This window comes from Triticum aestivum, chromosome 3A (genome assembly GCF_018294505.1).
Source record: "Triticum aestivum cultivar Chinese Spring chromosome 3A, IWGSC CS RefSeq v2.1, whole genome shotgun sequence".
Taxonomy (NCBI): Eukaryota; Viridiplantae; Streptophyta; class Magnoliopsida; order Poales; family Poaceae; genus Triticum; species Triticum aestivum.
This window is the reverse complement of record NC_057800.1, coordinates 570,399,644-570,543,822: the sequence shown is the minus strand read 5'-3', so window position 1 is coordinate 570,543,822 and position 144,179 is coordinate 570,399,644. Positions and strand designations below refer to the sequence as shown.

General features: G+C 46.5%; 1 pseudogene; it reads left to right on the top strand.

Moving 5' to 3' along the window:
• Window positions 1-40,925: 40,925 nt before the first annotated feature.
• Window positions 40,926-89,469, top strand: LOC123056992 (putative cellulose synthase A catalytic subunit 11 [UDP-forming]; annotated as a pseudogene).
• The last annotated feature ends 54,710 nt before the right edge of the window (window positions 89,470-144,179 follow it).

The following is a 144,179-nucleotide window of genomic DNA, read 5'->3' as shown; positions in this document are numbered from 1 at the left end:
TGCGGGATGGCGCGATCTACACGGATCATGGCGGCCGGCCAGACCGGGAGGGTAGACTAGCTCTTGTAATTCAGATAAAAGGAATGAGAAAACAGAAAGTTCTGCGCAGTTACGGCAGCGCCAAAACTACTCGTCTCTCTCGCGTTCGTCAACCTCGTTCGATCTCTCTCTCTCTCTCTCTCTCTCTCTCTCTCTCTCTCTCTCTCTCTCTCTCTCTCTCTCTCTCTCTCTCTCTCGCTGGTCCGACAACGGCAATTGGCATCAGAGCCTTGGTGTTTGATCCCTCGCGGGCGATGGTGTGTGATCCGCGGAGCTCATGTAGGACGACGAGAATAAGAAGAAGGAGGAGGCGGCGGCGGGGCAGTCACCATCGGCCGGAGCGCCGCTTGCGCGCCTCACCTGCGGCGGCAGCAGCGAGATCCGCATCATCGAGCGGGTCGTGCACGAGTCGGAAAGCTCGTCAGCGTCCATGATGTTGACGAAGACAAACTACATTGAGTGGTCTCTTTTGATGCAGGTTAAGCTGCAAGCCAAGGGTCTCTGGACCGTGGTCGCCAATGGCAACGACGACGAGCGCGACAACAGGCGTGCTCTCTCCGTCATCCTTACGGGCATGCCGCCGAAGATGCTTCGTGTTCTGACAGCCAAGGACATGGCCAAGACGGCCTAGGAAACCATCAAGATGCTCTGCATGGGGAGCGAGCGTGTGCGGGAGGCCAAGTCGCAGGTGCTCCGGCATGAGTTCGAGGTCCTCTGCTTCAAGGATGGCGAGACTGTCGAGGATTTTGCATTGCGGCTCGCCGGCGTCGTTGCCGATCTGGAGGTGGATGGCGATTCGGTGACGGAGCACAAGGCGGTCCAGAAATTCCTCCGAGTCGTGCCGCGAAAGTACAAGCAGATGGCCATGGCGATCGAGTCGTTGATCGACCTCAAGACATTGTCGGTCGAGGAGTTGACCGGGCGTCTCTCGGCGTGTGAGGACCACCACGGCCTCGGCGACGCTGCGCACTCCGGCGGGCAGCTTTTTTTACCGCCGAAGAGTGGGCCGCTCGCGAGCACAAGTACGGTGGCGGATCATTGTCCGTTGGCAGCAACGGGAAGGGCAATTCACTAGGCAAGTCGCCGGCCAAGGGCGGCGGCGGTGGCGAGAAGCCAGCGTCCGGCAACAGCGACGCGGGTGGCGGCAAGAAGAAGGGCAAATACCATAATTGTGGTAAGGTCGGACATTGGAAAAAGGACTGTTGATCATGGCTGGAGATGCAAAAGGAACAAGGGAAGAAGCAACGGGCTAACCTTGTCCGCGAAGATCGCGACGAACATGATCATCGCCTGCTCATTGCCGTGGTCACCAAGGTCTCTACACCTGAGCTAGTGGTGCCCCAAGCTGTGTTCTTGAATGAGGAGAAAGTAATTCCCATGCCATCTCCTGACGGCCTCTGGTACTATGATATAGGGGCGTCCAGCCATATGACTGGAGAAAGAAACATGCTTCCCACATTTGATGAAGGTGTGCACGGCACGTTGAAGTTCGGCAATGGCTCTCTGGTGGCCATCAAGGGCAGGGGCGCTGAGGGAGTCCTGTATTAGGGGGTCTCCGGACAGCCGGACTATATCCTTCGGCCGGACTGTTGGACCATGAAGACACAATATTGGAGACTTCGTCCCATGTCCGGATGGGACTCTACTTGGCGTGGAAGGCAAGCTAGGCAATACGGATATGTATATCTCCTCCTTTGTAACCGACCTTGTATAACCCTAGCCCCCTCCGGTGTCTATATAAACCAGAGGGTTTTAGTCCATAGGACAACATACAATCATACCATAGGCTAGCTTCTAGCGTTTAGCCTCTCCGATCTCGTGGTAGATCAACTCTTGTACTACTCATATTATCAAGAATAATCAAGAAGGACGTAGGGTTTTACCTCCATCAAGAGGGCCCGAACCTGGGTAAAACATCGTGTCCCCTGCCTCCTGTTACCATCCGCCTTAGACGCACAGTTCGGGACTCCCTACCCGAGATCCGCCGGTTTTGACACCGACATTGGTGCTTTCATTGAGAGTTCCACTGTGTCGTCGCCGTAAGGAAGGATGCCTCGTCTCGTTGTTAAAAACAACATTACCGCCGGGGGAGCTCTGGCTGTCGGCCAAACTCTCCGGCTTGGCAGTTTCATCATGACCGCCCGTTCGGCCGCTGCACCGACGATGACTTCTTGGGTCATCGAAAACAGCCTCCACGTCGGCTCGGAATTCGCCGAGCAGATGGATCCGATGGAGCTCTCTTCCCTAAATGAGCTCTTGGATCACATCGCCGCCTTGGGATTCGCTATGGAATATGATCGGATTGGGCTTAAACCCGGTCAAAGGGAGATTAACTCTCCACCGGTCACCCATCATATTGCGGTGGTGGAGGAACAATGCGGCGATTCTTCCTCTATCTTGAGGACTAACTATGTATGGATTCCTGAGCTCTCTGAGCCGGATACCCGTCTACGGTAGGACATCACCCAAGCCCTGAACCTAGAATCAGGCAGCGGGCCATACTTATCGGGCAACACTCCGGAATCCAAACTTCCAAGATTGGAAACTTCTCGGCCCCTGGTCTCAGATCGGGTAGGGGTTCGGACTCAAATCCACCCACCCACCCAGACATAAACGATCTTTCCCACATCAGGCAAGAGCCCCATGAAACAGTACATCATTATTGGGCCAGATTCCTCCTTGTGATGAACAAGGTTAATGACTGTCGCGAGGAAGACGCAGTCTTATTTTTCTGCAATAATTGCATGGACAAGGGAATCCTTAACGCCTTAAGTCGCCGTGACATATCACGCTTCGCTGACTTGGCGTCCATACTACGAAAGTACTGTGCGATGGAAAGCGCCTGGAAAACCGAAACGAAATTTTGGGATAATCCGGCTCGGAATATACACCCAGTCCGAAGTAAAAGGGTGCACTATCATAAGACACCCGAGTTAGTTCCAAAGAAACAAAAACCCTCTACAGGGCATGGAACCGTATTGGAGGGATGGCTTAATGGACCCTGCAAAATTCATAGTACAACGGATACCATACCAACACACAGCCTTAGAGCATGTTGGATACTCCGGCAGGTGGCAAAAAGTGGCGAGGATCTTCTCATCCCAAATGCCACAGAGCACCATCCCGTGGATAACAATACGGTATTAACAGTCTTTGAGACCTTCGCATCAAATAATAGGCGCAAGCGAACACTCCGCAGCATTGCCCAAATCTGCCATGTGGCAGCAATAAATCCATGGAGTGACACGGCTATTACCTTCAATGCCAGTGACGAACCTAAATTCCGAACAGCCCGAGCACCAGCTGCACTGGTCCTCAGTCCAATTGTGGACGGCTTTCGACTCACCAAAGTACTCATGGACGGCGGCAGTGGATTGAACCTCATCTATGAGGAAACTCTTCAAAAAATGGAAATAGACTGGAACCGCATTGAGCAAAGCAACACAACCTTCAGAGGAATCATCCCTAGTCGGGAAGCACACCGTGCTAGGAAAATCACACTAGATGTGGTATTCGGCACGCTGGAGAACTATAGGTCCGAAGAAATTACATTCCAAGTGGCCCCGTTTAGTAGTGGATACCACGCCCTTTTAGGACGGAAGGCGTTCACGATCTTCCAAGCCATACCCCATTATGGGTACATGAAGCTCAAAATGCCCGGGCCCAACGGAATCATCACTCTCACTAGTGATCCGGACACAACACTCCGCGCCGAAAACAAAACAGCCGCATTGGCCCTCGAGGCATTATCCGAAGCCCTTTCGGCTGAGGAATTAACTATGCTACGCTCCACAGTGGACAGGGACGACGTGATACTTGACAAGAGATCCAAGTCCACCTCTTTTAAACTAGCGGATGAAATAGTCAAATTCCAAGTCCACCCAACGGACCCTACAAAAACAGCCTCCATTGGGGCACAGTTAAACCCCACCGTGGACGCCGCACTACAAGAGTTCCTGCGCAAGAATTGGGACATATTCGCCTGGCACCCTTCAGACATGCCAGGAATCCCATGCAGGCTGGCCGAGCACAGCCTCAATATCCTAACACTAGTAGAAAAAGGGTCAAATGTGAAGCACATTAGTGCCGGTTTGAATTTGAGCCGGCACTAATGTGTGCATTAGTGCCGGTTCCAACGGCTAGCCGGCCGCTCTCATTAGTACCGGTTCGTGGCGAACCTTTAGCACCGGTTCGTGCCACGAACCGGTACTAAAGTGAGTGGTGGCAGGATGTTGTCAGTCCGGGGCCCCTCCAGCACCTTTAGTACCGGGTCGTATCATGAACCGGTACTAAAGGTCGTCCTACATAGACCCTTCGTCCACCCGAGCTCGCTCTGTTCTTCCCCTTTCCCCTCTCCTCTCTGTTCTTTGCCCTCTTCCTCTCAAGCTCATCACACATTTTGCCCAAAATTTGTCAAGATTTGAAGGGCCCCATCCATTCAAATGATCACAAAGGTTAGCAACTTTGTCCTTTCATCTCTCATTGCTAGATTAGCTCGTGCAATGCTTTATATAGTGATTGATTTTTGAGTTTAGTAATTTGGGAGGAATTATATATATGTGCTAGTATTTGATTTGTATGCAATTTGAGGTCAAAAATAACACTTAGTTTGCATATGTAGGTGTGGTTTACTTAGTACCTTCTAAATCTCCGTCGTAACCACCGTCGATCGCTCGCAACGTCCCGTCGCCGGCACCACCTTGTGGTGAGCCTCTTGTTCATGAAGTTTTATATAAAAAATTGATGTTTGTGTGATTTGGATATATAGTTACTCGTATAATTATCTTACCCATACGTTGTTTGTTATACATAGTGCCATGGTTTTGATATCCGTCCCCGTCGGCCCTCGTCCGGGTTATGATTCGGATGTGGTATATTCTCTTTTAAAACTATTCATTGCATTTCGTGTTTATGACAAATTATGCCCATCAAGTTGACATAGATATTTGTATGTAGGAGGTAGTTGAACCGGAAATTCCAACCGACCCTATTGTCGAGAGGTTAAATTTAGTTGAAAGAGAAAACGAGGATTTGAAGGAAAAATTGAAAAGAATTGAGGGGGAGAAGATGGAATTGGAGTTGCATGTTGCCGATGTCGTCGATGATCACAAGATTAAGATGGAGAAAATGCGCTTGAAGATTAGAAAGATTAGAAAATATGCCATTCATAGTGAGGCTTGGTATCATTATGCTGTTGGATCAATTGTTACCTTAGTTGCGATCTTGATCGCATTTGTTGTTGCATTTAAATTCTTTAGCTAGAGAGTTATTTGTTTGTTGCATTTAAGTGTTGTATGATCTTTATGTATGAACTTTATGTATTGTATTAATTTGGTGTTTTCGGTGCTGTGTATTGAAGATGAGCCGGCAATGGATGTACGATGACCGATGCTCTCCCGAGTTCATTAATGGCGTGCGTACTTTTCTGCTTGCGGCTGAGGCAAACAAGCGGGCGGATGGTTTTATGCCTTGTCCATGTGCTGGCTGTAAGAATGGTCACAATTACTCTACGTCAAGAACCATTCACGTCCACCTGTTTGAGTCCGGTTTCATGCCCCACTATAATGTTTGGACCAAGCATGGAGAAAGAGGGGTTATGATGGAAGACAATGAAGAAGAAGAGGACGACGACAGCTATCCTGGCCATGGGTTCCCTGAATACGATGATACAACAATGAGGGAAGAAGCTGAGCCGGTAATGCGGGAAGAAGCTGAGCCGGCAATGCGGGAAGAAGCTGAAGAAGAGGCATCGGATGAGCCCGTTGATGATCTAGGTCGGGCCATTGCCGATGCAAAGAGAAACTGCGCAAGTGATTTGGAGAAGAAGAAGTTGCAGCGCATGTTAGAGGATCACAAAAAATTGTTGTACCCGAATTGCGTAGGTGACAAGAAAAAGCTGGGCACCACACTGGAATTGCTACAATGGAAGGCAGAGAATGGTGTATCTGACAAGGGATTTGGAAAGTTGCTGGTAATGATAAAGAATATGCTTCCAAAGGACAACGAATTGCCCGAGAGTACGTACGAAGCAAAGAAGGTTGTCTGCCCTCTAGGGTTAGAGGTGCAGAAGATACATGCATGCCCTAATGATTGCATCCTCTACCGCGGTGAGTACGAGGATTTGAACGCTTGCCCAGTATGCGGTGCATTGCGCTATAAGATCAGCCGCGATGACCCTGGTGATGTCGAGGGCGAGCGCCCCAGGAAGAAGATTCCTGCCAAGGTGATGTGGTATGCTCCTATAATACCACGGTTGAAACGTTTGTTCCAAAACAAAGAGCATGCCAAGGCGATGCGATGGCACAGAGAAGACCGTAAGAAAGACGGAAAGTTGAGAGTACCCGCTGACGGGTCGCAGTGGAGAAAAATCGAAAGAAAGTACGGGAAGGAGTTTGCAGATGACGCAAGGAACGTATGGTTTGGTCTAAGCGCAGATGGCATTAATCCTTTTGGGGAGCAGAGCAGCAACCATAGCACCTGGCCTGTGACTCTATGTTTGTATAACCTTCCTCCTTGGTTGTGCATGAAGCGGAAGTTCATTATGATGCCAGTGCTCATCCAAGGCCCTAAGCAACCCGGCAACGACATTGATGTGTACCTAAGGCCATTAGTTGAAGAACTCTTACAACTGTGGAATGGAACAGGTGTACGTGCGTGGGATGAGCACATGGGGGAAGAATTTGACCTAAAGGCGTTGCTGTTCGTGACCATCAATGATTGGCCTGCTCTCAGTAACCTTTCAGGACAGACAAACAAGGGATACCGCGCATGCACGCACTGTTTGGACGATACCGACAGTATATATTTGGCTAATTGTAAGAAGAATGTGTACCTGGGACATCGTCGATTTCTTCCGAGCAGGCATCCCGTAAGAAAGAAAGGCAAGAATTTCAAAGGTGAGGCGGATCACCGGACGAAGCCTCGCCACCGTACTGGTGCTGATGTACATGATATGGTCAAGGATTTGAAGGTGGTCTTTGGAAAGGGTCCTGGTGGACAACCTGTTCCGAATGACGCTGACGGACGCGCACCCATGTGGAAGAAGAAATCTATATTTTGGGACCTGCCCTATTGGAAAGACCTAGAGGTCCGCTCCGCAATCGACGTGATGCACGTGACGAAGAATCTTTGTGTGACCCTGCTTGGCTTCTTGGGCGTGTATGGGAAGACAAAAGATACACCTGAGGCACGGGAGGACCAGCAACGTATGCACGGAAAAGACGGCATACATCAGGGTCATGCAAGCTACGCTCTTACCAAAGAAGAGAAGGAAATCTTCTTTGAATGCCTGCTCAGTATTAAGGTACCGTCTGGCTTCTCGTCGAATATAAAGGGAATAATAAACATGGCAGAGAAAAAGTTCCAGAACCTAAAGTCTCATGACTGCCACGTGATTATGACGCAACTGCTTCCGGTTGCATTGAGGGGGCTTCTACCGGAAAACGTTCGATTAGCCATTGTGAAGCTATGTGCATTCCTCAATGCAATCTCTCAGAAGGTAATCGATCCAGAAATCATACCAAGGTTAGAGAATGATTTGGTGCAATGTCTTGTCAGTTTCGAGTTGGTGTTCCCACCATCCTTCTTCAACATCATGACGCACGTCCTAGTTCACCTATGTGAAGAGATTAACGTTTTGGGTCCTGTATTTCTACACAATATGTTCCCCTTTGAGAGGTTCATGGGAGTCTTAAAGAAATATGTTCATAACCGTGCTAGGCCAGAAGGAAGCATCTCCAAGGGCCATGAAAATGAGGAGGTCATTGAGTTTTGTATTGACTTTATTCCTGACCTTAAGCCGATTGGTGTTCCTGAATCGCGGCATAAGGGCAGACTGGATGGAAAAGGCACGCTAGGAGGGGAACAAATAATATGTATGGACGGACATTCTCTCACTGAAGCACACTACACAGTTCTACAGAATTCCGCCTTGGTGGCTCCGTATATGGATGAACACAAGAATTTGCTACGCTCCAAACACCCGGAGCGGTCTGATCACTGGATTACACGTGAACAAACCAGGAGTTTCGCCAGCTGGTTGCAGACACGTACCATGCATGACGCCTCTATTGAAGATGACATGTACTTGCTGTCCTAGTTACCATCTTCGAATATAATGACTTTCAAAGGGTACGAGATAAATGGTAATACATTTTACACGATCGCCCAAGATAAGAAGAGCACCAACCAAAACAGTGGTGTCCGCTTTGATGCAGAAACCAAGACGGGAAAGGAAACATATTATGGTTATATACAGGACATATGGGAACTTGACTATCGACGTGGTTTGAAGGTCCCTTTGTTTCGGTGCAAATGGGTCAATATGACACGAGGCGGGGTAACGGAAGACCCGCAGTACGGAATGACAACAGTGGATCTCAACAATCTTGCGTATGCAGACGAACCATTCGTCCTAGCCAATGATGTGGCACGGGTTTTCTATGTGAAGGACATGTCTACCAAGCCGAGAAAAAGAAAAGATAAGGAAGCGAATGCATCGTACGATGAGCCAAAGCGGCACATAGTTCTTTCTGGGAAGAGAAACATCGTGGGAGTGGATGACAAGACAGACATGTCAGGAGATTATGAAAAGTTTGATGAAATTGCTCCATTCACAGTGAATATTGACCCGAGCATCCAGTTAAATGATGAAGATTTTCCATGGCTACGGCGCAAAGGGACACACGCGAAGAAAAAGTTTCACACCCAAAGATCTGGGATGTGATCGGCTTCACTATCATCACTTTCTTCTGTGTTTCACACCCAGGAGGGAATCTCTGTAATAGTTAGGGTAGCTAGTTATGTGTTTTGGCATTTGAAACGCGAAGAAATTTTATGTGCAAGCAAATTCTTTCATGCATTTACTGATTTTTTCAGCTAAATGACCCTGAAATTGAAAAGCATTTCAAATGAACTCAGAAAAGGTTGAAAGTTGGCATGGTATCATAATTTCACCCACATAGCATGTGCAAAAAAGTAGAGAGGGTTACCGCAAAAACTGGATGCACTTCGTGTACAAAATGGACAATCTCTTTCGAAGTATCAGGGTTTCGGACGAAAACTCATCCGTTACAAAGGCATTTCATTTTTTAAATAACCTAAGCATTACCAAATTGAATATAATGATAAAACACACTAATATTAAACATAAGAAAAAAGAATCACTGAAAAATCTATTTTCAAAGTTAAGTTATTCACAAACTAGTGATTCACACAAATTTCAAATAATTCAAAATTTAAACTATTCAAATTTGTAAACTAACGGTACTAACAGAAAGTTTGTAATTTTTTGTACCTAAAGCAAAAATATTCACAAAGAAACTCTAAATACAGCAAAAAACAACTCAAAAATAAATAAAACAAAAATAAATAAAGCAAAAAAATAAGAAAAAAAGCCCACCTACTACGCCACAGCGGCCTGCATACGACTAGAAACCCAACCTGTTGTTGGGCCAGGATGCAGGCCCGCAAAGGCCTAGTAGGCCCACAGGGCAGCACAGAACATTTAGGCCCAGTAGGCCTGCTTTGGAGAGGAGCTCGAGGGAGCTACCGCAATGGGGCTTATAAACCAGGGCGGACGCCCCTCGGCTAGTGAGGTGGGACTAAACATTTCGCACCGCACCTGCGCCGGCGCACCCCCTTTAGTATCGGGTGGTGGCTCAAACCGGTACTAAGGGGGGGGGTCTTTAGTACCGGTTGGAGCCACCACCCGGTACTAAAGGGGTGACGTTCCCGCCGCCTGGCCTGGCCAAAACAGACCTTTAGTACCGGTTGGTGGCTCCAACCGGTACTAAAGGTTATTCTATATAAGAAAACACTTCAAACAATTTGTCAGTTTATCATCTCTTCCTCTGCTTCTTTCTCCTCTGCCCTGTCGCCGCCGCCCCTCGTCGCCGACCCCGTCGCCGTCCGTCGCCGCCGCCGTTGTCCCCGTCGCCGCGCGCCGCCCCGTCGCCGCGCCCTGCCCCGTCCTCCCGCCGTCCTCGCCCGGCCCGTCGCCGCCCCGTCCCCGTCGTCGACGCCCCGTCCCCGTCCCCGTCTCCGTCCTCGTCCCCGTCGTCGCGCCTCGCCGGTGATCTCCTGCCCCGGCCGCCATGTACCACACACACACACACAATCTTTCTATTTTTTAGTTATAGAATTATTAGAAATGTTAGTTATATAGAAATGTTTTTTAGTTATAGAAATATTAGAAATGTTAGTTATATAGAAATGTTAGTTATATAGAAATATTAGAAATGTTAGTTATATAGAAATGTTAGTTATATAGAAATGTTAGTTATATAGAAATGTTTTTTAGTTATAGAAATATTAGAAATGTTAGTTTTAGTTATAGAAATATTAGAAATGTTAGTTTTAGTTATAAAATTTAGAATTTGCATATATGAAATCACAATCCATCATTTAAAAAATGTTACTTTACTTTTGCGGCATATAGTATTTGTTGTCGACGATGCCCGGCCCGCATCCTTGCCGTCGACCCGTTCGCGATGACGTCCTGCTTCAGAGGACCCATGTCCGGGACTGGGCTTCGCTGGGTTGGCACTGGGAGGTGCTACCTTCAGGGGCGCGACGCTTGGTGAGGAACCCGGCCCCGGGTCCCGTCGTCGACCCTCATCTCCTTTGGTGGCGTTCGCGTGGGCCACTTTCGGTGCGGAGGGAGCCGGCCCCGCCGGAGGTGGTACGTCGCCGTGTCAGGGAGGAGGACGAGCACGTCCATCGCTACATGGCTGCTATGGACGTCAGGTTCTCCAATACCTGGCAGGTTCTTTGGGGAGATCACCCGAGCTATGATCCAGTGATGGTTCCTTCACTTTGGTTGTCCACCGCCTAGATTACTCTCTAGTATTCGATCTTTATTAGCTAGCTAGCTAGCTAGTGATGTATTCGATATATAATATTCGAGATGATTTATTCGAGATTATATATATTATTCGAGACGATGTATTCGAGATTATGTCTATTATTCGAGACGACGTATTCGAGATTATATTCGATGATGCTTATTATGTACTATGATTGATTCAGTTTTTCCTTATTAATTGATTGCATCCATGCATTGTAATTTGAATATATTTCTTTTGGATTAGTTAAACAAAACCTATGGCGGACAATACCGGCAGAGAGGGAGAAGAGGCCCTGTTCAATATCATACGCAATCCTCGCGGGCCAGATGATGATCAGAATGAAGAAGATTATGACGGCTCCGAATATCTAAACAACACCGGGGAGGGTGATATGATATTCGATCGCGACGACCGAATTGATGAAGTCATGAACTATGAACATGACGAAGAAAATGTTGATCTTGAAACAACAAAGACCGGCGAGGTATATATATTTATATAAGCAGGCATCTGGTGATCATCACATGTTTTAAATGACTTGAAGATATATTAACGAATCGATCTTTCTTCTTTCAGCCATCCGGATCGAGCAAATCTTCAGGCAACAGGAAACGAGGCCCGAACAAAAAGTTGAAGGAGGGCGTAAAGTACAATATCGAGGCCATCAAACCTAATGGCGAACCATTAGCGCCTAAGAAGATTGCGGACAAGTTCATTCGTCAGTGCGGAGTTCTTGTGAAGGACCAACTCCCGATCTCCCTTCAAGAATGGAGAGAGCCAGCAAAGCCACGTCCAGGAGTTACTTTTGTCGACGACAGACAAAAACTTCTGCTTTGGGAAACGCTCATGGAACATTTCACCCTACCAGATCATTTCACAGATGCAGATGTGGAGAAAGTCAAGGACGCTGCTCTTAGGAAGATGGCGGTTGCATTCAACAACCACAAGAATCGTGAATGGGCCAAGTACGTCAAGGGAGGAAGGAAGACTCCAGTATTCGAGGGAACACTAGAGAAGCAAAGTGCTCATTGGGACGATTTCGTGAAATTCAAGGATTCGGAATTATCTAAGGAACGGTCGAGAATAAACAAGGCCAATGCCGCAAAAAAGGATAAGTTCCATAAGCTGGGGCCAGGTGGCTATGCGGTGGGAATGCCTAAGTGGGATAAGTCTGAGAAAGAGATGGAGGATGCAGGTGTCACTCCAGAAACATTGAGCTGGCCCCCCAGGTGCAGGACTTGGTTCTATGCGCATGGGGGGAGTTGGACCCGAAGACAGGCAAAGTTTCGAAGAAGGCATGTCTGGACGGAGCCGAAGATAAGCTACTTGTTGCAATAGAAGAGGCTCGATCGGGGGTGTTCCAGCCCAACAGAGAGAACGACGAGCTTACGCGTGCCCTGGGAAATCCTGAACACCCGGGAAGAACACGAGGCATGGGCGCTATTCCGTGGTATGAGGGGTTTTCGGACTGGAACGCCGACTACAGAACCCGTGCGAGAAAGAAGATTGCGGAGGAGAAGAAGAGGAAGATGGAGGAGGAGCAGAGGAAGCTAGACTATGAACGCCTTCAAGGCCTAGAATCAGCGCACGCGGACTTGGCAGTCAAATTCCAGCGGCAGCAGGAGTAGATCGACTCACTTAGCCAGCAAAGGGGGTCTCAGCAGCTGCAGCAACTAGCGGATGATCCAGCATTGGATAGCACCGTCCCATCCATGCTGAGAAGCAGCGTGGGTTCCGCCCCGGGCGACGCATTGCTGGATAGCTACCCAGTGGATGACATCATGGAGAACACTAACTGCGAGCTACACTTCAAAATGAAGAACATATCCATGAAGGTGGCGGACGCCCTTGCTTTTACAAATCCCCCCGAGGCAACCTTCCATTGCAACCCGATTCCAGCGGGCTATGCTCGTGTCTTGGTTGATGAGGTGGTGGACCAATATTTGGGGCTAGAGGTTGACATTCCTGGAGGTGACAATGAGCACACACTGGGAGAGGCCAACCATCGTATCATCCTATGGAGAAAGGATTGCATCATCTTTTGAAGGCCACCGACACCGCGTCATCCGACTCCTCGTCGAAGTCCGCCACCGAGTCAGCAGACTCCCGCTCCTCCAAGTCCACCAACGTGTCAGGCCACTCCTCCTCCAAGTCCGGCACAGCTTCAGGCCACTCCTCCTCCTCCAAGTCCGGCAAAGCGTCAGGCCACTCCTCCTCCAAGTCCGGCACAGCTTCAGGCCACTCCTCCTCCAAGTCCGGCACAGCTTCAGGCCACTCCTCCTCCTCCAACTCAGCCACGTCAGCCGTCTTCGCCGCCTCAGCAATCACGGAAGAGAGCCGCCTCAGCTATGGTGCGTAGCGGTACAAGTCGAGGTAGTACTGGAGGTACAGGCGGAGGCAAGCGATTTCAATATGGTCCAAGCCTCGCGCCTCTTCCGCAGAGGCCTTACGACAAGTCCGAGGAGGAAAACACAGCCATATCGAAGGCCGAGGTGGAAGCCCATTTTGCACCGAAACCGCCACCGCCGCCAAGGGAGAAAGTGCCTGAGGAAAAGATTGACCACTTCATTCGTATGGCTAGAGCACCAGCTCCCAAGCCTGTTGACACAGACTATGAGCGCCACATCAAGAAGTTAAATCGAGCACGTCTACAGAAAGAGGCGAGCTCGAGCTCGAGCAAATCAGCTGGCAAAAGGAGCGGTAAAACCGTTCCCCAGCTGGGAGAACAGGCGGCGCAATCAATCCCCCCGCTTGTTGTGCCAACAACACATGAGAGTAGGCGCGCCCAATATTATTGTGGGCAAACCGTTAACGTTCCCGGGCTGGGCGATGTGGTAATAACCGAGGAGCATATTGAGCAGGCTGAAACGCTCATGATCACTGTTGGACAACTCCTCGATATCGAGCCCATGTCTCCGACTAGAGAGGAGGAAATAAAACGGAAATATGTCCGGGGCCAACCTTTGGTCGAGCCAGACGAGGTCAAGAAGCTCCCAACGAGAATGTATGAATTGCATCAATGGTACATGGACATTACCAAGATTTCCAATCGAGAGTCCCTCATGGTGAATGTCAAGAAGGATCATTACTACCATGAGAAAGCTGTGTCCGTTGAGTATTCAGAACTATTTCAGCTATACAATCAAGACGCACTCGACAAATCTATCATCAGTTGCTATTGTCTGTAAGTGATTTCTTTCTGTAATTTAAGTCTCAAGCTAGCTGTAGTGATCATTTTGATCAATCATTACCTGTAATTATCCTCACTATATTCTTTTCTATGGTATTATGCAGGATGAAGATTTATGAAATGAAAAAGGTGGATGCTATGGCATTGGGTTCGTTGACCCAAATACCATTAATGAATACACATGGAAATTAGATCCATATTGCGAAAAAAGTGTAGAGGAAAGCATGCTAGAGTTCTTCAAGCGCCTCAAATACAATGAAGATATACTACTTTCTTACAACTTCGAGTGAGTCACACTGTCTTGTACTACAAATTCTGTTTTTGCCTACTAGCTAGCAACATGTTTTTGCTTACATATGCCCGCTTAATTTAGACATGCAAACGTGTGTGCATGCAGATTTCACTGGATCTTGTTAATCATTAAAGTTGATGAAGGAACAGTTGAAGTACTAGACTCACTACTTAAGAAACCAACTGACTACACCATCGTGAAGGGGATAGTCAACAGGTAATTTCAATCATTATTAACTATATCTCGGCCTATTTAATTAGTTCGTCATTTCCTGATAACAACTATTTAATAACCCATTTATTCATTTTCTTTGTCGGCGGGCAGGGCTTGGGCAAAGTTCATCAGGGCCACTCCAGGCCCATGGAAACAAAATCTGAAATGGTATCGACCCCAGGTAAGTAATTAAGTAGTACTAGCTAGCTGCCATCTCTTTAATTATCATGCTTGATTAATTATTATCTGATCAAATTCCATTCTCGTAAAGGCCCTGAAGCAGGCGCCGGGGAATAATCTGTGTGCATACTACGTTTGCGAGAACATTCGCATGATGGCGTCCGAAAGGAGCAGATCTCAAAGACAGGAGTGGGTACGTTTGTCAGAACACTATTCACAATTTTTACACCATTATCGATATCTAGTCACACAACTAATACACATGCATATTGATCTCCTTCTTAACAGTTCAAAGAGGTGCGGGAGAAGCTCCTACCAGAGGACCGCATAGAAGCAATTCAAGAGGAAATAGCGGGATTTTTGCTCGACCAGGTCATAGATCCCAAAGGAGAATACTATTACCCGCTACCGCCCCCATGAACCACTTCCAATTGTTATTGTGCTCCGAAGGCACCAATTAGGCTAATGCCACTGGCTCCAAAGGCCCAAATTAGGAGAAATTGTAGATAGCTAGCTAATTGTATATATATATATAATGGTCGGTTCTACTAGAAATTCTATTTATATATATGCATAACGTGTACAATATGTAGTATCATAAAATACCAGCAAACAAAAAAGAATTAAATGGAAAACACAAAATTAAATGAAAAAGAAATCATAAACCCAAACCCCTCGAACCTTTTAATACCGGTTGGTGTCACCAACCGGTACTAAAGGGCTCCCTGCCCCCGAAGCTGGCTCGTGCCACGTGGTTGCCCTTTAGCACCGGTTCGTGCTGAACCGGCACTAAAGGGGGGGCTTTAGTGCCCACACTTTAGTGCCGGTTACGAAACCAGCACTAAAGGGCCTTACGAACTGGTGCTATTGCCTGGTTCTGCACTAGTGTAAAGGGATTCAAGCCGGTCAAGCAGGCTCTTCGGCGTTTCTCTAAACCTAAGAGACAAGCTATGGGAGAGGAACTAGCCAAGTTATTGGAGGCCGGATTCATTAGAGAAATAAAACACCAGGACTGGCTAGCAAACCTGGTGATGGTACCAAAGAAGGACAAATCCTGGCGCCTATGTGTCGACTTCAAGGACCTCGACAAGGCTTGCCCAAAGGACCCCTTCCCCCTCTCCCGCATTGATCAAATTATCAATGCTACCGCAGGACACGAGTCATTGTGTTTCCTTGACGCATACTCCGGCTACCACCAAATCAAGATGGCGGAGTCCGACCATGCCGCAACGGCATTTATCACACCATAGGACCCCTTATGTTTCAACACAATGCCTTTTGGGCTCAAAAACGTCGGCGCAACATATCAGCGCATGATTCAGACATGTCTGGAGAAACAGATCGGTAAAACAGTAGAGGCATACGTAGATGATGTGGTCATTAAAACTAAACACGTCGACTCTCTAATAGACGACTTGAGGCTCACATTCACCAACCTTCGACCATACGACATCAAGCTCAATCCGGAAAAATGCATTTTCGGCGTACCAGCAGGAAAGCTCCTGGGCTTCATTGTCTCCAGTAGAGGAATTGAAGCTAATCCGGCCAAAATCCGAGCTCTGTCACAGTTGGCTATCCCAACGGACCTCAAAAAAATCCAGAAATTAACTGGATGTGTGGCGGCTCTAAGCCGCTTTATCTCCCACTTAGGAGAAAAGGCATTACCCCTTTATCGCCTCCTTTGGCGCACCGAACACTTCGAGTGGACGGACGCTGCCACAGCCGGATTGGAAGAAATAAAAGCCATACTGGCAACCAACCCAATCCAGGCCACGCCAAACATCGGCGAACCAATGCTGTTGTACATTGCGGCAACCCATTAGGTTGTAAGCGCAGTGCTCGTCGTCGAACGAGAAGCAGACAGACATAAATTCCCTCTTCAAAAGCCGGTATATTATGTATCCACTGTCCTCACTCCATGCAAATCACGGTACCCACATTATCAAAAGATAGCCTATGCGGTATTCATGACATCCCGGAAGCTGCAACACTACTTTCAAGAGTGTTCGATTACAGTAGCTTCGGAAGTGCCACTTAATGATATTATAAACAACCGCAACGCCACGGGCCGGATTGCCAAATGGGCCATTGAGCTCCTCCCGTTCGACATAACATACAAACCTCGGCAAGCCATTAAATCGCAAGTATTGGCCGACTTTGTCGCCGAATGGACGGAAGCCGAACTCCCTAAAGAGTACGGCGCATACTCCAATTGGATCATGCACTTCGACGGCTCCAAAATGCTGGCTGGTCAGGGGGATGGCGTCATCCTGACGTCCCCAACCGAAGATACAATGCAATACGTACTACAGATACTGTATACAGACTCCAACAACGCAGCCGAATATGAAGCCCTGTTACATGGTCTTCGGATGGCAGTTTCCATGGGCATTCAACTCCTAGAGGTGCGTGGGGATTCGAACCTTGCAATACCCCAAATAAATGGAGACATCGATGCCAAGGATCCGAAGATGGCGACCTATCGAAACGCCGTCCTAAAGATGTCAGCTCGGTTTGAGGGGCTCAAATTTCACCATGTGGCTCGGGAAAACAATTAGGCGGCGGATATCCTCGCCCGCATCGACGCAAAACGCGATGCGGTGCCCCCAACATCTTTTTGGAAAGGTTGTTTAAGCCATCCGTGGTATGGGAGGGGGACACCAGTAACAATAGTCCGGACCCGGCCAAAATGCCCGATACCGAACACTCTGACATAATCAGAGGCTCTGCCACCGAAATAACACCTTCAACCCACGTCATAATGGTGATCGTCGCCCCGTGGACAGAACCATTCTTGGCCTACCTAACTAGGCAGGAACTTCCCGAGGACCAAAATGAGGCACGTTGCATAGTGCGGCGATCTAAAGCATAGAGGGTCCACGAGGGAGAGCTGTATAAAAAAAGCACTACCGGAGTCCTTGAAAGGTGCATCTCCGAAGAGGAAGGGCGGAAGCTTTTGGCAGAAATTCACGCCGGACTTGGCGGACACCACGCTGCAGCCCGGGCCCTTGTAAGCAAGGCCTTCCGTACAGGGTTTTATTGGCCAATAGCCCGGGCAGACGCACATGATTTGGTCCAATGCTGCGTCGGTTGCCAGCTTTTTGCAAACCAAAGCCACATGCCACCCACCGCCCTCCAAACAATCCCCATTACCTGGCCCTTCGTGGTATGGGGACTTGACATGGTTGGACCCCTTAAAGGGGGAACCCATATGAAAAAATACTTATGGTCATGGTGGATAAATTCACCAAATGGATAGAAGCCAAACCTACTAAAACAACCGAATCCGGACCGGTGATAGACTTCATATCCGGGGTTATACACCGTTATGGCGTCCCCCACAGCATCGTCACTGACAACTACACGAACTTCACGGCCGACGAGGTAAAACTCTGGTGCAGCAACATGGGCATCAAGCTCGATTATGCTTCCGTCTATCACCCACAAACCAACGGCCAAGTTGAGCGAGAAAATGGTCTTAGCATGGGCGGCATTAAACCCAGATTAGTGCGGTCCTTAAAGGAGTCTAACACGCACTGGGTAGAGGAGCTCGACTCCGTACTCTGGGGGATGCGGACCATGCCGAATAGTACTACCGGATATACACCCTTCTTTATGGTGTACGGCGCAGAGGCAATTCTACCCTGCAACATAATTCATGACTCACCTCGAGTGTGCATGTACGAAGAAAGAGAAGCTGAGCTCGATCGGCAGGACAGTCTGGACACCTTGCAGGAGGAGCGCGATGTGGCAAAAGCTCGTTCCGCATTCTATCAGCAACAGGCTCGCAGATACCAAAGTAGAGAAGTACGGGCCAAAACTTATAACGTTGGCGAGTTAGTTCTACGCCTGCCGGAGAAGAAAAAGACCAAGCTCGAGCCCAAATGGGAAGGTCCCTTCATTATTGACCAAGTTCTGACCGGTGGAGCGTACCGTCTGTGGGATGCATCGAATAGTCGACTTGAGCCGAACCCATGGAACGCAGCCAGGCTCCAAAGATTCTACGCCTAGTGCCGGACTCTATGTTCGTCTCCTTCCTCTATCCATTTTTTGCATATACATTATCTGTCTTTTTCCTCTTTCTTTCTTTTATTCTTTCTCAAGGCCTTCAAGGGCCAACTTGTGCCTCGCTTGTACACTATAGATGCGCTAACCACGCTCATTATACCTGGGGGATTCTTACACAGAAGCTTAATTATCTATCTGGGCCTCATGCCCCGCACATGTGTTATTCTTTCGCATGTACCTTTTCTTCGTCATTATATGCATCGATATGACTTAAGTTTTGGCCAAGCTGGGTTGCCTGGCTCTTGTATTTATGCCCTACGTTCCCGTTAATTCGGCTAGGGCATAAGGGGAGCACCTCTGCGATTGTTACTGCCGGGTCAGCCGGATGTGTACCTCAGACTAGGTGAAGGCAAAAGCTAGCGTTCTTAAGGGAATATTCGGTCGGTGAACAAAAGATGATTTTTATTTATTTTCCATATATGCCCCCAGATGTTTTTGCCTGCGTCTCCGCTCGCAGTCCGGACATGCACATTAGGGCATGCGTGCCTAGGGAAAGGAACCCCTAACGGAACTATTCTCCCTAGAAGATGTTTCTTACTACCCATGTAATATAACATAACTAGTTGGGTACTTGTCTGTTCAAGAACTAATGACCCCTACGCCTGGTTTCCACGCATACCCCGGTTCTTATATAACTGAGCGGGTATTCGGACACACTCCGGACTATCGGGTCCCGAGGTTGATGCGAAAAGGCCCGCCATGACAAATGATTTACAATCCGGCTAGAAGGCATTATACATGTCACTTTAATTACATAGTCATGTAGATTGACTAAATTCCTCTTCTATACCATCCAACAGGTGGTCTAGCCTACAATCCTGTTGGGAATACTTTGCGGCTAATTCTACTTGCCCATAGACTAAGCTAACGGGGATCTCTTTCCCATCGGGCCCCACAGGTCCGACCTCGGCCATGTGGTTTGGGTCAGCCTTGGTATACTGCTTCTTCACCATGGCCCAGGCTTCCCTGGCACCTTGATGGCAGGACGATATCTTCCATAATCGGAAGCGCCGCTGTGCTCCCTTGAGCTTCTCCGCAAGCTCTCCAATGCCTTCTAGCAGGGAGACTGATGCCCACAAGGCCTAGGCAATACCTTGCATCACCTGCCGAACTTGTTCGTGTAGTTGTGAGAGCTCGGATAGAAGATCACCTGCAGACCCAGGCATCTCCTCTGCGGGATGACCCGTCAACATACCTGCAGACATAACTCTGTTAGCCGGCTTCTCCGTCATCCCCTTTTTAAGGGTTCGTTCAAGCACTTACTGAAAATGCCGCGTCGAAGCCACTTATTCTCCTTCTCGGAGTCCGCAAGCGGGGCTCGAACATCTTTCAGTTCCACGCTCAGCTTGGTATTGGCGTGTTGGAGATTACTTTTCTCCCGCCTGACCTCAGTCAGCACGTGTTCGCCAGCCTTTAGCTGTTGTACGGCATGCTGGTCCTCCAGATTCTCTCCGGACTCATCTGCAATATCTATTGTTAGATCTGCAGCCACGTCGCACACTATATGGTACCTATCATTCTTTGAAACAAATGTTACCATCTGGGGACTTTTTAGGTTCCTTTAATGCGTCAACGGTGACCCGAAGTTGGGTCTTTCATTCCTCCAGCTCCTGTGACAGTCGAGTATTCTTCTCTGTAAGAACCTGGACAATAGATGATCCTTAAATCAGTTCTGCTAACTGTTTCAAGTCTCAGGGGCTACTGATACATATAATCATCAGATTTGCTTACCCGTACATCCCTTACATACTGGTCCGTGGCTCTGGCTAGACCATTTTGAGCAACACGAAGGTACACGTCTCCAGAATTGAAGGCATCAAATGCCTCTGGGGAGAAGCAAGCGTCACGGAGTACGGCTCGGCGACGCCTATGATTCATGGCGCTCTCCACTTCTGAATTTGTAGCGGATAGTCTATCTGCATCCTCTGTAGGAGGAGTATCCGGTGTCTGCCCCATGTCGGCTTCCGCCTCTATGTTCGGTCCTGGAGCCCGACTGGTGGAAGCATGATACGCAGTCTCACCGGACATATTTCGGTGAGCGTTTTTTCTGTTAAAGAAACATGGACATCATTACATTTTGAGAAAGACGACAACCACGGAGCGGGGTTTTTGTCATACCTTTGCACCGACGTCTCCGTCCTGACCGCCTTCCTTTTTGGCATGCCCGGCCTCGGTGCCTCTTGTTGGCGAGTTGCTGCGGGTTCGGCACGGCGTCCCGAAGGCCTTCCCTGTAAAACACCATATGTATATTGTAGGTCAAGTGTCTAAAAGGGGATCCTAGTTTTTGGAGTTGGGATTTTTAGTTTTCTTATGTGCGATGGAGGAAGCAGTCCGGGATAGTCGGCCGTAATGGCCACCATGGCGTCATCACAGCTTAATTGATAGAACTGCCGGTCTATCAGCTCCACGAATATGTCCGGATCTTCTTCGAGTGCGGGACCGAGGGCCCGGTCAGGGAACTCTGGTTGTGGGGATGGACTGTTGACCTCCCTTATGGCTTTTTGCAGTTCCTTCTGCACAATGGCAAGGTGAATACCTGCGACAAAGAATGCGAGAAGAATGGGAGTAGGGAGATATAACTCACCCAGCTTGGAGGGTTGTACATGGAGAATCCATCCCGTGGCTTGATGCGGACGAACTCCTCCTCCTCTCCCTTGAACAACTTGGACAGAATTTTTGCTAAAGCGACAGCGTTGTCCGGACCCTCACGCCCGCAACGGGTGGCATCATCTTCCCCGTTAAAACACCATAGGGGGTGCCCTCAATATTGATGTGGCTGCACTCCCCGCATTATGCATATTGACATAACCTCGATTACTGTCAATCCTGATTGAGCCAGCGCTTTAATCCGGTTCATCAGGTAAAGGACTTCTCCGTTGTCTTCCTCCTGGGGGCTCCGTGGGCACCAACTTTGGTGTTTCTTCAGAGGAGCATTGTTGAACTCAGGAAGACCCCGCCGAATAGGGTCCGGAAGGGGGACGTCCTCCATATAAAACCATTCTGAAGGCCAGTCTTCGGACGTCTTGTTTAGAGTACCGGACAGGTATCCGGTTTCGGTGATGCGCCATATTTCGGCTCCACCCACTTGATAAAGTGACCCCTTTTGTGTGCGGGGGACGAGGCAAAATAACCTTTTCCACAGCTCAAAATGAGCCTCGCAGCCCAGGAATAACTCGCAGAGAGCAACATAGCCGGCGATGTGTAAAATGGAAGCAGGGGTGAAATTATGCAATTGGAGGCCGTAAAACTCCAGGAGCCCGTGGAGGAACGGATGAATTGGAAATCCGAGTCCCCTTAATAAGTAGGAACAAGGCATACCCGCTCCCCCATAGAGGGGCTGGGGAAGCTCTCCGCTTCCTCCCCGCCATTGTAGGTGGCGAGCCTGGCTCGTACGGGAACCGTATACGCTGGAGGGAGAAATCCCTTGGTCTGCAGTTCGACTAATCGACTGTGTGGGATAGAACATCTCTTCCAATCACCGGGCTTAGGGCTACGGGGGCGGGAGGAGGAGCTACGGAGGTCAGCCATGCTGGAGTGGATCTTTCTGAAGTGCGCTCTGATGGATTCCCTCCGGGGGAGGGTGGTATGGATTGGATCTAAGAATCCCCATCCCTTTAATAGACAATTTATTTATCTAGCTAGGGGGTGAATGTAAAAACACCCTGGCTCCTCATATTCATTCGACGCATGGAAGATAGCCCTTATCGGGCACAGAAGCCAAGAGGTCCAACATTTATGGGGCCGGACACTGCTTAACGAACATTCAAAATTTGGAGAAGAACCCGCCTTGCAATGCCGAAGACAATACTGTGTGTCGGACTTGACGTCATTGAAGCCTGGTTCGGGGGCTACTAAGGGAGTCCTGGATTATGGGGTCTCCGGACAGCCGGACTATATCCTTTGTCCGAACTGTTGGACCATGAAGACACAAGATTGAAGACTTCGTCCCGTGTCCGGATGGGACTCTACTTGGCGTAGAAGGCAAGCTAGGCAATACGGATATGTATATCTCCTCCTTTGTAACCGACCTTGTGTAACCCTAGCCCCCTCCGGTGTCTATATAAACCAGAGGGTTTTAGTCCATAGGACAACATACAATCATACCATAGGCTAGCTTCTAGGGTTTAGCCTCTCCGATCTCGTGGTAGATCAACTCTTGTACTACTCATATTATCAAGAATAATCAAGCAGGACATAGGGTTTTACCTCGAGGGCCCAAACCTGGGTAAAACATCATGTCCCCTGCCTCCTGTTACCATCCGCCTTAGACGCACAGTTCGGGACCCCCTAGCCGAGATCCGCCGGTTTTGACACTGACAGACGCTGTCGTGTTTCGCTGCCAAAGCAATGATCTGCGTGCTCTCTCCGAGGTCTACTTCATTCCTAGCCTACGCAGCAATATCATTTCAGTAGGGCAGCTGGATGAGGGAAGATGCAAGATAGGGATAGAAGATGCATGATGACCATCCAAGATCCAAGCCGGCGTGTCCTGGCTCGGGTCAAGCGGATGGCAAACAGACTGTACACGGGCGTTCTGACCATCGACGCCCTGGCTTGTCTCCTCACCAAGGAAGAAGATGTCACCCGGCGTTGGCACATTAGGATGGGACACTTGCACTTCTGGGCCTTGCACGCGATGTCCTCAAAGCAAATGGTGCATGGGATGCCGATCATTGATCGCATTGAAGAATATTGTGATGGTTCCGCACTGGGCAAGCAGCACCGGGCACCCTTCCCTCAGATCGCCGGATACCGTGCTAAACAAGGGCTTGAGGTGGTCCATACGGACTTGTGCGGGCCGATTACACGAACTACGCTCGGAGGTAACAAGTATTTCTTGTTGGTAGTCGATGATTACTCACGTTATATGTTGTTGGAACTGCTAAAGTCCAAGGACGAAGCACATCGGAAGTTCAAGAGAGTGCAGGATATGGCCGAAGCGGAGGAATGGTGCAAGCTTCGCGCATTTCGGTCAGACCGAGGTGGCAAATTCAACTCGTTGGACTTCAAGGAGTACTATGATGGACTGGGCATCAAGCACTACACAACCGCACCCTACTCTCCTCAGCAAAACAGAGTGGTGGAGCGTCAAAACCAAACCATCGTTGACATGGCGCACTGTCTCCTCAAGAGCATGGCGGTCCCGTCGTTCTTCTGGGTGGAAGCGGTGAAGATGGTGGTGTATCTCCTTAACAGGGCGCCAACGCACAGCCTGGACGGAGTAACACCGTATGAGGCATGGCACGGCCGCAAGCCTAGCGTGCAGCACCTGCGCACATTTGGGTGTGTGGCGTATGTCAAGAAGCTCGGCCCCGGAATCACCAAGCTCTCTGATCGCTCAACCATGATGATCTTCATTGGATACGAGGAAGGATCCAAGTGCTACCATGTGTATGATTTGGCAAGCAAAAAGGTACATGTAACGTGTGGTGTTTTGTTTAAGGAAAACATGTTGTAGAGTTGGGACAGCCAAGTCCTAGTCACCGCACCAATGCGGCGACCTTCTCTGTTCTCTACACCATCAAACCGGGCGTGCATGAGCTGGATACTGGCGGCTCATCAGTGTCTATCCCGAGCAACACAGCAGGCTCACCCTCTACATCACCAATGGGGTCGCCGCCACACTCGGTGGACACGTCGGCCGCATCGACGCCCGACACACCGTAGACCGAGCCTTGCACGCCGGCTACGGCGAGGGAAATGCGCTAGGCCATGCCACCCATGCATGATGATCGGCGCGATGTTGACTCCGGACCTATACTGTACCAGCACCTATCGTGCATATTCGACGAGACTGAGCTCAGCCTCCTCATGGCGGAGGATTCGCGCAGCATCACTGAGGCGCTGAACGACAGGGTCTGGAAGGCGGCGATGGATAGTGAGATGGCGTCCATTGGTGAGAGTAACACCTGGGAACTCGCCCACTTGCCAGTAGGCCACAAAGCCATTGGTTTGAAGTGGGTGTATCGCATCAAGCGTGACATGGACGAGAAGATCGTCAAGTACAAGGCACGCCTAGTGGCGAGAGGCTATGTGCAGCGAGAAGGCATGGACTTCGAGGAAGTTTTTGCGCCAGTGGCATGCATGGAGACTGTGCGCCTGCTTCTTGTGCTCGCTGCGCACTCCGGCTGGGAGGTGCACCACATGGATGTAAAATCCGCTTTTCTCAATGGTGACCTCGCCGAGGAAGTGTACATGGCGCAGCCACCGGGGTACGTCATCGCCGGCAAGGAGCACCAGGTCCTGCGACTTCGGAAGGCACTCTACGGTCTACGGCAAGCTCCAAGGGCCTGGTACACGAAGCTGGATGAGACCATGAGCACGCTGGGGTTCACGCGCAGCCCACTAGAGCATGTCGTGTATCGCCGCGGGGATGCACATTCATTCCTGCTAGTCTGTGTGTACATCAACGATCTCATCATCACCGGCACCGACCAAGCATCCATCACCGAGTTTAAGAAGTAGATGCAAGAACTCTTCAAAATGAGTGACCTCGGTCTCCTAAGCTACTACTTGGGCATCGAGGTAACCCAATCCAGAGACTCAATTACTTTGTGTCAGAAGAGCTATGCGGAAAATATACTTGAAGCTGCAGGGATGACAGGATGCAATGGGTGTCAAACGCCCATGGAGTGCCGGCTCAAACTGAGAAAAGATGATGAGGCAAAGGTTGTTGATCCCTCTCCGTATCGCAGTATAATCGGGAGTTTGAGGTACTTGGTACATACCAGGCCGGACATTGGACATTTTGTGGGGATTGTGAGCAGGTTCATGGAGAAGCCAACAACCACCCAATTGACGGCCGTCAAGATTTTTTTTAGGTATGTGCGTGGAACTCTGAAACATGGCTACTGCTATCGGCGTGTGTCGGTGTCAAAACCAGCGGATCTCGGGTAGGGGGTCCCGAACTGTGCGTCTAGGCCGGATGGTAACAGGAGACAAGGGACACAATGTTTTACCCAGGTTCGGGCCCTCTTGATGGAGGTAAAACCCTACGTCCTACTTGATTAATATTGATGATATGGGTAGTACAAGAGTAGATCTACCACGAGATCAAGGAGGCTAAACCCTAAAAGCTAGCCTATGGTATCATTGTTGTATGATGAAATTGTCCTACGGACTAAAACTCTCCGGTTTATATAGACACCGGAGAGGGTTAGGGTTACACAAAGTCGGTTACAATGGTAGGAGATCTTGAATATCCGCGTCGCCAAGATTGCCTTCCACGCCAAGGAAAGTCCCATCTGGACACGGGACGGAGTCTTCAATCTTGTATCTTCATAGTCCTGGAGTTCGGCTGGAGGTATAGTCCGGCTACCCGAACACCCCCTAATCCAGGACTCCCTTAGTAGCCCCTGAACCAGGCTTCAATGATGACGAGTCCGGCGCGCAGATTGTTTTCGGCATTGCAAGGCGGGTTCCTCCTCCAAATTCTTCATAAAAGTTTGTAAACACCAAGAGTAGTGTCCGGCTCTGCAAAATAAGCTTCCACGTATTGCCATAGAGAGAATAATATTAACACAAATCTATTCTGCTGATGTATTCCGCAGTGTGACATCACACTACGGCCAAGCCTTTATTCGAATCGTTTTCACTTCTCCACCTCAGCGTGTTTTGCGAGGCGGTTTCTTTGGCACGTCTTGTCAAAGCAGAGATCGTGCCCCCTTTGTTTACAGGATTCTCATTAATACGGACATGGGTAACCCAACCGTACCACTTATCACGGTGCTTGGGAGGCAAGCGAGTTTTACTAGGCTAGTGGGGACGCATAGTCGCATCCGTCCATATAAGGGGATAAGGATCCACCTTTTTACCTACGCCTTCTTCCTCCTTTGCCTATCCATCTTCTGCGCACCCGAGCTCCAGCGCCCAAGTCCGCACTTCCTACATCAACCCTCTCCAACAATGTCCAGAGCGGGAGGCAAGTGGATGGTCTCCTCCGTCACGGAGGGCCATGTCAAAAGGTTAAGGAAGGCTGGATACTTGCCCAAAGACATCGCGCACTGGCTTCCCGAGGAGGTGCAGCTTCACCCCACCCCAAGGCCCCATGAGAGGGTAGTATTTCTTCCCCACTTCCTCCGCGGACTGGGTTTTCCTCTCCACCCATTTGTCCGCGGGCTCATGTTCTACTATGGCCTAGATTTCCATGATCTGGCCCCGAACTTCATCCTCAATATCTCGGCGTTTATCATCGTGTGCAAGGCTTTCCTCTGCATTCGCCCCCATTTCGGCCTCTGGCTCAAGACCTTCAACGTCAAGCCAAAGGTGGTGCGCGGCAACCAGGCGGAGTGCGGAGGTGCCATGGCAGGCAAAATTGCCAACGTCCTATGGCTCGAGGGCTCCTTTGTGAAGACCTTGAAGGGGTGGCATTCAGGGTGGTTTTACATCACCGAGCCACGCGATTCGAAGTGGATCGCAGCCCCTGAATTCCGATCTGGACCCCCTACGCAGCTCACGTCCTGGAAGGAGACGAGCTTGTCGTGGGGCGACGAAGAAGAGTTGACCGGACTGCAAAAATGCATCCAGTCCCTGGTTAACAAGCAGCTCAAGCTTGTCAACGTAATCCAGGTCATGCTCGTCCGCCGGATCCTTCCGTGTCAAGAACGAGACTTCAATTTGTGGGAGTTCAACCCGGCACAGCACCGAACTCTAAGCAGGCTCTTTGACACGACCTACGAAGATGTCTGGAGGGGGCTAACCAAAGGCGCAGAGGCTCCCACATCCACCTCCGAAGACCGCTGATTCAGCTCGCAGCGTCCTGCTGGCGAGGTAAGATATTTCCATCTTTTACAGGATGTTAAGTTTTTTTCATAGTTTGACTCTATGCGGGGTCTAAACTCCCCCACCTTTGACAGGATTGGCGGGAGAAGTCCGGACAGATTAACTATCGGGCTCCCTTGCCCGAAGACCCAGCCCCTGCTCTCCTAGAGAAGCTGCTGGTTCCGGCACCTTATGTGGTGCCGGAGAAGAAGGCCAAGAAGAAGAAGGCCACGGGGACTCGAAAGAGTTCCCGGCATATGGTGGTGTCGGACTCGTCGTCCTACGAGTCCGAGACGCACTCCTCCCGTGAAAACGAGGAGGAGGAAGAAGAAACCTCTCCCCCTCCAGCGGGGGGAGGAGAGGAGAGGAAGGCCGCCCCAGTAGGGGAAGCCGAGGGGTCCAAGAAGAGGAAAACCCCTCCACCGTACTACGTCCCCGACGCCGACGAGGACGAAGAGGAGTGGCCGGACAGGGCGAAGCGTCCGGCGAGATCGCAAGTGTTCGGATACCAGAGTAACTCATGATATTCCTTTTGTTGCACAGCTTTCCCTAACGTCGGATATAATCATGTAGTCCGCCCAAGGACGGGTCGTCGAGCGGCTCCCTCGATTCATCGGACGTGAATTCAGTTCCGCCCGCTGCTTCCCCCTGTGCTGCGGATGATGCTGAAGTGGCGTCGCGACAAGCTCCGGGGCGAGAGGAGGTGGTCCAGGAGGAGCCGCGAGGCGACCTCCCGGACTCCAGGAGTGAAGGGGACAAGACCCCCCTGGGCTCCAAGTCCGGCTTTAAGCCGGACACTGCGCCGGAATCATCAATGGTTCCGGACCGCGGTAGGTGAACTCCTGCCAAGAGGAGCAAGCCTACTGAGCCGGCGTCCTCCGTCCAACCGGAAGCGCCGGACAATCTGCTGGAGGAGCTTAAGGGCGCCTCCATCAACGAGGAGCACCATGACATCATGAGTACGGTGGTCCAGAAGGTTCGGTCCGCCAAAAGCGGACTGAATGAAGCTTGTGCTAGCCTTCTAACAGGCTTCTAGGTAAGTAAAAATATGTAATAATATTACCGTATAGACAGTAGCCCCTGCTGCTCTGTTTGGCATTCGGAAAGAAAAGCCGAATAGAGGATCTATTAAATATCGCAGGAGTCTAACTAAAAAGGAATCACTATACGTATGCAGGCTTTGCTGCTGGCCACCATCGCACTGACTGCGGAGGTGGGTGCCCTGAAGCAGGGCCTCGAGCGGACCGAGCAAGTGCTCGGCCTTGCCAAACGGCAGCTCGAGGAGAAAGAAGGTAAAAGATACCTTATAGAAAAAAATGCCTATAGGAAGGCACAATTGCAAAAAATGACAGGAGTATACTGCTTATTGTAGGGGCCACATCTAAGGTGGCGACCCTCAAGCAGGCGCTATCTGAGGCCGAGAAGAAAGCGGCCATGGAGCACGCCGAGCGGGAGAAATTTGAGGCGCAGGTCGACGAGGTGCGGCGAGAGCTTCAGGTTCTCATGCAAAAACATGAGAGTTTGGAGCTCGACTCGAAGACGCGAGCGTCCGAGCTTGCTGCGGCCCTTAAAACTGCCGAATCTGCCAAGGCCGAAGCCCAGAAGGCCCTCCAGGAATTGGATGCGGTGAAAAAGATAGCGGCGGGTAAGGCATACTATATGCAAAGCAGACATATAAAAGTAAACTACTTGTTACTTACCCGAATCCGGAGCTCTCCAGGGGCATTCGCAGATCTTCCATGCAGTGTATCCGATGCCGCCGCATTCTACCGAGCTGAGGAAGGCAGCTCGACGGAGAAGGTGTTCTGGTCTCAGTATGCTGAGGCCGGACACCCTATGCCCTTGAGCGACCAGCTGAAGCAGCTGGTCGAGCTCCACAAGGCGGCCGAACAGGCCCTGAAGGGCTTCATAGTTCGGCTGTGGCCTGGAGAGGCCCTGCCCAGGAGCTACTTCGGACTGGTGCGGCGGCTGGTGGAGGCTTGTCCAAGGCTCAAGGTCATCAAGCGCTCCGTCTGCATCGAAGGTGCCCGTAGGGCCCTTGCCCGTGCAAAGGTGCACTGGGTAAGCTGGACGGTGAGAAGCTTGTGAAGGACGGGCCGCCGTCGGGGAAGCAGCATCGCAAGCCCGAGAACTATTACAAGGATGTTCTTGCTGGTGCCCGCCTTGTGGCGGATGAATGTACCAAGGATGTAATTTTTGAATGAACTCGCTCATGTTATCCTGTGCGCTAAAAACTTGTTCATATGCGCTAAGCAATGCTTGAATTTAAAATATTACTTTCTGTGCGGCCGTTTATCAAAAAATTGAGAGATGGCCAGTCGTCGGCTTCTGCCCCCATGCCACTAGTGCTGGGGTGTTTGGGATAAACCTGAGCGCTCTTTTTCCCATGATTGGGTCCGTCGAGGGAGGCGGTTAGCACAACTAAAAAGGCAATCGGACTATAATGCTTGAACACTCTCACTTAGCCATAAAACTCTATAATTTTAAATTTTGGCGAAGCCCCTAGTATTCGGAAGACCGAGTTCGGGGCACTATCCACGCCTTGGCCGGACAAAGCCGGTTCCTCACTCGAAGCGGCATAAGCCTTTAAGGACTCGAAAAACCTCTCGAACAGCAACCGGTCTCTCGCCTCATCATGACAGTCAGTTTTAGCTTTCTCCACTGAGGTGCTCGGCCCAGGTCAACTGGGGCACAATTGCAGTGGTTCTCCTAGTGCTACCTTAGCCGATATAGTGGAACATAAGGCACCAAAACATAGGAGCCGGGCAAACCCAACTATTGACCCAAATCATGATTCGGAGCCGATGCATGTAGTGTTATAAGTTCGGGGTGCCGCACTTGTGAAAGTGGACGGACTTCTCATGCCATATTGATGGGTACTGAAGCCCCTAGCGTATTTTGTCGTACCACAGTGTATGGATGCAGCATGTTATTAATAAACATATATATAAAAAAAGGGTAATGCAAAAAATAGACAAAAAGCTATGCATTGTTTATAGAAAGGCTGCTATGAAAGCAGAACGATACAAATAGTGCGATAGGCAAAATAAATTGGACTATTTAACATGTCCTGGCCAGGGGCAGGCCGCGGAATTGTATGAAAAATAGGTATACTGCTCGCAATAGAGACCACCTGGGAGTTCCATAATGCGGCGTGGCTTGTCTGCTTCCCTGGATCTTGCATCGTTTGTGCGGCAGTTGAATTGCTGAATGGGTCGTCCGAAGTATGGAGTCCTGAGAGTAAGAGAAAAAAAGAAGGAATCCGGCAGCCCCTGGTGCGGTTTAAGCCGTATTTCGGGCGTGCCGTGATAGTGCCCCTTCCCCTGTGCCCATGGTATTTCAAGAGCGTAGTTATGTACGCGAAGCGCTGGTTTCGCTATATCGCGAGGGCTAGGGTTGGGGCCGCATTGCTACGCTAGCTCGGAACGTGCCAGGCGGTCTTGTTGTAGGGTACTCCGGGCGCGCTTGACAGTGTCCGGCTTTTTGAAGGCTGAACTGGAGAACTGCCTACAGAGGCTGCTTTGTACTTCTGCTGCGAGCACTGCCGTGTGCTCCTCCGTTCGGAGGGAGCGTTCAGTGTTCCCATTGACCGTGGTTACTCCTCTAGGGCCTGGCATCTTGAGCTTGAGGTATGCATAGTGCGGTACCGCGTTGAATTTTGCGAATGCGGTTCGCCCGAGCAGTGCGTGATAGTCACTACGGAACGGGACTATGTCGAAGATTAACTCCTCGCTTCGGAAGTTACCCGGAGATCCGAAGACCACTTCCAGTATAACTGAGCCTATACAGTTGGCTTCTACACTTGGTATGACGCCTTTAAAGGTCGTTTTGGTGGGCTTGATCCTCGAGGGATCTATGCCCATCTTTCGCACTGTATCCTGGTAAAGCAGGTTCAGGCTGCTGCCGCCGTCCATGAGGACACTTGTGAGATGAAATCCGTCAATGATTGGGTCTAGAACCAATGCGGCGAAGCCGCCGTGACGGATGCTAGTGGGGTGGTCCCTTCGATCAAAGGTGATCGGGCAGGAGGACCATGGGTTGAACTTTGGGGCGACTGGCTCCATCGCATATACGTCCGTAACGCACGCTTCCGCTCCCTCTTGGGGATGTGGGTTGCATATATCATGTTCACCGTCCACACTTGCGGGGGAAATCCCTTCTGTCCATTGTTGTTCGATGGCCTGGGCTCCTCCTCGTCGTCGCTATGCAGGCCCTTGTCTTTGTTTTTGGCTCTTAACTTGCCTGCCTGCTTGAACACCCAACAATCCCTGTTGGTGTGATTGCCTGGCTTTTCGGGGGTGCCATGTATCTGGCACAAGCGGTCGAGTATTCGGTCCAAACTGGACGGGCCCTGAGTTTTTCTTTTGAATGGCTGTTTCCGTTGACCGGATTTGTAGCCTCTGAATCCAGCATTAACTGTCGTATCCTCATTGCTGTCGCTGTTAACGCGGCGCTTTTGTTTGTTCTGACGCGACCAGTCACTTTTGTCCTTGGTATTCGAATTACCAGTGTTCTTGGTTAAGTTGTTACTGCGAGCTAGCCAGCTGTCTTCTCCCGCGCAAAAGCGGGTCATGAGTGTCGTGAGGGCTGCCATAGATTTCGGCTTTTCCTGTCCCAGGTGCCGGGCCAGCCACTCATCACGGATATTATGCTTGAAGGCCGCTAAGGCCTCTGCATCCGGACAGTCGACTATCTGGTTTTTCTTTGTTAGGAACCGTGTCTAGAATTGCCTGGCCGATTCTTCTGGTTGCTGAATTATGTGGCTTAGGTCATCGGCGTCCGGTGGTCGCACATAAGTGCCCTGGAAGTTGTCAAGGAATGCGGCTTCCAGGTCCTCCCAAGAACCGATTGAGTTTGCTGGCAAGCTGTTAAGCCAATGCCGGGCCGGTCCCTTAAGTTTGAGTGGGAGGTATTTGATGGCGTGTAGATCATCGCCGCGGGCCATGTGGATATGAAGGAGATAATCCTCGATCCATACCGCAGGATCTGTTGTGCCATCGTACAATTCGATGTTTACGGGTTTGAAGCCCTCAAGGATTTTATGATCCATTACTTCATCAGTCAAGCATAGTGGGTGTGCAGCGCCTCTGTATTGGGCTATATCACGATGCAGCTTGAAGGAGCTTTGTCTGTTGAGTTTGGCCCGGCCGGATTCATTGCATCCGGAGTGACGATCACCGTCACGTGTCGTGGGGCGCCTGCGTGATCCGTAGATCGATCTTGTTTGCCTTGCCTTGTCCTCCAGGATGTCGCGCAGGTCGGGCGCATTTTCCCGTGCCTTAGTATGCTTGACGCGGTGCCGGGGCATGGCTTGAGTGGAGGGCCAAGAGGCCTCTCTGTCGCGGCCATGAGGTGGCCGGTCGGCCATGTCATGCGCTGGTGATGTAGGTGCTTCCTCCTCTAGTCGGTGTAGCAGCCTGCGCTTTGGGTAACTCTTGGAGGGGCGTTCGAGTTCATACTCTTCGGCCGCAAGGACTTCAGTCCATCTGTCAGCTAGCAAATCCTGATCAGCTCTAAGCTATTGCCGCTTTTTCTTGAGGCTGCTTGCCGTGGCCATGAGCCTGCATTTAAAACGCTCTTGTTCGGCAAGATCCTCTGGCACGACGAACTCGTCGTCGTCGAGGCTTGCCTCGTCTTCGGAGGGAGGAGTGTAATTATCGTCCTCAACCTCTTGGTCCGCCGCCCTCTCGTGAGGGATAGCTTCTCTATCCTCCTGTGCCGAATTTTGCTGGAGGGGTTGTTCTTCGGCGCTATCCGGAGTAGTATTATCTCCCATACCAGAATCACCGTTTTTGCTTTAGCGGGATTTAGAGCGGCGCTGCTGACACCGGCGCTTGGGCTGTTTCTTAGAGGTATCGTCCACCGCTGTTCCATCGCCATCTCCATCCTTTGGAGTGTCCACCATATATATGTCATATGATGAGGTGGCCTTCCAATTCCCTACAGGTGCTGGTTCTTGTTCGTCTCCTGCATCGTCGTCCATGCCGTCGATGTCTTCGGAGTCGAAGTCAAGCATGTCGGTTAAGTCGTCGACAGTGGCTACGAAGTGGGTGGTGGGTGGGTTTTTAATTTCTTCATCGTCCGTATCCCAACCTTGCTGACCGTAGTCCGGCCAGGGCTCTCCTGATAAAGAGAGAGACTTTAGAGAATTCAGGATGTCGCCGAAGGGCGAGTGCTGAAAGATGTCCACGGCGGTGAACTCCATTATCGGTGCCCAATCGGATTCGATCGGCGGGGGCGCGGGGGGCTCGGAGTTCGGAGAGGAATCCGGCTCCTCGGAGTCACGGGCCATGCGGAGTGCGGGGATGGAGTTCGGCTCGATCACCTCTAGGATCGCAGTCCCTGAGGCATCGTCCAACCGCTGATCCTCGATTGGCGCAGTGGGCTCCAAATCAATGGTCGGAACCGATGCGTGTGCGGACTCCAAGGCACTGTTCGGCGGCAGAGCTATATCATGCCCATCGAGACAGTGCGGCACGCTTGGCTGTGGCTCGAATCCGTCGAAGATCAAGTCCCCGCGGATGTCAGCCGTGTAGTTTAGGCTTCCAAACCTGACTTGATGGCCAGGGGCGTAACTTTCGATCTGCTCAAGGTGACCAAGCGAGTTGGCCCGCAGTGCGAAGCCGCCAAAGACGAAGATCTGTCCGGGGAGAAAAGTCTCACCCTGGACTGCATCGTGGTTGATGATCGAAGAAGCCATCGGGCCTGAAGGCAACGACACAGAGGAACTCTCAATGAAAGCACCAATGTCGGTGTCAAAACCGGCGGATCTTGGGTAGGGGGTCCCGAACTGTGCGTCTAGGCCGGATGGTAACAGGAGACAAGGGACACAATGTTTTACCCAGGTTCGGGCCCTCTTGATGGAGGTAAAACCCTATGTCCTGCTTGATTAAAATTGATGATATGGGTAGTACAAGAGTAGATCTACCACGAGATCAAGGAGGCTAAACCCTAAAAGCTAGCCTATGGTATGATTGTTGTATGATGAAGTTGTCCTACGGACTAAAACTCTCCGGTTTATATAGACACCGGAGAGGGTTAGGGTTACACAAAGTCGGTTACAATGGTAGGAGATCTTGAATATCCGCGTCGCCAAGCTTGCCTTCCATGCCAAGGAAAGTCCCATCCGGACACGGGACGGAGTCTTCAATCTTGTATCTTCATAGTCCTGGAGTTTGGCTGGAGGTATAGTCCGGCTACCCGAACACCCCCTAATCCAAGACTCCCTCAGCGTGGCTCTAAGAAAGCTACATTGGTTGGATACAGTGATAGTGACCACGCTGGAGACACTGGAGATTGCAAGAGCACTTCTGGCCAGGTTTTCTTCCTTGGTGAAAATCCCATGTCTTAGACCTCTCAAAAGCAAAAGATTGTCGCAATCAGCTCCTATGAGGCAGAATATGTGGCAGTGGTGGCGCCTACTTGTCAAGGCCTGTGGTTGAACCGCCTTCTTGCAGAAATGAGAGGGGAAGAAGTTAGTGCATTCAAGGTCTTGATCAACAACAAATCTACCATCGTAATAGCGAAGAGTCTTGTTCACCATGACAGAAGCAAGCACATCGATGTCAAGTTCGACTTCATCCATGACTATGTGGAAACAAGGCAGGTGGAGATCGATCATATCGGCACAAGCGATCAGCTGGCCGATGCGCTATCCAAGGCACTTGGGCACGTCCAATTCGTCGAGCTGTGGTAGAAACTTAGCGTCCGTGGGACGTTGAGCTTAGGGGGGGTGGATTGTTAGCCTGAATAATCTCACGTCCATGCACGCTAGGTTGTTTACTCCGTTTTAAAATAAGGTGTAACTGGGCTGATGTGACTAATGTCGCTTGAAGCTACATCGGTATTTCCCCAAAGAGGAAGGGATGATGTAGCACAGCAGCGGCAGGTATTTCTCTTAGATATGAAACCAAGGTTATCGAACCAATAGGAGAACCAAGCGACACAACATAAACAACACATGCACACAAATAACAAATACTCGCAACCCGACGTGTAAAAGGGGTTTCCAATCCCTTTCGGGTAACGGTGCCAGAAATTGGCAAACGGACGTGAGAGAGTTGTAAATATTGATAGATCGAACGCCAAATAAAATAAATTACAGCAAGGTATTTTTGTATTTTTGGTTTAGTAGATCTAAAAATAAAAGGGCAAATAAAATAGATCATGAAGACAAATAATATGAGAAAGAGACCCGGGGGCCGTAGGTTTCACTAGTGGCTTCTCTCGAGAAAATAGCAAATAGTGGGTAAACAAATTACTGTTGGGTAATTGATAGAACTTCAAATACTCATGACATTCAATGATCAATATATAGGCATCACGTCCAAGATTAGTAGACCGACTCCTTCCTGCATCTACTACTATTACTCCACACATCGACCACTATCCAGCATGCATCTAGTGTATTAAGTACATGGAGAAACAGAGTAATGCAATAAGAACGATGACATGATGTATACAAGATCTATCTATGTCACTACAAGAAATATGTCAACTTGTGACCTTTTGTCAGTGACCCTGGAAGAATTGGTCATAAATCTACGACCATTTGAGACCAATTGGTCAAAAGCTGTTCGGGGGGCTCCAAACCCTAAACTATAACGACCATTTCGGTCAGAAAGGTTGCAATTTCCTTACACGAAATGGTCATGAAGCAGACAACCCGGGCCCACTACATTATTTCTAGCTGATCATGACCAATATAGATGGTCATAACCTTGTAAATCGTGGTGGATTGCTATGACTTGGCGCCACCTCATCAGTTTTGCCTATGTGTCATGTCCATGTGTCAATTTTTACCCTAGGTTGTGAAGCAACCTATATTTCTGTCATTCCCAAAATTCCCCAAAAAATTGGGCATTCTTTACTATCCAAATCATTGCCTCATGACAATATTCAACTCCATTTGCCTGGTAAATCTTCCTCGGCAAATTTCCAAAGTTTTTGTTCAGCTCAAACTGTTGTGAAGGAAGTACTAGCTAGGCATATCCTAATCAGCTGAAAATTTGCCACATCTTATATATTCCCAAATCATAGCTCTCCACGAAATTTCAGCCCCATCTAGTAATACATGTGAGCTCAGCATCCAATCTTTGTTTCTAGTGATATTTTCAGTTTGTAAAGCGGCTATTATTTATGTTAACTTATAATTGCTGAAAATTTACCACGACATGACCCTGCCCATAGAACCTCCCTACACCAAATTTTAGCTCATTTATTCTAGCCAATTTCCCTCAGCATTTTCCCAATTTTCTATTCAATGGAGAGCACTGTGAAGGAAGTACCAATTTTATGTCTCCAAATGGTATGAAAAATTTAAAGTGGCTTCACATGACCAAATTATCATCCTCCTTCAAATTTCAGATCAATCCATTCATTCATTTGAGTCTAGCTTCAACATTCATATTTTTGTCCAATGTGGTACGTTGCAAAACAAATGCCACCTAAGCTCCTCTATTTGAGCTAAAAATTTGTGACGACAGTCTTGTTAGTAGATGATCATCCTCAGCCAAAACTCACGCCCATTGGCCATGTGCATTTCCCGTAATGCTAATCACACATTTGGGTGCTAATTCATGTTCGATCATAGTTCAGTCTCCCTGTTAGATTCTTCTGTTGTCATTTTCTTCCTAGCACGTACCTAGGGAGTTCCCAACCCACTAGACATGCCTATGCCGTCCAGAACGCAGGGCAATGCCACGGTCACTCGGTGACCACGCGGCGGTCATGCGAGTTTATGCGCTCTGGAGTAGGGGCCCTCGGCCACCGTCCAAACCTCGACGTATCACCACCAAACCATATATTTCTGATTAAATATATACTTATGTATCTAGAAATGATTTTTGGAAAAAATAAAGAGCAAACTATAAGGCAGCTGCAGTTCAAAATTTACCAGCTTCCTACTGAATTGGCGGAAATTTGTCTTTTTCACCAGAGGTGGATCAAAACTTTTGACACCCAATCATTTTGTCAATTGTGCATTAAATATGGCATAGTATTTTAGAAAATTGATTTGGTCCAATTTTGCAACAAATATATGGTAGGTCCTTCACAAAAAAAACTCATTTTGGGCACTCAACAAATGGAAAATGAATTTTCGTGCAAAGAAAATGAAAACTCCCTTAGGCAACATTCTTTAGAATTCCAAGATGCACCCTTGTGCACAATATGAGATCATTTGAACAAACTATGCCATGAATGTGGCCATAAGATTGATCATTTGGCTTGAAAGCCATGAATCTTCACGCATGATAGCTCATTTCTGAGAACACTTTTTAAAAATAATTACCGTATTACAAGTTTATTATTTTTCCTGGAAAATAGGTCACATATAATGACACAATGCAAAGGCTTTCCAATTTTTTTGAATTTTTTATGCCCGCTTCAAAATGCGGTCAAAATTGCAGGCATGACCGTTTGTCGCTAGTGGTTGAATCTTGGAAAAAAATTGTGTTTCTCTAATTAAATAGATACCTATGTACCTAGAAATGATTTTTGGAAAACATAAAGAGCAAACTATGAGGCAGTTGCAGTTCAAATTTGACCCGCTTCCTACTGAATCGGTGGAAATTTGTCTTTTTCACCAGAGGTGGATCAAAGCTTATGACACCAACCATTTGGTCAATTGTGCATTAAATATCTCCTAGTATTTTATAAAATTGATTTGGTCCCATTTTGCAACAATTATTTGGTAGGTCCTTCTCAAAAAAACTCATTTTGGGCACTCGGAAAATGGAAAATGATTTTTTTTCGTCCAAAGAAAATGAAAACTTCCTTAGGCAACATTGTTTGCCAACCCAAGATGCAACCTTGTGCACAATATGAAATCATTTGAACAAACTATGCCCTGAATGTGGTCATAACATTGATCATTTGGCTTGAAAGCCATGCATCTCCACACATGATGGCTCGTTTCTGAGAACACTTTTTAAAAATAATTAATTTATTACAAGTTTATTATTTTTCCTAGTAACTTGGTCGCATATCATGACACAATGCAAAGGTTTTCCAATTTTTTGATTTTTTTGAATTTTTTATGCCCGTTTCAAAATGCGTTCATAATGTCCGGCATGACCGTTCCTAGCTAGTGGTTGAATCTTGGAATTTTTTTTGCATTTATCTTATTAAATAGATACTTATGTACCTAGAAATGATTTTTGTAAAAAATAAATAGCAAACTATGAGGCAGCTGCAGTTCAAATTTTACCCGCTTCCTACTGAATCAGCGCAAATTTCTCTTTTTCACGAGAGGTGGAACAAATCTTTTGACACCCAACCATTTTGTCAATTGTGCATTAAATATGACCTATTATTTTATAGAAATGATTTGGTCCAATATTGCAACAAATATATGGTAGGTCCTTCACAAAAAAACTCATTTTGGGCACTAGAAAAATAAAAAATGAATTTTTCGTCGAAATAAAATGAAAACTTCCTTAGGAAACATTGTTTTCCATCCCAAGATGCACCCTTGTGCACAATATGAGATCATTTGAACAAACTATGCCATGAATATGGCCATAAGATTGATCATTTAGCTTGAAAGCCATGCATCTTCACACATGATAGCTCGTTTTCGAGAACACTTTTTAAAAACAAAAAAATACTGTATTACAAGTTTATTATTTTTCCTGATAACTTGATCACATATAATGACACAATGCGAAGGTTTTCCAATTTTTTGATTTTTTTTGAAATTTTTATGCCTGTTTCAAATGCGGTCAAAACGGCGGGCATGACTGTTCCTAGCTAGTGGTTGAATCTTGTAAAACTTTTTGTGTTTATCTGATTAAATAGATACTTACGTACCTAGAAATGATTTTTGGAAAAAATAAATAACAAACTATGAGGAGGCCGCAGTTCAAATTCTACCCGCTTTCTTCTAAATAGGCGGAAATTTGTCTTTTTCACGAGAGTTGGATCAAATCTTTTGACACCCAACCATTTGGTCAATTGAGCATTAAATATGGCCTATTATTTAATAAAAATGATTTGGTCCCGTTTTGCAACGAATATATGGTATGCCCGTCACAAAAAAACTCATTTTGTGCACTCCAAAAATAGAAAATAGATTTTTCATCCAAAGAAAATGGAAACTTCCTTAGACAACATTGTTTGCCATCCGAAGATGCACCCTTGTGCACAATATGAGATCATTTGAACAAACTTTGCCATGAATGTGGATATAAGTTTGATAATTTGGCTCGAAAGCCATGCATCTTCACGCATGATAGCTCTTTTTTTAGAACACGTTTTTAAAATAATTGTCGTACTACAAGTTTATTATTTTTCCTGCTAACTTGGTCACATATAATGACACAATGCGAAGGTTTTCCATTTTTTGTTTTTTTATGATTTTTTTATGCCCTTTTCAAAATGCGGTCAAAACGGCGGGCATGACCGTCCCTAGCTAGTGTTTGAATCATGGAATTTTTATTTGTGTTTCTCTGATTAAATAGATACTTATGTACCTATAAATGATTTTTGGGAAAAATAAAGAGCAAACTATGAGGCAGCTGCAGTTCAAATTTGACCCGCTTCCAAGTGAATCGACAGAAATTTGTCTTTTTCACCAGAAGTGTATAAAAACTTTTGACAACCAACCATTTTGTCAATTGTGCATTATATATGGCCTAGTATTTTATACAAATGACATGGTCCCATTTTGCAGCAAATATATGGTAGGTCCTTCACAAAAAAAACTCATCTTGGGCACTCGAAAAATGGTAAATGATTTTTTCTTCCAAAGAAAATGAAAACTTCCTTAGGCAACATTGTTTGCCATTCCAAGATGCACCCTTGTGCATAATATGATATCATTTGAACAAACTATGGCATGAATGTGGCCATAAGACTGACCATTTGAATTTCTCATATCATAAAAGTATTTATATGATTCAACACCTTATTTTTAGTTGATTACGACCAACTTAGATGGTCATAACGTGTACTGGGTTCTGATTGGTCCATGGGCATGTCACGCGGATCGTGCCTCCAACGCCATCGTATGCTCCCAGATCCGACGGCAGCCCTTTCTCCCTCACCCCCTCTTTGTCTAAAAAGTAAAACTCCCTCACCCTCTCACCCCACAAAGCCCGACCCACAGCCCCGCACGCGAACCCTAGCGCTCCAGATTCCTTGCAGCCATCTCCCCGCTCCAGATCGAAATCCGCCGCCCACCTCCCTCTTCCCTCGCCGCTGCACCGCCCATCGCCTCCCGCACAAACCCCCACAGATCAAACGACCTTCTCCCCTCCCCTCCCATTACAGTGTCCCCATCCTATTGAAACCCTAAGCGGCGGCGGCGCGCGGGCACTAGCCATCCCGATTCCCCATGGAGGACTTCGCACGCGCGGTGGACCCTAAAGAATTGGTCCGTGTGAGTCCTGGCTCGCGCTCTCGTGGCTAGCTGCGCAGCTGCCCAAGCTCTCCCTGACCAACCGTGCCACACACCTCCATAGGCTCAACAAGGATGACTACACCGGCGGCGAGCGAAGGTTGGCGGGCGTGGACATGTTCGTGAGCGCGACGGACGCGGCCAGGGAGCCGCCCTGGCGACAGCCAACACGGTGTTGTCCGTGCTCGTGGCGGACTACCCCGCGGGTATGCTCGCCTGCTGCGTCTCCGACAATGGCGCCGACATGTTGCTCTTCAAGGCGCTCTTCGAGACGGCGCGGCTCGCGAGGAGGTGGGTCCCATTCTGCCGCCGCCACAGGGTCGAGTGATGACCCACAAGTATAGGGGATCTATCGTAGTCCTTTCGATAAGTACGAGTGTCAAACCCAACGAGGAGCATAAGGAAATGACAAGCGGTTTTCAGTAAGGTATTCTCTGCAAGCATTGAAATTATCGGTAACAGATAGTTTTGTGATAAGGTAATTTGTAACTGGTAACAAGTAACAAAAGTAAATAAGGTGTAGCAAGATGGCCCAATCCTTTTTGTAGGAAAGGATTAGCCTAGGTGCTCTCTTATATGAAGGAAAGAGCTCCCGAGGACATATGGGAATTATCGTCAAGCTAGTTTTCATCACGCTCATATGATTTGCATTCATTATTTTGATATTTTGATATGTGGGTGGATCGGTGCTTGGGTACTGCCCTTCCTTGGACAACCATCCCACTTATGATTAAACCCTCTTGCAAGCATCCGCAACTACAAAAGAAGTATTATGGTAAACCTAACTGTTGGGGATATAACTACCAGGAATGACCCGCCCAGGAGGGGCTGGGTCAATAGCAATGGCGGGTTAACTAAAGGAAGCCGGAAGAGTACACAAGGTGACGGTTTATGATACGGTTTGTAGTAGGCCGAAGCCGAGAGGCGGCTTAAGGCCCATGAGTATAAACCGCCATGTATGATAAGACTTGTAAAGTAAGGCATGTAAAAGACATCACCGAGCCGGACACGTTGTATGAGCCGACCGGGACTCTATTGGCCGTAGGGCGTCAACTTGTGTATATAAGGGGACGACCCGTCGGCGGCTTAGGTCAAGAAACAACAGATCTAGAGCCAAGCTTGCGTATTTCGCTCCTTGGTCATCGGAACCTAGCAAATACCACATCAACTGGACTAGGCTTTACCTTCACCACAAGGGGACAAACCAATATAAAAACCTCTCGTGTCCTTTGTCCTGATTAACCCCTTTAAGCTTCCTAGTTGCGACGGCTCCACGACTAAGTCCTTTCACTAGGACATCTGCCGTGACAATTCCACGACAGTTGGTGCCCACTGTGGGGCCAGTGCACGGTGGATTTGAGTTCTTGAAGGGCAGCTTTGAAGGGCTCAAGGGATACGCTGTGGGCCAGATGACCAAGAGTCGTCGCAGCAAGCTCTACATCGACGATGCAGGTTGGGGCCCCGACGCCGGCTCAATTGAGTATAGGTACCGGGTCCCCTTCGGCGGAATCCACGTCTTCATCGACCGGATCGGCGAGCCGGGCCCTGAGCTGGACATCTGCAACGACCTCATCGAGACGGCTCACCGTGCGAGACCCGCCCGAACTCAGCCCGCCGTGAGGCGTGCCTTCGTGGGTTGCATCCATGGAGGGGAGTTTTCTGAAGGATCTGTGGATGGCGGTGAGACGGTCGTCCACTCTGACGGTGAGTCGTCCACAGGTGAGACGGATTCATTGTATCAACTATAGGATGGCGGGCTTAGGGGCTATTCCGATGGCAGCAGTATTCAGGACCCCTTTGAGCCGCCGAACAGAGCTGGGATCTTCATGGCTGGTACGTAGCCCGTTCAAAACTCTACGGCTGCAGCAGCGATAACCACTGGATCGGCAGCGGCTGGGTCAGGAGACCCCCCGTGCCCGCCGGCTCAGGTGCTGATGGATCTCATGGATAGGATAACGACCCTATTAACCACCGTGGTTGAACCGGCGGACAAAGCTCAGCATGATGCAGAAGTGGCACGGTTACGTGGGGAGGTAGCTCAAGCCAAGGAAAACTTGGCGGCGGAGGACATCCGGATGGCTGAAGAACGGGCGGCTTTGGACGCTCGGGCTCAGCAGTATCAATCAGAGGCATTTCAACTTTCGATGAATCTGAACGCGTCAAAGAAGGTCATGAGGAGAAGGCACCAGAAGACTCAATCGCGTCTGCCCCTGACTTATGATCCTAGGAATCTCTTCCACACACCCGGGGCTGGTCCCAGTAACCCGCGGGAGGCAAACCGGATTACAACACCCGGGGCTGGGGCGCCGGTTCAGCCGCGAGCTATGGAACCCCCTCGGGTGAATACGGCTCCGCCTCATCATACACCAACACCGCCAGGTCAGTTTTCTAACCCTTTTGGAGAATCTGATTGCTGCATCGGCACGTCCGGCGGCTCTCCCAATGGAAGGCGAGTCCCCGACGTTGATCGAAACACGAAGGGTCAGAGATGTTCTTCAGACAGCTCTGGCACAGCAGGAGTGATACTCTTATAGTCGAGACATGATTCATTCAACCCCTTGCCCAAGCCGGAGCCCAAGCTATAGCAGGCATATGGATTCAGCGGCCATGTCAAGCAGTGCCCAGTGCCATAACCAGCCACGCAGGTATGACCCGACGCATGATGGAGCTCTTAACTTGGTGGACCAGGAGAGGATCCGCCAAGAGGCTGAGCAGGCGATTCAGCGGGCAGCTGAGCAGGCGGCTCACCAGGCTTTTCCGGTTTACCAAACGGCCTCTGTTGAAATAGGTGTGTCTACGAGGATAGGAGGTGTCCATTGTCTGGTGCCGGCTCTGCGTAATGAGCGTTTGCCAAAGGAATTTAAGGGGCCTTGCAAGGTGCCTAATTACACAGCCGACTTACAGCCCGGGGCATGGATTGAAAGTTATGAGATGGCCATGGAATTGTTGGAGGTCAGTGATGCAGCAATGGCCAAGTACTTCACTATGATGCTAGATGGAATAGCTCACACTTGGTTAAAGGGGTTGCCACCCAATTCCATCGGCTCATGGGAAGAGTTAAAAGCCCGGTTCATTCTGAACTTCAAAGATACATGCAAGCAGCCCATGTCGATTGTGGATTTGACTAATTGCAAGCAAGAGGAGGTGAATCCACGACCCATTGGGTGCACCGGGTGAAGGAAATAATACATTCATCCGACAAGATGGATGTCAGCTCCGTGGTCTTAATGTTGGAGAAAATTGCCGTTTTGAACCTCTGAAACAGAAGCTGGGGCAGCTCAAGCGTGATTGTAATGACATGGGCCAGCTGATGGCGGCTCTGGCAAGTACGCTAACTCTGATAGTACCAAGGATCCCGCGTCTGACGAAGAGAAGATAGGGAAGGGAAAGAAGAACGACAACGGGAAGGGTCACCAGCATAACCCGGCGAATCAAGGAGGTAATAATAAACATAAGGTTGATGGTAGTCTGGAGTTTGTGGCTACCACCAGTGCATAGGGTAACAATCAACAACGTAAGGGGAGGCCACCTCCTTGGAAGGCGGGTCAGGTCCCACCCTCGAGCAGCTGCTAAATGAACCCTGTCCAAGACACGACACCCGGGGGAAGCCGGCCACCCATCTATGGAAAGACTGTACGATCATGAAGGCTTTCAAGAATTCTAACATGTTCGACGGTAATCATGGACCTGGCAACGGCTCAGGCGGTGGCGGCTTTCATGGCCCGGGCGGCGGCTCAGGAGGCGGCGGTTTTCATGGCCAGGGCCCTCAAGGCAATCAAGGCGGCTATAATCAGTAATCTGGCCAGTATCAGAGTAACAATCCGGGTATCAGAGTAACACAAAGCAGTTGAGCAGTGGGCAGTATCATGTATTCACCACCAGTTTATGCAAAAGGGACCAGAAGCTTCATAAGAGATATGTGAACGCTGTTGAGCCGGCGGTTCCACGTTATTTGAGGTGGTCTGAGCAGCCTATTTTGTGGAGTAGGGAAGATCACCCTCCCTGGGTTGATAATCCGGGTCACATGGCCTTTGTGGTGGCCCCTCAGGTTGGTGGGTACAAATTCACTAAAGTACTCATGGACGGAGGCAATAGCATCAACATCCTCTATTATGAGACATTCCGTCGCATGGGGTTGACTGACAAAAGTCTTAAGACATCCAACACCGTTTTCCATGGAGTAGTACCTGGCAAGTTGACATATCCAGTTGGTAAGATTGAGCTGGAAGTAGCCTTTGGAGATGAGCATGATTCTAGGGCGGAGAAGTTAACCTTTGAAGTGGTCAAAATCAAAAGCCCATATCACGCTCTTTTTGGACGGCCAGCTTATGCAAAATTCATGGCACGGTCGTGTTATGTTTATCTGCAGCTCAAGATGCCGGGTTATAAGGGCACTATCACAGTGCATGGAAGTCGGAAGATAGCTTTGGAATGTGAAGAAGGTGATGCTGCTTACGCCGAATCTGTTTGTGCGACAGAGGAGTTAAAGTTTTACAAGGATAATGTCGACCCGGCGGACATGACGTCTTTGAAAAAGCCAACCACGGAGCATGAGCCAGCGCTGAAGTTTAAATCAGCTGACGACACCAAAATGATTGATTTTGTGCCTGGCGACTCATCCAAACAGTTCATTATCAGTGCTAACTTGGATCCAAAATAGGAAAGCGCGCTCATCGAGTTCATTCATGAGAACCGGGACATCTTTGCATGGAAGCCTTCTGACATGCCGGGTGTACTGAGAGAACTCGCTAAGCACACTCTCAATATTGATCCCAAGTTTAAGCCAGTCGGTATTCGGCGGTTCAATGAGGAAAGGCGCAAGGCTATTGGAGAAGAGGTGGCCCGGCTCTTGGCGGCCGGGTTTATTGTTGAAGTTTTCACCTAGAGTGGTTGGCTAACCCGGTGCTTGTGCTAAAAAAGAACAGCACTTGGCGTATGTGTGTGGATTACACAGATTTAAACAAGGCTTGTCCGGTTGATCCTTTTTCTCTCCCTCGTATTGATCAAATCATTGATGCTACAACGGGTTGTGAGCGTTTGAGTTTTCTGGATGCTTATTCTGGCTATCATCAGATCAAGATGGCAGTGAAGGACCAAGAGAAGACGACTTTCATTACTCTGTTTGGAGCCTTCTACTATGTGTCTATGCCTTTTGGGCTTAAAAGTGCCCAGCCGACTTATCAACGGTGTGTGTAGAACTGTCTTCATAATCAGATTGGGCATAATGTTCACGCTTATGTGGACGATATAGTGGTGAAATCCAGAGAGAAGGAAACTCTGGTAGATGATCTGAAGGAAACCGTTGATAACCTCCGGGTCTACAAGATGATGCTTAACCCAGCCAAGTGCGTTTTTGGAGTCCCAGCTGGCAAGCTTTTGGGTTTTTTGGTGTCTAACAGAGGCATTGAGGCTAATCCAGAGAAAATTAAAGCGATTACATCTTTGGCTAAGCGGGCGTGCATCAATGACATTCAGCAGCTGGCAGGTCGTGTCGCAACTTTACGTCGGTTCATAAGCCGGTTAGGTGAGAAGGCTATGCCATTTTATCAGATGATGAAGAAAACAGATAACTTTATCTGGAGTGACGCTACTAACTCTGCCTTTGAAGATCTGAAAAGACAGCTCGCCGAGCCACCGGTTCTTGCCGCTCCCATTGAGAATGAGCCACTATTGTTATATGTGTCTGCTAATACACATGTTGTTAGTGTGGCCATTGTTGTAGAGCATCCGGTTCAACGGCCGGTTTATTACGTCAGTGATGTGCTCATTGAGTCCAAACAGAGATATCCATATTGGCAGAAGCTTGTTTATGGGGTGTTCATGGCAAGCCGGAAGCTTAAGCATTACTTTCAGGGTCATCCTATTACTGTGGTTAGCTCTGCTCCTTTAGGAGATATTATTCAAAATAGAGATGCCACATGATGAGTCGCCAAGTGGGCCATTGAACTTGGGTCTCATGGTTTAAAGTATGTACCACATACTGCCATCAAATCTCAAGCACTGGTGGACTTCATTAATGATTGGACAGAGTTGCAGATACCTGAAGAGAAGCCAGGCAACACATATTGGACGATTCATTTTGATGGGTCCAGACAATTGGAAGGCTCAAGGGCTGGAGTTGTCTTAACTTCTCCTCAAGGTGACAAATTTTGTTATGTGTTGCGGTTGATGTTTCCTTGTACTAACAATGCAGCTGAATATGAGGCCCTACTCCATGGCCTTCGAATGGCTAGAGAAATGAGTTTAAGACGGGTACGGTGCCTTGGCGACTTAGATTTAGTGGCTCAGCAAGTATCAGGCAAGTGGGATTCCAAGGACCCTCTCATGGCGGCTTATCGCCGTGAGGTTGATGCTGTTGCTGGACACTTCAAGGGTTATCAGGTGGAGCACATTGACCGCAGGAAGAATGAAGCGGCCGATGCTTTAAGCCGGTTGGGATCTCAGCGTAAGACGGTGCCGCCTAACACCTTTTTAGATGTTCTGCATAACCCTTCTGTTAAGTTGCATACAGAGGAGGACTTGGCTGTTCCAGACCCAGAAGCACAATTGGTGGCGGCTCTTCATGTCATTCCAGATTGGACAATGCCATATTTGGCTTATATGACCCGTGGTGAGTTGCCGGAGGATGAGACCTTGGCACAGATAACCCTGCGGTCTAAGTCAATGACAATTTCCAATGGTGAGTTATATCATCGCAGTGTCACCGGAGCATTTCAATGTTGTGTCTCTCCTGAAGAGGGTCAGGAAATTCTTTGTGACATCCATGAAGGAGATTGTGGCCATCATGTCGGTTCAAAGTCTCTGGTGGCCAAAGCTTTTCGTCATGGTTTTTACTGGCTAACGGCTCACGCCGATGCGGAGGATCTGGTCAGTAGGTGTGATGGGTGTCAAAAATTTGCACGACGCGCGCATGTGCCGGCTCAAGAATTGCGGATGATTCCAATCACTTGGCCGTTTGCAGTCTGGGGGCTTGACATGGTTGGACCTTTCAAAAGGTCCAAAGATAAGAAGACGCACCTTTTGGTGGCAGTGGACAAGTTCACAAAATGGGTTGAGGCAGAACCGGTCTGTAAGTGTGATGCGGCCACGGCGGTTCAATTCATGTAGAAGGTGATTGACGGTGTCCTGGACTAGGGGGTACTCAACACGTCATCCCCCGATCTGTTAGATTGGGCCGAGGACCCCCGTGTCGTATACTCATGGGCCAGTTCGGACAGCTGCCGCATACAAGGAAGATTCCACAAGACTTGGCGATCAAGACAAGGACTCCTCCCCACCGGTGTATTCGGCTAGGACTCTTGTTATCCTAGGCCTCTGGTGCATTATATAAACCGAGGCCGGGCTAGTCGATAGATAATATACACACAATCATACCATAGGCTAGCTTCTAAGGTTTAGCCTCTCCGATCTCGTGGTAGATCAACTCTTGTAATACTCATATCATCAAGAATAAATCAAGCAGGACGTAGGGTTTTACCTCCATCAAGAGGGCCCAAACCTGGGTAAAACATCGTGTCCCCTGCCTCATGTTACCATCCGCCTTAGACGCACAGTTCGGGACCCCCTACCCGAGATCCACCGGTTTTGACACCGACAGTGATCATTTGTTTTGGCTTTCCACACAACATTATCACTGATAATGGCACTAACCTGTCCCAAGGAGATATGGAAGAGTTGTGTCAACGGGAACAAATCTGGCTTGATGTTTCATCAATAGCTCACCACCAATCCAATGGTCAAGCTGAAAGAGCCAATCAGGAAATCCTAAAAGGTCTAAAACCCCGGCTTATGGTGGAATATTGCTCATCTTCGGCCTTACTACACTTGAGCCACCAGCTCTCATAATGTACATACTTTGAAGTTGTATATATTATGATAAGTAATAAAGCAGGACCTCTGTCCTTTTTTGACCATATATCGTTATTATTCTAATTATTAAAACTGCCAGTTGGGGGCTGATCGTATTCGAATCTAGCTTAACCCTTTTGGTCCGGCTCATGATCATATTCGTATCTAGCCGTTAAACCTCATGGTCACTAGGGGGCTTCCTGTTCAAACATAGGTCGTATTCGAACCAAAGAGAACATAGTTGTCATAACCCTCTTGATCGGCGCAAAGCCAAACTCACTAGGGGGCTTCCTGATCGTATGCGAATCATAGCTCAACCCCTTTTGGGTCCGACTTGGATCGTATTCGAATCAGGGTCGTTAAAAACCTCTCAAGGTCATTTGGGGGCTTCCTGTTCAAACATAGGTCGTATTTGAACCAAAGAGAACATAGCTGTCGGTACCCTCTTGATCGGCGCAACGCCAAAGCCACCGGGGGCTACATGATTGTATCTGAATCCTAGCTTAACCCCTTTGGTCCAGTTTACCGATCGTATTCGAATCGGAAGCCTTCAAATTTTTCTTAATGCTTGATTTACATTGTTTAAAAGATACTCTTTTGTTTTATTAGTTTTTTGTTGTCTCGAATCTAACTATAAGTTTGGTTTCAATTTAAACCGGCTTGGTTCTTTGACAATAAGTTGCCAATGTATAACAGTCATCAGGCATATGGAGTATTGACTTATAAAATGATTGGGTTGTCACCCTTACTATCCGGGTCACATAAGCCGGGAGTCCAAAGTCAAAGAACACAGGTATGACATTGTCATTCATAAACAGACCTATCTGTGTTTTTTTATTTTTCAAAGGCTTTTCAGTCTTGTTTATCTTTACACATGGTCCCAATTATTCTGCTATGGTAATTTCATAGTTATGTATTGGGTGTTTTGACCCGTCCAACGGTAAACCGCCAGGACAGTTTCTCATCTTCTACATACAGGAACAGGTTTAAACACTTCAGATATGATAAAAGATATAAATCATATATTGACATGACGTATAAAATGTCAGATGCAGTATGATATGCATGATGGCATAGGCAGAACATGCAAGTTTTAAAGCTAGCCTATTTCAAGGCGTTGGGAGCCAAAAAAGGTTAAAACTTTTTTTTCTCTTCAATGGATGTTAAGCTAAGGCTGGGTCATCAAGTCTTGGCCGGATTATTTGGACGGTTATGACTCCTCCCTCGCCGGTTCATCTCCCTCCACTGAATGGAAGCTGGGCTTAGACCAGTTGAACCCATGAAGAGCAACGAACTCAGCTCCTTCATCAATCAGATCAGCCGGGTCAATCTCTGGAGCAAAGGTGTGTTGGCGAACCGGCAGGATGAGATCTGTTACTTTATATGAAGGAGTCGCCATCTTTTTATTATCAACATCAAAACCCGGCTGATACTTATCAATGTTGGTCTCGTCGCCAAGAATGGTATCCTGAGGACGAACTTCCCTCACACAAGCGACAAAGTCATCTTGATCAAATGGAGTCTTGTCTTCCTTCAAGGGGGGATACCCTTTGGCTACGTCAGTCGGGTCTAGTTCCGGCACCCAAGCTTTGGAGCGGCTTAAAGCAGTTAGGGCTCCAGCTCTTGCACAAGACCGCTTGACCTCTTGGAATCTGGCGGGTAAGATGGATAATTTCTTCAAAACATCACTCAAGAGGTTTGGTCCCTGGTTGGCTGGGGAGATAATAGCAAGCGCTCGTTGAGCCCCAGTGTACAGTTGCTCCACCAGGGTGTAAACCGCCTTGAGTTTTGTCACGCTGTTTTGGCTCAAATTGCTGCTCCATGGACCTATGAGTATTTTAAAGGGTTAACCAGGCGGCTTATATTTCTGGTAAAAATAGAGTTTAAGTAAATAATATAAATGACTCACCGAAGACTGCGGAGACCATCTGAGACACACGATTTTTAAGTCGGTGAGCTCCGTGGTAACCTCCTTGAGAGCCGCCTCAGCTGTCTCAGCACGCTGTATCAGCAAGGTGTTCTCATCAGCCCAGGATTTTCTCTCCGCATCAATACTAGTCTTCAATTTTTTAGCTTCAGAGAGGCTTAATTGGAGTTTGGAGTCAACATTTTTTATCTCCGTTTCTTGATCCACCAGCTGGGTCTTTGCATCAGTTAATTGAGAACCCAATTCAGTTATGGCGGTCTACAAACATGCACATGTTTGTTAAAAATTTATTTCAATAAAGGAAATAATTATTAAAGTCCCAAGTGCTTTGCAATGCAACACCACTCGGCACTTGGGGGCTAATGTCTGCCAAAGCAATTTTTTAAAATGCAAAATGGTTCGTCTATGATTAAAGTCCCAACTGTTTTACAAGTAACAACGCTTGGCACTTGGGGGCTAATGCATGACATTAAGAAAGTTTTATCATTTTGAGCCGGATTAATTCAAGACAGTTATGAAGTCAAGTACCGGCTCATCCATGATAAATTAAGCCGGCCCTTGGAGGCTACACATTGCTGTTAAAGTTTACATGATCATATTTACAAAGTCCCTTCTCATTATTGCATAATGACCTGGCCCTTGGGAGCTACACTGGTTGAAGCTTTTATGGGCATCAGGCAATTACAAGTCCTAGGTTGCTGCAAGCATGACAACCCGACACTTGGGGGCTACATATGAGGAATACTCAGTTTTGACTAGTGATTAAGATGAAAAACATTGATTTCTTCAAAGTGGTAAAATTTATATTGAAGCAAGTCTTAAATCATCACTTTGCTTTGCTCAAGACTTGGGGACTACAGGTCAAATTTATGCTAATCCACTGGACTTAGGGAAAATCTAAGACAGAGCATCAAACTATATCATAAGTCTACAGATCATTCAGGTTCATCATAATCCGAAGATTTGGGGGCTGGCAGAGCGTATGTAAACTAGTGAAAGCCGGGGAACATACCTCATATTTCAGTTGCAGCTGCTTGACCATCTCAATTTCCGAGTCATGGCTGGAACGCACATGACTGAGGTATCTAGACGGCACGTCACTAATGTTCAGGTGAGCATAGTGAGAGACGTCAAAATGTACTTTCTGCCTTTCCAAGGCCTCTTGTTTGGCAGAGTGCCTGGCCAGTATAGTTGGATTGCCCGGCTCAACGAATCGGCTACCAGTAATTAAGATGTCATTGTCAGAAGGCGCCAGTGGGTCAGCTGAGCTGGACAGCCCGGCGGTGGATGGATTGAGAACGGTCTCATCAGCGGACGGCTCAGGAAGGTCGGATTGAATATTGACAGCATGGTCTTCTGGTGCTTCGGATTGTTCAGGAGCAGTTGGTATTGCTGGCTCAGGAGAAGGGTCTTTCAGGTCTTCCGCCGGCTTATCCACCCTCTTTTTCTTGGGCTTTGCTTGACCACTAAGAGGAATTTCATGAGTCAATATAATGATACAGATCTAAAGATGCAGAAGAAAGATATTTTTCTTTACCCGGGGGTAGTCTTGAAAGCCGGAAATTGAGTTTGTGAAGAATCGCCGGACGAACGAGAAACCTTCTGCAATAGTAAAATCACAATTAAGAGAGCAAGGAAGTAGATTCATTGACAAAAGTGAAATATAAAGGTGAAAATAAACCTCATTCTGACGTTTCCGAGGAGTCTTCAGTAAGCCGGAGAGCAGTTCATTATCGTCACTGGTTTGGGCCTGACGGCGGCTCTCATGTTGCTGCATTTTCAAAAGAAAATGAGGATCCAAATAAGCCAAAGGGTGCGAAAACCTTACTTTCCGGGTTACCAGTCGAGGTTTCTGTCTTGGCAAAGGTTCTGAGTTGGAGGAAATAGTTACCTCTTCTTCTACTGCCTGGCTGGCTCACGTGTCATCCTGGCAATAGTCAGTATCAATAAGGTTGTTAAAAAATAGGCCAAGAGAGTCAAGGGATACCTCCGACTCAGAAACATCATCTAGCTTGAACATATCAGAAGCAGTTCTTTTCTTCTTGGACTTTCGGGTCGTCTTCTTGGCGGCTATGGTGGCGGCTCTAGCCTTCTTGGCAGCGTCATGATCGTATTTTGCCTTCCAAAAGTCAAACTTGGCATGTAGGAAAATACCATGTTAAAGGTCATGCAAATACTTAACTACTGAAGAAAAAAGGGAGTCAAGGGGACTTACCTCTGGTACCGGGTTAAGCTTGCAGAAAGGATTCAATCCAACTTTACTGCAGTGCTCGTATTTACTATTTACGAGGGTGGTTGACATTTTGACAATGACCTCTTTAGTCAGTTGTACAGAACTATGACGCAGAGGATCATCTGGGCCTCCTCCATATTTATACATCAAGTTGGCTTAGCGGCTCAGAGGGATGAACCGCCATGCGATCCAACAACGGATCAAGTCAACTCTAGTCAGGCCGTTTCCCAACAAGGCTTGAATCCTTTTGATGGACGTGATGAGCTTCTTACATTCAGCGACAGTCAGCTTGTCAGGGAGCGCAAACTTAGAATCCAGACGCTCCACGCGATAACCCGACATTGGTTTTTCATCAGCTGGAGACGTGTCTTCGCAATAAAACCAAGTTTGGTTCCAATCCTTGTGATGGCTTGGTAAGACCACTAAGGGAAAGACAGTGCCATGTCAGTGCTGAATCGAAATTCCACCAAGTTCCAAGCTAGGGCCGTTGGTGCATTCATTCTAGCGGTTCAGATAGAAATACTCTCTGAAGAGTTCAACGGTAGGTTCTTCCTGAAGATAAACCTCATAGAGAACTTGAAAATTGCAGATGTTGGATATGGAGTTGGGTCCTAGATCTTGTGGATGAAGCTTGAAAAAATGCAGAACATCTCTGAAGAACTTTGAGTTGGGTGGTGAAAAACCCGGGTTCATGTGATTAGTAAAAATGATGACTTCACCGTCTTTGGGCTGAGGTCGTTCTTCGGCCGGGTCAGGAGCATAATAGGACATGATGTTCTTCTTCGGCAAGTATCCGATGGTGGCAAAATCCTTCAAAATGTCATTCATGACTATGAAAGGGACCCAGTTGCAGACTATTGGCACTTTTGACGGCATGATGAAAAAGGACAAGCTGAAGAGAAAATAATTTGCCGATTCAAATTAATTGGTGGAATTACAGGTTAAATGATTATAGTAGAGATGAGTAATGGCGGCTTAAGTAGGGGCTAATGATATATGAAGGAGAAATGAGCCGGTATGCTAAGCCGCCATGGCTCAAGATATTTGAAAGTTGTCTAAGATAGAATTGATTAAGTACTGAGACAAACAAGTTTCACAAGCTATTGCTATTATTTTAGATCAAGATGGTTCAAAAAGAAAAATAAATCTGGACCTAAAAAACCAGTGCAGAGGAGTTCGTCAGTTCTAAAGAGGCCTTTGTACAAGAGAAAAGGATCTGCTAGCATCTGAAATGGATGCAAAACAACTACCGCATAGGTTTTATACTTATTTTAGATCAAAGGAGTGTACGGTGGAGAAACTGCAAGGAATCTGCGATGAACAGCGAAGAACACAGAAAGAACTCGCGAACCCTAATGCAAATCTAAAGGTGTGAGAAAGCAAGGGCTTACGAATGCAGATCTACTGCAGAGGGTCGCCGTTGTTCTCTGGACAAGCTCAGGGTGATGCAGCGGCCAAAGTTGAGGACGACGGTGAGCGCTGCGGTGGCGGAGCTCGAGCGGCAGAGAGGTTGTGAGAGAAGGAAGAAGAAGAAAGAGGAAGGACCGGCCGTGCCTATTTATAAGGAGATAGGTGAACAGGCAGGTGCAAAAATCGAGGAAGGCTAAAAGTAATGATTATCCAGCTAAATGGACGCCTCGATTTTCGGAAACCATTTAAGCTAAGGATCCGTTAGAGATGATGTCGTGGCGGGTTTCCAAATTTTTTGAAGATGATGTCATGGCAGGTTCCAGAGCTTTTACAAACAGCGGCGGAAGACGAATACCAAATTCACATGACTACTTATAGCAAGACATCTCCCATGTCCTCGGGAACAAACAGAACTACTCACAAATTGTATTCATGTTCATAATCAGAGGGGTATTAATATGCATAAAGGATCTGAACATATGATCTTCCACCAAATAAACCAACTAGCATCAACTACAAGGAGTAATCAACACTACTAGCAACCCACAGGTACCAATCTAAGGTTTTGAGACAAAGATTGGATACAAGAGATGAACTAGGGTTTGAGATGAGATGGTGATAGTGAAGATATTGATGGAGATCGACCCCCTCCCGATGAGAGGATCGATGGTGATGATTTCCTCCTCCCGGAGGGATGTTTCCCTGGTAGAACAGCTCTGCTGGAGCCCTAGATTGGTTCCGCCTCATGGCGGCGGAGTTTCGTCCTGAGAGCCTGCTTATGATTTTTTCCAGGGAAAAAGACTTCATATAGCCAACGATGGGCACCAGAGGCCTGCCAGGGGCCCATGAGACAGGGGTGCGCCCAGGGGGTAGGGCGCGCCTCCCACCCTCGTGGACGGTGGGTGGCCCCCTCCGGTGCTTTCTTCGCCCAATATTTTTTATATATTCTGAAACTGACTTCCTGGAGTTTCAGGACTTTTGGAGTTGTGCAGAATAGGTCTCTAATATTTGCTCCTTTTCTAGCCCAGAATTCTAGTTGTCGGCATTCTCCCTCTTCGTGTAAACCTTGTAAAATAAGAGAGAATAGGCATACGTATTGTGACATAATGTGATAACAGCCCATAAGGCAATAAATATCGATATAAAAGGATGATGCAAAATGGACGCATCAACTCCCTGATACGTCTCCAACGTATGTATAATTTTTTGATTGCTCCATGCTATATTATCTACCATTTTAGATGTTTATGGGCTTTATTATACACTTTTATATCATTTTTGGGACTAACCTATTAACCCAGAGCCCAGTGCCGGTTTCTATTTTTACCTTGTTTTAGAATATCGCAGAAAAGGAAAACCAAACGGAGTCCAATTGACCTGAAACTTCACGGAACTCATTTTTGGAAGGAAAGCAACCCGGAGAGTTGGAGTCTACCTCAAGGAAGCTTCAAGGAGGCCACGAGGTAGGGGGGCGCACCCACCCCCCTGGGCGCGCCCTCCACCCTCGTGGGCCCGTCGTGGCCCCCCTGACGTACTTCTTCCGCCTATATATCTCCATATACCCTAAAACCATCGGAGAGCACAATAGATCGGGAGTTCCGCCGCCAGAAGCCTCCGTAGACACTGAAAGCCAATCTAGACCCGTTCCGGCGCCCTGCCGGAGGGGGAATCCCTCTCCGATGGCCATCTTCGTCATCCCGATGCTCTTCATGACGAGGAGGGAGTAGTTCTCCCTCGGGGCTGAGGGTATGTACCAATAGCTATGTGTTTGATCTCTCTCTCTCTCTCATGTTCTTGAGGTGATACGATCTTGATGTAGCGCGAGCTTTGCTATTATATTTGGATCCTATGATGTTTTCTCCCCCCCTCTACTCTCTTGTAATGGATTGAGTTTTCCCTTTGAAGTTATCTTATCGGATTGAGTCTTTAAAGATTTGAGAACACTTGATGTATGTCTTGCCGTGCGTATCTGTGGTGACAATGGGATATCACGTGATTCACTTGATGTTTGTTTTGGTGATCAACTTGCGGGTTCCGCCCATGAACCTATGCATAGGGGTTGGCACACGTTTTCGTCGTGATTCTCCAGTGGAAACTTTGGGGCACTCTTTGAGGTTCTATGTGTTGGTTGAATAGATGAATCTGAGATTGTGTGATGCATATCATATAATCATACCCACGGATACTTGAGGTGACATTGGAGTATCTAGGTGACATTAGGGCTTTGGTTGATTTGTGTCTTAAGGTGTTATTCTAGTACGAACTCTGGGGCTATTTGTGACACTTATAGGAATAGCCCAACGGATTGATTGGAAAGAATAACTTTGAGGTTGTTTCGTACCCTACCATAATCTCTTCGTTCATTCTCCGCTATTAGTGACTTTGGAGTGACTCTTTGTTGCAAGTTGAGGGATAGTTATGTGATCCAATTATGTTATTATTGTTGAGGGAACTTGCACTAGTGAAAGTATGAACCCTAGGCCTTGTTTCAACGCATTTCAATATCGTTTACGCTCACTTTTATCATTAGTTACCTTACACGTTTTTATATTTTCAGATTACAAAAACCTATATCTACTATCCATATACTACCTGTATCACCATCTCTTCGCCGAACTAGTGCACCTATACAATTTACCATTGTATTCGGTGTGTTGGGGACACAAGAGACTCTTTGTTATTTGGTTGCATAGTTGCTTGAGAGATACCATCTTCATCCTACGCCTCCTACGGATTTATAAACCTTAGGTCATCCACTTGAGGGAAATTTGCTACTGTCCTACAAACCTCTGCACTTGGAGGCCCAACAACGTCTACAACAAGAAGGTTGTGTAGTAGACATCAAGCTTTTTTCTAGCGCCATTGCCGGGGAGGTGAGCGCTTGAAGGTATATCTCTAGATCTTTCAATCGAGTCTTTTAGTTTCTTGTCTTATCACTAATTAGTCTATAAAAGAAAACTATTAAAAAATGGAATTGAGTTTGCCACATACGCTTCATCTTTTTAATATCTTTCATGAGTATGATGGGAAGGAAAATTGTGCTCAAGTACTAGAAGAAGAATTACATAGAATGCTTGGCATAAAATATTTGAATGATGAGCATGATTGCAATGTTGTTAGTATGAATTCTTTGAATATCCATGATGCTAATGATATGCAAAGCCACAAGCTTGGGGAAGCAATGTTTGATGAAGATGATATTTTTTGTCCCCCAAGCTTTGGTGAGCAAATTTATTATGATGAAAGCATGCCTCCTGTCTATGATGATTATTGCGATGACAGTATGCTTTAAAGAATAATGATAACCATGAAACTTGTCATCTTGATCTTAATTTTCAATCACATGATAGTTATTTTGTTGAGTTTGCTCCCACTATTATTCATGAGAAGAATTTTGCTTATGTGGTGAGTAGTAAATTTTCTATGCTTGTAGATCATGAAAAGAATACTTTTGGTGCTGGTTATATTGTTGAATTAATTCATTATGCTACTGAAAATTGTTATGAGGGAGGAATATATGCTTGTAGGAGTTGCAATAATATCAAGTTTCTTCTTTATGTGCTTAAAGTTTTGAAGTTATGCTTGTTTTGCCCTTCTATGCTAGTTGATTATTGTTCCCACAAGTTGTTTCCTCACAAAATCCCTAATGCATAGGAAGTGGGTTAGACTTAAATGTGCTAGTCATATTCTTCATGATGCTCTCTTTATGTTACAATTCTTATCTTTTATGTGAGCATCATTGAAATCATCATGCCTAGCTAGGGCCATTAAACGGTAGCGCTTGTTGGGAGGCAACCCAATTTTATTTTAGTTCCTTGATTTTTGTTCCTGTTTAGTAATAAATAATTCATCTAGCCTCTATTTATATGTGGTTTTATGCTTTTAATTAGTGTTTGTGCCAAGTAGAACCTTTGGGAAGACTTGGGGAAAGTCTTGTTGATCATGCTGTAAAAAACAGAAACTTTAGCGCTCACGAGAATTATTGCCATTTTTATTTGGAAAGTGCTATTTAGTTAATTATTTTTGAATATGATTAATACATAAATTCCTCAGGTCCAGAAATTCATTTTAGAATTTTATGAGTTCCATAAGTATACGTTTGATCCATATTACTACAGACTGTTCTATTTTTGACAGATTCTGTTTTCTATGTGTTGTTTGCTTATTTTGATGAACCTATGAGTAGTATCGGAGGGTATGAACCATAGATAAGTTGGAAATACAGTAGATATTACACCAATATGAATTTAGAATGAGTTCATTACAGTACCTTATGATGGTGATTTTCTTTATTATACTAACGGAGCTTACGAGTTTTCTGTTAAGTTTTGTGTCGTGAAGTTTTCAAGTTTTGGGTAAAGATTCGATGGACTATGGAATAAGGAGTGGCAAGAGCCTAAGCTTTGGGATTCTCAAGGCACCCCAAGGTAATATTCAAGGATAGCCAAGAGCCTAAGCTTGGGGATGCCCCGGAAGGCATCCCCTCTTTCGTCTACTTCCATCGGTAACTTTACTTGGAGCTATATTTTTTATTCACCACATGATATGTCTTTTGCTTGGAGTGTCAATTTATTTTGTTAGGATTTGCTTTCTGTTATTTAGAACAATTTGTTTCATCTTTTATTTCAATAAAAGTGGCATTGATAGCCTTTACTATGCCTATTTTAGAAGTCCACATCTTGCTGTTTGAAAACAGAAAGTTTACCGCTGTTGCAATAATTCCCTAGAAAAGTAAGAATGTGACAAAATGTTGAAACCTTTTAAATATTAAGCTCTAATAAATGTACTACAGTGTGAATTTTCTTTCATAATTTTTGGAGCTAGGGAAGTATGGATGTTGCTGCATTCTTTACAGACTGTCCTGTTTAGGCAGATTGCTGTTATGTTTGCATTGTTTACATATGTTTGCTTCTTTAATGATTCTATTTGAGGATAGGACTATTAAATATGAAGATGCATTTAGTATTCAATGTTGAATAATAATTTTAGTGATTTGCTACAGTAGAGTATGATAAGGTTTTTGCAATGTGTTATACTAACTTATCTCACGAGTCCTTGTTGAGTTATGTGTGGATGAAGCTTTTGAGATTTAGGGAGACCGTGATATGAGAGGAATTAAGGAGACACAAAAGCTCAAGCTTGGGGATGCCCAAGGAATCCCAAGATAATATTTTAAGAAGTCTCAAGCGTCTAAGCTTGGGGATGCCCCGGTTGGCATCCCACCTTTCTTCTTCAACAACTATCGGTTACTATCGGTTGATCCTAAGTTTTTGCTTCTTCACATGATGTTTGCTATTCTTAGATGTCATTTTTTTGCTTTGCTTGCTGTTTGAATAAATTATCAAGATCTGAAATTATTAAATGAGAGAGAGTCTTCACATAGTTGCATAATTATTCGACTACTCATTGATCTTCACTTATATCTTTCGGAGTAGTTTGTCATTTGCTCTAGTGCTTCACTTATATCTTTTAGAGCACGGTGGTGGTTTTATTATATAGAAATAGATGAACTCTCATGCTTCACTTAGATTATTTCGAGAGTCTTAAATAGCATGGTAATTTGCTTAAAATCCTAATATGCTAGGTATTCAAGATTCGTAAAATTTTCTTATGAGTGTTTTGAATACTAAGAGAAGTTTGATGCTTGATGATTGTTTTGAGATATGGAGGTAATAATATCAAAGTCGTGCTAGTTGATTAGTTGTGAAATTGAGAAATACTTGTGTTGAAGTTTGCAAGTCCGGTAGCATGCACGTATGGTAAACGTTGTGTAACAAATTTGAAACATGAGGTATTATTTGATTGTCCTCCTTATGAGTGGCGGTCGGGGATGAGTGATGGTCTTTTCCTACCAATATATCCCCCTAGGAGCATGCGCGTAGTGCCGAGGTTTTTGATGACTTGTAGATTTTTGCAATAAGTATGTGATTTCTTTATGACCAATGTTGAGTCCATGGATTATACGCACTCTCACCCTTCCATCATTGCTAGCCTCTTCGGTACCGTGCATTGCCCTTTCTCACATTGAGAGGTGGCGCAAACTTCGCCGGTGCATCTAAACCCCGTAATATGATACGCTCTTTCACGCACAAACCTCCTTATATCTTCCTCAAAACAGCCACCATACCTACCTATTATGGCATTTCCATAGCCATTCCGAGATATATTGCCATGCAACTTTCCACCATTCCATTCATCATGACACATTCATCATTGTCATATTGCTTAGCATGATCATGTAGTTGACATAGTATTTGTGGCAAAGCCACCGTTCATAATTCTTTCATACATGTCACTCTAGGTTCATTGCATATCCCGGTACACCACTGGAGGCATTCATATAGAGTCATCTTTTGTTCTAGCATCGAGTTGTAATCATTGAGTTGTAAATAAATAGAAGTGTGATGATCATCATTTTCTAGAGCATTGTCCCAAGTGAGGAAAAAAATAAAAAAAAAGAGAAAGGCCATAAAAAAGAGGGAGAAGGCCCCCCAAAAAATAGAAAGGCCATAAAAAAGAGAAGGCCCAAAAAAATGAGAGAAAAAGAGAGAAGGGACAATGCTACTATCCTTTGCCACACTTGTGCTTCAAAGTAGCACCATAATCTTCATGATAGATAGTCTATTGTTTTGTCACTTTCATATACTAGTGGGAATTTTTCATTATAGAACTTGGCTTGTATATTCCAACAATGGGCCTCCTCAAGTGCCCTAGGTCTTCGTGAGCAAGCAAGTTGGATGCACACCCAATTAGTTTCTTATGTTGAGCTTTCATACATTTATAGCTCTAGTGCATCTGTTGCATGGCAATCCCTACTCCTCGCATTAACATCAATCGATGGGCATCTCCATAGCCCATTGATTAGCCTCGTTGACGTGAGACTTTCTCCTTTTTGTCTTCTCCACATAAGGCCCTCATTATTCTATTCCACCCAAAGTGCTATATCCTTGGCTCGCGCTCATATATTGCGTGAAAGTTTATAGGTTTGAGATTACTAAAGTATGAAACAATTGCTTCGCTTGTCATCGGGGTTGTGCATGATGAGAGCATTCTTGTGTGACGAAAATGAAACATGACTAAACTATATGATTTTGTAGGGATGAACTTTCTTTGGCCATGTTATTTTGAGAAGACATAATTGCTTAGTTAGTATGCTTCAAGTATTATTATTTTTATGTCAATATGAATTTTTATCTTGAATCTTTCGGATCTGAATATTCATACCACAATTAAGAAGAATTGCATTTAAATTATGCCAAGTAGCACTCCGCATCAAAAATTCTGTTTTTATCATTAACCTACTCGAGGACGAGCAGGAATTAAGCTTAGGGATGCTGATACGTCTCCAACGTATTTATAATTTTTGATTGCTCCATGCTATATTATCTACTATTTTAGATGTTTATGGGCTTTATTATACACTTTTATATCATTTTTGGGACTAGCCTATTAACCCAGAGCCCAGTGCGAGTTTCTGTTTTTACCTTGTTTAAGAATATCGCAAAAAAGGAAAACCAAACGGAGTCCAATAGACCTGAAACTTCACGGAAATCATTTTTGGAACGAAAGCAACCCGGGAGACTTGGAGTCTACTCAAGGAAGCTTCGAGGAGGCCACGAGGTAGGGGGGCACGCCCTCCACCCTCGTGGGCCCGTCGTGCCCCCCCTAACGTACTTCTTCCACCTATATATTTCCATATACCCTAAAACCATCGGAGAGCACAATAGATCAGGAGTTCCGCCGCCAGAAGCCTCCGTAGCCACCGAAAGCCAATCTAGACCTGTTCCGACACCCTGCCAGAGGGGGGATCCCTCTCCGGTGGCCATCTTCATCATCCCGGTGCTCTCCATGACGAGGAGGGAGTAGTTCTCCCTCGGGGCTGAGGGTATGTACCAGTAGCTATGTGTTTGATCTCTCTCTCTCTCTCTCTCTCTCTCTCTCTCTCTCGTGTTCTTGAGGTGATACGATCTTGATGTACCACGAGCTTTGCTATTATATTTGGATCCTATGATGTTTTCTCCCCCCTCTACTCTCTTGTAATGGATTGAGTTTTCCCTTTGAAGTTATCTTATCGGATTGAGTCTTTAAAGATTTGAGAACACTTGATGTATGTCTTGCGGTGCGTATCTGTGGTGACAATGGGATATCACGTGATTCACTTGATGTATGTTTTGGTGATCAACTTGCGGGTTCCGCCCATGAACCTATGCATAGGGGTTGGCACACGTTTTCGTCGTGATTCTCCGGTAGAAACTTTGGGGCACTCTTTGAGGTTCTATGTGTTGGTTGAATAGATGAATCTGAGATTGTGTGATGCATATCATATAATCATACCCACAAATACTTCAGGTGACATTGGAGTATCTAGGTGACATTAGGGTTTTGGTTGATTTGTTTCTTAAGGTGTTATTCTAGTACAAACTCTAGGGCTGTTTGTGACACTTATAGGAATAGCCCAACGGATTGATTGGAATGAATAACTTTGAGGTGGTTTCGTACCCTACCATAATCTCTTCATTTGTTCTTCGCTATTATTGACTTTGGAGTGACTCTTTGTTGCATGTTGAGGGATAGTTATGTGATCCAACTATGTTATTATTGTTGAGGGGACTTGCAGTAGTGAAAGTATGAACCCTATGCCTTGTTTCAACGCATTGCAATACCATTTACACTCACTTTTATCATTAGTTACCTTGCTGTTTTTTTATTTTCAAATTACAAAAACCTATATCTACTATCCATATACTACTTGTATCACCATCTCTTCGCCGAACTAGTGCACCTATACAATTTACCATTGTATTGGGTGTGTTGGGGACACAAGAGACTCTTTGTTATTTGGTTGCAGGGTTGCTTGAGAGAGACCATCTTCATCCTACGCCTCCTACGGATTGATAAACCTTAGGTCATCCACTTGAGGGAAATTTGCTACTATCCTACAAACCTCTGCACTTGGAGGCCCAACAACGTCTACAAGAAGAAGGTTGTGTAGTAGACATCACTCCCGCAAGCTTAGACCTCGCTTGTCCTCAAGCGGAAGCCGATATCGAAAAATATGTCCACAGGTTTAGAGATAGAGGTGTCGATAAAATAAAATACGGACATGAGGGCATCATGATCATTCTTAGAACAACAACATATATATATATATATATCTATATATGTATATATATATTGTCATATGATTTCTTATGCTAAAGTAACAATTCATTCACAATTTCAAGTATGAATCAGAAACTTCATTGAAAACTAACAAACTATAATCTCAGTCATTAGAGCAATTGCAATTTATCATAACATCGGAAAGAGTCAATATAAGAGCTTTTCAGCAAGTCCACATACTCAAATATCATTTAGTCTTTCACAATAACTAACACTCACGCAATATTTATGGGTATGAAGTTTCAATCGGACATAGAGAAATATAGGGGCTTAAAGTTTTGCCTACCAACCTGTTGGGGATATTATTACTGGAGGTAAACCAGCCTTTTGTAGCCGGGTTGACTCTTTGAAGATTAGAAGCCCATGAAGATGTAAAGATGTTGGCGCTTTACGGAGGGCCCAAAGGCGGGTTACAGTCTGTAAATGTAACCCGGCCTAGTCATGTAACTTGTATAGTATGATAGAAAGAGAGAGGCTGAACTGGAAACGTTTATAATCCGGCTTCGGGACTCTGTAGCCCGGCGGGCGTCAACCTATGTATATAAAGGGACGACCCGGCCGCGGTTGAGAGACAGACAACAACAACTTGAGAGCCAGACAAAGCGGATTCGCTCCCTAGCCTTCGAAACCCTAGCAATACCAATCACAACTATACGTAGGCTTTTACCTTCATCAAAGGGGCCGAACTAGTATAAACTCCCGTGTCCCCTTGTCCGGTTTAACCCCTTTAAGCTAACCTGTTGCGATGGCTCCATGACTAAGTCCTTTCACGAGGACATCTGCCATGACAAACCCACGACAGTTGGCGCCCACCGTGGGGCCATCGCACGATGGTTTTGAGTTCTTGAAGGGCAGCTTCGATGGACTCAAGGGATATGCTGTGGGCCGGATGATGAAGAGTCGCCGCGGCAAGCTCTACATCGATAACACAGGATGGGGTCCTGAGGCCAATTCAATCGAATACGGGTACCGGGTCCCCTTTGGTGGGATTCACATCTTCATCGGCAATATCGGTGAACCGGCCCCCGAGCCGGACATCTGCACCCAGATCATCGAAACGGCTCGGCGTGCAAGTTCTTCGCCGGTTCAGCCCGAGGAAAGGCACGTTTTCGTAGGTGTTGTCCATGGATTGGGGTACGAGGACAGACCGGTGTCCGATGGAGAAACCATAGTCTGCTCTGATGACGAGTCTTCTGGAGAAACCGAATCGCTTTACCAGTTGTAGGACAGCCGGATTGAGGGAGGATCCGAGGGCAACAGTATTCCAGATTCCCCCGGTCTGCCAAACCGTGCCGCCATGTTCATGGCCGGCACACAATCGGCGCCTCATTCATCTACCGCCGCAGCAATGCTCTCCGGTTCAACGACGGCCACAGCAGCGGGGGCAGGAAGCTCGACGCCACCTCCGGCCCAAATCTTGTCTGATTTGTTTGATGCTCTGGCAACATTGATGTCCGCGGAGGTAGACGCAACATCCAGGGATTAGCATGATGCGGAGATTCTAAAAGTGAAAGATTATATAGCCCAGGCTAAAGCGGACCTGGCAGCAGAGAACGCCAGGATGGCTACGGAGCGGGCCGAGTTGGAAGCACAGGCTTACCGGATTAGACTGGATCAGAATGCTTCAGAGGAAGTCATGAGAAGAAGGCACTGATCATGTCTCCCGTCGGTTTATGAGCCACATAATCTTTTCAACACGTCAGGTGCAGGAGCTGGTAACCAACCCATGCTAAACCGGGCGGGGGCGCCGGGAGCAGGAGCGTCGGTTCAGCCGCGCACGACGGACCTGCCTCGCCAGAACAATGTTGTGCCATCAACGCCGCCCGGGCATTATTCCAACCCGTTGGACAACATTGTGGCCGCCGCTTCACGCCTGTTGGCCCTCCCAACCGACGGCGAGTCAGCAGTTGCAGTGGAAGCGTGTCGGGCCAGGGATCTCCTTCAGACAACACTAAATCAATAGCAAGCATATTCACACAGCCGTGAGAGGATTCATTCCACTCCCCGTACAAGCCGGAGTTATAACAGACACATGGAGGATGAATCAGCCATGTACAATAGTGCACGTCGCCGAAATTCCCCACGAGGGAACAACCCGGCTGGGGGAGGTGCTAATGCGCAAGATGTTGTGGACCATGGCCGCGCACGTCGAGAGGCCGAGTTGATAGCTCAACACGGAGCACGACAGCATACTCCGGTTCACCCCACCGCCTCCGTGGAGCCAGGGGTGACGTTCAATTCCTTAGGGGTACCGTGTTTAACTCCCGCTTTGCGTAATGTGCGACTACCCAAGGATTTCAAGGGACCTCGTAAGGTACCAAATTACACCGCCGATTTGCAGCCAGAGGCGTGGGTGGAGAGCTATGAGATAGCAATGGAGATGTTAGATGTGGATGAGGCGGTGTGTGCTAAATATTTCACCATGATGTTGGAAGGAACAGCTCGCACTTGGTTGAAGAGCTTGCCGACCAACTCTATTGGATCATGGGCCGAGCTGAAGCATCGGTTTATCCAGAACTTCAAGGATACGTGTAAGCAGCCAATGTCAATTGTAGATCTGGCCGCTTGTGTCCAAGAGGAAGGGGAGTCCATGACCCATTGTGTCAAACGGGTCTCGGCGATTTTGCATTCATCAGATCGTATCAATGCAGACACCGCAGTGTTAACGTTAGAGGGCAATTGCCGTTTCAAACCGTTGAAACAGAAGTTGGGAAGGCTCAAACGTCACTGCAACGACATGTCAACACTCATGGCCGCTTTGGTTAAATATGCCGATTCAGATAATACCAAGGATCCGGATTCAGAGGAGGATAAACCGGAGAAGGGTAAGAAGACCGGCAATGCCAAAGGCCAACAACACAATCTGGCAGGCCATGGAAACGCTGGTAAGCGCAAGGCCGACAGTGGTTTGGACTTTGTCACAAATACCAACGCGCAGGAGAATGGCCAGCGCCGTAAAGGCAAGCAGCCCCAGAGGGGTGGAGGTCCAGGCAACAATTTGGAGCGTTTGTTAAATCAGCCCTGTCCAAAGCATGGATCGAAGGAGAAACCGGCATCACATCTCTGGAAAGATTGTTATATCATGCGGGATTTCAAGAATTCCAATATGTTCCAATATGACAACGGCCCGCCCGGCGGTTCAGGAGGAGGTTTCCACGGGCCGGGTTACGAAGGTGGTGGTTCCGGTTCAGGGTTTCCAGGCAATCAAACCGGACACGTCAATCAAGGACACCAAGGCAACCAGGGAGGTTACAACCATCAGGGGAGTCAGCAGCAGCAGCAGCAGTCGGGTTATCAGAGCAATCCCAAACAGCTGAACAGTGGGCAATATCATGTCTTCACTACTAGTTTGTGCAAACGTGATCAGAAGCTTCACAAAAGGGCAGTCAACTCTGTTGAGCCGGCAGTACCTCAGTATTTACGCTGGTCGGAGCAACCTATTTTGTGGAGCAGAGAGGATCACCCGCCCCGGGTTGATAATCCAGGTCATTTGGCCTTGGTGGTAGCCCCTCAAGTTGGGGGATACAAGTTCACTAAAGTGCTCATGGATGGGGGAAGTAGTATCAATATTTTGTATTATGATACATTCCGCCGTATGGGGTTGACAGATAAGGATCTTAAACCGTCGAATACGGTATTTCATGGTGTGGTGCCTGGTAAGTCTGCATATCCTGTTGGTAAGATAGCTTTGGAGGTAGCTTTTGGAGATGACTACGGTTCAAGGTCAGAAACATTAACATTTGAGGTGGTGAAGATCAAAAGTCCGTACCACGCCTTGTTTGGGCGGCCGGTTTATGCTAAGTTTATGGCAAGGCCATGTTATGTTTACCTACAGCTTAAAATGCCAGGTCATAAGGGGACTATCACAGTACATGGAAGTAGAAAGATTGCTTTGGAGTGTGAAGAAGGCGATGCGGCTTATGCTGAGTCGGTTTGTGCCACGGAGGAGTTAAAATTCTATAAGGAGCAAGTTGATCCGGTAGACATGACCTCCTTAAAAAAGCCAACTACGGAACACGATCCAGCATTGAAGTTCAAATCAGCTATAGACACTAAGATGGTTGACTTTGTCCCTGGTGATTCATCCAAACAGTGAGGCATCAGCGCTAACCCGGATCCCAAATAGGAAAGCGCGCTCATCGAGTTCATCCGTGAGAATCGGGACATCTTTGCATGGAAACCTTCTGACATGCCAGGTGTACCGAGAGAACTCGCTGAGCACACACTCAACATTGATCCTAAATTCAAACCGGTCCGACAGTTCCTCCGCCGTTTCAACGAGGAAAGACGCAAGGCTATAGGTGAAGAGGTCGCCCGTTTGTTGGCTGCTGGGTTTATTGTTGAAGTTTTTCATCCAGAGTGGTTAGCCAATCCGGTGCTGGTTCTTAAGAAAAATGGCACTTGGCGCATGTGTGTGGACTACACAGATTTAAACAAGGCTTGCCCTGCAGACCCCTTTGCTCTCCCTCGCATTGATCAGATAATTGATGCTACGGCGGGTTGTGACCGTTTGTGTTTTTTGGATGCTTACTCTGGTTATCATCAGATCAAAATGGCAGTTAAGGACCAGGAGAAGACAGCCTTTATAACTCCCTTTGGAGCCTTCTGCTATGTTTCCATGCCCTTTGGACTCAAGAGTGCCCAGGCAACTTACCAGCGATGTGTTCAGAATTGCCTTCATAAGCAAATTGGGCGCAATGTTCATGCGTATGTAGATGATATTGTGGTCAAATCCAGAAAGGAGGGACATTGATAGATGATCTACGGGAAACCTTTGACAATCTCCGGGTTTACAAGATGATGCTCAATCCGGAGAAGTGTGTTTTCGGTGTCCCGGCAGGCAAGCTCTTAGGCTTTCTGGTTTCAAACAGAGGCATTGAGGCTAATCCGGAAAAGATTGCAGCAATTACGTCCTTGGCTAAACCGGCGTGTATTAACGATGTGCAACGTCTGGCCGGCCGGATTACAGCCTTGAGCCGGTTTATCAGCCGCCTTGGAGAGAAGGCCATCCCCTTATATCAGATGCTCAAGAAAACGGATAACTTTGTCTGGAGTGAGGCAGCTGATAAGGCGTTTGAAGATCTGAAGAGGCAGCTAGTGGAACCGCCCGTGCTGGCAGCACCGATCGATAAAGAGCCATTATTATTATATGTGGCTGCTAATGCCCGGGCTGTCAGCGTAGCCATTGTGGTAGAGCGCAAGGAGCCTGGCAAAGAGTATCCGGTTCAACGGCCGGTTTATTATATCAGTGAGGTGCTCATTGAGTCAAAGCAGAGGTATCCACATTGGCAGAAACTGGTGTATGGGGTGTTTATGGCAAGCCGGAAGCTCAAACACTATTTTCAGGGCCATCCTATCACAGTGGTCAGTTCAGCTCCTCTGGGCGACATCATTCAAAACAGAGAGGCAACTGGCCGGATTGCCAAGTGGGCCATTGAGCTTGGACCTCACGGGCTCAAATATATACCCCGCACGGCGATCAAGTCCCAGGCACTCGTAGATTTCATCAACGATTGGACGGAGTTACAGGCACCTGAGGAGAAACCAGATAATACATATTGGACTATTCATTTTGATGGGTCCAGACAGTTAGAGGGTTCGGGGGCTGGAGTCGTATTAACTTCCCCACGAGGTGACAAGTTTTGTTATGTCCTCCGTTTAATGTTCCCTTGTACTAACAATGCAGCTGAATATGAGGCTTTACTCCACGGTCTTCGGATGGCTAAAGAGATGAATTTGAGCCGGGTTAAGTGCTTCGGCGATTCAGATCTAGTGGCTCAGCAAGTGTCTGGCACTTGGGATTCTAAGGACCCACTCATGGCTGCATATCGGCGAGAGGTGGACGCAGTGGCTGGTCACTTTAAAGGTTATCAGGTGGACCATATAGACCGGCGGAAGAATGAAGCGGCGGACGCTTTAAGTCGTCTTGGTTCCCAACGTAAACCGGTTCCGCCCAATGTCTTTCTTGATGTATTGCACAATCCGTCAGTCAAAATACCAACCGAAGAAGATTTGGCTATTCCTGATCCGGAGGCTCAGTTGGTGGCAGCTCTGCATGCCATACCGGATTGGACGATCCCATATCTGGATTACATGAACCGGGGCGAGTTACCAGCTGAGGAAACGTTGGCTCGACAGATAATCCGGCGTTCCAAGTCCATGACCATACTCAACGGGGAGTTACATCGTTACAGTGTTTCAGGAGCAATTCAGCGATGCGTTTCTCCTCAAGAAGGTTGTGAGATTTTGCGAGAAATTCATGAAGGGGATTGCGGTCACCACGCCGGTTCAAAGTCGTTGGTTGCTAAAGCTTTTCGCCACGGTTTTTACTGGTTGACGGCGCATGCTGATGCGGAGGATTTAGTCAAAAGATGTGATGGATGTCAAAAGTTTGCCCGCCGTGCGCACGTTCCGGCTCAAGAGTTGCGGATGATTCCAATTACGTGGCCGTTTGCAACTTGGGGGCTGGATATGGTTGGACCCTTCAAGCGCTCCAAGGACAAGAAGACCCATCTGTTAGTAGCAGTTGATAAATTCACTAAATGGGTAGAGGCAGAGCCAGTCAGCAAGTGTGATGCAGCCACGGCGGTTCAATTCATCAAAAAGGTGATATTCCGGTTTGGCTTTCCACATAGCATTATAACAGATAATGGCACTAACTTGTCAAAAGGAGAGATGGAAGAATTCTGTCAACGTGAGCACATCCGGCTTGATCTAGCATCAGTGGCTCACCCCCAATCTAATGGTCAAGCGGAAAGGGCAAATCAAGAAATTCTACGGGGTATCAAACCAAGGCTTATGGTTCCCTTAAAGCGGACGCCGGGTTGTTGGGTCGAGGAGCTACCTTCTGTGTTATGGAGCATCAACACCACACCCAATAGGTCTACGGGTTACACGCCTTTCTTCATGGTTTATGGAGCGGAGGCGGTTCTTCCTAGTGACATCCGTCACGATTCGCCCCGTGTGGCAGCTTATGTTGAAGCTGATAATGAGAAGGCACGTCAGGATTCTCTGGACCTGTTGGATGAAGAGCGGGATCTTGCAGCAGCACGTTCGGCGATTTATCAACAAGATCTTCGACGTTATCACAGCCGCCGGGTTAAAACTAGAACCTTTCAAGAAGGTGATTTGGTGCTCCGGCTCATCCAGGATCAGACTGATATGCACAAGTTATCCCCCCCTTGGGAAGGACCCTTTGTGGTCAGCAAAAATCTGCACAACGGATCCTACTACCTCATTGATGTTCGAGAGCATGAAGACTCACGTCAATCGGAGGAGGAGACAAAGCGGCCATGGAACATAGCTCTCCTTCGGCCTTACTATACTTGAAGCCATAGGCTCTTCACCTGTACATATTTATGACAGTGTATATACCATATAATAAACCGGAGCCTCCGTTATAAGCGGGGTATCTGTTCTTTCTTATATCATATGTGTGCTTTTACAAGTTAACGGTCAAAGCGGAGTCTTTGTTAAACCGGCTTTAGCAGCTGCATAAAGATAAAGAAAATCACTAGGGGGCTTGGTCATGTTTGAACCACAGCTACACCTCTTGATAGGCATTTCAGCCACACAAGGAAAAATTTGTGGAGCCAAAGAGAGTATTGTACACAGTACAAACTCAAACATAGGCACACGCTGAGCATCGCTCACAAAGTTACTTGGGGGCTCTTTTTTGCAAAGCAACAAAGAGTTTGAAAGGACCCTCGTAATTGGCTATCAAGCCACGGCTTGGAAGCCTGGTGTATTCACCTAAAACCCCGGGTTAACCTGCCTTCATCAAGTAAGCCACTCCTATCCAGGTAATCCTGGCATGACCCATCGAACGTTTGACAAGTCAATCTTTTACAGACCCTGAACTTGTCACAGTTAAAACGATGATTGGTTAATTGGAGGCCCATCTTAAAAGGCTTTGTTAAATGGTTTAACTCAGAGGCCTGGCAGCCCATGAAAAGCCTCGATTTGGAGCCTGGCAGCTCGTAAAAAGCCTCGCATATTTTCCTATTTGAATTTTGTTTGTTGACAATCATAAGTATTTTTTGATAAACCGGCGTCCTTGACCCAACTTGCTTTCCAACCACCAGTTGTTGGCACATGATCAATTATAAACTGGTGGTCATTGACCCGGTCTGGTTTGACTAAATCACCAGTGTTAAAAAATCCGGTAGTTATACCGGTCCGGTTTAATAGATAGACCGGCATTATGAAGATGAAATTACCAAATGTATCGGGTTGGTGTTAAACACCTTTGCTGTATACACGTTTGGTCAATCAATGAGGTATGTTCTGTACATTATTTTTTGTACAAACACTTGATTATTCAGCTAAAGTACTATATACTTCTTGGATATTATGACATGTTTAGCCGTAAACCGCTAGACACTTTTAAGTTTTTTGGACCTAGGAAGGCAAGTCATCATAGGCTATGCATAAAATATATCCTGAAGGGCGGCACAGATTGTCACAAAGCGTTATGAAACATGCTCGATGGCATGGCAGATAAACAAAGTTTCAGCTATCCTATTACATGAAGCTTCAAAGCGGCTCAAACAGTGCCATTGTTTTTCACAGTAGCCATATAAACCGGCGACCGGATCAGGACTCTTCATCACGACGGTTTGACGGTTGCGGATCAGTTGGTGTAGGCACTTCTTCATCCCTCCCCAGCCGCTGGAAATCAGCCGTTGACCAATCGATTCCGGTTAAAGCTTGGAACACTGCTTCCTCATGGATAAGATCAGAAGGGTTAATATCAGGGGCATAAGTGTGCTTACGAATCGGAGGCACAAGTTCTTCGACTTCATGGATCTCGGCCGGCTGTCTTTTCCCTTCTGCATCATAAAACGGTTGAAAATGGGACAAATCGGTGTCCTCAGCCAATTTGCTGGCCGCTGGCCGCATCTGTTTGGTCAGCCGCCGAAGATCATCATTGTCAAAGTTTGAACCGTCTTCTTTAACGCCTGGATATCCTTTAATGATATCCTCCGCTTCAAGGTCTGGAATCCAGGCCTTGGCTCGAATAAGGGCGGTTAATGCTCCTGCTCTCGCAGCGGCTCTTTTCAACTCGACAATACGCGCCGGTAACATGCCCAGCTTCTCAAGGGTCTCCTTAATCAACGTTGGCGCCGGTTTGTTATAAGCCGCTGTACTAATGGCTCGCTGAGATCCAGAGTATAGCTGCTCAACCAATGTATATGCCGCTTTGAGCTTCATCCGCATATCTGCACCAAGATGAGTGATCCGAGTTCCTGCCAAAGATTTTATCAACATTTTGGTCAGTTTTAAGATTCATTGACTGGTGCAACATACATAAGCAGACACTTACCAAAGATAGCAGAGGTCATAGCGTTGATTTGGCGCTTCAAACCGGCTAGTTCTTCAACCACCGGTTTCAGGGCTTCCTCGGCATCTACAGCTCTTTTGGTCAAACCGGCTTTTTCGGTTTCCCATTCAGCACGATCTTGATTGAAGGATTCTTTCAATTTTTCCATTCCGGCCAGGGCCTGCGTCAGCTCCTCTTTGGCTTTTGCAGCTTCGGCTTGTTGAGACTTCACATTTTCTTGCAAGTCAGAGTTTTGGGCATCTTTGCTTCTCAGTTCAGCCTGCAACATTGAAGGTATATTCAACAAAACAACATATTTATGCACTAAGTATAAAGCATATAACAAGTTATCCACTTCATACTTGGGGGCTAATGCCTATTTGCTCTCAAATACTACCCTCTATACAAGTCTCCAGAACAATGCAAGCATTATCCTTGACACTTGGGGGCTAATGTACGTTTGTTCTAAACCGGCGGTGTGGATTAAAAACCGGATTAACTTGCCAAGTTAAACCGCCTTTGGGGGCTATGCTGCAGAACGTTATCTAATTTTTTCAAACATGAGTCTTATCTATGATTGAGGACACGCCTTGCAAGGATCAATGATGGGATGCTTGAAGTGTTACAAAGACCCGGTTTATGATTAACAATCATAAAACGGCTCTTGGAGGCTACTTGGAATAGTATTTCAGCTATAAATCAATGTGCAAGGGAGAAGAATTTACCTCATATCGTTCTTTCATCAAATTCACCAAACCGGCTTCATAATCCCGGTTTGAGTGCAGACGGTTCAAGAAGCCGGAATGAAGCTCATCAGCGTTAAGATGAGCATAGTTTGATAAGTCGCTGCTCCATTTACCTTTATCCCTGGCAATTTGCTCTTCTTTGGCACTATGCTGAGCCAAAATGACGGGATGACCAGGAGAGCTGTGGCCTGCTCCAGTAATAATAACGTCATCACCTTGGCCTTCAGGATTTTTGGTGGATGATGATGGAATTTCAGTGTCTTTCATTGGATTAGCCCGGTTTGGTTCTGTCGGTTCAGTATCAGGGGCGGCAGGCTCAGCATCTGTTGGTTCGTCAGTATGTTGGCCGTCAAGGGGCGGATCATCAAAAGTTGTTTCAGGATGGAGGCCTTCTGGTTCACTAGACTGCTTCGGTTCACCTCTTGGTTCTTCTTCTTCGGCAACAGGGTCTTCTGGCGGATTGGTGACCCGAGCTTTCTTGCTGGGTCTGGCTTTGGCCCTGCAAACAGAATAAAAAAGGATTAATATCCTGTTCAAAAGATGTAGGGCGCATTGAAAGGAAAGGTTTTTTCATAACTTACCCGGCCACAGTTTTCAAAGGGGGGAGTTGCTGTCGATTCACCAGAAGAGGAAGGAGGTGTCACCTGATAATTAATCGGACGGATTAAGAGGCTGTCTGAAATAACCTGCCTTGGGGTAAGAATGGTCAGAAGTAGGAGAGACCTCAGACCGGCGCTTCCGAACCGGAGTATCAGGTAAATCGGTAGAAGTGACCTGTTGGCCACTGTGCCGGGTTGTCCGGCGAGCTTCATGCTGTTGAGTCTTCAAAATAAATGTTGGATCCAAGTGAGCAAGAGGATGAGAAAAGCTTACTTTCCGGATTGCTTGGCGAGTTTTTTGTGTTGGCATAGAGTCTGAACCGGAGGAAAGGGTAATTACCTCTACGTCCTCAGCCTGACTAGCTTCTGCCTCCTCCTGAGGAAGATCATTGTTAACAAGATGCATAAAAAGAGAGCCAAGTGAGTCAAGTTCTACCTCAACTTCTGGGTCATCAGTATCATCATCAAGTTCCATATTAATCCGGTCAGCCGTTTTCCGCTTTGACGTCCGTTTTACGGCTTTGGTCTTCGGGCGGGTTGGTTTGACCACTTTGTCTCCAGTTGGCTTTGCCGCTTTCTCTATGGATTTCCGTTTCCAGAAAGGGTCATCACCCTATATATAAAGAAGAAGGGTTACAGCTTGTATAAGTCAAAGATATTAGAGATGAAGAGGAAGTGTAATGCTTACAGCAGGCGGTTTGTTCTTGGTATAGAAGGGATTCAGACCGGTTTGACTACAGACCAGTTCCGATTCATTCAGAATTTTCTTTACACCTTCAGTGACTTCTTCCTCAGATAATTGGATGTTGCAGTGGCGTTGAGGATCGTCAACTTCACCGGTATATTCGCACATTAAACCGGGACGCCGGCTTAGCGGCAAGATACTCCGGGATATCCAACAGCACACAAAATCCACGCCTGTTAAACCGTTTGCCATAAAGGCCCGGAGCTTGGCGATTTGAGGAGCGTATTTTGCCCTTTCTAAAGAGCTCAAGCGTTGTGGCATTGGGTGAGTAGTGGATAATCTATGATCACGGAAGCCAGGGAGGGGATTTTCATCCTCAGGCGAAGTGTCTCTGCAATAGAACCATGTTTGGTTCCATTCCTTTGGGTGGCTATGGTGTTTGGCATGAGGAAATTCCACTTCTTTCCGCTTTTGAATCGAGACACCACCAAGCTCTGTGTTCGGGCCATTCACAAACTCTGTGCACCGGTTTAAGTGAAAGAAATCCCGGAACAATTCTGCAGTTGGTTCTTCTTGTAAATAGACTTCACAGAAGACTTGGAAATTGCATAAGTTGGAGACCGAGTTGGGACCAATATCTTGTGGATGCAGTTGGAAGCTGGCAAGCACATCTTGATAAAATTTTGACCCTGGCGGTTTGAAACCACGGCCTATATGGTCAACAAAGATTACCACCTCGCCTTGTCTTGGGGTTGGAGGATTCTCTGTTCCTGGAACTCGCCATTTGATCTCAGTTTTCTTAGGCAGAGAGCCGATGCTAACCATCTCATTCAATTGATCCTCAGTAACCGGGAACGAGCCCAGTTGCAGGCAGTGAATTGTTTGGCCATTGCAAAGCGAACAAACTGAAAATGAAAGGCCGGTTTATAAATTACGCATGATTATACACAAGAGACAAGGGAGTAAGAAACATGCTGATATGATAAATGGTACAACCCGGAGACTAGTATAATGAGAGAGAAAGGTAATGCTAGCACAGGGTTGATCAGACACTGTTAAACCGGAGCATAATTGTGAAGGTAACATGCTCTTCCGGTTTATCAGAGGGCTAATGGCATAGACTATTTATACAATGCTAAACCGCTTATATTGGTGCGAGGAGAAACGGATCTCACAGGAGCATAGAAACAGATCTAACAGTGATGTATAAAACTTTTGGATCTAAAGCTAAGACATAAAAGCAAAAATAATTGGATCTTGAAGGGGTGCAGAACTGAGGCAATTTTTGACAGACTAGATTAGTTCTTTGCGCATAAGGATTTGTGATGACCATGGTAGGTAAGCTACGGCAAGAGATGCATCAAGCATGAAGTGTCCATCTATTAAAGGAAGAACAGGGAAGAATAGCACTGATGAACTTCGGAAGAACTGTGAAGAATGTCGAAACCCTAGAACAGATCTATGGTGAAAGAAGCAGAGAACTTACCGGAGCTGGTGAGGAAGCGAAAGGGCGCCGCAGTATTCTGGTGCGTTCAGGGTGATGCAGCGGCCAAGGTCGGAGCAGAGGCGACGGTCGACGATGGCGGCGGAGCTCCAGAGGCTGAGCGGCGCCAGGAAGACGACGCGAAGAGGCACGGGGGGAAACGGTGAAAATGACCCCTCGGTCCTATTTATAAGGCGAAGTGATAAAATGGCAAGTACGGGAATTGAGGAGCCCAAAAATGGATAAGTTAATAAAGATGTCGCCTCAATGACTGGATATGTATTAAATGAAGGAAATCTCCGACATCAACAGATGGATGACGTCACGGCGGTTTATCGTAATTTTGAAGTATGACGTCACGGCGGTTTACAAGATCAAAAATGAAGATAAGAGAAAAGATTTTTTCTAAAGTGTGGAAGATTGACATGAACAAGTTCAAACCAATCTGGGGCCTAAGGTTGGGGATATTACTACTGGAGGTAAACCGGCCTTATGTAGCCAGGTTGACTCTTTGAAGATTAGAAGTCCATGAAGATGTAAAGATGTTGGCGCTTTATGGAGGGCCCAAAGGCGGGTTACAGTCTGTAAATGTAAACCGGCCTAGTCATGTAACTTGTATAGTAAGATAGAAAGAGAGAGGCCGAACCGGAAATGTTTATAATCCGTCTTCGGGACTCTGTAGCCCGGAGGGCGTCAACCTATGTATATAAAGGGACGACCCGGCCGCGGTTGAGAGACAGACAACAACAACTCGAGAGCCAGACAAAGCGGATTTGCTCCCTGGCCTTCGAAACCCTAGCAATACCAATCACAACTAGACGTAGGCTTTTAACTTCATCGAAGGGGCCGAACTAGTATAAACTCCCGTGTCCCCTTGTCCGGTTTAACCCCTTTAAGCTAACCCGTTGCGATGGCTCCATGACTAAGTCCTTTCACGAGGACATCTGCCGTGACAAACCCACGGCACAACCTTTTACCTCAAGGGTAATGTCAACAATAATAGTTCATGAAAACTCACATCCAATTAGCTATATATATCAGGATCTTTCCAACACATTGTGCTTGCCAAAGGATAAAATGTAAAAAGGAAAGGTGAAGATCACCATGACTCTTGTATGAAGTATAAGCCAAGAATAAAAGATAGGCCCTTCGCAGAGGGAAGCAGAGGTTGTCGTGTGTTTTTATGGTTGGATGCACAAAATCTTAATGCAAAAGAACGTCACTTTATATTTCCACTTGTGATATGGACCTTTATTATGCAGTCCATCGCTTTTATTTCTTCCACATCACAAGATTGTATAAAGCTTATTTTCTCCACACTAATAAATCATGCGTATTTAGAGAGCAATTTTTATTGCTTGCAACAATGACAACTTACTTGAAGGATCTTACTCAATCCATAGGTAGATATGGTGGACTCTCATGGCAAAACTGGGTTTAAGGATATTTGGAAGCACAAGTAGTATCTCTACTTGGTGCAAGGAATTTGGCTAGCATGAGAGGGAAAGGCAAGCTCAACATGTTGGGTGATCCATGACAATATAATTTATTTTGGATGTAAGAAAACATAACCCATTACGTTGTCTTCCTTGTCCAACATCAACTTTTTAGCATGTCTTATTTTAATGAGTGCTCACAATCATAAAAGATGTCCAAGATTGTATATTTATATGTGAAAACCTCTCTATCTTTATTACTTCCTATTAATTGCAACGATGACCAAAACTATGTTTGTCAACTCTCAACAACTTTTATTCATCATACTCTTTATATGTGAAGTCATTACTCTCCATAAGATCAATACGATCTCTTTATTCTTTCTATTCTTTCTCTTTTTTCTCAAGATCGTAGCAAGATAACCAAGCCCTTGACTCGAAACTAATCTTTATTATGTATAGCTCACTGACTCGATTACATAGAAGGATCATAAAGCAAAACTCAAAACTAAATCATACTAAAACTTTATTCTACTGGATCAACATATTACCCAAAGGATCGAACTAAGAAAAATGGTAAAGATAAAAGTGTGATGGTGATACAATACAGGGGCACTCCCCCAAGCTTGGCAGTTGCCAAGGGGAGTGCCCATACCCATGTATTTATGTCTCTTTCTTCGGAGGTGGTGATTGATGTTCTTGGCAATGATGCCCCTCAGGATGTGATTCTCTTCCTCGAGCTTATTAACTTGTTGCTTGAGTTCCATTATTTCCTTACGGAGCTTGCCCGTGACGGCCAAAGCTCCTTTCACCCATGGATGTTGCATAGCTGTGGGAGAACAAGTAACACTCTTTTTCATATTTTCATAAGAAAGAAATCTAACATTGGAATGGATGACCGAGTTTGGAATAGCTAAGCTCTATAGTTCCCCCATCGTGAATCTGGCTCGGAAACGAGAAGTAACTTCTTGATCCTCTTCCATGGCATATATCCTTTTCAAGTCGGCCTCCACCTCTTCCTCCGTTGATGGCCAAAAGTGGTCAGCATCACTGTTTTCTCCTGGTCCCGGTGTCGGATGAGACACCCGGCTCTCCCCGACTGACTCTTGAGAAGACATATTGATCAAACTCTGCAGCAGAACAACTCAAAACAAAAACAGAGGATATTTGCATGGTACGGTGGTCAAAACCTTCGGGAGATTATATAATGAATTTTTACCGACCAAAAGAAGTATCGTGCAAGAAAACGGAGTCCGAAGGGCACACGAGGTGCCCACGATATAGGGGGCGTGCCCAGGGGGGTAGGGCGCGCCCTCCACCCTCATGGATGCCTCGTGTCCTTTTCGGACTGCTTCTTATTTTCCTTTTTTCTTAAATATTCCAAAAGGGAGAAAAAGCTATTAGAACTGTTTTGGAGTCGGTTTACTTACCGTACCACATACCTCTTCCTTTTCGGAGGTTGAAACGTTCTGGAAAGTGTCCCTTATATACTCCTCCAGGGTTATGGTTTCAACAACATTAGTTTCAACATTTATAGGATTACCTGAGATATAATGTTTGATTCTTTGACCGTTAACCACCCTCGGATTTGTGCCTTCGAAGTTGTTGATTTTTATGGCACCGGAACGATAGACCTCCTCGATAATGTAAAGACCTTCCCATTTAGAGAGGAGTTTTCCAGGAAAAAAATCTTAAACGAGAGTTGTATAACAATACATAATCACCTACATTAAACTCATGTTTTTGTATCCTTTTGTCATGCCATCTTTTAACATTTTCTTTAAACAACTTGGCATTCTCATAGGCTTGGGTTCTCCATTCATAAAGCGAGCTAATGTCAAATAGTCTCTTCTCACCGGCAAGTTTGAAATCATAATTGAGCTCTTTAATAGCCCAATATGCTTTATGTTATAGTTTGAGAGGTAAGTGACATGCTTTTCCGTAAACCATCTTATACGGAGACATACCCATAGGATTTTTATATGCAGTTCTATAGGCCCATAATGCATCATCAAGTTTCTTGGACCAATTCTTTCTAGATCTATTAATAGTCTTTTGCAAAATTAATTTAATCTCTCTATTACTCAGTTCTACTTGACCACTACACTATGGGTGATATGGAGATGCAATTCTATGATTAACATCATACTTAGCAAGCATTTTATGAAAAACACCATGAATAAAATGTGAACCACCATCAGTCATTAAATATCTAGGGACTCCAAAGCTCGGAAAAATAACTTCTTAAAGTATCTTAATAGAGGTGTTATGATCAGCAGTACTAGTTGGAATAGCTTCTACCCACTTAGTAACGTAATCAACAGCAACTAAAATATGTGTATAACCATTAGAGGAAGGAAACGGTCCCATATAATCAAAGCCCCAAACGTCAAATGGTTCAATGACAAGTGAATAATCCATAGGCATTTCTTGACGTCTACTAATATTACCAATTCTTTGACATTCATCACAAGACGAGACAAACTTACGGGCATCCTTGAAGAGAGTACACCAATAAAAACCGGATTGCAATACCTTATGTGCAATTCTATCTCCAGCATGGTGTCCTCCATAAGCTTCAGAGTGACACTTGCATACTATCTGTTCCTGTTCATGCTCAGGTACACAACGTCTAATAACCCCATCTACTCCTTCTTTATAAAGGTGTGGGTCATCCCAGAAGCAATGTCTTAAATCATAGAAAAACCTTTTCTTTTAGTGGTATGTGAAACTAGGTGGTATAAATTTAGCAACAATGTAATTAGCATAATCAGCATACCATGGAGCAGTACGAGAAGCATTTATGATAGCTAATTGTTCATCATGAAAGCTATCATCAATAGGTAGTGTGTCATCAAGAACATTCTCTAACCTAGATAAGTTGTCTATAATGGGGTTCTGAGCTCCCTTTCTATCAATAATATGCAAATCAAATTCTTATAGTAGGAGAACCCATCTAATAAGTCTAGGTTTAGCATCTTTCTATTCCATAAGGTATTTAATAGCAGCATGATCAGTGTGAACAGTTACTTTAGAATCAAAAATATAAGGTCTGAACTTATCACAACCAAATACAACTGCTAAAAATTCTTTTTCAGTAGTAGCATAATTTCTCTGGGCACTGTCTAGAGTTTTACTAGCATATTGGATAACATTTAATTTCTTATCAACTCTTTGTCCTAAAATAGCACCTACAGCATAATCACTAGCATCACACATAATTTCAAAGGGTAAATTCCAATCAGGAGGCTGAACAATAGGTGCAGAAATCAAGGCTTTCTTAAGTATTTCAAATGCTTCTACACAATCATCATCAAATACAAAAGGAACATCTTTTCATAAGAGATTAGTCAGAGGCCTGGAAATTTTTGAGAAGTCTTTAATGAACCTCCTATAAAAACCGGCATGACCAAGGAAACTTCTTATACCTTTAATGTCCTTTGGACAAGACATCTTTTCAATAGCATCAACTTTAGCTTTATCAACTTCAATACCTCTTTCGGACAACAAAGAAGCCACGTGGCAACCACCTGTGTTTTTTGGAAGTTGACCATTTGGTCAATTTGCCTACAGTGACAGATGGCAAAGGCCTGATGCTCTTTGCCGTCAGCCACGGACGGCAAAGACTGCCGTTAGCCACCTAACAGACTAACAGCGAGTTTATTGTCGTCTGCTTTCTTTGCCGTCCGCCGCTGATGGCAAAGGCTCTTTTGCCGTCCACGTCAAGAAGCAGACGACAAAGAAGGTCATTGTCGATCCTTTCTTTGCCGGCGCCTTTTGCCGTCCACGGCAGACGGCAAAGGCCTTTGTTGTCCGCCTTCCATGCCTTTGCCGTCTGCCTTGGCAGACGGCAAAGTAGTTGATTCCTGTAGTGCCCCAAGACAATACCTTCATTAACCATAAAGTGGCACTTCTCCCAATTCAAGACAAGATTTGTTTCTTCACATCCTTGCAAAACTTGATCAAGGTTGCTTAAGCAGTCATCAAAAGAAGTTCCATATATGGAGAAATCATCCATGAAATCCTCAACAATCTTTTGACAAAAGTCAGAGAATATAGCAGTCATACATCTTTGAAAGGTAGCAGGTGCATTACATAAAACCAAAAGGCATACATCTATAAGAAAAGGTACCGAGAGGGCAAGTGAAAGTGGTCTTTTCCTGATCCTCTTTTGACACGGGTATTTGAGAGAAACCAGAATAACCATTTAGAAAGCAAAAATGTGTATGTTTAGATAATCTTTCTAGCATTTTATCAATAAAAGGTAAAGGGTAATGATCCTTTTTAGTAGCTTTATTTAATTTGCAGAAATCAATTACCATTCCATAACATGTAACAATTTTTTCTTGGATCAATTCATCTTTATCATTAGGAACAACAGTAATACCTCCCTTCTTAGGGACACAATGGACATGACTTACCCACTGACTATCAGCAACGAGATAGATTATACCTACCTCAAGGAGCTTTAGTATTTCTTTTCTTACCACTTCTTTCATCTTAGGATTTAACCATCGTTGGTGATCAACAACTGGTTTAGCGTCTTTCTCCAATTTTATTTTATGCGGGCATAGAGTGGGACTAATGCCCTTAAGATCATCAAGAGTATATCCAATAGCAGCATGGTGCTTCTTCAGAGTTTTCAATAATTTCTCTTCTTCCTGCTCTGAAAGGTGAGAACTAATAATAACATGATATATCTTCTTTTCATCAAGATAAGGATATTTAAGAGTATCAGGTAATGGTTTGAGCTCAAACACGGGGTCACCCTTGGGTGGAGGGGGATCCCCTAGAATTTGAATAGGCAAGTTGTGTTTCAAAATATGCCCCTGTTTAAAGAATACTTCATCTATTTCCCTTCTTTCATTCATAAACATATCATTTTCATGGTCTAGCAAATATTGTTCTAAAGGATCATTAGGAGGCACGGCAATAGAAGCAAGACCAATAATTTCATCTTTACGAGGAAATTCTTTGTCATGGGGTTTTCTACGAAATTTAGCAAAATTAAAATCATGAGACATATCCCCTAAACCAACAGAAACAATTATCCTTTTTGCAGTCTATCTTAGCATTAATAGTATTCAAGAAGGGTTTACCAAATATAATGGGACAAAAGTCATCTTGTGCGGAACCAAGAACAAGAAAATCAAAAGGATATTTAACTTACCCACACAATACTTCAACATCTCTAACAATCCCAACCGGTGAAATAGTTTCTCTATTGGCAAGCTTAATTGTAACATCGATACCTTCTAACTCAGTAGGTGCAATATCATGCATAATTTCTTCAGATAAGGAATGAGGTATTGCACTAGCACTAGCACCCATATCACATAAGCCATGATAGCAATGATATCCTATTTTAACAGAAATAACAGGCATGCTACAACAGGTCTATGTTTATTTTTAGTATCGGGTCTAGCAATTCTAGCAGCTTCATTACAAAAGTAAATAGCATGCCCATCAATATTATCAGACAAGAGATCCTTAACCATAGCAATACTAGGTTCAACTTTAATTTTCTCAGAGGGTTTGGGTGTTCTAATGTTACTTTTTTTGACCACATTTGAAGCTTTAGCATAATCCTTTATTCTAATAGGGAAAGGTGGTTTGCCAATATAAGCGGTAGGAACAATAGGATCAACATTATAAGTGATAATCTTTTCTTCAACTTTAATAGGTTCAACTACTTTTACGTCAATGGGAGGATGATATTTAATCCACTTCTCCTTAGGGAGATCAACATGAGTAGAAAATGATTCACAAAAAGAAGCTACTATCTCAGAGTCAAGTCCATATTTAGTGCTAAATTCATGAAAAGCATCGGTATCCATAAAAGACTTAACACAATCAAACTTAGGTGTTATACATGACTCCTTACCTTCGTCGAGTTCCCAATATTCAGAGTTGCATTTAATTCTTTCCAATAAATCCCATTTGAATTCAATAGTCTTCATCATAAAAGAACCAGTACAAGAAGTACCGAGCATGGAGCGATTATTGAGAGAAAGCCGAGCATAAAAATTTTGAATAATAATTTCTCTTGAGAGCTCATGATTGGGGCATGAATATAACATTGACTTAAGCCCCCCCCCAAGCTTGAGCGATGCTTTCTCCTTCGCGAGGCCAATATATATATATATATATATATATATATATATATATATATATATATATATATATATAATTACGATCACGATGAACCAGATGCATAGGATAAAACTTCTGAGGAAATTCCAATTTCAATCGGGTGTAGTTCCATGATCCAATAACATCACATAGACTAAACCATGACAATGTCTTTCTCTTCAAATATAAAGGAACGACCTTCTTCTTGATAACATCCTCGGCTATACCTGCAAGCTTAAATAATCCACAAACTCCATCCACATAGATTAGGTGCAAACCGGGATGCAATGTTCCATCTCCTGTAAAAGGATTAGCTAGAAGTTTATCTATCATACCCAAAGGAATTTCAAGATAAACATTTTTAGTAGGTTTAGGAGCAACTCTTTGCTCTACTGGTCGGGGTGAAGATACCCCAAACAAGCCCCTCAAAGGATTACTTTCCATAGTAACAAGTGATAGTAAATTTTAGCACACTATATAAATTTTTCCTTACTAAATTCCACCAACCAAAGGCGCTTCACTCCCCGACAACGGCGCTAGAAAAGAGTCTTGATGACCCACAAGTATAGGGGATCTATCGTAGTCCTTTTGATAAGTAAGAGTGTCGAACCCAACGAGGAGCAGAAGGAAATGACAAGCGGTTTTTAGTAAGGTATTCTCTGCAAGCACTGAAATTATCGGTAACAGATAGTTTTGTGATAAGGTAATTTGTAACCGGTAACAAGTAACAAAAGTAAATAAGGTGCAGCAAGATGGCCCAATCCTTTTTGTAGAAATGATTAGCACGGACAAACTCTTATATAAAGGAAAGCGCTCCCGAGGACATATGGGAATTATCGTCAAGCTAGTTTTCATCACGCTCATGTGATTTGCGTTCGTTACTTTGATAATATGATATGTGGGTGGATCGGTGCTTGGGTACTGACGTTCCTTGGACAAGCATCCCACTTATGATTAACCCCTCTTGCAAGCATCCGCAACTACAAAAGAAGTATTAAGGTAAACTTAACCATAGCATGAAACATATGGATCCAAATCAGCCCCTTACGAAGCAATGCATAAACTAGTGTTTAAGCTTCTATCACTCTAGCAACCCATCATCTACTTATTACTTCCCAATGCCTTCCCCTAGGCCCAAACAATGGTGAAGTGTCATGTATTCGACGTTCACATGACACCACTAGAGGAAAGACAACATACATCTCATCAAAATATCGAACGAATACCAAATTCACATGACCACTTATAGCAAGACTTCTCCCATGTCCCCGGGAACAAACGTAACTACTCAAAAATCATATTCATGTTCATAATCAGAGGGGTATTAAATATGCATAAAGGATCTGAACATATGATCTTCCACCAAATAAACCAACTAGCATCAACTACAAGGAGTAATCAACACTACTAGCAACCCACAGGTACCGATCTGAGGTTTTGAGACAAAGATTGGATACAAGAGATGAACTAGGGTTTGAGATGAGATGGTGCTGGTGAAGATGTTGATGGAGATTGACCCCCTCCCGATGAGAGGATCAACGGTGACGACGATGGCGATGATTTCCCCCTCCCGGAGGGATGTTTCCCCGATAGAACAGCTCCGCCGGAGCGCTAGATTGGTTCCACCAAGGTTCCGCCTCATGGCGGTGGAGTTTCATCCCGAGATCTTGCTTATAATTTTTTCCAGGGCAAAAGACTTCATATAGCCAAAGATGGGCACCGGAGGCCTGCCAGAGGGCCCATGAGACAGGGGGCGCGCCCCCACACTCATGGATGGTGGGTGGCCTCTCCGGTGCTTTCTTCGCCCAATATTTTTTATATATTCTGAAACTGACTTCCGTGGAGTTTCAGGACTTTTGGAGTTGTGCAGAATAGGTCTCTAATATTTGCTCCTTTTCTAGCCCAGAATTCCAGCTGCCGGCATTCTCCCTCTTCGTGTAAACCTTGTAAAATAAGAGAGAATAGGCATAAGTATTGTGACATAATGTGTAATAATAGCCCATAATGCAATAAATATCGTTATAAAAGCATGATGCAAAATGGACGTAGCATCGAGCCGAGGGCGCCCGAGCCCTACTTCGCGCGGAACGTGGGCTATCTCAGGGACAAGGTCGCGCCGTCGTTCGTCAAGGAGCGCCACGCCATGAAGGTATACATGATCATGTAACAGATTGATTGATCGGAGGTATGAAGTACTGAAGTGTAGTGCTTGGCTGATCTATCGTGGCGTGCGTGCATGTAGAGGGAGTACGAGGAGTTCAAGGTGAGGATGAACTACCTCGCTGCCAAGACGCGCAAGGTGCCAGAGGAGGGATGGCTACACTGCATCACGCGCAGCCGCGAGTGCGACGTCAGGCTCGTTGTGCCCATGGGGGAACAAGTGAGGCCATCGGATTATGCCGTCGTCGGCGGTGTATCGCTTTTTTTTTGTAATTTCCTGGTGTTGTTATGTTGGCTCGTCTCAGAAGGATTCAGTTTGGTGAGGGTTGACATGATTGGTGATGCCGTATTATTGTGTCTATTTGACTTGAGTTGTTGTACAGTTAGGGTCGCTTGTCATGTTAGGGTGTCTGACCGCAATCGTTGGCTTGCCTGATGCTAAATTCTAGATACTGTCAATAGCTTGGTTCCTAAGTTCTAGACAAGTAAAAGGGATACACCTTCAGTTAATAAACAGCGAATAGTATGTTCTAGTGTTGCATCAGAAAGTGATAGAAGTTCCTTCCTTTGTCCAATGGAAACAATCACCAGGAGGGATATGTTGGTCTTGCAAGAGGCAAACACACTAGGAATGTGCAGGAAATGTTGCATTATCTCATTTGGACATGCATATCATCATACTGGATTTCTTGGCCTTTACTCCAACATGTGCTAGGATATACAAGACTTGGAAATAGAGATTAAATTGATAGCAAAGTTATTAAACTCGGATGGTTACTGTGTATTATTAAGTGCAGTTGTGTTGCTTTTGTTTATCTCGCCTTGTAGCAAAGGTATTATTAAGTGCAGTAGAATTCTATGCCTAATTTGAACACTGTAAACATGTTGTTCTTGTGGAATGGGAATTACTTGAGGGAATAAGAGTGTGCAGGGTGGGTTATCAAGTGCATGGTTGCTAGTTATCTTAGTAGCTCTATTCTATGTGTATATGCACATAAATTTGTATATGTGGCTTTTTAAGCATGGTTTCTGTATATCTGATAAGTGCACACATCTGTAACTGTTCCTCCTTATCTGGTATTATAAGTCCATTTGACTGGATGCTTTAAAAGATGAGTTGCTGTGGTAAATGTGTTGCAAAGTCTAATGTGGTTTCATAAACACATGCATTTGTTTGTCATGCTCTGTTATTCCTCAAGATAAAGCTCCTTTGTATTGATTAAAACTATTCCATAGTTTCACAAACATTTAGCATCATTAGCCTGGCTGCATTATCTGTATTCTTCTTTTGGACCTGATGATAAGAACCTTTCTTTTCTCTCGTGAGTTAAAATAATGGGAGTTTGTGTGGAAGGTTCTATCGATGTATGTGAACAGCAGTCTGATGTTACTTGGCAAATGTTTTTTCTATGATATGAGGGAGGAGCTATGATCATGTGCATGGAAGGTTTTCAAGTGAGCACGTGTTAGTTTTTTTAGTACTTATGTAGTATGGGAAATATGCATAGGTATGTCCATCTTCTTTTTAAGCATGATTACTGCCTACCTGATACAGAGTTCTATAACTGATGTTCTTTATTTGACAGTCTATAGCCTCTTATAGTTGAAAAGTTGAATAGTTAGAGTATGTGTGCTGCTATGTTTCTTAGATTTTTAGAAAAGCATTAATTTATCTGTCATGTTCTATTAATCTGGAAGATCAAACTCATATGCATATGTTGCTTAACCTGACTGGCTTGAGTATTGTTCTGAACGGATTATACTACAGATTCCCTTCACTGTTTTTTCTTCTAGTTATCTCATAGGATAATTCATGAGGCATATCTATTCTCTCCATTTTTAGTACAAAAATGTGATTAAATCAACATGCTTATGAGGAATGTTGAATATTTTTGTGCATTAGCTTCTTTTGGGATTTTTCTACTTGGATGATGTTGTCTTCTTCTTCCTCTCCTCTCCCCCAATCTGATCCGTGCGTGCATTTTATTGCAGGTTCATGAAGGGGCTGGATGGCTCCTCGGGCAACTCCTTGTCATGGGCGGCACCATCATCGGCAGGGTTGTTTCTTCTTCGAATTACCACACACGCGCGTCTTGTTTGTTGCTAATAAACCAATGATTTCAGTGATTTTGGGTTGTTTTTAGTTTTGCTTCTGCTATTTAATGCTGTCAATGCTCTTTCCTGTTTGGTGGATCAACTAATTGCTTACAAATCTAGTAAGCATGAATGCTTAATTTTACAAATTTGTTTGACTGACTTCCTCAAATCTAGCTCGTGTCTTTTTGTTGGATGTGGATCAAGTCTCCCTTTGTCAATGAGTTCTAGATTCCAGTTCACCATGTTTCGCTTATGAATGAATGCGTTAGAAGTAGAAAATAATCTATTGCATTGGTGGTTACTTTATACATTTTCTGGTTGGTTAATCAGCTAGTTAGCTACAGTTTACCTTGATCAGGGAATGTCGATGGTGAAAGAATTAACGTCCATTCTCTAGATCTTAACATGTGGTTCTTGGATAGGTCCCTTTTTGAACCCTTTTTTATTTGAATCCCATGAAGAAGTAAACTAGCCTAGTTTTTTTAACAGGCATGTTGTCTTATTAAACCGGGGGGAAATTATTACCTGGATAGGTGTTTTCCTTTGTGAAGTTAGTGGATGTTGATCGAGTCCCCCTTTCCACTGTATGAAACGTTTCTCCTGTTGTACTTCTTAAAAAGCTTTCCGCTAATGGCAGGAAGAAGAAGGCTATTCACAAGAAGATGGCAGGAAGAAGCAGGTTGATTTGATTCGATCCTCAAGGTAGCCCTTCCTTTCCACTTCTCTCTTTCATTCGATCCGATCTATGCACAAAGTTCACAAATTTGGATGCATCATAGAACTTGTGGTGATGTTGTTTAGATTGCAGCAAGCAAAAATACAAGTGTTGAGGTTGTTAAGTGTTTTGTTACGTAGAAATCCAAACCATTTATTGAATAGTAGGATGGCCGACTTTCTATGATCATCTCTTGTTGCTATTTTTATCTTTTCCATATCCAAATCATGTCTATGAATTGGTGTGCTTGAAAACCAAGGAATGCTTCTATTCCTTGTCGGTGTTCTTTTTATTCTGGTATAAGATGAACCAACTTGTTATTTTTTGGTGGTTGGTCTGCATACATGTTCTTTTTTTACAGAAATATGTTGTGGTTCCTTGCAAAGTAAATATGTTGTCAGATTTACTTTTATTTTGTTCCTAATCATTTTGTTCTATAACGTGCAGATGCTGGCCTTTCATGTTTCTTCATGAGCATCAGGGCAAAGAAGTTGGAAGAAGCATAGTTCTAGCTCATTGGAGCTAGTTTTGGGAGTAATGAAGCCCTTTAGGTTGATCCTATTTGTATGTGTGTTATATGATGTAGACTGTACACTTGTAGACTCATGTGGTAGACCCTACACTTGTAGGGCTCATGTGATACTCATGTGGTAGACTATACACTTATAGAGCTGTTCTCAAATTGTAAACTTGATGTTGATCACATTTGTATGTATGTTATATGATGTAGCAGATTGCTTCTTGCTGTTATTTGAAGTATTGCATCGGTTTTCTGTATTGGTATATTGAAATCTGAAGAACATGACCTTGATAGCAGGGTCCCATGAACCAGAACGTCACATTTGGGACCCATTTACCAGAATTTGACAACTCGGGTGCATAAAAAAGGAAAAGAAAGGCTGCAGCCCAAAAATAAAAAGCTATAATGTTGGGCCTGGCCCATGTAGCTGATCAGAATTAATAGGGAAAATATATAAAAGGCTGAATTAATGGACTCGGTCCATGTAAAACACCGAACTGGACCGAGCTGATTCTTGTCAACGACCTTTCCATTTGGTCGCAAGTTTGCCATGTCAGCTTGCCACGTCGGATCCGACGTGGCCTGGGCAGAGAGCTAGCGACCAAAACAGAAGGTCACAGGATCAACGACCTTTTGTTTTGGTCGTTGCCTTCCACGACCTTCTCACAGAGAAGGTCGTTAATTTCAGTTTACGACCATCGTCTTTTGACCATCTGTTTTTTGTCACAAAAAGGTCTTGACATATTTCTTGTAGTGTGTAGAGATAGACCCCATCGTTTTATCCTTAGTAGCAACGATACATATGTGTCGGTTCCCCTTCTGTCACTTGGATCAAGCACCGTAAGATCGAACCCACTACAAAGCACCTCTTCCCATGGCAAGATAAATAGATCAAGTTGGCCAAACAAAACCCAAATATCAGAGAAGAAATACGAGGATATAAGCAATCATGCATAAAAGAGATCAAAGAAACTCAAATAACTTTCATGGAAATAGAAAGATAGATCTGATCATAAACCCAAAGTTCATCCGATCCCAACAAACACCCCACAAAAAGAGTTACATCATATGGATCTCCAAGAGACCACTGTATTGAGAATCAAACGAGAGAGAGGAAGCCATATAACTACTAACTACGGACCTGAAGGTCTACAAAGAACTACTCACGCATCATCGGAGAGGCACCAATGGAAGTGGTGAAGCCCCCCCCCCCCCCCCGTGATGGTGTCTAGATTAGATCTGGTGGTTCTTGACTCTGTGGCGGCTGGAATTAATTTTCGTCCACTCCCCCAGGGTTTCTGAAATATTGGGGTATTTATAGAGTAAAGAGGTGGTTCGGGGGACACCCGAGGTGGGCACTACCACGCCCTGGTGGGTTGTGCTCTCCTAGGAGCACCCCCTAGGCGCAGCCTTGGCCCATTAGGTATCTTCTGTTCCATAAAAAATCTCCGTAAAGTTCCGTTGCATTTGGACTCTGTTTGGTATTGATTTTCTGCGATGTAAAAAACATGAAAAAAACAGCAACTGGCACTTGGCACTATGTCAATAGGTTAGTACCAAAAAAATAAAAATGACTATAAAATGATTATAAAACATCCAAGATTGATAATATAACATCATGGAACAATAAAAAATTATAGATACGTTGAAGACGTATCAACATCCCCAAGCTTAACTCCTACTCGTCCTCGAGTAGGTAAGTGATAAAAACAATAATTTTGATGTGGAATGCTGCCTAACATTTCATATCTTATTCTTTTCTTTATAGCATGGACATTTGTAATTTTATATTGTTCAAAGCAATAGTCTAGTTTTGACATGATAACTTAAATACTCAAGCATATCAACAAGCAACTATGTCTTTCAAAATATCAACGCTAAAATAAGCTATCCCTAGCCCATCATGCTCAATCATTGATCCATTCATGAAAAACACTCGCATATTAACTACACCCAATGTTCACGTATGATCATAGTGCCTCCTTGAGGGAGTCCTGGATTAGGGGGTGTCCGGATAGCCGGACTATACCTTTGGCCGGACTCCTGGACTATGAAGATACAAGATTGAAGACTTCGTAGCGTGTCCGGAAGGGACTTTCCTTGGCGTGGAAGGCAAGCTTGGCGATACGGATATGTAGATCTCCTACGATTGTAACCGACTCTGTGTAACCCTAGCCCTCTCCGGTGTCTATATAAACCGGAGAGTTTTAGTCCGTAGGACGAAGAACAATCATACCATAGGCTAGCTTTTAGGGTTTAGCCTCTCTGTTCTCGTGGTAGATCTACTCTTGTACTACCCATATCATCAATATTAATCGAGCAGGACGTAGGGTTTTACCTCCATCAAGAGGGCCCGAACCTGGGTAAAACATCGTGTCCCCTGCCTCCTGTTACCATCCGACCCAGACGCACAGTTCGGGACCCCCTACCCGAGATCTGCCGGTTTTGACACCGACATTGGTGCTTTCATTGAGAGTTCCTCTGTGTCATCGCCATCAGGAAGGATGCCTCATGCCGTCTTTAAAGACGGCACCGTTGCTAAGGGAGCTTTGGCTGTCGGCCAAACTCTCCGGCTAGGCGATTTCCGACCGCCTGTTCGGATACTGCACCGACGATGACCTCTCGGGTCATCGAAAGCAATCTTCACGTCAGCTAGGAATTCGCCGAGCAGCAAGATCCAATGGAGCTCTCTTCCCTAAATGATCTCTTTGATCGCATCGCCGCCCTGGGAGTCGCTACGGATTATGACCAGATTGGGCCTAAACCCGATCTGAGAGAGATTAACTCTCCCCAGGTCACCCATCACGTTGCCGTGGTAGAGGGACAGTGCGGTGACCCTTCATCTATCTTAAGGACTAGCTATGTCCGGATTCCCGATCCCTCCAAGCCGGATACCTGCGGAGGGGAGGATATCACTCAAGACCTGAACTTAAAGTTAGGCGACAGACTAGATTCATCGGGCCGCATCCAAGAATCCCAACGTCCGAGTTCGGAAACTCCTTGGCCCCTGGGTCTCAGATTGGGTGAGGTTTCAGATTTGATTCCACCCACCCACCCGTACATAAGCGATCTATCCCAAATTAGGCAAGAGCCTAAAGAAAGCAGTACATCATTACTGGGCCAGATTCCTCCTGGTTATGAATAGGATAAAGGACTGCCGCGAGGAAGACGCAATTTCATTCTTCTGCAATAATTGCACAGACAAGGGAATCCTCAATGCCGTAAGTCGCCGTGATATTACACGCTTTGCTGACTTGGCGTCCATAGTATGAAAGTGCTGTGCGATGGAAAGCGCCTGGAAAACCGAAACAAAATTTTGGGACAATCCGGCCTTGAATACAAACCCGGTCCGAAATAAAAGGGTGCATCATCGTCAGACACCCGGGTTCAATACCAAAAAGCAAAAGCCCTCTACAGGGCACGGAATCGTACTAGAAGGAAGGCTTGATGGACCCTGTAAAATTCATAGTGCAGAGGGCGCCACACTAACTCACAGCCTTAGAGCATGTTGGATACTCCGGCAGGTGGCAAAAATTGGCGAAGATCTTCTAATTCCAGAAGCCACAGAAAGCCACCCCAGAGAAACCAGTACGGTATTAACAGTCTTCGAGACTTTTGCATCAAATAATATGCGAAAAAGAACACTCCGCGGCCTTGCCGAAGTCTACCAAGTAGCAACAATAAACCCATGGAGTGACACGGCTATTACTTTTAACGCCAGTGACGAACCTAAATTCCGAACAACTCGAGCACCAGCCGCATTGGTCCTCAGTCCAATAGTGGACGGCTTTCGTCTTACCAAGGTACTCATGGATGGCGGCAGCGGATTGAACCTCATTTATGAGGAAACCCTTCAAAAAATGGAAATAGACTGGAACCGCATTGAGCGAAGCAGCACAACCTTTAGAGGAATAATCCCCAGTCGGGAAGCGCGCTGTACAGGAAAAATCACACTAGATGTGGTGTTCGGCACGCCGGATAATTACAGGTCCGAAGAGGTCACGTTCCAGGTGGCCCCGTTCAGTAGCGGATATCACGCTCTGCTAGGGCGGGAAGCGTTTACAGTCTTCCAAGCAATACCCCATTACGGGTACATGAAGCTCAAGATGCCCGGGCCTAACGGAATCATCACTCTCGTTAGTGATCCGGACATAGCACTCCGCGCCGAAAACAAGACAGCCGCACTGGCCCTCGAGGCGCTATCCGAAGCCCTAGCGGCTGAGGAACTGACTGCGCTGCGCTCCACGGTGAATAGGGACGATGTGATACTCGATAAAAGATCCAAGTCCACCTCCTTTAAACCGGCGGACGAAATAGTCAAATTCCAGGTCCATCCAACGGACCCCAATAAAACAGCTTCCATCGGGGCACAGTTAAACCCTGATGTAGACGCCGCACTGCGAGAGTTCCTACGAGAGAACTGGGACATTTTCGCCTGGCACCCTTCAGACATGCCAGGAATCCCACGCAGGCTGGCCGAACACAGCTTAAATATCCTAAAAGGATTCAAGCCAGTCAAACAGGCTCTTCGGCGTTTTTCCGAACCTAAGAGACAGGCCATGGGAGAGGAACTAGCCAAGCTATTGGAGGCCGGATTCATCAAAGATATCAAACATCCGGACTGGCTAGCAAACCTGGTGATGGTACCAAAGAAGGACAAATCCTGGCGCCTGTGCGTTGATTTCAAAGACCTTAACAAGGCTTGCCCAAAGGATCCCTTCCCTCTCCCCCGCATCGATCAAATTATCGACGCTACCGCAGGACACGATTCGTTGTGTTTCCTCGACGCATACTCCGGCTACCATCAAATAAAGATGGCAGAGTCAGACCAAGCCGCAACGGCATTCATCACACCATACGGCCCATTCTGCTTCAACACAATGCCCTTCGGGCTCAAAAACGCCGGCGCAACATATCAGCGCATGATTCAGACATGTCTGGCAAACCAGATCGGCAAAACAGTGGAGGCATACGTAGATGATGTGGTCGTTAAAACAAGACATGTCGAATCTCTAGTAGACGACTTGAGGCTAACATTCGATAACCTCCGAACATACGACATCAAGCTCAACCCGGAAAAATGCGTTTTCGGCGTTCCAGCCGGAAAGCTCTTGGGCTTCATTGTATCCGGTAGAGGAATTGAAGCAAATCCAGCCAAGATCCGAGCTCTGTCACAATTGGATATCCCGAAGGACCTCAAACAAATACAAAAATTAACCGGATGCGTGGCGGCTCTAAGCCGCTTTATCTCCCGCTTAGGAGAAAAGGCCCTACCCCTTTACCGCCTCCTTCGGCGCACCGAACACTTCGAGTGGACGGATGCAGCCACGGCCGGACTCGACGAAATAAAAGCCATCTTGGCAACAAACCCAGTCCTGGCCGCGCCAAACATTGGCGAACCAATGCTATTATACATTGCAGCAACCCATCAGGTCGTAAGCGCAGTGCTCGTCGTCGAACGAGAAACGGACGGACACAAATTCCCCCTTCAAAAGCCGGTCTATTATGTGTCCACTGTCCTTACTCCGTGCAAGTCACGGTACCCGCATTATCAAAAGATTGCGTACGCGGTATTTATGGCATCCCGGAAGCTGCGACACTACTTTCAAGAGTGTTCAATAACAGTAGCCTCGGAAGTGCCACTTAACGATATTATAAACAACCGCGACGCGACGGGCCGGATTGCAAAATGGGCCATTGAGCTCCTCCCGTTTGACATAACTTACAAGCCACGGCGAGCTATCAAGTCGCAAGTTTTGGCCGACTTCGTCGCAGAATGGACGGAGGCCGAACTCCCTAAAGAGTACGACACATATTCAAACTGGGTCATGCACTTCGACGGCTCCAAAATGTTGGCCGGTCTAGGGGCTGGCGTCGTTTTGACGTCCCCCACAGGAGACACAGTTCAATATGTACTCCAGATAATGTACACAGACTCCAACAACGCAGCCGAATATGAGGCCCTTTTACATGGTCTCCGGATGGCAGTATCCATGGGCATTCAACGCCTAGAGGTGCGCGGGGACTCGAACCTCGCAATATCCCAAATAAATGGAGACTTTGATGCCAAGGATCCAAAAATGGCAGCTTATCGCAACGCCGTCCTAAAAATGTCAGCTCGGTTCGAAGGGCTCGAATTTCACCATATAGCCCGGGAAAATAATCAGGCGGCAGATGTCCTGGCACGCATCGGCGCAAAACGCGATGTAGTCCCCCCCAACATCTTCTTGGAAAGGCTGTTCAAGCCGTCCGTAGTATGGGAAGGGGAACCTGGCAATAACAGCCCGGACCCAACCGCACTGCCCGACACCGAACACTCTGACATAATTGGAGGCTCTGCCAATGAAATAACACCTTCAGCCCACGTAATAATGGCCGTCATCGCCCCGTGGACAGAACCATTCCTCGCCTACCTTACCAGGCAGGAACTCCCTGAGGACCAAAATGAGGCACGCTGCATAGTGCGGCGATCTAAAGCCTATAAAGTCCATGAGGGAGAGCTTTATAAGAAAAGCACTACCGGAGTCCTTCAAAGGTGCATCTCCGAAGAGGAAGGGCGGAACCTCCTGGCTGAAATTCATGCCGGACTCGGCGGACATCACGCTGCAGCTCGGTCCCTTGTAAGCAAGGCCTTCCGTACAGGCTTTTATTGGCCGACGGCCCGGGCAGACGCCCAGGACTTAGTCCAACGATGCGTCGGTTGCCAGCTTTTTGCAAACCAAAGCCATATGCCACCCACCGCCCTCCAAACTATCCCCATCACTTGGCCCTTCGCGGTCTGGGGGCTTGACATGGTTGGACCCCTTAAAGGCGGAACCCACAAGAAAAAATACTTACTGGTCATGGTGGATAAGTTCACCAAATGGATAGAAGCCAAGCCTGTTAAGACGGCCGAATCCGGACCGGTGATAGACTTTATATCCGGGGTTGTACACCGTTACGGCGTCCCCCACAGCATCATCACTGATAACGGCACGAACTTTACGGCCGATGAGGTAAAACTCTGGTGCAAAAACATGGGCATCAAGCTCGATTATGCTTCCGTCTATCACCCACAAACCAACGGCCAGGTCGAACGTGCAAATGGTCTTATCATGAGCGGCATCAAACCCAGATTAGTGCGGTCCCTTAAGGAATCTAATACGCACTGGGTAGAGGAGCTCGACTCCGTACTCTGGGGGGTTGCGGACCACGCCGAATCGCACCACCGGATACACACCATTCTTCATGGTGTACGGCGCAGAGGCAGTTTTGCCCTGCGACATAATTCATGACTCACCTCGAGTGCGCATGTACGAAGAAAGAGAAGCCGAGCTCGATCGGCAGGACAGTTTGGACGCCTTGGAGGAAGAGCGAGACGTGGCAAAAGCCCGTTCCGCATTCTATCAACAGCAGGCTCGAAGATACCAAAGCAGAGAAGTACGGGCCAAAAATTACAACGTTGGCGAATTAGTTCTACGCCTGCCGGACAAGAAAAAGGACAAACTCAAGCCCAAGTGGGAAGGTCCCTTCATAATTGACCAAGTCCTAACTGGTGGAGCGTACCGCCTGCGAGATGCATCGGATAACCGACTCGAGCCGAACCCATGGAACGCAGCCCGTCTACGAAGAGTCTATGCCTAGCGCCGGACTCTGTGTTCGTCTCCTTCCTCTGTCCATTTTTTATATACTTTCTGTCTTACATTTCTCTCCTTCTCCCCTCTCTCTCTTATAGCCTTTAAAGGCTCATAAAGTGACGCGCTATCCGCGCTCATTAAACCTGGGGGCTTCTTTAAACAGAAGCTTATTTATACGGGCTTCATGCCCAACACATGTGTCACACTTCTGCATGTACCTTTTATTCGCCATTATATGCATCGATATGACTTAAGTTTTGGCCAAGCTGGGTTGCCTGGCTCCTGTGCTTACCCCTACGTTCCCGATTGTTCGGCTAGGTGGTAAAGGGAGCACCTCTGCGATTGTTACTGCCGGGTCAGCCGGATGTGTACCTCAGACTGGGTGAAGCCGAAAGCTAGCGTTCTTAAGGGAATATTCGGTCGGTGAACTAAAGATGATCTTTTTTCACTTATTTATCTATACGCCCCCAGATGTTTTTCCTGCGTCTCTTTTCGCAGAATGGACATGCACTTTAGGGCATGCCTCCCAGGGAAAGGAACCCCTAACGGAACTATTCTCCCTGGAAGATGTTTCTTACTAACCATGTAATATAACATAACTAGTTGGGCACTTGTCTGTTCAAGCACTAATGACCCCTACGCCTGGTCTCCATGCATACCCCGGTTCTTATATAACCGCGAGGGTATTCGGACACACTCCGGACCGTCAGGTCCCGAGGTTGAAGCGAAAAGGTCGGCCATGACAAACGATCTACAATCCGGCTAGAAGGCATTACACATGTCAATTAAAATTACATAGTCAATCTGACTGATTGTATTCCTCTTCAATACCATCTAATAGGCTGTCTAGTTTACAGTCCTGTTGGGAATACTTTGCGGCCAACTCTACTTGGCCGTATACTAAGCTCACAGGGATCTCCTTCCCATCGGGCCCTACGGGTCCGACCTCGGCCATGTGGTTTGGGTCAGCCTTCGTGTACCGCGTCTTCACCATGGCCCAGGTCCTCCCTGGCGCCTTGACGGCAGGACAACATCTTCCACTATCGGAAGCGCCACCACGCTCCCTTCAGCTTCTCTACAAGATCTCCAAGGCCTTCGGGCATGGAGACAGATGGCCACAAAGCATGTGCGACGCCTTGCATCACCTGCCGAACTCGCTCGTGCAGTTGTGAGAGCTCGGGAAGAAGGTCACCCATAGAACCGGGCATTTCCTCTGCAGGACGACCTGTTAGCATACCTACAGACATTACTCTGTTAGTCAACTTCCTCGCCGAACTCTTTTTTCAAAGTTCGTTTAAGCACTTACTATATATGCCGCGTCGAAGCCGCTGATTCTCCTTCATGGAGTCCAACAGCTGGGCACGAACGTCCTTCAGTTCAATGCCCAGCTTGGTGTTGGCATCTTGGAGATCGTTCTTCTCCCGCCTCACCTTTGTCTGCACGCTCTCACCAGCCTTTAGCTGGCGTCGAAGTTGTTGCACTTCCGGATTTAATCCGGCGCCATCTGCAATTTCATTTGTCAGATTTGCACCCACGCCGCACTTCGCAAAATACTTATCTTTCGAAGCGTATATTACCAGAGGGGGTCTCCTTGGGCTCCCCTGCCGCGGCTAGTGCGGCCTCAAGTTGGGCTTTGCACTCTTCCAGCTCCTCGGATAGCAGGGTATTCTTTTCTGTAAGAACCTGCATAACAGATGATCCTTAAATCAGTTATTCTAACTGTTTCAAGTCTCGGGGGCTACTGGTACATATATATAATTACCAAAAATTTCTTACCCGTATGTCTTTCACATACTGCTCCATGGCTCTGGCTAGACCATTTTGAGCGGCACGGAGGTACGCGTCTCCCAAATTGAAGGCATCCAAAGCCTCTTGGGAGAAACAAGCGTCGCGAAGAACTGTCCTGCGACGCCTGTGGTTCATGGAACTCTCCACCTCGGAATTGGTGGTAGACAGCCTGTCTGCATCCTCCGTTGGAGGAGCGTCCGGTGCGCGCCTTGTGTTCGCCTCCGCTTCCGGACCAGGCTTTGGAGCCTGGCTGGTGGAGGCGCGATTGGCAGCCTCTCCGGATATAGTCCGGCAAGGTCTCTTCGTCCTGAAGAGAGCACGAGTGTTAATATGCCTCGAAGGAATAACACCTGGGAATAAGGTGGCGCACTATACCTTTGCGCTGGTGCCTCAGTCCGGACCGCACTTCTTTTCAGCTCGCGGGGCCTTGCCGGCCCTCATTGGCTAGTCGCCGCAGGCTCGGCCTCCCGTCTCAAGGACCTCCCCTGCAAAACACGGTTGTCATACGGCAATCGAAAACACGCGAGGACAGATCCCTTTTCAAAGTGCTGGGACTCCGGTCTCAGTTACCTGTGAGGCTGGGAGTAGCCCTGGATAATCGGCCGTAATGGCCACCAAGGCGTTGTCCTTGCTCAATTGATGAAACACTCCATCAATCAGCTCCACAGATAAGTCCGGATCCTCTTGAGAGGCCGGGTCGAGGGACCGTCCCGGATCCTCGGGTTGTGGAGGAGGGCTGTTTATTTCTTTAACAGCCTGGCGCAGTTCCTGCGTTGAAGTCGTTAGACTGAAAATTTAACAATGGGAATATAAAACGGATGGGCAAGTAAAAGTGTCCACTTACCCAACTTGGGGGATTGTACATAGAAAATCCACCCCGTGGGTTGACGCGGAGAAATTCCTCCTCTTCTCCCTTGTACAAAGCGGACAAGGTCTTTATTAGAGCGGCAGCCGAATCCGGCCCCTTACGGCCGTAGCGGGTGGCGTCGTCCTCCCCGTTGAAGTCCCACATGGGGCGGCCTCTATACTGAAGCAGCTGCACCCCTCGCATGATGCATGCGGCCATGACCCCGATCATGGTCAGTCCGGAATGAGCTAACAATCTTATCCGTCCCATCAGGTAAATAACGTCCCTGTCACTTTCCCTCTGAGGGCTCCGTGGACGCCAGCTTAGGCGCTTCTTTAGGGGAGCACTGTCGAACTCAGGGAGGCCGATCCGGACAGGATCCGGCAGCGGGACGTCCTCTATATAGAACCATTCTGAAGGCCAGTCCTCGGATGCCTTCTTTGGGGTTCCAGATAGATATCCGGTCCCGGTGATGCGCCACACTTCGGCTCCGCCCACTTGATATATCGACCCCTCCTTAGAGCGGGGCACAAGGCAGAATAGCCTTTTCCGCAGCGCGAAATGAGCCTCGCAGCCCAAAAATAGCTCGCAAAGGGCTACGAAGCCCGCGATATGCAATATGGAGGCAGGCGTGAGGTTGTGCAGCTGGAGGCCATAGAACTCCAGAAGCCCCCGGAGTTTGGAAATCCAAGCCCTCTTATTAAGTAAGGGGCAAGGCATACCCGCTCTCCTTTAGAGGGATTGGGGGCGCTCTCCGCTTGCTCTCCGCCATTATAGGTGGCAAGTCCGACTCGAATCGGGACCATATAGGCCGGGGGGAGAAATCCCTTGGTTTGGAGCTTCACTAGCTCGCTATGCAGGATGGAGCACCTCTTCCAATCTCCAGGCCGAGGGCTGGAAGGGCGATAGAATGGACCTCTGTCGGATATGCTCTGATGAATACTCGCGGAAGGGAGAAGGCGTGGTTTGGATCTAAATCCTCGTCCCCTTAAATAGGCGGCTCATTCACGTGGCTAGGGGTGTAAATATAAAAAACACCCTGACTTTTCTTATTCGTTTGACACATGGAAAACGAACATTATTGGGCGTAGAAGCCTAGGAGCACTACATTTACAAGAAACCAGACACTATTCAATAGGTACACGGAATTTGGAGGAGAACCCGCCTTGCAATGCCGAAGACAATCTACACGCCGGACTCGTCGTCATTGAAGCCTGGTTCAGGGGCTATTGAGGGAGTCCTAGATTAGGGGGTGTCTGGATAGCCGGACTATACCTTCGGCCGGACTCCTGGACTATGAAGATACAAGATTGAAGACTTCGTCCCACGTCCGGAAGGGACTTTCCTTGGCGTGGAAGGCAAGCTTGGCGATACGGATATGTAGATCTCCTACCATTGTAACCGACTCTGTGTAACCCTAGCCCTCTCCAGTGTCTATATAAACCGGAGAGTTTTAGTCCATAGGACGAAGAACAATCATACCATAGGCTAGCTTTTAGGGTTTAGCCTCTCTGATCTCGTGGTAGATCTACTCTTGTACTACCCATATCATCAATATTAATCGAGCAGGATGTAGGGTTTTACCTCCATCAAGAGGGCCCGAACCTGGGTAAAACATCGTGTCCCCTGCCTCCTGTTACCATCCGACCTACACGCACAGTTCAGGACCCCCTACCCGAGATCCGCCGGTTTTGACACCGACACTCCTAGTTGGTGCTTTTATAAGAGAAGATGAAGACTCAAATTCAAAAATAAAAAATACATAAAGTAAAAGGAAGACCCTTCACAGAGGGAAGTAAGGATTTGTAGAGGTGCCAGAGCTCAAAGCGAAAAACTTAAAGATAAAAACATTTTGGGAGGTGTGTCCTTCCCACCAACGAAAATAACTTAGAGTTCCCAACACTTTCCATGCTAGATATATCATAGGCAGTTCCCAAACAGAAATTAAAGTTTATTCCTTTTTCCACCATACTTTCACTTTCCATGGCTAACCGTATCCATGGGTGCCTTCCATACCAACACTTTCCAAGGAATTTATTATTTAACAACATAAAGTAAATTTATTTTACATTTCGGGACTGGGCATCCCTAATACCTTTGCCTTACTCTCGTGCAATGACAACTGAATAAATACTCATCGCGAGAATAACACATCTAGCACGGAAAATATTAGCCACCCTCACCGCTCCCCGAGCGAAATGAACACACAAAAGAGAAGTTTATTTTGAAAATTAGAGATGGCACATACAAATTTTCTTAGAACGGCAAAAGAATACCGCATATAGGTAGATATAGTGGACTCATGTGGCAAAATTGGTTTAAAGGTTTTTGGATGCACAAGTAGTGATCATACTTAGTGCAAAATGAAGGCTAGCAAAAGATTGAGAAGCGACCAACCAAGAAACGAGTAATCTCATAAGCGAGCATTAAGCATATTAACACCGAATAATGCACCACAAGTAGAATATAATATCATTACATAATTATTGACTTTCGTGCTTGCATAGGGAATCACAAACCTTAACACCAATATTCTTACTAAAGCATAATTACTCATCAACATGACTCACATATCACATCATCATATCTCAAAACTATTACTAAGAATCAAGCTTATTTTGTCCAATGATCTTCATGAAAGTTTTTATTATATCCTTCTTGAGATCTATTAGTATAATAAAACTCAACAATTGCCTTCCTGTGATCCGTTAGTATAATAAAACAAATCACTACTATAAGTGTTGTAGTAAACCAATTCATATTTTGTTCTTGTGTTATATCTACTGTATTCCAACTTTTCTATGACAAAAACTCATCAAAGAAAACCATAGCACCATCAAAACAAGCACACAACGCAGAGAAATCAGAATCTGTCAAAAATAGAACAGTCTATAGTAATATGGGTGTTTCGAATACTTATGTAACTCCAAAACTCTGAGAAATTAGGAAAACCTGAGAAATTTTTATATTGATCCACTGCAAAAGTAATGGGTATTTTTTTGCTCTCTGGTTAAAAATCAGAATTATTTTCGCGAGCATAAAAGTTTCTGTTTTTCAGCAAGATCAATCAACTATCACCCAAGAAGATCCTAAAGGCTTTACTTGGCACAAATGCTAATTAAAACATAAAAAACACAATCATAACACTAGCATAATTGTGCTAACACTCAAGAACAGAAAGCAAAAAGCAAAAATAAAATTTATTCATTGGGTTGCCTCCCAACAAGCCCTATAGTTTTATGCCCTTAGCTAGGCTTAAAGCAAGGACCTAAGTTTTGTCATCCTTCTTCTTAATTCCCTTGGATGTATTTTTATCATGGGGTTTTGTAAAAACAACATAAAACATATTATCCATAGAAACCTTAGCATTATTAAGTTGCCCATTGTCATAAGCACATTGATTTCCGGCAACTATCAAAGAATAATGTTGATTAACATTATTAAAAACTTGTTGAATTACATCTAGGATTGGGACTTCCTTTTAAGATTCTCATCAAAGATCTTATTCTCCCCAAGAAAATGTCTTAACACAAAATTACTATTGTAAAGAATTTCATCTATCACAGTCTTTTCACGATTCATACCATAAAAATCAAAGATTTCCCTAGCTTCCCGTATGATATAGTCAAACTCATTCATAAGAACGAGTGTGGCCAACTTTTTAGCCTTAGGATTCTTTATAACGGGGAGCTCAAAAAATAATCTTTGCAAAGTAGGATGAGTATGGATAAATTTTCTTTCAAGTTTCAGAACTAGCACTGAAATAGCATCCAGATAAGATCTAGTAGTCTTAAGTATATGTGCATCATCAAGACTTAAATTTCCAACACAATTGAAAAATTCTTGGATACATTCCTTTCCCATAACATTCCCTTGCCCCAAGATAAAAGTTTTAGCATCCCGATTTCCCTCATATATGAAACCAAGGTTGTCGAACCAACAGGAGAACCAAGCAACACAATGTAAACAACACCTGCACACAAATAACAAATACTCGGAACCCGACGTGTAAAAGGGTTGTCAATCCCTTTCGGGTAACTGTGCTAGAAATTGGCAAACGGACGTGAGAGAGTTGTAAATATTAATAGATCAACTGCCAAATAAAATAAATTGCAGCAAGGTATGTTTGGTTTAGTAGATCTGAAAATAAAAGGGCAAATAAAATAGATCATGAAGGCAAATAATATGAGAAAGAGACACGGGGGCCGTAGGTTTCAATAGTTGCTTCTCTCGAGAAAATAGCAAACTATGGGTAAACAAATTACTATTGGGCAATTGATGCAATTGATAGAACTTCAAATACTCATGACGATATCCAGGCAATTATCATTATGTAGGCATCACGTCCAAGATTAGTAGACCAACTCCTGCCTGCATCTACTACTATTACCCAACACATCGACCGCTATCCGGCATGCATCTAGTGTAGTAAGTTCATGGAGAAACGGAGTAATGCAATAAGAACGATGACATGATGTAGTCAAGATCTATCTATGTTGAGATAGACCCCATCGTTTTATCCTTAGTAGCAACGATACATAGTGTCGGTTCCCCTTCTGTCACTGGGATCAAGCACCGTAAGATCGAACCCACTACAAAGCACCCCTTCCCATGGCAAGATAAATAGATCAAGTTGGCCAAACAAAACCCAAATATGGGAGAAGAAATATGAGGGTATAAGCAATCATGCATAAAAGAGATCAAAGAAACTCAAATAACTTTCATGGATATAAAAAGATAGATCTGATCATAAACTCAAAGTTCATCCAATCCCAACAAACACACCGCAAAAAGAGTTACATCTTATGGATCTCCAAGAGACCATTGTATTGAGAATCAAACGAGAGAGAGAGGAAGAAATCTAGCTACTAACTATGGACCCGAAGGTCTACAAAGAACTACTCACGCATCATCGGAGAGGCGCCAATGGAAGTCGTGAACCCCTCTGTGATGGTGTCTAGATTGGATCAGGTGGTTCTGGACTCTGTAGCGGCTAGAATTGATTTTCGTCCACTCCCATAGGGTTTCCGGAATATTGGGGTATTTATAGAGCAAAGAGGCGGTCCGAGGGACACTCGAGGTGGGCACAACCCACCAGGGCGCTCCTGGGCCTCCTGGCGCACCCTGGTGGGTTGTGCTCTCCTCGGAGCACCCGCTAGGCACATCCTTGGCCCATTAGGTGTCTTCTGGTCCGTAAAAAATCTCCGTAAAGTTTCGTTGCATTTGGAATCCATTTGGTATTGATTTTCTGCGATGTAAAAAACATGCAAAAACCAGCAACTGGCACTTGGCACTATGTCAATAGGTTAGTACCAAAAACGATATAAAATGATTATAAAACATCCAAGATTGATAATATAACAACATAGAACAATTAAACATTATAGATACATTGGAGACGTATCAATGACCCACGCACGCACGTAGCGGTCACTCTCCGGTTTCCTTTATGTTATTCCCTCCTGGTCGCTTGACTTTCGCTACGGACGTGATCGCAGCATGGCGCGATCTACGCGGATCATGGCATCCGGACCGGGAGGGTAGACTAGCTCTTGTAATTAAGATAAAAGGAATGAGAAAACGGAAAAAGTTGCATTGTTATGGCAGCACCAAAACTACCAGTCTCTCTCGCGTTCGTCTATGTCGTTTGATCGTTCTCTCTCTCTCTCTCTCTCTCTCTCTCTCTCTCTCTCTCTCTCTCTCTCTCTCTCTCTCTCTCTCTCTCTCTCTCTCTCTCTGGTCCGGCAACGACACTGGTGAAGAGGCCGGCCGTGGTTGCAAAGGCCGACAGGGCGGTGCCGAGTAGCTATGCGGAGGCGCGAGAGGCGTTCGTGCGGGAGGTGAAGCTGCTGTGGGCCATCGCGGTGCCCATCACCTTCAAGGCTTCAACATTCTCAGCCTCTACAGTGTCAAGTCTTCCCCGCAGTTCTTCGTCGGCTGCCTCAGCAATTTTGAGCTCTCCACCGCCGCGTCTCTGTCGTCTCCAACTTCTCCTTTGGCTTCCTCCATGGCATGGGCAGCGCGCTGGAGACATCGTCAAGCCACGCCAATCCCGTGCATGCTCGGCCCGGACGACACTGTCGTTGGCGCTGTCGGTGACTTCACACTCCACATCCTCCCGCGGGTGGCACACACATGTTCCTGCTGGCGCAGAACAAGGTCATGGTGCTTGCCTGGATCAGCCTTGTTGTGCACTTCGCCATGTTGTACCTCTTCGCGTCGCACCTCGGGTGGTGGCTCGCCGGAGCCGCCTCCGTGTATGATGTCACCTCGTGGGGGGCATCGCTGTGGCACATGTAGTTTACATGGTGCGGTGTTGCAGGGACGGGGGTTGGTGGGACGACCTGTCGTGGTAGGAATTCGAGGGGCTCTAGGTCTTCGCCAAGCTCTCGCTGGCCTATGCTATGATGCTCTACCTGGAGGTCTGGTATATGATGTCATGCTCATCATCCTGACGGGCCACTTGGACGATGCCGAGATCACCCTGGGCTCCGTGTCCATCTACCTGAACCTCAATGGGTGAGGGTTCGACAAATCGTTCCTTTGACTTCTGATGGTAGTGGACGTAATTCTTCACAGCAGGTAATTCCAAAATCCTTCTTTTAAATCTTAGTGGTCAATCTTTGTGGTTGGATAGAAAAGGGTGACATATGGAGAACTATGAAAGTCTCCTCCCTGTAATACTAGGTATAGATATAGATATATACTAGAAGAGATCTTATATACGGAAAGTACATTGGAGGGACCAAAACATCATTTACGGCGTGCAATTGGATGAATGGAAGGAACGACTGAAATTTTCCTGTGAGTTGGAATGGAGAGCTCTGGCGACTCGAACCCCCCCCCCCACGGCCCTCCACCTTCCCCGCTCCTTGTCGGTGCCCCTGTCGGCGCCTCCCCCCGGACATCGCTGGCTCCTGCTCCGAATCCGGCCCCCTCCGTGGCCCTCGCCAAGTTCTGGTGGGCCGATCTCACAGATGATGATGCGCCCCCTCCGATGTCGGGGACTCCGATGTGCCATCCCCTCCCAGGTTCTCCGTCGTGCCGCGCCGCCTTGCGGGGCCAGTAGCTCAGCCTCCCTCGCGCAAGGTTCGGCTACTAGCTCGTGGCGGCTGCCGCAGCCACGGCCGATGAGCTCTGCTCATTCGTCAAGGACCCAAGGTCCTGCCTTGCGCGGTCGTGGGGATCGCCGTCGCCATCGCCGCTCATGGGGCGTGATCCGTCGCTCCGAGCTCGGTACGGCCCGCATATCCTAGCGCCCCTCCCCAGCTGCTGATACGTCTCCAACGTGTCTACTTTTCCTAAGGCTTTTCCTCTTGTTTTGGACTCTAATTTGCATGATTTTAATGAAACTAACCCCGGACTGACGTTGTTTTCAGCAGAACTACCATGGTGTTGTTTTTGTGCAGAAATAAAAGTTCTCGGAATGGAACAAAACTTTGTGAGGATTTTTTATACAATAAATGAGAATTTCTGGAGCCAAGAACCACCGGAGGGGGCACATGGGTGGGCACAACCAACCAGGGTGCGCCCCCTCCAAGCGTGCGCAGGTGGGTTGTCCCCACCTGGTGGCCTCGCAGACCCTGAAACCGATGCTATAACATCTTATTTTTCAAGAAAAAAATTAGGGAGAAAGAATTATCACGTTCCACGAGATGGAGCCGCCGTCACCTCTTGTTCTTCATCGGGAGGCCGGATCTGGAGTTCGTTTGGGTCTCCGGAGAGGGGGATCTTCGTTCTTGATCATCACCAACCCTTCTCCATCTCCAATTCCATGATGCTCCCCACCGGAAGTGAGTAATTCCTTCATAGGCTCATTGGTCGATGAGGAGTTGGATGAGATTCATCATGTAATCTAGTTAGTTTTGTTAGGGCTTGATCTCTAGTATCCACTTTGTTCTGAGATTGATGTTGCTATGACTTTGCCATGCTTAATGCTGGTCACTTTGGTCCCGGTTGCCATGATTTCGAATCTGAACCGTTTATGTTATCATCATTATATATATATATATATGTTCTAGATCCAATCTTGTAAGTTATAGTCACCTACTACGTGTTGTGATCCGGCAACCCCGGAGTGATAATAGTCGGGACCACTCCTGGTGATGACCGTAGTTTGAGAAGTTCATGTATTCAACGTGTGTTAATGCTTTGTTCTGGTTCTCTATTAAAAGGAGGCCTTAATATCCCTTAGTTTCCAATTGTACCCCGCTGCCACGGGAGGGTAGGACAAAAGATGTCATGCAAGTTCTTTCCATAAGCACGTATGACTATTTATGGAATACATGCCTACATTATATTTATGAACTGGAGCTAGTGCCGTATCGCCCTAGGTTATGACTATCACATGATGAATATCATCCAACAAATCACCGATCCAATGCCTATGAATTTTTATTATATTGTTCTTGCTAAGTTACTACTGCTGCTGTTACTGTCATCATTGCCATAAAATTACTACTATCACTGTTAGTGTTACTATTGCTGATGCTACTACTATCATACTACTTCGCTACTGATCACTTTGCTGGAGATAATTAATCTCCAGGTGTGGTTGAATTGACAACTTAGCCGCTAATACTTACAAATATTCTTTGGCTCCCCTTGTGTCGAATCTGTAAATTTGGCTTGAATATTCTACCCTCGAAAACTACTGCGATCCCCTATTCTTGTGGGTTATCAGCTAACCTCCTGCCCACACCGTCGACTTCCGTGTCGGACTCCCACCCAACCTCAGATGCACCAACCCCTGCCGCACACTCTTTGCTATTTCGACCATTCATAGCCGCCTTTCGATCCCTCCTCCCTTTGATGTCGTGTCCTTCCGGCCCTCCGTCGCCCTTGGCTTGCGCTATTCGGTGGCTCTGCCTCAGCGATGGCAATGGTGGTGGCGCCCGCCCGTTGAGGGGAAACCCTCCGGATGGGTGCCCCGCCCCTAGGCCTTGAGCTATTGGGCCGCCTAGTGACCGGGGACTGCTCGGTCCGTAGGGCCTTTCTGCCTGCTAGGCCTGGCCTGGCTGCGCTGGGCCGTCAGCTGGATCCTGGGCCCACCCTGTGCCCTAGGCCCACCCTGTGCCCTAGGCCCACTGGACCAACTAAGTCGATTTGGCCCCCCTGCGGCTTCCCAACTGCCCCGTCTCCCTCTCCAGCTGCAAGCCCCTCGCCCCGCTTGATGCACCCTTTGTTCCCGCCCCCTCCGATCCGCCTCACTGTAGTCCCGGCGCTCCTCCCTCCAGTCGCGGCCGGCCATGCCCCGGGAGTGGGACGACGGCGAGGCACGGCGCTAGTGCCTCTTCGACGATCGCAGGGACCCTCCTCACCCATCCCCCGATGCACTCTGCTGCGAAGACGACTTGCGGTGCGAGCTCCATGACCGGGACAGCTTCCGCTCGAAGGGCTGGGAGGATCGCCAGGATGAGTGTCATTCTCCTGACTGCTCTGGGTAGCGGGACCGCTCCCGCTCCCATCGACTGTCGTGGGTGACTGGTGATCTCGGCGCCACTCTCCCTCCCCTGCTTGTCGGCGAGGCCGCAGCTCCTCCCCACCCTGCTAGCCTCGTCCGCCTTCCCCGCGCCCCAGGCGGATGCCCTTCCCCCTTCGGGCGCCGCTGGTGGTGGTCTGGCTAGGGGCCGTCAAGGCCCCAACAAGAAAAAGAAGTGCTGTGGCCAAGGCAGGGGAGCACCCAACCCGATCGCTCCCTCATCGGTGATCTCCTACTCATCCGCGGTGCCGGGTCCTGTCTTCGACCTCCCGTGCCCTCTATGCTTCAATTGTGGTATTGCAGGCCACTCGCAAATCAACTGTGTCAACCCTCCATGTTGCTACATCTGTAAGGATCTGGGCCATCCCGCTCTTCTGTACCCGGACCGGCCGGTGACCTAAGAGATCATGATGTACGACCATGGCATCGAGGGGTTGGGGTTCTTTCACCTCGAGGTCCCTGACATTCCTATCGATGCCCTCCCTACAGGCGATTGTCAAAGTGGTGGATGGGGTCGCCTCCCCGGAGATGATCGAGGCCAAGGTCAACCACCTCTACCGTCGCCAATGGGAGTGGCTTGTCACTCCTATGTCCGGGAACGTATTCAGAGTGGTCTTCCACGACGCTCTCAGCCACGGCTACGCCACTCTCGCAGTGGCCAGATCACCCTCACCCTCAACGAGCTTGTCATCGACATCACCGAACCAATCCTCGACCCGAAGGCGGTGGCTGTCCTGGACACGGCCTGGATTCTTATCGTCGGTCACCTAGATATTGCGAGGTCCAAGACCGTCATCCGCCAGATGTCGCGGATCCTTGGCAAGGTGGTGGCGGTGGACGAGCTCTCCCTCCGCAAGGAGGAGGAGGTCCGGGTCAAGGTCAAATGCTTGGACTCCTCCAAGCTCCACACTATAGTCCGGGTCTTCTACAACGACGAGGGCTTCGACCTCCAGGTCGCTCCGGAGTCGCCCAACCATGTGGGCTGGCCCCGCTTCTTGGACGATGGCCCCCCAAGTGCCTCGGGAGACTACCACCGTCGCCACCACCCCCGCCCCCACCACTCCAATGACGATGATGGCTCGGACGACACCCACTCCTGCTCCCCCTCTCCTGAGCTTGCTGCTCCTTCCTCTGGGGGGGCGTGACAGGCAGGCAGCGCTGGCCCCAAGTGCCGCGACATCGCCCCCAGCTCTCTCACCGGGCCGTTCGGCTGGGACCTCCGAGGGGAGCGAGACCTCCAGTGTAGGGCTTGTCGTCTTCCTGGCTCCTCCCCCTGCTCCCCTGCCGGCCCCCCTGCGGATGCCCCCTTCGAGTCACTGGTGGTTGCAGTGGTGCCCCCCGCCCTCCGACCCGGCACCCAGCGCGGCCGGTCCGCCCTCGGTAATTGGGGTTTGCTACCTCCTGAGCTTGAGTTGGTTTTCCCTTGAAGAGGAAAGGGTGATACAGCAAGTAGCGTAAGTATTTCCCTCAGTTTTTGAGAACCAAGGTATCAATCCAGTAGGAGACTACATGCAAGTCCCTCGTACCTGCACAAACAAACAAGAACCTCACAACCAACGTGATGAAGGGGTTGTCAATCCCTTCACGGTCACTTACAAAAGTGAGATCTAATAAAAATAATAAGTTAAATGTTTTTGGTATTTTTGTTGTATAGATTGGAAAATAAATGGTGACATAAATAGCTTGTTGCGGAGAATAATATAATGGAGAATAGACCCGGGGGCCATAGGTTTCACTAGTGTCTTCTCTCAAGATAGCAAATTCAACGGTCGGTGAAAAAATTATTGTCCAGCATGCATCTAGAGTATTAAATTCATAAGAACAGAGTAACGCGTTAGGCAAGATGACATGATGTAGAGGGATAAACTCAAGTAATATGATATAAACCCCATCTTTTTATCCTCGATGGCAACAAACAATACATGCCTTGCTGCCCCTGCTGTCACTGGGAAAGGACACCGCAAGATTGAAGCCAAAGCTAAGCACTTCTCCCAATGCAAGAAAGATCAATCTAGTAGGCCAAACCAAACTAATAATTCGAAAAGACTTGCAAAGATATTTAAATCATGCATAAAAGATTTCAGAGAAGAATCAAATATTGTTCATAGATAATCCTGATCATAAACCCACAATTCATCAGATCTCGACAAACACACTGCAAAAATAATTACATCGAATAGATCTCCAAGAATCACTACAAGAAATATGTCAACTTGTGACCACCACTATTGGTCACTGAATGGTCACAAATTTCCATTTGTGACCTTTTTGTGACCAAAAACATAAGGTCAAAAGTTGGCCGTCATAAACTGACTATAGCGACCTTTCTTCTGGAATGGTCGAACACGTTTATGACCAAAATACGTCTACTGTGGCGTTTTGGTCACTAGCAACCTCCCCAGGCCACGTAGGCATCCAGCGTGGCAATCTGACGTGGCACAAGATTCAGCCCGGTCCAATTCGATTTTCTACATGGGCCTAGCCCAACAATTCAGCCTATTTGTGTTTTTTTCTCATATTAATTTTGGCTAGGTAGATGGGCCAAGCCCAACAATTAAGCCTTCTCATTTTTGGGCCGTGGCCTTTTCCGCTCGAAAGTTTTAGTTTTTTTGTAATATAAAAAAGGTCCACTAGTCAAATGGGTCCCAGATGTCAGGTTCAGGTATGTGGGTCCTAGCTAGCAAGTTCATATTCTTCATATTTCAATTTAACAGTAAATAAGTAACTAGTATTTAAATTGGCACAAACAAAACACACACATAATACTCCAAATATTATCAGCCAGATTCAGTACAGAGCTCCTATTGTACAAATAACATATACTTTACAATCTCTACACATAATAAGCTCATACAAGCTCTACAAGCTCTACACGTGATACGGTGCCTCGGTGTTAACCATGTAGCTCTACAAGTGTCTTCAATCTTCTTCAACATGGAGCTCCTTCGGTAGCGAGCACAAACTGGGCACCTGCATCATCACAGGAAGGCAATTTTAGATCATAAAAATGAATGTTCCAAGCACAGTTTAGAGAAAAGAACCAAGTAAATTTGCCCTCAATCAAACAAACAAAGTTTAGAGAAAACCAAACATGAACAAGCACTTATTATACAGTTTTTAAAGTTTTTAATACATTTATTTTCTATTAGCAAAACTGAATATGCTACTTCCTGATTCATGGCTGCATAGTTCAGCTAGCTACACCAGTTTGCTCTCATGCAAAAATTAGAAAGAAAAAAAGAACAACAAATAAATCAACACTAATTTCTCTAACACATACCGTAACTTGCTGATATAACTTGTATAACTTGTATATTTGTCGACGGAAAACGGGATGCAAAATCATGTTTCAGTCCAGATCAATCTAGCATGAGAAAACATGTATAACTCCCACTAGAATTTTTTAATGCAGTTGTGAATTATCATGAAAACTTGTGCACTTAATGATGGTTAGATCCATCTTACAGAATAGTCAGCTTCCAATATAAGTTAGGTACAGAACAGAATGTATAAGCACGAAGTAAGATAGGCCATGCATCAAACACAGAAATAATTTTACTAGGTAGCAGCATAGTAAGTTGGTTTTTACTAGGTAGCGGCATAGTAAGTTGTGACATTTAAAAAAACCAGTAAGAAAACCAGCGGCGGCTACTCCAGCCCGCTACTCTCCTCCTGGACACGGCCACTGTATATTTAGCTAGAAATCATCAGCAGCAAGTACAGAGTAAACTGGGACTTTGTTGTAGCTACAGAAACTGAAACAACACACACATCATGGAATTTCATATCATAGCCAACAAATATTTTACCAGAACACAGGGTGTTCTTCTCTGTATTTTAGAAACATGCAAGCAAAGGTTTCCGTAAAAATAAACAAGTGGAGTAGACAAATTATCAGCAAGAAATCAATGGCCAGATGAGCACCACCACAACAAATCGGCACTAACACTTGGTCATCGACACGATGCCCAAGCAAAGAACTAGCTCGCACACGCAAGATGATGATTGCATACATACAAATCATGTGCTGGCAGAAAAAAATCCAAGCATGAGCTCATCTTCTCTCTCTCTGTTTGGTAACTAACAACCTAAATAAAATAAAATAAAAACATGACTTGTTCATACAGATCCCTCTAAAAATCCTTGGGACAAGTGCATCACATATTCGTCAACTTAGCAGCAGAAGTAGTGAGCACAGGAAGAGGGGGACAGAGATGGAGGAGCTACCTGCCGCGATCGCAATGGAGGCAGAGGAGCAGACCCCTCCTGCCCCTCCCCCACAAGCAGGACAGGGCTGCCGGCTGGGCACGCCCCTACTCCTCTGCCTCCTCGAGCAGGAGACCCCCTTCCCCAACTGCTGCTTCACGCGCCGCATCACTAGTCACATCCTCATGCAAGAAGTACACAATAAATAGACAGACGGTCAGTGAGGTACATTTTCACAGCAACAGAAGCTTAGAATTAACAGAAATGCACACTCAAATGAAGTCACTAAGATACTTATGTCCACCACATGGTGTAGAATTATGTGGCATATAATTGCGACACATGAACAAAAAGAGGAATAACATCATCACCAAGAGTTTATGATGATAAGCATAGCTCCCTACAAAAAAAGAACTAAGGGCACAGTGACTAAAGCATGGCTAAATATGAGTCCTGTTGACAGTCTGCAGAACAACATAGCATCATTCACAAGCAAAGTATAGGATGCAAACATCAAGTAGTGCCATAATTCCCATCACAGTCATACATTGAATTCATTAAAGGCTACAGATTCATATAATTTATTAAAGGCTACGGGTAAAAAATAGGTAGATCTATTTCTTCTCTTTGATTTATGCTAGCAGAGATGTAGCAGGCAGGAAGGCAGGAAGCAATCACATATGCATGTATCTATGAAGCAGATCATGAAAAGAGCAACATCTAGTTAACATGAGACCACTAGCAGCAGCTAGCAAGTGCAAGTGATTAGCAGCAGCTTGTAGGCATTCTGTCGAACAGAAGCTTGACAGAAACAAAGAACAGGGCTCGATGGCCGGGCATGGACAGAAAGAGCACTGGAGAAAACAAAGGAGGGGAAGGTAGTGGCTCACCTACATCCGCAGAGTCGGACTGAGCGGGCCTGAGTAGCACAAGGAAGAATCGAGAGGAGGGAGCTCGGGGACCAGCAGAGGCACGTCCATCTTGTCCCCCCGAGTTCCAGGGACGATTGATCTTGGTGAGGCCCGGATCTGGACCCCTCCTCCGGCACGACACATCCCGGGCGAGCGGTTTAGAGGGCACCGACCGCACGGCCGTGTCGTCGTCGTCATCGACCACACAACAACGGAAGAAGCAGACGGAGCCGTGGTCTCCTACTAGGCTGTGCACCTGCGCGCATGCAATAGGGAGGAGAGGAAGGAAACCGCATCAGCAAAATCAAACCAAGCAACAGAGAGAGACCAGGAGGAGGAGAGAGAGGCAGACCTTGCATGGCGTCAAGCACGGTGAGGGAGGTTGCGAGCAGCGCGAGGAGGTGGCGGTTGTGGTCCCCATCCTCGGCCTGGTAGAACTCGCGGTGGAGTCCATGGCGGCAACACGTGCTGGGCCTGGGCGTTGGGTCGATGGGATCGAGGCATGCGGGCATGGAGGGAGGAGGATTCGTCAGGGGACCGAGCCCTTCCTGGCAATCGTCTCCGGCCGCCGTGGGGTGCGCGGTCGGGGCCAGCACGGTGGTGGCACTCTGATCCGGCGATGCAGGAGGCCATGGTGCCGGATGATGCGGGCGATGCAGAGGGACAAAGCAGGGGCGCGGCACCGCACTTAGGAGATTGGGTTGGGGATTGGGTTTGGGCGGCGACGGAGAGATTTGGATTGTGGAGATGGGGAGAGACAGGCGGCGGCGGGAGAGGGGGAGAGGGGGATTGCGTTGCTGCTAGGGTTTGGGTTGGGTCTCTATGACCTGAGAGGTGAATGATAGACATTGGATCCTTCGGACGCGGACGGTTCAGATCGACTATAGTGGGGTGATCCGTGAGAAGAGCCCTGATTGGTTCAGAAATTTTGTGATTTAAAATAGTTTGTAAGTACTAAAACTAGGGGAATTTTGTGAAGCAACTATCAAAATATTTTTCAAAATGGCACAACCAAATTTTCACTCAAATTAGACCCCATTTTATGGATGATCACCGATTTCCATGCATTTTTTATCTTTCTATATTTTTTTAATCATTTTTCTTGTGGCAAAAATGTTTTTTTGTGAAGAACCTCCCAAATAATTGTTGTAAAATTGGACCAAATCATTTTTCTAAAATACTAGGACATATTTAATGCACAATTGACCAAATGGTTGGGTGTAAAAATTTTGATCCACCTCTCGTGAAAAAGACAAATTTCCGCCGATTCAGCTGGAAGCGGGTCAAATTTGAACTGTAGCTGCCTTGTAGTTTGCTATTTATTTTTTCCAAAAATCATTTCTAGGTACATAAGTATCTATTTAATCAGAGAAACATCAAAAAAATTCCAAGATTCAACCACTAGCTAGGAACGGTCATTCCCGCCGTTTTGACCGCATTTTGAAACGGGCATAAAAAATTCAAAAAAATCAAAAAATTGGGAAACCTTCGCATTGTGTCATTATATGTGGCCCAGTTCCCAGGAAAAATAACAAACTTGTAATACGGTAATTATTTTTAAAAAGTGTTCTCAGAAACGAGCTATCAGGTGTGGAGATCAATGGCTTTCAAGCCAAATGATCAATCTTATGGCCACATTCATGGCATAGTTTGTTAAAATGATCTCATATTGTACCCAAGGGTGCATATTGGAATGGAAAACAATATTGCCTAAGGAAGTTTTCATTTTCTTTGGACGAAAAAACCATTTTCCATTTTTCGAGTGTCCAAAAAGGAGGTTTCTTTGTGAAGAACCTCCCAAATAATTGTTGTAAAATTGGACCAAATCATTTTTCTAAAATACTAGGACATATTTAATGCACAATTGACCAAATGGTTGGGTGTAAAAAGTTTTGATCCACCTCTCGTGAAAAAGACAAATTTCCGCCGATTCAGTTGGAAGCGGGTCAAATTTGAACTGTAGCTGCCTTGTAGTTTGCTATTTATTTTTTCCAAAAATCATTTCTAGGTACATAAGTATCTATTTAATCAGAGAAACATCAAAAAAATTCCAAGATTCAACCACTAGCTAGGAACGGTCATTCCCTCCGTTTTGACCGCATTTTGAAACAGGCATAAAAAATTCAAAAAAAATCAAAAAATTGGGAAACCTTCGCATTCTGTCATTATATGTGGCCAAGTTCCCAGGAAAAATAACAAACTTGTAATACGGTAATTATTTTTAAAAAGTGTTCACAGAAACGAGCTATCAGGTGTGGAGATCAATGGCTTTCAAGCCAAATGATCAATATTATGGTCACATTCATGGCATAGTTTGTTAAAATTGTCTCATATTGTACCCAAGGGTGCATATTGGAATGGAAAACAATATTGCCTAAGGAAGTTTTCATTTTCTTTGGACGAAAAAACCATTTTCCATTTTTTGAGTGCCCAAAAGGAGGTTTTTTTGTGAAGGACCTCCCAAATAATTGTTGCAAAATTGGACCAAATCATTTTTCTAAAATACTAGGCCATATTTAATGCACAATTAACCAAATGGTTGGGTGTAAAAAGTTTTGATCCACCTCTCATGAAAAAGATAAATTTCCGCCGATTCAGTTGGAAGCGGGTCAAATTTGAACTATAGCTGCCTTGTAGTTTGCTCTTTATTTTTTCCAAAAATCATTTCTAGGTACATAAGTATCTATTTAATCATAGAAACACCAAAAAAATTCCAAGATTCAACCACTAGTTAGGAACGGTCATTCCCACCGTTTTGACCGCATTTTGAAACGGGCATAAAAAATCAAAAAAATCAAAAAATTTGGAAACCTTCGCATTGTGTCATTATATGTGGCCAAGTTCTTAGGAAAAATAACAAACTTGTAATACGGCAATTATTTTAAAAATGTGTTCTCAAAATCGAGCTACCAGGTGTGGATATCAATGGCTTTCAAGCCAAATGATCAATCTTATGGCCACATTCATGGCATAATTTGTTCAAATGATCCCATATTATGCACAAGGGTGTATATTGGAATGGCAAACAATGTTGCCTAAGGAAGTTTTCATTTTCTTTGGACGAAAAAATCATTTTCCATTTTTCGAGTGCCCAAAAGGAGGTTTTTTTGTGAAGGACCTCCCAAATAATTGTTGCAAAATTGGACCAAATCATTTTTATAAAATACTAGGACATATTTAATGCACAATTGACAAAATGTTGGGGCGTCAAAAGTTTTGATCCACCTCTGGTGAAAAAGACAAATTCCCACCGATTCAGTAGGAAGCGGGTCAAATTTGAACTGCAGCTGCCTCATAGTTTACTATTTATTTTTTCCAAAAATCATTTATAGTTACATAAGTACCTATTTAATCATAAATACATGGTTTGATGGCGATACGTCGAGGTTTGGGCGGTGGCCAAGGCCCCCAACTCTAGAGCGCGTAAACTCGCATGCCCGACGCGTGGTCACCGCGTGACCGTGGCGTTGCCATGTGTTCTGGGCAGCCTAGGCATGTCTAGTGGGTTGGGCACTCCCCAGGTAGGTTCTAGGAAGAAAATTACAACATAAGATTCTCACGAGGAGACCGATCGATGCTCAAACATGAATTAGCAGCCAAGTGTTTGATTAGCGGTACGGGAAATGCACATGGCCAATGGGCGTGAGTTTTTGCTGAGGATGATCATCTACTAAGAAGAATGTCTTCGCAAATTTTCAGATCAAAAGGAGGATCCTAGGTGGTACTTGCTTTGCAAAGTACCACACTGGACAGAAATATGAATGTTGAAGCTGGGCTCAAAATAATGAATGGATTGAGCTGAAATTTGGTGGAGGATGGTTATTTGGGCATTGGAAAGCACCGTAGAAAATTGATACCATTTGGACATGCCAAAGTGGTACTTCCTTCACAATGCTCTTCTATGGACAGAAACTTGGGAAAACTAGTGAGAGAAATTGGATGAATGAAATGAGCTCAAATTTGGTGTAGGTAAGTTACATAGGTATGGTTATGCCTTGGTAGATTTTCAGATCATTTGGGTAAGCCTAGCTAGTACTTACTTCACAAAGCTTCTCTCGAGGTAGAAACTTTGAAAATTTCCTGAGAAAGATTGACTAGGAAAATGGAGCTAAATATTATCATGTGGCAATGATTTGGGTATGGAAGAGTGCCCAAAGAGTTTGAGGTTAATAGGAGGGGTCTAGATAACACTTTCTTTGCAACGTGCCAATTTGGCCATAAAATATAAATTGAACCTGGGCTCACATAGATAATTTTCCTGAGCTGCAATTTGGAGGAGGGTGATAATTTGGGCATATGAAGAAACTGTATAAATTTCATGTCATTTGGATATATAAAAAAGGTACTTCCTTCACAATTCTTCTAGGTGGACAAAAACTTTGGAAATTTGCCGAGGAAGATTTGCTAGGCAAGTGGAGATGATTTTTGTCATGCGGTAATGATTTGGATAGGAAAGAGTGCCCAAAAATTCCGAGGGCAATCAAGAATATATAAATAGCACTTCCTTCATAAAGTGCTGTCGTGAACAGAATAGAAAAATGAATATTGTTGAATTATTTTTGAACTAGGCAAGGAAGGATTTTTACATATTTGATGAAGATATGACCCAAAGAATTTATGAGATTTTTTTGGGAATTTTGGGAATGACAGAAATATAGGTTGCTTCACAACCTAGGGCAAAAACTGCCACATGGACATGACACATAGGCAAAACTGATGAGGTGGCGCCTAGTCATAGCAACCCACCACAATTTACAAGGTTATGACCATCTATATTGGTCATGATCAGCTAGAAATAAGGCAGCAGATCAGTGCTATCTGCTTTATGACCATTTCGTGTAAGGAAATTACGACCTTTCTGACCAAATTGGTCGTTATAGTTCAAGTTTTGGAGCCCCCCGAACAACTTTTGACCAATTGGTCTGAAATGGTCATAGATCTATGACCAATTCTTCCAGGGTCACTAACAGAAGGTCACAAGTTGACATATTTCTTGTAGTGAATCGAGGAGAACTTTGTATTGAGGTCCAAAGAGAGAGAAGAAGCCATCTAGCTAATAACTGTAGACCCGAAGGTCTGTGGTAAACTACTCACACATCATCGGAGAGGCTAAGGTGTTGATGTAGAAGCCCTCTGTGATCGATTCCCCCTTCGACGAAGCGCTAGAAAAGGCCCCAAGATGGGATCTCACGGGTCCAGAAGGTTGCGGCAGTGGAAATAGGGTTTTGTGGTGCTCCTGGATGTTTTTGGGTTATATGGATATATATAGGAGGAAGAAGTACGTCGGTGGAGCTACGAGGGGCTCACGAGGGTGGGGCCACACCTACCCCCTGGGCGCGCCTCCCTGCCTCGTGGCCTCCTCGCTTATTTCTTGCCGTAAACTCCAGGTCTGCTGGATCACGTTTGTTCCAAAAATAACTCTCCCAAAGGTTTCATTCTGTTTGATATTCCTTTTCTGCGAAACACTGAAATAGGCAAAAAAAACAGCAATTTGCACTAGGCCTTTGGTTAGTAGGTTAGTCCCAAAAATAATATAAAAGGTATATTAAAGCCAATTAAACATCCAAAACAGATAATATAATAGCATGGAACAATCAAAAATTATAGATACGTTGGAGACGTATAAAGCATCCCCAAGCTTAATTCCTGCTCGTCCTCGAGTAGGTAAATGATCAGAATAGAATTTTTGATGTGGAATGCTAGCTAGCATAATTCTCAATGTAATTTTCTTTATTGTGGCATGAATGTTCATATCCGAAAGATTCAAGACAAGAGTTTAATATTGACATAAAATAATAATACTTCAAGCATACTAGCAAAGCAATCATGTCTTCTCAAAATAACATGGCCAAAGAGAGTTATCCCTACAAAATCATATGGTCTGGCTATGCTCCATCTTCACCACAGAAAATATTTAAATCATGCACAACCCTAATGAAAATCCAAGTAATTGTTTCATACTTTTGATGTTCTCAAACTTTTTCAATCTTCACGCAATACATGGGCGTGAGCCATGGACATAGCACTATAAGTGGAATAGAATGGTGGTTGTGGAGAAGACAAAAAGGAGAAGATAGTCTCACATCAACTAGGCGTATCAACGGGCTATGGAGATGCCCATCAATAGATATCAATGTGAGTGAGTAGGGCTTTCCATGCAATGGATGCACTAGAGCTATAAGTGTATGAAAGCTCAACAAAAGAACTAAGTGGGTGTGCATCCAACTTGCTTGCTCACGAAGACCTAGGGCATTTTGAGGAAGCCCATCATTGGAATATACAAGCCAAGTTCTGTAATATAAAATTCCCACTAGTATATGAAAGTGACAACATAGGAGACGCTCTCTATCATGAAGATCATGGTGCTACTTTGAAGCACAAGTGTGGTAGAAGGATAGTAACATTGTCCCTTCTCTCTTTTTCTCTCATTTTTTCTTTTTTTGGGCCTTCTCTTTTTTATGGCCTTTCTCTTTTTTTTCTCATCCCGACTTGTGGGGGAATCATAGTCTCCATCATCCTTTCCTCACATGGGACAATGCTCTAATAATGATGATCATCACACTTTTATTTACTTACAACTCAAAAAATTACAACTCGATACTTAGAACAAAATATGACTCTATGTGAATGCCTCTGGTAGGTGTACCGGGATGTGCAATGACTCATGAGTGACATGTATGAAAAATTATGACCGGTGGCTTTGCCACAAATACGATGTCAACTACATGATCATGCAAAGCAAAATGACAATGATGAAGCGTGTCATAACAAACGGAACGGTTGTAAGTTGCATGGCAATATATCTCGGAATGGCTATGGAAATGCCATAATAGGTAGGTATGGTGGCTGTTTTTAGGAAGGTATATGGTGGGTTTATGGTACCGGCGAAAGTTGCGCGGTACTAGAGAGGCTAGCAATGGTGGAAGGGCGAGAGTGCGTATAATCCATGGACTCAACATTAGTCATAAAGAACTCACACACTTATTGCAAAAATCTATTAGTTATCGAAACAAAGTACTACGTGCATGATCCTAGGGGGATAGATTTGTAGGAAAAGACCATCGCTCGTCCCCGACCGCCACTCATAAGGAAGACAATCAATAAATAAATCATGCTCCAACTTCTTCACATAACGGTTCACCATACGTGCATGCTACGGGAATCACAAACTTTAGAATAAGTATTTCTAAAATTCACAACTACAGAACTATCATGACTCTAATATCACCATCTTCATATCTCAAAACAATCATCAAGTATCAAACTTCTCATTATTTCAATGCACTTTTTATGATAGTTTTTATTATACCCATCTTGGATGCCTATTATATTAGGACTAATTTTATACCAAAGCAAATTACCATGCTGTTCTAAAGGACTCTCAAAATTATATAAGTGAAGCATGAGAGATCAATAATTTCTATAAAATAAAACAACCACCATGCTCTTAAAGATATAAGTGAAGCACATAGAGCAAAATTTTCTAGCTCAAAAATATAAGTGAAGCACATAGAGTATTCTAATAAATTCCGATTCATGTGTGTCTCTCCAAAAGGTGTGTACATAAAGTATGATTGTGGTAAAATAAAAATCAAAGACTCAAATCATACAAGACGCTCCAAGCAAAACACATATCATGTGGTGAATAAAAATATAGCATCAAGTAAAGTTACCGATAGACGAAGACGAAAGACGGGATGCCTTCCGGGGCATCCCCAAGCTTAGGCTTTTGGTTGTCCTTGAATTATACCTTGAGGTGCCTTGGGCATCCCCAAGCTTAGGCTCTTACCACTCCTTATTCTGAAATTCATCAAATCTTTACCCAAAACTTGAAAACTTCACAACACAAAACTCAACAGAAAATCTCATGAGCTCCGTTAGTATAAGAAAACAAACCACCACTTCAAGGTACTGTAATGAACTCATTATTTATTCATATTGGTGTTAAACCTACTGTATTCCGACTTATCTATGGTTCATACCCCCCGATACTAGCCATAGATTCATTAAAATAAGCAAACAACACATGAAAAACAGAATCTGTCAAAAACAGAACAGTCTATACTAATCTGTAAGTTTCGAATACTTCTATAATGCCAAAAATTCTGGAATAAATTGGTGGACGTGAGGAATTTTTCTAATCATCTGCATAAAGAACAAACCTAATCGCACTCTCCAGTAAAAAATGGCAGAAAATCTCATGAGCGCTAAAGTTTCTGTTTTTTACAGCAAGATCACATAAACTTCCCCAAGTCTTCCCAAAGGTTCTACGTGGCACAAACACTAATTAAAAGCATAAAAACACATCTAAACAGAGGCTAGATGAATTATTTATTACTAAATAGAACCAAAAAGCAAGAAACAAAAATAAAATTGGGTTGCCTCCCAACAAGCGCTATCGTTTAACGCCCCTAGCTAGGCATAAAAACAAAAATAGATATAGGTATTGTCACGATAATGATAGGGCAAATCACAAAAACTCATCTCATCCTCCCTACGTTCAGCGGAAAGTTTTCTTTGTGGCAAGCAAAAGTAATCAAAAGGGCTAAATTTAATGGGACAAAAGTCCGCAAGATCAAGCTCGGGAGGTATTGATTCCTCCTTTGGCCCCTCATATTGCTCAACCAATTCATCATGCTAAATTTAATGGGACGAAAGTCCCCAAGATCAAGTTCAGAAATCCTGTCAACTAGAACGTTGGTAGATACCTTTTCTCTAAGGTTTTCATTAAAAGCAACATGATCTAGAGATCGTAAATGCATTATGTCTTCTTGATAAAAAAAGATTGCTTCTATGGTGGGACGGCCGGCATCCACCCTGTCGGTGTCAAAACCGGCGTATCTTGGGTAGGGGGTCCCGAACTATGCATCTAGGATCGATGGTAACAGGAGGCAGGGAACACGATGTTTTTACCCAGGTTCGGGCCCTCTCGATGGAGGTAAAACCCTACTCCTGCTTGATTGATATTGATGATACGAGTATTACAGCAGTTGATCTACCACGAGATCGTAGAGGCTAAAACCCTAGAAGCTAGCCTATGGTATGATTGTTGTATATGATCTATCGACTAGCCTGGCCTCGGTTTATATAATGCACCAGAGGCCTAGGATAACAAGAGTCCTAGCCGAATACGCCGGTGGGGAGGAGTCCTTGTCTTGATCACCAAGTCTTGTGGAATCTTCCATGTATGCGGCAGCTGTTCGAACTGGCCCATGAGTATACAACCATGGGGGTCCTCGGCCAAATCTAACAGATCGGGAGATGACGTGGTGAGTACCCCCTAGTCCAGGACACCGTCAGTAGCCCCCTGAACCGGTATTCAAGTTAGGGACGCTCCTCGATTCTTCCGAACTGTTCTTCATCTTCGGTTGTCGGTCTTGAAAACTGGTTCAACAAATCTTCTCATCTTCGATCTTGAGGATCGCCAAAATGCATTCAACGAGTTTACACTTCGGGTATCCGAGGAGCCCCTTTAAGTTTCCGGCCTTTATCAATGCCTTGTTATTTTTATGCCACACCTCGGGTTTGAAGTTGTTCCCGGGAGGAAATGTCCTCTTGCGTCCGAGCTCTAACGCCGGACTGCATTTGAGGTATCTTTTGCAGCCGAGCACCAATGTCGGACTGCTTCCGAGCTCTAACGCCAAAATGTATCCGAGCTCCAACGCCGGACTGTGTCCAAGCTCCAACGCCGGACTATATCCAAGATGTGATAGATCATCTTGGTCCAAAAAAGTTGAAGGAGTTTAGTCGAGATTAATGCTAGAAATGCCCTCTATGGAGCCAGCCACTAGCGCCCGAGCTTTATGCCGGACTGCTTCTGAGGTGGTGCACCACCCCGACTGTGGGCCAATTTTTTGTCAATTTTTTTATTGGTGTAATTTATTCTCTGCCAAGATATATATCCAGTAACCCTCAACGTGTGTATCGGTTTAAAACCCGAGATGCACTTGAAGGATGATGTAAGACCACTGATCCCAGTAGCCGCTGAGACTCAGGTTGATTTGCAAAATCGGCCTGAGGATCAAGTCCTAGCTCGGCAGAATACTTCGGGATACAAAAAGCGGCGTGCTCAGTCCTCGAGACTCAAGTTGGGTGTGGTCGACCAACCTGAGGATCATAATCTCCTCGGAAACTGTATTGCACTTAAAAATTTCTGCATTGGACAGGCAATGCAGTAGCCCCCGAGACACTGGTCGGGTGGCAACACCAGATTAGGGGATCGATGTGCCCCTTTAATATTTGTAAATAATAAGCCTGAAGCCCAGTAGCCCCCGAGCCTTAATGCAGGCACGGGTGGCCGAATTAAGGATCGATATCCATAGTAAAATCACAAATTATGTGTAATGACTCTATGTATCCAAGTACTTTACATCCTTAATGCTCGGATCCGCATTGTACAAAACTTTGTTGACTGACCATCGGCTTCCACCTCCTCGGCTAGTTGCCGAGGAGTGTTTGTCCTACTTTATAAAGCCTTTATGAGGGCAAAGATTTACGACAAACAAGACAATCTGGCCATATGGTTTTATAAACAAAGGTACACAGAGAGATATGTTATATTACTGTTTAACATAAGAAATGTCTTCCAAAGAAAATAGTCCCGCTATCAGTTCCTTTCTTTGGGTTGTCATGCTAAGCATGATCATGAAACCTTAGCTCTAATGTAAGAGCAAAATACCGAGGATTTAGTTTGGGAGGCCAGTTAATAGCCCCCGGTAGTGTTCGGCGACAGTCGAGGTCAAGCCGTAAACACTTCGGCCATTGTTATGAATGGCCCGTCATTTAACACCGTCATCGGATTGCTGACCAGTTTACGCTTATTGTGACAGTCAGTTTTCGGCTTTCTCCACTGAGGTGCTTAACCATGTGAGCTGGAAGCACAATCGCAGTGGTTCTCCCTTTGCACACCTAGCCGAACAAAGCAGAACGTAGGAGGCAAGCGCAGGAGCCGGGCAACCCAACTATTGACCGAAGAAACAATTCAAAACCAATGCATATATAGTGAGATTCGAGAATGTTTTTGCTGAATCTATGAAGGTGTCCGGCATTGCACTGTGAGACTTGTGCTGGAAACACACAAGTAGTTTAAAAGTGCTAAAAAGCTTGGAAAACCAAAAAAGTCAGTAAAAACATGACATCCGAACAAGATCAAGTGTTCGGTGCCAATCCGAAAATTGGAAGAGAAAGAAAAAATTGTGCTTCTATCGTGTTTTGACAACGACCAAGAAGAAAACACATTTACAGCTCTTATATAAATGTTAAGAGCCCCCAAGTGACTTGGGTAAGAATTTTATGTACAATGATTGTATGTACCGAAGTACTTATATCATATGTGTGTTCACCCGGACTTTAAACGCGTCTTAACTGACCGTCGGCTTCTCCCTCTTCGGCCAAGGGCCGAAAAGTGTCACGTACTCCGCCTGTCGAGAGTATCGAGGGTGTTTCCGATGACCAGGCAATCAGGCCATAAGGTTGTAATAGACAAAGCATGCTCAGGGAACTTATGCTATATTACTAACAAAGTGTAAGAAGCATCTTCGAAGAAAATAGTACCCCCACCGATAGCTTTCTTCGGTGCTCATTATTACTATGAGACTTGTGCAACAGATTTTTTGTACTCATGAGTTCCGTTGTGTGCCAACCATGATTGAAAACAATAAGAGCGCTAGCTTTCGGCTTCACCCAGTCTGAGGTCAGAGCTCGGATGACCCGGTCGTGACAATCACAGAGGTGCTCCCTTTACTCCCTAGCCGAACAATCGGGAATGTAGGGGTAAGCACAAGAGCCAGGCAACCCAGCTTGCAAATCGCTTAGGTCAATATGGTGCATATTGTGGCGTAATACATGAACAAGGAACGAAGCCATACAAGTATAATCATATGCATCAGGAAAAGCTCCATCAAGGGAGCCCCCAAGCAAATGGTGTATTTGAATTTGTGTGTCACAAACAAAGTTTTGACAAGGAGATTATCTACAAGCAATTTTTTTTAAAAGGTATAATGCTTGGTCAAACCGAACACAAGTTAAAAAATTATAACTTTGAGCATGAAGGCAACTTAGCTGGTTAATGTGTTTGGTATTGATGACGCGGCCCGAGCTTGATGCGGGACAAGGTTCCATCCCCCAAGCCGGTCCCAAGGTGGCGGAGCAAAGAGCTCGGCACTCCGAAGTGGTGACATAGCACGGTCAATGCGGGCCGGTAGAGTGATGCCGAAGTCCCTGGCATGGGGTAATGAAGTGTTGACGAAGCCCCCCGTCCAGCCAAGGTGACGTGGTATGTCAGTACGCTGAGTTGACGATACTGCCCAACCCGGATCATTTTCCTGTGCAAAAAAATAGTGCAAACCGGATATAATAGTAATAATAATAATTAAAATAATCGTTGCATAATAAGTAATTTATGCAAAGTGAGTAATAAAAGAAATATGGCCTGGCGCCGGAGTCAATGTCGAAGCAGGGCGTCGGCGTGATGAGGTAAAGGCATGGCAAAGCCTGAATTCACAGGTCGGTCCGAGTTCCGGATGTGGCGTTCGCTGGACCATGTACGGAAACTGACCAAACCACCATGCGACCGCCGTTAATGCGGCCATCATTTGATAGACCTGTGTACATATGATGAACAAACCAGAGTAATAATTCCTCGGGAAAAATGAACCTGAAAAAGCAAAAAAATACTAGGATTAATAGCACCTGGTTTATTTGTTGTAGCAATCCAAAGAAAGGTGATTTCGAAAATTGGGACTCGATCTGCACACCCATTGCCTGATGGGCGATAAAGCGATGGTATGGCGATGCTGGAAAAGGTTGGCTCGCCGAGGCAAAGCCCTTGGTCCAGCTAACATGACAGAGCTGGTCGTCTAGTAATGCCGAAATCTCCGGAGTAGGTAGATAAAGAGATGGTGAAGCCCCCAGTCCAGCTGAGATGTCGAAGCCTCGATGTCAGCCGATGAGTCAAAGTAGGTCGGCGTGATCGACACCAGCTTGAAGAAGCAATAGTGCGGCCCTGCCGATGCAGGTCATGACGTGGTCGATGCCGGCTTGATGAAGTGACCGTGCGGCGATGCCGGTATGCCCACTCCGTGTAATCGGTGGGGCAGCAACGTTGGTGATGATTTATCCTTCACGATGCCGGACTCTTGTTCGGCTTGCCGAGACGATGATCCGAAAAAGTTGAGCTCGGCTCAACAAAGTGACGACGTATCTAGCGCAGGTCGGCAGCCTTGGAGCAATATTGCCGGACTGGTTTGACACTAGCATGATGATGAAGATGACCTCAGGGAAGGCTTAAAAATTTATGAGCACATGTTTAAAAACAACGCACAATACCCTAGAAGAGAATTCCTCTAAAAAGGTTGTCCAATATCACGTTCATAAAGAAACATGAATTCGGGTCAGATCCGTATTCACGTAGAAAACAGATCTAAAAATTGGTCCACTCATCGGAAGGTTTCCGGAGTTTGAACCGTCAGATCGAGCTGAAATTTGGAGGGGTGGTAGATATGGGAATTCCACAGTAGATGAACGGCTGGATCTTCCAAAGGACCTCCGAGCCGGGCTTTGGAGACCACGCCCTAAACTCATCCAGATTCTCGTCCAGATTTGACAGGGCTCCGGTATATCGTAGTTTGTCGGAGATTACTATATCGGAACTCGACAAAATTTTCCAAAATTGTTGTAGACTCGATTCTGCACAATTCCACCGAAGCGATCATTAAAACGACACTCGAGGAGGCGGTGGTGGCAGATACGCGTTCGCTGTCCAGAAAAACAGCACGGTCGCCCAAGGGCAATGTTGACGTTGAGCCCCCGGGCTCCATGGATGATTCCTCCATGATCTTGATAGAGATCAGAGTTGGTGTTGATGAAGGACCTCTTCCGAACATGATGATCGGAAGCAGGGCACAGCCCTCGGTCAAGCCAAGGTGACCAGTCGAGCCGGTGATGAAGATGTCGACGTCGCAGTTAATCTGCGGACGAGCCATCGATCCTTTTGTCGATCACACAGCAGAAACTCTCAATGAAAGCACTAATGTCGGTGTAAAAACCGGCGGATCTCAGGTAGGGGGTCCCGAACTATGCGTGTAGGATTGATGGTACCAGGAGGCAGGGAACAGGATGATTTTACCCAGGTTCGGGCCCTCTCGATGGAGGTAAAACGCTACTCCTGCTTGATTGATATTGATGATACGAGTATTACAAGAGTTGATCTACCACGAGATCATAGAGACTAAAACCCTAGAAGCTAGCCTATGGTATGATTGTTGTATATGATCTATCGACTAGCCTGGCCTCGGTTTATATAATGCACCAGAGGCCTAGGATAATAAGAGTCCTAGCCAAATACGCCGGTGGGGAGGAGTCCTTGTCTTGATCACCAAGTCTTGTGGAATCTTCCATGTATGCGGCAGCTATCCGAACTGGCCAATGAGTATACAGCCATGGGGATCCTCGACCCAATCTAACAGATCGGGAGACGGCGTGGTGAGTACCCCCTAGTCCAGGACACCGTCACACCCTATAATGCACAAAAATTTCATTGGCTTCTCTTATTATAGATCTGAACTCCTGAGCTAAAAATATGGTAGCTGCTCGCTTAACAGAAGAATGCTCAATATTGGAAAATTCTAGAAAAATCTTTTGGATGGAGGGGTGCATATGAATAAATTCTCTTTCAAGTTCAACTATGAGCGAAGATATAGCATCCGCAAAACTACTAGTTCTATGAAGAATAGACCCTCCCATGGTGGGTAAAGCACCGGCACAACTAAAGAAATCTTGAGTAACTCCTTTTCAAATAATATTACCACTACCGATCCTAAACCTTTTAGTATGCAAAATAGTTGGTTCTTCATGAGGATAATCACAAGCATCAACATTTTCCATGTTATTACCACTATCCTTATCAACGATAACCTCCCCAATTTCAGACATGATGGCAACAAATTGCACAAAGAACAGGAAAAAAGCAAGAACAAGAGTGAACAAAAAGAGGGCGAATAAAATGGCAAGGGTGAAGTGGGGGAGAGGAAAACGAGAGGCAAATGGCAAATAATGTAATGCGAGGGATAAGAGTTTCTTGTGGGTACTTGGTATGTCTTGACTTGTGCATGGATCTCCCCGGCAACGGCACCAGAAATCCATCTTGCTACCTCTTGAGCTTGCGTTGGTTTTCCCTTGAAGAGGAAAGGGTGATGCAGCACAGTAGCGTAAGTATTTCCCTCAGTTTTTGAGAACCAAGGTATCAATCCAATAGGAGACTACATGCAAGTCCCTCGTACCTGCACAAACAAACAAGAACCTCAGAATCAATGTGATAAAGGGGTTGTCAATCCCTTCACGGTCACTTACAAAAGTGAGATCTAATAAAAATAATAAGATAAGTGTTTTTGGTATTTTTGTTTTATAGATTGGAAAATAAAGATTGCAAAATAAATGGCGACAGAAATAGCTTGTTGACAGGAGAATAATATAATGGAGAATAGACCCGGGGGCCATAGGTTTCACTAGTGGCATCTCTCAAGATAGCAAATTCTACGGTGGGTGAACAAATTAATGTCGAGCAATTGATAGAAAAGCACATAGTTATGAGAATATCTAGGCATGATCATGTATCTAGGCATCACGTCCGTGACAAGTAGACCGAAACGATTCTGCATCTACTACTATTACTCCACACGTCGACCGCTATCCAGCATGCATCTAGAGTATTAAGTTCATAAGAACAGAGTAACGCATTAGGCAAGATGACATGATGTAGAGGGATAAACTCAAGCAATATGATATAAACCCCATACTTTTATCCTTGATGGCAACAATACAGTACGTGCCTTGCTGCCCCTGCTGTCACTGAGAAAGGACACCGCAAGATTGAACCCAAAGCTAGGCACTTCTCCCATTGCAAGAAAGATCAATCTAGTAGGCCAAACCAAACTGATAATTCGAAGAGACTTGCAAAGATATTTAAATCATGCATAAAATATTTCAGAGAAGAATCAAATATTGTTCATAGATAATCTTGATAATAAACCCACAATTCATCGCATCTCGACAAACACACCGCAAACATAATTACATCGAATAGATCTCCAAGAGAATCGAGGAGAACTTTGTATTGAGATCCAAAGAGAGAGAAGAAGCCATCTAGCTAATAACTATGGACCCGAAGGTCTGTGGTAAACTACTCACACATCATCGGAGAGGCCATGGTGTTGATGTAGAAGCCCCCTGTGATCGATTCCCCCTCCGGCGGAGCGCCGGAAAAGGTGCCAAAGATGGGATCTCATGGGTACAGAAGGTTGCGGCGGTGGAAATAGGGTTTCGTGGTGCTCCTGGATGTTTTCAGGGTATATGGGTATATATAGGAGGAAGAAGTACGTCGGTGGAGCTCCGAGGGGCCCACGAGGGTGGGGGCGCGCCTACCCCCTGGGCGCGCCTCCCTGCCTCGTGGCCTCCTCGCTTCTTTTTTGCCGTAAACTCCAAGTCTCCTGGGTCATGTTTGTTCCAAAAATAACTCTCCCGAAGGTTTCATTCCGTTTGATATTCCTTTTCTGCGAAACACTAAAATAGGCAAAAAAACAGCAATTTGCACTGGGCCTTTGGTTAGTAGGTTAGTCCCAAAAATAATATAAAAAGGTATATTAAAGCCCATTAAACATCCAAAATAGATAATAGAATAGAACAATCAAAAATTATAGATACGTTGGAGACGTATAAGCTTGGTGACTTGCCCGAGCCCCCAACCCCCCCCCCCTGCCCCGCCCCCGGCGGAGGAGTCGGAATCTGCATCCCCGCTGCTCCGCTCCCCGCCTCCCGGCGTCTTGTCCCTAGAGGCCCCTGCCGCCGGGTTCTCCCCGCCTCTAGATCCCTCAATGTCACCCCCTTCCGTGACCTCCGCCTTGCGTAGGCCCCTCAATCGTCTGTGCCGAGATGACCCTGCTCCCGACTTCCCCGACGGTGGTGACTGTGGATGAGTCGACATTGGTGACTACTCTGGTGGTCCCCACCCCTCCCCTGCGGTCGGCCACCTACTCCAGGCAGGGCAGCTCATCCTCGTCCCCGGTGATGGCCTCCCACCGCAGCGCTCGGCTGGATATAGCTCGGCTGGATGGTAGCCCGGCCCTCCCCATCCCCGAGCGAGTGGAGCGCGAGGCTGCGGCTCGCAACCTCGAGACAGGTACCCCCAGACACTCCTGCTAGCTCTTCTACTTGCCTGTTCTCTGCCCTTGAGGTGGCCCCGCCCGGCCACCTTGCGGAAGTTGCGGTGGATGTCGTGATAGTTTTTTGGGGAGAGGTCGCCCCCTTGTCCAAATCGAGGCCATCCGGGCCCGAGAGATCCTGGACGGTAGACTGTCTGAGGCCCGCTCTTGTCTGCTTAACCCCCCCCCCCCCCGACCCCGGCTCCCTCCACAGACGTAGATCCACCTACCCGGCAGGGTAGGCCTAGTCACTGCCTCATGCTTGGAGACTCAGAACTCTGCGGCTGCACCCACTCCGGACGGTGGCCCTTCACGCGGTGAGCGCTTCTCATGTCGTGGGGTCAAGCAGCCCCCCGATAGCCCCTTAGATGCGGACCTCTTTTGGAACATCCATGGCTTCGGCCATGATGGCCGCCACTGCCAACTCATCGAGTACATGCAGGACGAACACATTGACATCGTAACCATCCAAGAAACCATGCGCATAGAGTTTGCCCTGTCCAAGCTTGAGAGGCTTAGCCCCCACCTATTTGCGTGGCACGGGCTCCCTTCTAGTGGGATTGCTGGTCACTCAGGCGACATCCTATTAGTTGTCAAGGATGCCACCTTCGATGTGGGTGGGATGGACAGGGGCGAGTTATTTGTTAGCATGGAACTCTTTGAGCGGTCAATAAATCTCAAGTGGGAGATTATTATTGTCTATGGTTCAGCGGACGATAGTTGATCTGCCTCCTTCCTCGAGTAACTTAGGCGGAAGGTGTCGGCCGCCCCCTTGTCATTTGTAGTGGGTGGCGACCTAAACCTTCTCCGCTTAGTGGAAGATAAGAATAACGACCGGGTCAACTTTGCTCAGATGCAAATGTTCAGTGACTGCATCGCGGACCTTGGTCTTCGCGAGCTTGACAGGGTAGGTGCCAGATATACTTGGAACAACCGCCAAGCGAACCCAACCCGCTCTGTCATGGACCGGGTTCTTGTCTCGCCTGAGTAGGAGCTGCACTCCCCCCTTGCCTCTCTTCGAGCCATCACTCATATTAGCTCCGACCACGTTGCTCTTCTTCTCTCCTCCGAGAATGATCGACCTCCACCCCCCTAGATTTCCGTTTGAAACATTCTGGCTCCACTAGAACGGTTTCACCAAGGCCGTCCACGGTCGGTGGGAGGACTCCACAGCTTGCCCCACACCGTGGCATGTCGCCGGTGGACGACTGGCACTTCTGTGCCAAACGCTCATGACAGATCATGAAGAGTTGGGGCACTAACCTCGGGCGTGACCTTCGCGAGCGTAAAAAATCTATTCTCACTGCCATTCACACCTTGGATGTCCGGGTGGATTCGATGGGTCTCGCCCCTGATGAATGGCTCCTTCGTTATAACCTGGAGGACCAGCTTTCGGTCATTTAACGAGGAGGCTTATTGTCGCCTGAGAGGGGCCCAAAAGTGGGTACTAATGGGTGATGCCAACACGGCTTACTTCCAGGTCATTTCCAACGGCCGTCGGCGACGTAACTCGATCGCACTTCTTTGGGAAGGCAAGACCCTTATTCAGCGGCTGGCCGATATCCGGGCCCATTTTGATGGCTTCTATAAAGTCCTATTCTCGGCCTCGCCTAGGGGAGGCCTCGCCTTAGCTCCTACTTTTGGCAAGGGGAGCAGTGTGTTTCGGCTGATGAGAATGCGGCCCTCACGGTCCCAGTCTCTGAGTAGGAGGTCTGGACTGCCATTAAAGGCATGAACCCCACCTCCGCGCCGGGCCCAGATGGGCTCCCGATTAAGTTCTTTCAAGCTTTTGGAATGTCATCAAACCGGAGGCGATGGCCAAATTTGAGGAATTCTCTATGGGTTCTTGTGATCTCTGCCACCTTAACTATAGGGTCATCACCCTCATCCCCCAGGTCCCTAGCGCGGCGGATATCCGCCAATTCCGCCCCATCATAGTGATCAATGTGATCTTCCGCATCCTAGCAAAGGGGTACGCCAATAGGGTGACCCCTTTGGCCAACCGCATCACTCATCCGGATCAGTCGGCCTTCATACATGGACGTTTCATCCTTGATGGAGTCCTTGTCTTTCACGAGGTCCTCCATGAGGCCCGGTCCAAACACCTCAAGGTTGTCTTCCTGAAGATTGACTTCCATAAATCCTATGACACGGTCAGTTGGCCCTTCCTTCGGGAAGTATTGCTCCGGAAGGGATTTGATGACTGTTGGGTCACGAGGGTCATCCATATGGTCTCCTTGGGTCAAACCACGGTCAATATCAATGGGGATATTGGCCCCTATTTCCCCACACTATGTGGTGTCAGACAGGGCGACCCTTTCTCCCCATTCCTTTTCAACATGGTCATCGATGCCCTTGCGTCTATCGTCGACAAGGCAAAGACGGCCGGGCACATCCGTGGTATTGTTCCCCACCTTGTCGGCGGCAATGGGGTATCTCTGCTCCAGTACACAGACGACGCCATCATTATGGTGGAAGGGTCGATGAATGATATCATGAACCTCAAGTTCCTCCTTCGGTGCTTCCAGCAGTTCTCGAGTCTCAAGATCAACTTTGATAAGAGCCAAGTCATGGTGTTGGGTTATTCTCCGGAGGAGAGTCAGAGTATTGCCAACCGGTTCAACTGCCCGCTGGGTTCCTTCCCCACAACCTACTTGGGGATCCCCATTAGTTTTTCCCGGCTGTCAGTCGTGGATTTGCGCCCCTCGGTGCTCAAGCTTCAACGCCGCTGTCGGTGTCGAAACCGTCGGATCTCGTGTAGGGGGTCCCGAACTGTGCGTCTAAGGCGGATGGTAACAAGAGGCAGGGGACACGATGTTTTACCCAGGTTCGGGCCCTCTTGATGGAGGTAAAACCCTACGTCCTGCTTGATTTATTCTTGATGATATGAGTATTACAATAGTTAATCTACCACGAGATCGGAGAGGCTAAACCCTAGAAGCTAGCCTATGGTATGATTGTCTGTTCGCCTACGGACTAAAACCCTCCGGTTTATATAGACACCAGAGGGGGCTAGGGTTACACAAGGTCGGTTACAAAGGAGGAGATATACATATCCGTATTGCCTAGCTTGCCTTCCACGCCAAGTAGAGTCCCATCTGGACACGAGACGAAGTCTTCATTATTGTATCTTCATAGTCCAACAGTCCAGCCAAAGGATATAATCCGGCTGTCCGGATACACCCTAATCCAGGACTCCCTCAGTAGCCCCCGAACCAGGCTTCAATAACGATGAGTCCGGCGCACAGTTGTCTTCGGTATTGCAAGGTGGGTTCTTCTCCATCTTCCGAGCGTTTGTAAAGCAGTGTCCGGTCCCATAAATGTTTGGACCTCTTGGCTTCTGTGCCCAATAAGGGCTATCTCCCATGCGTCGAATGAATACGAGGTGCCAGGGCATTTTTACATTCACCCCCCTAGCCAGATAAATAAATTGTCTATTAAAGGGATGGGGATCCTTAGATCCAATCCATACCCTCCTCCCCCAGCAAGAATCCATCAGAGCGTGTTTCAGAAAGATCCATTCCAGCATGGCCGACCTCCGCAGCTCCTCCTCCCGCCCCCGTAGCCCTAAGCTCGGTGATTGGGAGAGGTGTTCAGTCCCACATAGTCGAGTAGTCGAACTGCAGACTAAGGGATTTCTCCCTCCGGCGTATATGGTGCCCGTTCGAGCCTGGCTTGCCACCTACAATGGCGGGGAGCAAGCGGAGAGATTTCCCTGCCCCTCTATGGGGGAACGGGTCTGCCTTGTTCCCTATTCATTAACGGGACTCGGATTTCCAATTCATCCGTTCCTCCGTGGGCTCCTGGAGTTCTACGGCCTCCAATTACACAATTTCACTCCCGTCTCCATCCTACATATCGCCGGCTATGTTGCTCTCTGCGAGTTGTTCCTGGGCTGCGAGGCTCACTTCGAGCCGTGGAAAAGGCTATTTTGCCTCGTCCCTCGTACACAGAGGGGGTCACTTTATCAAGTGGGCGGAGCCGAAATATGGCGCATCGCCGATACCGGATACCTGTCCGGTACCCCGAAGAAGTCGTCCGAAGACTGGCCCTCCGAATGGTTTATATGGAGGACGTTCCCCTCCCGGACCCTGTTCGGCGGGGTCTTCCTGAGTTCAACAATGCTCCTCTGAAGAAATGCCGAAGTTGGCGCCCACGGAGCCCCCAGGTGGAAGATAATGGAGAAGTCCTCTATCTAATGAACTGAATTAAAGCACTGGCTCGATCAGGATTGACAGTAATCGAAGTTATGTCGATTTGTATAATGCAGGGAGTGCAACCACTTCAATATCGTGGACACCCCTTGTGGTGTTTTAACGGGGCGGATGATGCCACCCACTGCGGGCGTAAGGGTCCGGACAATGCTGCCGCTTTAGCAAAAATTCTATCCGAATTGTTCAAGGGTGAGGAAGATGAGTTCACCAGCATCAAGCCACAGGATGGATTCTCTCTGTACAATCCTCCAAGTTGGGTAAGTTATATCTCCCTACTCCCATTTCTCCCGCATTCTTTGTCGTAAGTATTCACCTCGCCACTTTGCGGCAGGAACTGCGAAAAGCCATAAAGGAGGTCAGCAGCCCTTCTCCACAACCAGAGGACCCTGACCGAGCCCTCGACTCTAGACTTAAAGAAGATCCGGTTATATTCGTGGAGCTGATGGACCGGCAGTTCTATCAGTTAAGCTGCGATGATGCCATGGTGGCCATTACGGCCGAATATCCCGGACTGCTCCCTGCGTCGCACATAAGAAAAACCAAAAATCCCAACTCCAAAAACTAGGATCCCCTTTTAGACACTTCACCCACCATATACACATGGGATTTTTATAGGGAAGGCATTCGGGACGCCCTGCCGAACCCGCAGCAACTCGCTAGCAAGAGGCGCCGAGGCTGGTAGGCCAAAAAGGAAGGTGGTCAGGACGGAGACGCCGGCGCAAAGGTATGACAAAAACCCTGCTCCGTGGTTGTCGTCTTTCTCAAAATATAATGACGCCCGTGTTTCTTTAACAGAAAAAACGCTCGCCTGAATATGTCCGGCGATGTTACTAATCACGCTTCCACCAGTCGGGCGCCTGGACCGGACATATAGGCGGAAACCGATATGGGGCGGGCACCGGATATTCCCCCTATAGAGGATGCGGATAGATTATCCGCTACAAACTCAGAAGTGGAAAGCGCCATGAATCATAGGCGCCGCCAGGCCGTACTCTGTGACGCTTGTTTCTCACCAGAGGCATTTGATGCCTTCAATTCTGGAGAGGCGTACCTCCGAGCTGCTCAAGATGGTCTAGCCAGGGCCACGGATCAGTATGTAAAGGATGTATGGGTAAGTAAATCGGACGATTTATATGTATCAGTAGCCCCTAAGACTTGAAACAGTTAGCAGAACTGATTTAAGGATCATCTTTATTGTGCAGGTTCTTATGGAGAAGAATACTAGGCTGTCACAGGAGCTAGAGGAATGCAAGACCCAAATGCGGGCCGATGTTGCCGCATTGCAGGAACCAAAAAAGTCACCCGCTGGTAACATTTACTTTAAAGAATGATGGTTACCATATAGTGTGCGGCGTGGCTGTAGATCTAACAATAGATGTTGAAGATGAATTCGGAGAAAATCCGAAGGACCAGCATGTTATGCGACAGCTAGAAGCTGGCAAACGCGTGCTGAATGAGGTTAGGCGGGAGAAAAACAATCTCCAAGACGCCAATATCAAGCTGAGCATGGAACTAAAAGACGTTCGAGCCCAGCTTGCAGACTCCATGAAGGAGAATAAGCGGCTTCGGCGCGGCATTTTTAGTAAGTGCTTGAACGAATCCTTTTAAAGGAGTTCGGTGAAGAAGCCGACTAACAGCATTATGTCTTTAGGTATGCTGACGGGTCATCCCGCGGAGGAAATGTCTGGGTCTGCGGGTGATCTTCTAGCCGAGCTCTCACATCTGCACGAACAAGTTCGGCAGGTGATGCAAGGTGTTGCCCAGGCCTTGTGGCCATCCGTCTCCCTACTAGAGGGCGTTGCAGAGCTTACGGAGAAGCTCAAGGGAGCACGGCGGCGCTTCCGATTATGGAATATATCGGCCTACCGATAGGGTGCCAGAGAAGCCTGGGCCATGGTGAAGATGCGGCATACCAAGGCAGACCCAAATCACATGGCCGAGGGAGGACTTGTGGGGCCCGACGAAAAAGAGATCCCCGTTAGCTTACTTTATGGGCAAGTAGAATTAGCCGCAAAGTATTCCCAACAGGATTGTAAGCTAGACCGCCTGTTGGATGGTATAGAAGAGGAATTTAGTCGGTCTGCATGACCATGTAATTAAAGTTACATGTATAATGCCTTCTAGCCGGATTGTAGATCATTTGTCTTGGCGGACCTTTTCGCTTCAACCTCGGGACCCGATAGTCCGGAGTGTATCTGAATACCCGCTCAGTTATATAAGAACCGGGGTATGCATGGAGACCAGGCGTAGGGGTCATTAGTGCTTGAACAGACAAGTGCCCAACTAGTTATGTTATATTACATGGGTAGTAAGAAACATCTTCCAGGGAGAATAGTTCCGTTAAGGGTTCCTTTCCCTGGGTAAGCATGCCGTAAAGTGCATGCCCAGACTGCAATAGGAAACACAGGAAAAACATCTGGGGGCAAATATGGACAATAAACAAAAATCATCTTTTGTTCACCGACCGAATATTCCCTTAAGAATGCTAGCTTTCGGCTTCACCCAGTCTGAGGTACGCATCCGGCTGACCCGGCAGTAACAATCGCAGAGGTGCTCCCCTTATGCCCTAGCCGAATTAACGAGAACGTAGGGCATAAATACAAGAGCCAGGAAACCCAGCTTGGCCAAAACTTAAGTCATATTGATGCATATAATGGCGAAAAAAGGTACATGCGGAAACATGACACATGTGCGGGGCCTGAGGCCCAGATAAATAATTAAGCTTCTATGAAAGAAGCCCCCAGGTATGATGAGCGCGGCTAGCGCATCTATAATGTGCAAGTGAGGCATAAGTTGGCCCTTGAAGGCCTAGAGAAAGAATAAAAGAAAGGAAGAAAGAAAAACATGACAGATAATGTATGTGCAAAAATGGACAAAGGGAGGGGACGAACATAGAGTCCGGTGCTAGGTGTAGAATCTTCGGAGCTTGGCCACGTACCATGGGTTCGGCTCGAGTCGACTAGTCGATGCATCCCGCAGTCGGTACGCTCCACCAGTCAGAACTTGGTCAATAATGAAGGGACCTTCCCATTTGGGCTCGAGCTTGTTCTTTTTCTTATCCGGCAGGCGTAGAACTAGTTCGCCAACGTTATAAGTTTTGGCCCGTACTTCTCTGCTTTGGTATCTGCGAGCCTGTTGCTGATCAAGCTCGGCTTCTCTTTCTTCGTACATGCGCACTCGAGGTGAGTCATGAATTATGTCACAGGGCAAGACTGCCTCTGCGCCGTACACCATAAAGAAGGGTGTATATCCGGTACTACGATTCGGCGTGGTCCGCAGCCCCCAGAGTACGGAGTCGAGCTCCTCTACCCAGTGTGTGTTAGACTCCATTAAGGAACGCACTAATCTGGGTTTAATGCCGCTCATTATAAGACCGTTTGCTCGCTCGACTTGGCCGTTGGTTTGTGGGTGATAGACTGAAGCATAATCACGCTTGATGCCCATTTTGCTGCACCAGAGTTTTACCTCATCGATTGTGAAGTTTGTGCCGTTGTCAGTGATGATGCTGTGGGGGATGTCGTAACGGTGTACGGCCCCAGATATGAAGTCTATCACTGGTCTGGATTCGGCTGTTTTAATAGGTTTGGCCTCTATCCATTTGGTGAATTTATCCACCATGACCAGTAAGTATTTTTTCTTGTGGGTTCCCCCTTTAAGGGGTCCAACCATGTCAAGCCCCCAGACCGCGAAGGGCCACGTAATGGGGATTGTTTGGAGGGCGGTGGGTGGCATGTGGCTTTGATTTGCAAAGAGCTGGCAACCGGCGCAACGTTGGACCAAGTCCTGTGCATCTGCCCGGGCCGTTGGCCAATAGAATCCTGTACGAAAGGCCTTGCTTACAAGAGCCCGGGCTGCGGCGTGGTGACCGCCGAGTCCGGTGTGGATTTCTGCCAAAAGGTTCCGCCCTTCCTCTTCGGAGATGCACCTTTGAAGGACTCCGGTAGTGCTTTTTTTATACAATTCTCCCTCATGGACCCTGTAGGCCTTAGATCGCCGCACTATGAAGCGTGCCTCATTTTGGTCCTTCGGAAGTTCATGCCTAGTTAGGTAGGCTAGGAATGGTTCTGTCCATGGGGCTATAATGGCCATTATTACGTGGGCTGAAGGTGTTATTTCAGTGGCGGAGCCTCCGATTGTGTCAGAGTGTTCGGTATCGGGCATTTTGGCCGGGTTTGGACTATTGTTACCGGTGTCCCCTTCCCATACTACGGATGGCTTGAACAGCCTTTCCAGAAATATGTTGGGGGGGACCGCATCACGTTTTGTGCCGATGCGGGCAAGGATATCCGCCGCTTGATTGTTTTCCCGAGCCACATGGTGAAATTCGAGCCCCTCGAACCAAGCTGACATTTTTAGGATGGCGTTTCGGTAGGCCGCCATTTTCGGATCCTTGGCATCAAAGTCTCCATTTATTTGGGATATTGCAAGGTTTGAATCCCCACGCACCTCCAGGCGTTGAATGCCCATGGAGACTGCCATCCGAAGACCATGCGACAGAGCTTCATATTCAACTGCTTTGTTGGAGTCTGTATACAATATTAGCAGTACGTACTGAACGGTATCTTCGGTTGGGGATGTCAGGACGACGCCAGCCCCTAGACCAGCCAGCATTTTAGAACCGTCGAAGTGCATCATCCAATTGGAGTATGCGCCGTACTCTTTAGGGAGTTCAGCCTACGTCCATTCGGCGACAAAGTCGGCCAATTCTTGCGACTTAATGGCTCGTCAAGGTTTGTATGTTATGTCGAACGGGAGGAGCTCAATGGCTCATTTAGCAATCCGGCCCGTAGCGTCGCGGTTGTTTATAATATCATTAAGTGGCACTTCCGAGGCTACTGTAATCGAACACTCTTGAAAGTAGTGTCGCAGCTTCCGGATGCCATGAATACCGCATAGGCTATCTTTTGATAATGTGGGTACCGTGATTTGCATGGAGTGAGGACAATGGATCCATAGTATATCGGCTTTTAAAAAGGGAATTTATGTCCGTCAGCTTCTCGTTCGACGACGAGCACTGCGCATACAACTTGATGAGTTGCCGCAATGTACAACAGCATTGGTTCGCCGATGTTTGGTGCAGCCAGGATTGGGTTGGTTGCCAAAATGGCCTTTATTTCTTCCAATCCAGCTGTGGCAGCGTCCGTCCACTCAAAGTGTTCGATGCGGCGAAGGAGGCGATAAAGGGGTAAAGCCTTTTCTCCTAAGCGGGAGATAAAGCGGGTTAGAGCCACCATGCATCCAGTTAACTTTTGGATTTTTTTGAGGTCTCTTGGGGTAGCCAATTGTGACAAAGCTTGGATTTTGGTCGGATTAGCTTCAATACCTCTACTGGAGACAATGAAACCCAGGAGCTTTCCAGCTGGTACGCCGAAAACGCATTTTTCTGGATTGAGCTTGATGTCGTATGTTCGGAGGTTATCGAATGTGAGCCTCAAGTCGTCTATCAAAGAGTTGACGTGTTTGGTTTTGACGACCACATCGTCTACATATGCCTCTACTATTTTGCCGATTTGTTTCTCCAGACATGTCTGAATCATGTGTTGATATGTTGCGCTGGCGTTTTTGAGCCCAAAAGGCATTGTGTTGAAACAAAAGGGACTGTATGGTGTGATGAATGCCGTTGCGGCTTGGTCGGACTCTGCCATCTTGATTTGGTGGTAACCGGAGTATGCGTAGAGGAAACACAATGACTCGTGTCCTGCGGTAGCATCGATAATTTGATCGATGCGGGAGAGGGGGAAGGGATCCTTTGGGCAAGCTTTATTGAGGTCCTTGAAATTGACACAAAGGCGCTAGGATTTATCCTTCTTTGGTACCATCACCAGGTTTGCTAGCTAGTCCGGGTGTTTTAACTCTCTGATGAACCCGACCTCCAATAACTTGGCTAGTTCCTCTCCCATGGCCTGTCTCTTAGGTTCGGAGAAACACCGAAGAGCTTGCTTGACCGGCTTGAATCCCTTTAGGATATTGAGGCTATGCTCGGCCAGCCTGCATGGGATTCCTGGCATGTCTGAGGGGTGCCAGGCGAATATGTCCCAATTCTCGCACAGGAACTCTCATAGTGCAGCGTCCACAGCGGGGTTTAACTGTGCCCCGATGGAGGCTGTTTTTGTAGGGTCCGTTGGGTGGACTTGGAATTTGACTATTTCATCCGCTGGTTTAAAAGAGGTGGACTTGGATCTCTTATCGAGTATCACGTCGTCCCTGTCCACTATGGAGCGTAGCGTGGTTAATTCCTCGGCCGGGAGGGCTTCGGATAATGCCTCGAGGGCCAGTGCGGCTGTTTTGTTTTCGGCGTGGAGTGCTGTGTCCGGATCACTGGCGAGGGTGATGATTCCATTGGGCCCGTGCATTTTGAGCTTCATGTACCCATAATGGGGTACGGCTTGGAAGATCGTGAATGCCTCACATCCTAAAAGGGCGTGGTATCCACTGCTGAATGGGGCCACTTGAAATGTAATTTCTTCGGACCTATAATTCTCTGGCGTACCGAATACCACATCTAGTGTGATTTTCCCAGCGCATCGTGCCTCCCGACTGGGTATGATTTCCCTGAAGGTTGTGCAACTTTGCTCAATGTGGTTCCAGTGTATTTCCATTTTTTGAAGAGTTTCCTCATAGATGAGGTTTAATCCGCTGCCGCCGTCCATGAGTACTTTGGTGAGTCGAAAGCCGTCCACAATTGGACTGAGGACCAGTGTGGCTGGTGCTCGGGCAGTTCGGAGTTTAGGTTCATCACTAGCATTGAAGGTAATAGCCGTGTCACTCCATGGATTTATTGCTGCTACGTGGCAGATTTCGGCCATGCTGCGGAGTGTTCGCTTGCGCCTATTATTTGATGCAAAGGTCTCAAAGACTGTTAACACCGTATTGTTATCCACGGGATGGTGCTCTGTGGCATTTGGGATAAGAAGATCCTCACCACTTTTGGCCACCTGCCAGAGTATCCAACATGCTCTAAGGCTGTGCGTTGGTATTGTATCTGCTGTACTATGAATTTTGCAGGGTTCGTTAAGCCATCCCTCCAGTATGGTTCCATGCCTGTAGAGGATTTTTGTTTCTTTGCAACTAGCTCGGGTGCCTTACGATAGTGCACCCTTTTACTTCGGACTGGGTGTCTATTCGGAGCCGGATTATCCCAAAATTTTGTTTCGGTTTTCCAGGCGTTTTCCATCGCACAGTACTTTCGTACTATGGACGCCAAGTCAGCGAAGCGTGATATGTCACGGCGACTTAAGGCGTTAAGGATTCCCTTGTCTGTGCAATTATTGCAGAAAAGTGAGGCCGCATCTTCCTCGCGACAGTCCTTAACCTTGTTCATCACAAGGAGGAATCTGGCCCAATAATGATGTACTATTTCATGGGGCTTGAGGGAGTCCTGGATTAGGGGGTGTTCGGGTAGCCAGACTATACCTCCAGCCGAACTCCAGGACTATGAAGATACAAGATTGAAGACTCCGTCCCGTGTCCGGATGGGACTTTCCTTGGAGTGGAAGGCAAGCTTGGCGATGCGGATATTCAAGATCTCCTACCATGGTAACCGACTTTGTGTAACCCTAACCCTCTCCGGTGTCTATATAAACCAGAGAGTTTTAGTCCGTAGGACAACTTCATCATACAACAATCATACCATAGGCTATCTTTTAGGGTTTATCCTCCTTGATCTTGTGGTAGATCTACTCTTGTACTACCCATATCATCAATATTAATCAAGCAGGACGTAGGGTTTTACCTCATCAAGAGGGCCCGAACCTGGGTAAAACATTGTGTCCCTTGTCTCCTGTTACCATCCGGCCTAGACGCATAGTTCGGGACCCCCTACCCGAGATCCGCCGGTTTTGACACCGACATTGGTGCTTTCATTGAGAGTTCCTCTGTGTCATCGCCTTCAGGCCCGATGGCTTCTTCGATCATCAACCACGATGTAGTCTAGGGTGAGACTTTTCTCCCCGGACAGATATTCATCTTTGACGGCTTCGCACTGCGGGCCAACTCGCTTGGTCACCTTGAGCAGATCGAAAGTTACGCCCCTGGCCATCAGGTCAGGTTTGGAAGCCTAAACTACACGGCTGACATCCGCGGGGACTTGATCTTCGACGGATTCGAGCCACAGCCAAGCTTGCCAAACTGTCTTGATGGGCATGATATAGCTCTGCCACCGAACAGCGCCTTGGAGGCCGCACACGCATCGGTTCCGACCATTGATTTGGAGCCCACTGTGCCAATCAAGGATCAGCGGTTGGACGCTGCCTCATGGGATGCGATCTCAGAGGCGATCGAGCCGAACTCCAGCCCCGCACTCTGCATAGCCTGTGACTCCGAGGAGCCGGATTCCTCTCCGAACTCCGAGCCCCCCGCGCCCTCGCCGATCGAATCCGATTGGGCGCCGATAATGGAGTTCACCGCCGCGGACATCTTTCAGCACTCGCCCTTCGGTGACATCTTGAATTCTCTAAAG